At 41.2% G+C, this 143,493-nt stretch overlaps 3 protein-coding genes across 6 annotated transcripts; 2 read left to right on the top strand and 1 right to left on the bottom strand.

The window, feature by feature from the left end:
* Positions 1-2,275: 2,275 nt before the first annotated feature.
* KLHL31 (kelch like family member 31) lies at positions 2,276-9,055 on the bottom strand. The gene is made up of 3 exons (XM_061460618.1): positions 8,878-9,055; positions 5,358-6,561; positions 2,276-3,357 (listed from the first exon to the last, which is right to left on the bottom strand). The coding sequence occupies exons 2-3, from the start codon at positions 6,527-6,529 to the stop codon at positions 2,625-2,627; spliced, it is 1,905 nt and encodes a 634-aa protein (XP_061316602.1). The 5' UTR covers positions 6,530-6,561; positions 8,878-9,055; the 3' UTR covers positions 2,276-2,624.
* Positions 9,056-13,896: 4,841 nt separating this feature from the next.
* On the top strand, positions 13,897-32,532 carry LOC133272911 (elongin-A-like). 4 transcript variants are annotated; one of them, XM_061460620.1, is made up of 11 exons: positions 13,897-14,067; positions 21,354-21,410; positions 22,709-22,821; positions 23,876-24,575; positions 25,973-26,072; positions 26,907-27,080; positions 27,692-27,789; positions 28,588-28,768; positions 29,266-29,389; positions 32,061-32,179; positions 32,304-32,532. In XM_061460620.1, the coding sequence occupies exons 1-11, from the start codon at positions 13,912-13,914 to the stop codon at positions 32,363-32,365; spliced, it is 1,884 nt and encodes a 627-aa protein (XP_061316604.1). In that variant the 5' UTR covers positions 13,897-13,911; the 3' UTR covers positions 32,366-32,532. The 4 variants fall into 4 exon arrangements, with proteins under 4 accessions (XP_061316604.1, XP_061316606.1, XP_061316607.1 ...); XM_061460621.1 differs by lacking the exon at positions 13,897-14,067 and adding an exon at positions 20,696-21,084; XM_061460622.1 differs by lacking the exon at positions 26,907-27,080.
* Positions 32,533-69,226: 36,694 nt separating this feature from the next.
* On the top strand, positions 69,227-140,074 carry LRRC1 (leucine rich repeat containing 1). Its single transcript, XM_061460624.1, has 14 exons — positions 69,227-69,400; positions 83,730-83,847; positions 98,339-98,417; positions 101,589-101,678; positions 116,912-116,968; positions 118,532-118,595; positions 119,338-119,412; positions 121,175-121,319; positions 123,342-123,460; positions 124,465-124,548; positions 133,936-134,051; positions 134,968-135,140; positions 136,776-136,912; positions 138,805-140,074. The coding sequence occupies exons 1-14, from the start codon at positions 69,242-69,244 to the stop codon at positions 138,961-138,963; spliced, it is 1,575 nt and encodes a 524-aa protein (XP_061316608.1). The 5' UTR covers positions 69,227-69,241; the 3' UTR covers positions 138,964-140,074.
* Positions 140,075-143,493: the final 3,419 nt, after the last annotated feature.

Here is a 143,493-nt window from a genome sequence, read left to right as displayed (position 1 = left end):
GAGTATGTAGCAATGTTTGACTACTCATATAATTTTGGAACTGAATTCCTAAAGGGAAAAAGAGACACTTGCGTATGACAAATTCATCCAAGGATATTTGAGGCCAAAATAATTGTTTCTTCAGTTCCTAAATGCCATCTCATGGGTACCTTGGAACACTAAATAGCTGGAGTATGTATACAGTTATAATTGGATATGTGTACAGGTGTGTAGATTGGACTGACTGGATAGCTACTTCATGTAATAGTATTAAAATTTCACAAAAGAAAAAAAAGAGCAGACGGATTTTTCAAAGATCTTCCTAAATATTTTTATGTGGAACACATGGGCACAGCTTTGGGAAAAGAGAAGATTTGTTCTTATCCACAGGAAGCTTTTGGTGACTGGAATGGGCAAGAACAGCATTTTCATATTAAACCCAAAGTAATCTTACTCTGTTACATAATTCTATGTTTTGTTCTGTGATTGTGGGTTTGAATTATTATTCATTTGAATTCAGTGGGATAAAGGGTAACTGTATGCTAATTAAATTAAACAAAACTATATGACAGTGCTACTCTGACCAAAAGTCATTGAGTTGCCTTATATTGTAATAACATGCAGCACTCAAAAACAGAATGTAGGATTTAAAATTGTGTAGTCAGGATGCAGATATGAACACTAAGTTAGAACTGGAAAACAGGACTGTGTACCATGGAGTTTAATCTCAACTGACAGAGTGAATTACTTCATCTCTAATACTGTGTCATGCTCATGCTGATGCTCAATATGTAGCTGTGACAAAGCTACAAAGAGCAGAGCATAAGTCCTGAGGATGGTTGCCTCAACAACATCTGTGTTTACAGACAATTTTATAGCATTCCCCTTTTGCAAATGAGATAAAAATTTGGCTGCCTTATAAATATTGCTAAAAGCATGCCTTCTCATTGACACCAGGGCCCGGAGGTATCAAAGATAATATGACGAAACTGCATGTGAAGCCTCTATGAATATGTTAAGGACAGTGAACTTCTACCCTTTTACTTACATTAAATCATTATAGTTCCTTGTATTGCTTCTTTCCTTCCCAAACAGAAGGATGTAGACATTTCGTGCTGACAGCAGTCCTTTAGTATCAGATTCTCAGGGGACATTACAGGCTGCATATCTCTCTGGCTAAGGGAATAGGATTAGGTTTCATGCTTAATTCCCCCACTACATGCTGAATTTAGGAAGAAAAGTTCTTGAAAAGTAATCTAAGTTGAGCAAAGACTTCTCTGTACTCCCTGGGAGAACTTCACAGACTTCAACAGGCACACCATTAGTCTAGCCTTTGGATAAATGTGAATAAAACCTCCATAAATGGGGCTGAAGGCTTCAAAAGGAGACACATACTGGTATACTTAGGAGGAGATTACTTTGGGTAATGTAGTGCCTACACCTGGTAAGAAAGGTGTTAAGGTATCTCTTTGTTCCTATTAAGGAAAGTTTATTTAACTTCATCCAGTTTTCACGATTTGCTGTTTCCCTCACATATCCTATCCTTAAAGGCAAATCCTGCAGTCTTTATTCCATCTTTGTTCCTCATTCCACTGTTATTTGCCAGAATAATACTGGGTAACAGAGAGGCTTTGTGCATCTGCTCCAAGCTCAGACACCATTAGCCCTTGGTGCCTACTGGTATGAACTCAGCTTCCAGGTTTTGCCTCTGCTGTGGCAGTTCCTAGCTCCTTGTATTGGTGAGGACCTTCCTAGAGGAGAAGAAAAGCCACAGGTACATTCCTACATAGATGAGTAGGAACAGGAGAAGACATACTGAAGACATACTGTAATGACAGGAAAGTCTGCCTGGCATGAGGAGGAGGTGATCTGTTCCTTGATGTACACGTGGAGGTCAAGAAAGCAGTCTGGCACCCAAGACAGCCCTTGGGGCTGGCCCATAGCGCTTTCATGAACTAAGGTGGGTTTTGTTGGATTCAGATCTTGAAAGTCATGGCACAGCATTAGATATGAGAATTAAATCTCATGGGATCTAACTTCTGAAGGAGAAAATGTTTTGAGAAATTTCTTGTGAATACCACTGGCCCAGGAGGAAAATATGCACATGCCATATGCTATTTTTTTAACTTCCATTTGTCAAAATAAAAGGTGTTTAGAAAAGCACAAACCTGATCAATTTTATGAAGACATGGCACATTTCTGATGTATGTTGAGATTTATTACCAGCAATATTTGACTTCCATTTGGGGTTCTGAAAGCATTGAAAACTTAGTATTTAAAAAGCCTCTCAACAATTCTCTAAAGCAAGTTTATCTCTATTTTACAGGTGAGGAAACCAAGGCACAAAGAAATTAAATGATTTGCTACAGATAGTACAGTAAGTCAGTGGTAAAGTCAGGAAGAGAATGAAAGTCTGCATTTATGGGATTATGGGTTAACTCTCTCTTCCTACTAAGAAATTAATCTTAACCCTAATATGCTGTTTCATACCACCTGCATGACCATGAAAATTTGTCAATTTGCACTGTTAAAACTTTTGCAAAGCCAATTATTTTTTCCCATGTAAGCACAAAAATGCTACTTAAAGGGTTAATTATACTGCTGTGCTGGTAAACATTTTTACATATTGCTGGTTAGACCCGTATTTAAATACTGACTGGGACAGAAGAGACTGAGCTGGCCCTGGACTCCCTCGTCTTGGTGCTGGGCATGGATATGGTACAACAGGATACACCCACAGTGGCCTCAGGCAGCTCATCTTCCTCTGTCCATTCATTGAGATCTGGGTTATAGCACTGAATGCACTTCTTGTATTTTTTTTCAATTTCATTCCAGCCACCCACTAAGTAAATTTTCCCATTAAGGATGGAGGCGCCAGCAGTACTAACTCCAGTTTGAAGTGGCGCCATGTAACTCCACTGCCCTGTGTAAGGACTGTAACACTCCACAGGGAGTACATCGACCCTTTCAGCTCGCCCCCCCAGCTGAGACCCACCCATGACATAGACCCTCTCCAGAAGGGACACTGCACAGTGCCACCCCCTTGGGGTGCTGAGGCTGGACTTATCCTGCCAGCTATCTTTGCTGGGGTCGTACATGCACACTAAGCGAGAGTAAGCATTATTAATGTAACCTCCTGTGACCAGGATCCGACCATCCACCACTGCACTGGCATGGCAGCACCTGGGCACCTCCAGGGGTGCCTTCATCTGCCACTGGTTAGTTGCAGGCACGTAGCACTCAATCGAGGAGAGGCACCCCTCAGAGTTGCGGCCACCTACTGCATAAAGGAGGCCATTGAACACATTCAGGCTAAAGTGGGTGCGCCGCTGATTCATGTTTGCCAGGTGAATCCAGGTGTTGAAACGAGGGTCATATCTGAAAGCATTAAAAAAAGAGGGTAACTGTCTCTTACACACGCTCTGCTAAATTCTCCAGTCCCGTCTCAGCCCCAGTACTCCTGCAAAAGCAAAGTTGCTAAAATTGAATTTAGTTATTCAACCTATTAGAAGCCAGTGGAATGAAACAGGTATTCCTAGTTAAATTTCCAAATACATTTCTTTTTTAATTGGGGAAAAAAAAAATCTGTATCATTCAAACCTGTTATTATTTCAGTTAAGCAAATCTGACTCTTCTGTAATTTGATTGTGTACAATAACCTCATCAGAATACTGGGAAGAGATACTTCAACATACAGTAGAGATTTTAGGGGGATTTTTTGCAGTTTAAACCTGCAGCAAATATGACAAAATTAAGTCAAAGGGTTTTAAAAAATGCTAGGTGTTAGGGCAGCCTGATCTAGTTGAAGATGTCTCTGCTTACTGCTGCCCGGTTGGACTGGATGATCTTTGAGGGTCTCTTCCAATCTAAACTATTCTATGAGCCTATGATCTATACTTGAATCTTTTTAGTACTTTCTAAATGGTAAGTGTTCTTTCCCCGTCACTCATATGGAATAAGATTTAAGTAGAAAGAACATCTTTGCTTTATAACACCATTCCTACCTGAAATAACATTCTCTGACCTTGACATTTACATAAGAAATTAGCTTATTTAATAAGAAATAGCAAATTATAACTCCTGAAGAAGTTGAGTGACGTACATTAGTAGGCCAGTATACTTCTCCTGTTGCATACTGAGAGAATCACACGAGAAAAAGACTATGAGAAAATAAATTCTGATTGTTAGCTGCCATTCAGCATTGTCATCTGCAGCTCTGAAAGTAAATCCACAGACATACTGATGTGTCTTGACATGCTTGAGGTTAATGGCAGAACAGGGAGCAGAACCCACTCAGCCATGGACCATGAGGATTCTCCACAACCAAGGTGTGCACCAAGCCACAGCTCTTTCTGAGACTGTGACAGACTAAAGACAGACGATGGGGAGAGCAACAGCATAATCTTCTTTATGTGACATATTTTTCTGATAAAGTAGATGATATGGTAAATTTCATCTAGAGAAGGTTCTTAATTCATTTACTTTGTATTACTATAGATAGGAACTGCAATATTTCAGAAGTGAGCTGTTATTTGGTGTACACTTTAGAAAAGAAATATAGCCTTCAAGAGACAATGACATTGTTTCTAATCTCTTGATAAATAAAAAAGATAAAGGATATAAAATGCATTATAAAAGCTGTTCAAAATATAGTGGATAGTGCATAGGAAGTCAGGATTACAACACCTAAAAGGTGTTTTTCAGAATTTTCTGTGAGGCATCAGAAGAACTTGAAATTTAAAATGTCTCACCTTGCCTGATTAGTTACCTTAGAACATCCCAGAACTTCCTATTTATGTTCCTATTTACTTCCTCCACTCAGAGTAAGTTTTCTTGGTTTTCCGCACTTCTCACTTTGCATGTGCAACCAAAGTTTTTGCATAACTTCAGCTGAGTATTTTTGTCCATTCATAGAATCACAGAATCATAGAATAGTTAGGGTTGGAAAGGACCTTAAGATCACCTAGTTCCAACCCCCCTGCCATGGGCAGGGACACCTCACACTAAACCATCTCACCCAAGGCTTTGTCCAACCTGGTCTTGAACACTGCCAGGGATGGAGCATTCACAACCTCCCTGGGCAACCCATTCCAGTGCCTCACCACCCTAACAGGAAAGAATTTCCTCCTTATATCCAATCTAAACTTCTCCTGTTTAAGTTTTAACCCGTTACCCCTTGTCCTGTCACTACAGTCCCTAATGAAGAGTCCCTCTCCAGCATCCCTATAGGCCCCCTTCAGATACTGGAAGGCTGCTATAAGGTCAAACTTTAATATAGAATAGCATCCATACCTCCCCCAAACCACCCCAGCTCAATCTGTCTACCTGCATTGTGTGGAATAGATCTCTCCATCCCTTTTAAAGAAATAACCAATTACCTGCAGAAATTGCTGACTGCATGCTTGGCTTGGTTCCTGGCATCATTCTGGTCTTCCCCACCAGCCACATAAAGAAATCCATCCATCACTGTGACACACTGATTAAAACTTTTAGCTGGCATTTCACTCAGCTTCTTCCATCCATTTTCAGGATCTCTGTATAAGATGTCTCTGCTAAGAGACTTTTCTGTTAGAGCAGGGCGCCCCCCAACAGTAACTAAGACTCTGAAACCTCCACGGATCCTTGTTCTTCTGGACTGAAGTGTATTCTGGTGATAGGGAAGCAAATGGTAGTTCATGGCATCCACTAGGAGCTTATGGCAGTCTGCATCTTGCATCATTCTTGGCACAGTTTGAACATAACTGACAAGATCTTGGGCTGAGATGGTACCAAAACGGATGTTACTTAAGAGATCGGCAGCATACTTTACTCTTTTTTGGTCAAATTCCAGCCATTTTATTGCAATCTGGAATGCAACAATTTCAGAAGGCAACTGCAAGTCATCATCTGCAAGAAGTTCGTTAATCTGATCAAAGGTAAGTTTTAAGAACTGATCCGTTTCTGAAAATTCAATGAAGTTGTCTCTAATGAATTTGTGCGCAGCTTCCTTGGTTGCTTTTAGTCCATACGTTTCTGCAATATTGGCAACGTACATACAATTCTCAACACTGATTTCCTGAATTAGAAAATCACAGCACATCTTTACAAGGGTGTGAATCTGCAGATAAATTGCTGTGGAAATAATACTACCTATTGTATAAAGTGAGAGAGTAAGCTTTCCTGTGTAAGCATAGGTGATAACAGTAGCTAGACCCAATGGGGATACATCATTGAGGTCCACTCTTTGAGTGGATGGATCTTTCTTTAAAATGTTGTGAAAGTAGTCACTGCTTGAAGCCATCACGACCTTATGAACGCTGAAGGATTTTGTTTTGGTACTGATAGTCAAGTCACAAAGAAAATTTTCTTGTCTCATTCTGCTTAGACCTTCCAAGAGATTTGGACTATATAATGGGTCAGCAACTTCAGATGAAATGCAGCTGAAACCATTTCCTCCATCTAAGAGTCCATTCAAGCCATTTAGTTTACTGAGGGGACCATCTTCCACAATGATAGTCATTTCATTGATATCTGATTTGTTCTTTTTCACATTCTTCTTCTTAGGGGCCATGACTGCAATGAAATATTACAGCCAAGAGCTTGCTAAAAATAAAATTAAAATGTTTAGGGCTCCACTGCAGTTGTGAAATTTAATAGCTATGTGATTATGCAACAAATCTAACCTTTGTCAATGCATATAAACCAAAACACACAGGATAATCTCTTACTAAAAACTATTACACTTTCCTAGATTGTAGTGTGGCTGCTTCTTAATAACAATCAATACTCACATTGTGAAGGATGCACCTACAAGTAATTTTTATTTTTTTTTTAAAAACAAGGTCATAAATTAACATTCACCTGATATCACCACATCCAAAGAGTTAAATACTAAAAATGAGTCTGCCAGAGTGTAAAATTACATAAATATATGTCTAAATCATCCAGGTTCATTCATTTAACAGGGCTGAATTCGTTAGTCTGAAACATAGGGAAGATAGGGACCCCCAAGTTTGTTCGTCCTTACTCCAAGGCCAGTACTGACTTACAGCCTAGCTCAGAATTTGACCAGAAAATATTAAAAGTGTGAGACATGCTTAAAGAAAAAAAAAAAAAAAGCAAGATAAGACAGGAAGAGAAAGCAAATTTCAGTATGATGTCACCTTGAGTTTAGATATAGGATCTGCTCCAAATTGCTTCCAGCTTTTTGTAAGTTTTTATTTTGTAGACTGATGATATTCTGTTTCCCAAGTCAGATTCACAAATACTTTCTGCTTATAGTGCACTTTGTTTGCTTTTCAGTATCAGTAATTTGAAATTATTAGTCTTACTCTAGGATTCTGTGGAGGTCTAGGGAGGTGTCTAACTTCTATTTTAAAAATGCCATGCAAACTCTAGCAGGACGTCCTATGTTAAACAAGTTCCTTACTTGTGAAGATAAGAATTACTCTTCTACAGTTATGTTAGAACAGATACTTGAATTACATCTATCAACTCTAGGCAAGTTCCAGCTCTTGCTGAAACGAAAAGCCACGTTTTTGTCAAATGCAATCTGAGGTGGCTCCTCAGTAGTTTTCAAAGGTGCTATTTCTAGCAAATAAATGTATATGCAAATATACACTGATCTTCAATAACACAGTTAAAACAAAATTGCTGAGATAAGTATTCAAATAGTTTCAAGCATAGCATTTATTCCAGTATATCCATTGATTTTAAAACAATTTATACACGCTAACTTTCTTTGTTATCCTTGCACTCATAAAAACAAGAATGCGAAGAAATGCTACTTGATGATAAAACAAACGTCTGGATGATTTTAGATAACTTAATAAAAAGACTTCAGTAATATGTCAGCCTAGAACCTCAGCACATCATTTTTTTCTTTAAGCACACAGCACATAACAAAATGATAATTTAATTATAGAAAGGAATGATTGCTGCCTATGAGCACCAGGACTTTTTTTGCTGCTGCTGCTGGGTGATAACCATGTGCCGAGCAGGCTGGGGAGAAGGCCATGTGTGCCACAAGTGTCAGTGTCAACCCGCGCTGACGTGAGCTGTGATCCCCGAAACGTCTGTATGCCAGAGCAGGGGTCAGCTGCTGCCCGGCTCCCCCCTGCTCCGGCTGCATTCCAGGAGCTGCATCTGTTGAGACCTATCAGAGTCACCTCCCAGAATAGCAACCTCCTAGCAGCTTGCCATTTTAAGACAGGTTCAATTGAAGATACAGCTGGTGTTTTAGTATACTTCGGTGTTTAACACAACATTTGTTGAAAAAAACCTGTGCTACTGCAAGTGTGGTGTATATTTGTTGGCACAGAATAAAGCAAAACATCAGCTTTTGGGGTGTCTTTGCATGCTATCCACATAGTTACAGCTTTGTGTATTAATAGCTACAACTTTATAGCTGGCAAAAGCATATATTTTGGCAGTCATATTTGTGGTTCTAAATACTTTTAGAGACCTGTAACTTAAAAAGTTTAATACATGCAGCATTTAATGTTTATTGGCTCACTGTGTCATTGCATAGCTCACTTAAATACATGACATTTTAAGCTATCTGTTCAAAAATGTCCACTCTCCGAAGTTTTTTCCTGAAATACATTTTTCCATCAGCAGAAATGTCACCAGCTAGTTTAGTGTATAAGCACACAAGTGACAGGACATGCAAAAACTGTGAAACAAATCAAATGATCCTGTAATAAATTCAAGTTACTGAACTTTGAAAACAAAACCCTGGATGATTTGGTTTTCTATAGCAGTTTGTTTTCATCTAATTTATTTTAGCTTAAGCACAACCCAACACAAAGGACACTCGAGGTCCCAAAACAGTATATTGAAATAACTAACCTCTCCCCCCTCCGTTAAAATGTTATGTCTTCTAAACACTATCAAAGTGAGGAGTTAAAAACCCCTTACCCTCCTCAGAAAAATGTGGTCCCAGAGCTGTTCAAGAAGCTGTCAGTGAAAATGCCTCCTCCTTGGAAAATGATAAGACAAAAAGAGAGGAAATACAGTAAAAAAAGACCAGAGGCCACTTGGTAAGTCCCAGCTTGTGGTTTCCAGTGTCACGCTTTGCTGTCACAGTGAGCAAAAGAGACCAGAGCCTGCACTTGGGTGCTCTTTAAAATAACCCCTCCTCTCTGTGCCTTGCTCCCTGTCTCTGCCCAGCTACAGGAGTTCAGCTTCCCTGGGCTGCCTGGCCTCTGGAAACTGGGGGGACGAGCTTGGACCCTCCAAATGCACAGGTATGAGGGAGGAAAGGGAGGGGAAGGTGAAGAACGTAGATCCACAGCAGGTAATAACTGTCCCAGGTAAGTGTAGGGTGGACTACTGGCTTCTCCACCTCAAAGCTAGGTGCCTGGGTGAAAGCCAGTATTTTCAAGGAGGGGGACAGGTTTAAATTGGACATAAGGAAGGTATTTTTTACAATAAGGGTGGTGAGACACTGGCACAAGTTGCCCAGAGAAGTTGTGGCTGCCTCATCCCTGGAAGGGTTCAAGGTCAGAATGGATGAGGCATTGAGCGATGTGGTCTAGTGGAAGGTGTCCTGTGGCAGGAGGGTTGGACTGGATGATCTCTGAAGATCACTTCCGACCCAATATATTGTGTGATTATAGTGTTCTATGATGTAAAATAACCAGCAGGAAATGCCAATGAAAAGCTGGCACTTCAGTTTCACTTTTCTAGGATTTCAGTGCTTAACTCTGGGCAGAGGGAAGGAGACCAGCTGATGGGGATTCACAACCATGTCCTATTTCTTGGATTTAGGTCACTGCTTCCATAAAGACTTGCGCTGGCTTTCAAGGATACTGACTCACATCCCCTGATGTATTTGCAGAGATGTGAACTCTGATCTTCTGTCTTGCAAGAATACCCTAACTTCTGTGTTATGTCATACACCAGAATAACCACCACCTCTTGCCAGTTAACCTCAGTAATAATATAAAGCAAATCTTCCACATCACAGGAGAATTTCATCCTATGGGAGAGATAAAAGGGGAATGAGTGACTGCACGGGAAGGGAAGGATACTGGAAATGAGTGAAGGAGAGGAATGTAGCGCCAAGCCTTCCCAAAAGCAACAAGGTAACCAGCTTTCCTTATGAAAAATAGGGTCACAGCTGTGAAAAATTAAGGATAAAACCTTATTTTGAAACATATCTTAGAAACTTCTCCTTAATATACTATGTATTTTTTTTTCTCATGTGTAGATTCCTACTGCCTCAAATATACAACTCAATATACTACCAATTTAATATGCAGAATGGCATCTATCATCATCTTTACACATTTCAATATATTTCAATTTACCAGTTCAACCTAATTGTAAAATTCCTTAAGTGGACACTTAACTTTTTTTGAAGCTGCAGTGATTTTTACACAAAGAATATTCACTGCTGTGCTTCATGAGTTTTAAGAACTTGCAAAAACTACTTTTTGTAGATAGAACAGGCATATTTCTAATACAAGACTCCCACACATACACATACCAGTGAACCTGAGTTACTCAGTGTTCCCTTTTCATGCCTGAAATTAATTACTATAAACCATTTTGATATTGAAGTTCTTAGAATTACTTTTATGAATTTTTATAATTTTAAGATGTCCTAAAAAGCCAGCATTTTTCAGAGAAATATTTATTTTCTTTTCTTAATAAAGGGGACACTACAGAATTCTACAGAATTAATATACTTCCATGATCTGTATAAAATAAAAGATTATTCTAAGTCTCATACCATACCTTTAAGATTGACTAGAACACTGTAAAATAAATGTAAGTCGTATGCAGTTTCTACAAATGTGTTTCAACATCCCTATATGATTCACTGTTGAAAAAACTCACACAAATGACAATGGGGATATATCCCAACTGAAAATACAAAACTAGTATCTAATTTCTAGAAACCACTGAACATGCTTTGAGCTATGCAGTATAGCAATGACGATCTTGTGGGGCATGTCTCAACATCTCAGTGTACTAACGCTGATGCAATCTCTGCCACAGTTCTCAAACATCTGCCATAATTCTCAAACTTTGTCTGTATGCTAGGGAAAAAACCCACTGAACCTTTAGTTACTTGGTCTTCAAGATCAGAGGATAACTGATAGTGTACTTGGCATTATGCGGCATGCAAGCTGATCTTGGAACTAGTCATACCATTTTCCATTAATTTGTACATGAAGAAAGTCTTTCAGAAAATAACCAGTATCAGGATTAGCTGCATATCATGATACATTTTTAATCAAATGTTGATTTGTTTTTTAATTTTCAGATTTTCTTAACATTGTTTCCCTTATCTTTTGAAAATAAACTCTTGCATTTCTGCTTATTTCTTTTCCAATGTAATTGAAATTAATTACTATAAAACATTTTGATATTGATTTAAGTTCTTGGAATGACATTATGAATTATCCTCTCTGTTACAAGAGGGAGTAGTACTTTTTTTGCCTCTCTGGCTGTATTGTTTTAGGTATGAGTGAATCTTGGGGAAAAAAAATATGTAATTGCTCCATAATCAACTGGTGTATGCGAATGACTAAGCACAATACTATCAATCCATGCAGCAGTAGCAGTTCATGCAGTAATGTTTTAACATTTTTAGGGGGGGGAAGTCAGAATCAGCAATAGGGAAAGTTCTCGTATCAGCACAGACAGGTTTTAAGGCAATTGCGACCATGTTTTATAATCCATGCACAACAGTTAATGCACTCTTTCTGGAAAATGTAAAGCCTTTTTTTTTTTTTTTTTAAGTCAGCATGCTTTGAATTGCTGGTGGAATGCAAGCATCACAGCATGGCCACATGGAGATTTTACCTTGGTCAGCTGAAGATGTTCACAAAACTCAGGCTCAGCTTTAGATCATGACTGCTTTGTTTGCTCTAAGCCCTTTGTGTACATTCAGCCAAAGAATATGCAGTAGTGCATGTCAAAGATCCTAGGATAGTCCTGACAGGAGTCCTACACTGATGCCAAACAAATGAATTCCTGTAACAATCAGCATTGGCCAGCAGTTTTGAAGAACAAGTAAACTTGGAATTCTTCCCTCTGCCAGTTATGACAATATGAAAAATACTGCAGTTAGATCTGAGCTAGAAACACTTTTCTTGTAGGAAAGTTTTTTAGATTTTAAATGTTTTTTTTCTCCACTAGCAAGAAATCATGGTATTTCAGAATAACTGGGCAGAATTGCAGCAAAGAGATTTTTCTCATCCCAGTAACTTGATAATTAAGGCTTTCAAACAACTCATGGGAAACCCAGCTTCGATCACATAACCCATATGACAGTCTAAGCCTCAACTTCCCTACTCAATGATTACTTTAACTATAATGCTGGTGTGAACTTCCCCACTAGCAGTGAAATCTTCCAAGATTTCTTCTGCATAAATGCCACTCTGTGGAAGTAATTTCATACTGTTAGGTACAGAAAAATAAAGAAAATGTAACTGGTTGTGGATGGCTGATTTTAGGGTAGAGTTGATGAAGTCTTTACACACTGTGAAGATGAGTTAACTACTTCTGTAAAATCAAAAGACGAGCATGGAAACTGGAGAAACAGTCTGCAACAAGTACCTGGATTTGTTTTTTCTATATCCAACCTGAGTGCTCTACCTACTGTATTGCCCTACCAGCTATTTTGGTTTTTCTACTGGTAAATTTGCTATACACTGGGCCAAGCTGTAATAAGATCTATTTTGCAAGGGTAGTAACCCTAACATGCAAACACCAGAATTTTGCCTACTTAAAAGTCCCCTGTAATTCAGACTGGATACATTCGTTTTAATGTTTCCCCCAAACACTGCTTTAGGGAGTGAAAAGTGTCTATATACTATCTACATTAACTTCCACAGAAATAGTAAAAAACCCATGGATTTCTTCTAGGAGGGACTCAATGATCTTGGAGTCCTTGACATGCTCACCTTCAGCAACCTCCATGGCAGAGATCCTGTTTCAGTTGTGCAGTTCACACAGCACCAAAGACCAATTCCCTGTCCTACATCTTTTGTGACCTTAAGAAATGAGAGAGAAGCCATGCTGGGAGTTGCAGAACCTGAAAGTGCTTTCGCCATCAGACTCTAAGGCAGAACAAACACAAAACAAACGATGTCCTCTTCAGCCTGAGTGCTGCTTTCACCTGCATGTTAGGACTGCAGTAGGGTGCCTGCCAGCCATGTCTTCAAGAGGCTTGGCCTCGCTATTGCTATGCAAGCCATAGTGCTTAACGTGCCACTAAGCAGCCTTACAGCCATCCACAGACAGCAGAAATGCCACAGACCTTACTGGTAACTGAACAAGTTTGCACAAGCAAATGTGCGTGACTGATGCTAACGGTGTGCCACCTACCACCTGCATCACTCAGTGCACCCCGGCTGCACAGACCTCTTATGGCAGCTTCTCCTGAGGGTGGCAAGTCTGTACTGATGGGCACACCTTGCTGCTCTTGCAGGGGAAAGAGTATGTGCCATGCCATTCCTTGTTGCAGCCTGCTGTTCCCCACCTCCCCATCCCCGACTCATCTCCATGGTATTACTTCAACTATAGCTGTGCTTGGTCAGTAGCACACTGCGTATTATTAAGTCAAGAGAGGCAGAACGAAGAAAATCATGCAGCCTTTATCATTGCTGTTTGGTAGCAAACACCAGGTCAGCCGCAGCTACCTGCGAACAGCCCAGCAGCGCTGAGCCACCTTGGATCGCTGCCTGTTGCCGGAGCCCGCCCCCGTGAGACCTGACCAGAGCCCCGGCCAGCGCGGGGGGCTCGGCCGCCCCGCACCGCCCCGCCTCTCGGCTGGGCCTGACCCCCGCCCATGAGTCCCCAGGGAAAGCTCGGGCGTAGGCATAGGGCGGCTCGAAAGACGCGGCCTGGCGCACAAAGCACAGCGGGGATCTGAAAAAACGGTGGGCACCGCTGACCCCTGCGGGGGCAGGGCCGGGCCGCTCCTCCAAATCGCCAATGGCGCGGCGGCCGCTACTACAAAAGGGGCGAGCGAGGGCTGAGAAACCCGGCCGCGGCAGGGAGGGTCCCGTTGCCATGGCCGAGGGGCGGAGCGCCGCGCGGCGGGTGCTGGAGCTGAAGGAGAGGCTGGGGGGCGCTCAGGAGCCCGACGAGGTACCCGCGACCGCCCCGGCTCTGGCGGCAGTGCTCACGCGGGGGTTGCCCTGCTTTCCGCATGTCCACTCAGCGCGAGTGGCGGGGGGCGTGGCGGTGCTGCTGGCGGACGAAGCGCCGTGGTAGGGCAGGCTGAGGCCGCTGGCCCTCGCCGCCCTGAGACGCCCGGGCTGCCCCCTGCCGCTGCCCGCCTTCCGCATCGGCTGCTGGCGCTGCCGAGCAAGGAGAGAGGGGTGTGGGCGTGCCGAGTGCAGCGCGCCGGGCCACGGCGGGGGAACCCGTGCGTGAGTCTGCGGCCCCGAGTCGCCGATTAGTTTCCGTCCCTTCTTGTGACCAGGAGGGGTTGAAGGAGAGCTGGTGGCCGTCAGGTCATGCGTGGTTATTACCTGGGTGAGGGCTAAGGCTTTCTATGGGTGGTCAAGAGGCCATGCGTGCAGTCGGGTGAGGAAGAGAAGGAAAACAAGGCTACGTTCTTGTATCTGACCGCGTAGATGATCTAACAAGAACACTGGCTTCATGAAGTCTTGTCAGCTTGGCCAGAAGGTGGAAATGCAACAGCAAGGGTGCTAATTTTTGTGTTCATAAGGGCTTTTCTTGGCGAAATGGGTATTTCTGCTTTGTTTCGATGGTGTGCAGCAAGAGGAGAGGGAGCTGTAGCACCCTGCATTCTTATTCCTGGTGCTCAAGACCAAAGCTGCTCTTATCTCCGAAAAAAAAATAAAAAAAAAATCAAATAATCTCTGTCGGGTGGTAGTAGCTGCAAGGACTAGATAAGGAATACTTGAAGTAAGCACACGTTAGTGGGGAGATGGATCAGAGCAGCCTATGGAAGTTGTGCTTGACACCCTTGAAGTACAGAGGCAAAAGGGGAGATAAGCACAGACTGCAGGGCAGCTGAGGGGGGGAAGACACCCTCATTCTCTCAGCTGCAGCCTGGACCCTGAAGGGAATGGAAGCCAAGCAGTATGTGCCAGATTGGCCTTAATGTATTGCGAAGTAATTAATCACATTTGACTGAAGAAGGTGTACTCAAAAAGGTGGGTTTTCTTTGAGGGTTGAATTCCATTTGAAAGTACAGAATGCATTTGGTGTGATAGATTTCTAAAACACTAAAATTTGATACAAGTTCGTAGAAGTATTCGGATCTGAAGGGTGGCAGCAAAATCTGCGATGCATTTGGTAGTTAATGAACTTGAAAAGCTTAGTTATTAAACATACCTACTGTGCCTTTTCAAAGTGTGTGTATGTATACGTGTATAGAAAATACTGATTCTCCTAGCGAGTAATGGTTTATCTTCCTGAATGCCAATGCTGTAGGTTTTATCTGTGCAAAATGCAAATATCTGTGCCGGTGCTGCTTCTGATGTTTCAACTTGCAGTTCAGTAGATTTAAAATCCCTTGTGCAACAGAAGTTATCAGATGTTGCAGTCTTTGACTTTTTTAATGCCTGGGGTTGGTGTTGATACCCTCTTTTGAACAAGAGATTGAAAGGGAAAAGACAAACAGTTCTAGAGGTAATTAATTTTTAAGTGATCACAAGCCAATAAGCTTCAAAACACATTCAACTCAAGTGAAAAAGTGTGTATAGCCCCATAGATGGGCTTCGTTAAGGAAGGAGATGCACAGTTTTTGTACCATGACTTCAAGCAAGTGCTGCATAAAATGAGACTAATGGTGGTGCTGCAGCACTTCTGCTGTCCTTGGAGAAGCTGTCTACTGAAATAGAAATATTTACAAATAACAGGGACTAAGGAGTTGCTGGGGAAGTGAGAAACTGATAGTCATAAGTCGGCACTCATGACTTGCACTGCTAATAAAAGGTAAATCTAGTAATAGAAAACGTGATTATCATCTTTAAAGGCAAAGAGAAAAATTTTAGGTATGTGTATCAGCATTACAGATGTGTGTGTCCAAGTGTTGGTGGTGTCAGTTATTTCTATACAGGAGAATAATATTTCTTGGCACTTTTTAATAATTGCTGAATACTTATGGATCTGATAGTAACCAGAGAAGATGCAGAACCTCTATTGTTCATGTCAAAGGCTTCTTAATGGGTGAGGTTTTGTAGCTACCCCAGTGAGTTTTCAGAGAATTGACCAAAGAAGGAACAAAACAAATGATTTAGGTATTGAATGATGCTCAAGGTACTACAGAATTTCAGTAGGAGAGGAAAAAAGTACTGTGCTGTTGTTTATGCAGGTAAATGAAATGGTCTTCATTGAGATTGATCATGGAGGAATGAGAACAGCTGCGTGATGTTGCATGTAAGATGTACCTTATATAGAACTAAAGGATGGTGCCATGATCCATGCCACTTTGAGACTTTATGTAGATATGTCCTGCCAAATTTATCTGAAATTATAGTCAACTGACACCAGCTGTCATAAATATATGCAGATCTCTTGAGGCATTCGGCTTGCTTCTGTATGATGTTGATTACAGTAGCAGTGTTATGGACCTGATGCGATACATAAAATGGATTTCAGTTGCACTCACCAAAAATAAGTGCTAGACCTCATGAAAAAACAATATTAATTTGTGGGCTTGGTTGTGGGCTTGTTGTGGGATTTTTTGGGGTGAGAGCTGATTATGCATCTGTTCTGGACATGCTGCTAGTCAAATGTTTCTTAATTTAGAAGACAGCAAGTGTGGTAGGGAAATGCTACAAATACTGGAGTAATTTGTGGTGAATGAAGGGAGACCGTTCTAGAAACCAGCTTTGATCATGTGCTAGGCTACGTTCATTTGAGCAGCATGCATTTTAACATGGCTCAGTGGAAAGTCACAGCTAGGAGCTATGAATGTAGGTCACTCAGGATAGGAGACTGTGTTTTGGAAGGCATTGACTCATAAAATGATTCGGAGCTCTGATGTATTACCAGTTGAGCATGAAATTGCAGCACAATGCAGTGGCTTATGGAGTAAATGCTATCTTTGGGTAGCTTAGCAGGGTTATGTTATTACTGCTATATAGTATTAGAGGGACAATTACAGGAATATTACGTCCTGTTCTGGGGACTGTTTTTAAAAACACTGCCAAGCTGGAAAGATAGAGAATGGCTGTAGGTAGGTCTGGCTAGCATAACTTGCTGAAACTGAAAAACCAAGCTAAAGTATGTAATTAGTGTTTACATTTGTATTGTACAAGATGTTCGAAAGAAACATTTCATTAGCAGAAAGAGATGGTTAGATTCAGTAGCTGGAAACAAAACTAGACACGTTTTTTTAGCTAACAGTTGTGGTGCTGTGTTTTGGTGGGGGGTGTGTGGGTTTGATAGAGGGCAGAGAAATGACTTGGGAATGTGTTGGGTTTCCTAATGTGTTGTCTTCAGAGTCTTGGTGACCTTTCAGACAAGGTGTCTAGCTCAGCCAGAAGTTACGGACTTGGTGAAATTCCATGGGCTGTGTTACAGATCAGCATGAGCTAATCATGGGGATTCCTCAGAGAGAGAGATACGCAGCTAATGGGCAAGGAGGGAAGGAGAGGAAGCAGGAAAAAGCTACTGGGGTGAAATGTTGAACCAGTCCCTTGACCACAGAAGGCCGGGGGGTCTGTTATTGGTCCCATCCTTTCTGAGGGTCCAGGCTCAGGTAGAAAAAAAAAAAAAGAGATTGTACAACACTTGTATAAGGGATAATGACACAACACTGGTGCAGTGGGAAGAGATCAGACTTGGCACAGTTGGGATCTGCTGTTATCATCACTTTCAGTTTTGACTCTGGAAAATTTTGTTTGCTCACATGCTTCTTACCCACTGCTCATTACCATTGCTCTCTGTTTTCCAGTGCCTTCCTGCTTTCCCTCTTTCCCTTCATTTTTAGCTCCCTCTTGCTCCTATTGTCACCTTTGCTTTTGTCTCAGAGCAGTATGAGTGTGCCAGCTCTGTGTCCACGAGGCTTTGCTTCTGTTGTCTGTCTGTTGCATAAACATCTGTGTCTTGGGCTTGCTTAGAATGCTGTTTATTGTAAAAACAACAATCCTAGAAGCTTTGGATCATTCTTTAAAAACCAGTATTTAGGAATTACATAGAATAGTTCAGGAATTGTATCTAGAGGTAACATCTATGTTCTTTGTAATTGTTTGTTTTTTTAATAAACTTTACCTTCTGTAAAGTTTACCATGTCTTTTAAAGTCAATAGAGTTTTTCCATAAGGGTATAGCTGGTAGTGATATGAAAGGAAAATAGTCTGAAAACCAGTGGAGGGTTACATATGTGTTGTGTACATGTGGAAGAACTTGAGGGAAAAGAAATTACTGGGTACAGTCTAGTGAGGTAAGAGCCAGATGGGCTACAAATGCTTCAATAAAAGGTACGGTTAGAGCAAGGCATCTGAATGGTCAATCTTCATCTTGTTCTTGAAGGCCTGCTCAGAATGAACTTAAGATAAATACTTTCTCTTTCTGCTTTATTTTCATAGATTCATAGAATGGTTTGCATGGAAGCTACCTTAAAGATCATCTAGTTCAATCCCCACGCCACGGGCAGGGATGCCTTTTACTAGACCATGTTGCTCCAAGCACTATCATACAATAATTGTAATGTTCTACCATATAAATACAATGACACCAAAGTTTGTTTCTAGCAAGCTTTAGTTTCAGTGACAGGCTTTACTCTGTCCTGTGCATCACAGTATGTTTTTGTGGCCTTCACTAAAGTCTGGTAGATGTTGGAGCTTGATGTTTCTGCTTTAAAAAGCAAACATCCCTGCTTAGTCTGATAAATAAATCAGAGCTCTTTAGCAAATAGGATAAATATACACAAAGTTTCTCTGCTGTACTGATGTTCTCCACAAATTAAATTTGCTGTTTGTGTTTGTAAATATGTTTGGTTTTAAGTGCCAACAGCTTGGAGATGGGTAATGCCTGTTGGCAGGCTGGATGCTGCTATTTACGTTGCCAAGTTACAGTACAAGGCAAATGGAGCTCTCTTTCCTTTACTGGTTCTGTGCACACATAGCTGCTGATCTCACTGCAGCTTGAGCAGTTCCCTGCTTTCAAGAGATCAGGATCACTTCTAAAAGCAGAATGTTTGATCAATGCTTTCTGTTTTCTTCTCAATGAAACCCTTTTGTGTGTCTAAAATTTGCCAAATGTGAAACACATTTCAAGAAAGCAAAATGAACAGTGTGGTCTGTGGCTTTGTCTTTCATTAAAATGTGTTGACTGCTTTTGGACATACTTGTAATCTAGGTGCTTTTGTAATTTAGCCTGTTGGATTGAAGTTATATGAATAGGAATTGCCTTCTTCCTGAATCTCTTCTTCTGAAATTAATTCTGCTTTATGAATTAACATAGTCTGAAGCCCATCAAAAGGAAACAGTCAAAACCCCTGTGCTTTTTTTTTTTTTTTTGTAACTTGATGGAAAAAATCTTTCTGTGTTCTTCCATGTGCAGATTTGTCTCTTGTCTGTGGGATTTATTCCCTGGGGTTTACACTGCTTCAGTCATCCTGTATAGCACAACATAACCTGTCAGTAATGGGTGATTGCAAAATAAATAAATAGGAATATATTTTTAAACTAAATTAAACAAAAAAAACCCTAACTTGACACTAATGCTTGTAATTAGCATTGCAAGCATTTACTATGGGATTTTTTTTTTTCTAAAGCATCTTTGTCACACTTTTTTTTTCCCTTGTGGGACTGTTTAGAAGTCTTCAGGTCATTAAACGTGTAGCCTATACCTCTGATGCATCTGGAAACAAGTTAAATGTTAAGCTTGTATTCTTCTCAGAAGGAAGAATAGCTCTCTTGTGATGCAAAATTATTTTTAACTTCATTATAGGTAGTCTTAAATAACTTGCTGGCTCATGGACTGTCTTAATCTTAAATAGGAGATAAGCAAAACTTCACATGGGTTTTGTACTGGTTCTGAAATTTTGCTCAGCAAGCCTTTTTCTTTTTTTGTAGGTATCCTGCCATTTTGTACTTAAGTGGGAGAGGGTTGCTACCTCTGGTCTTAGGTGTATGTCTTACCATTATAGCTTCTGTCATGTTTTCCCAGGCTGTGAAGCATTTCTCCTGTATTTCTCTAGGTCTCAAACACTGTTAAGAAGGTGGATAATTTGCAGGAAGAACTGCGTATCAGGGATGTGGATAGAGCCCACTGTACACAGTGAAATTCAGTGTCAAATGTGGGATTACATTACTAATGCATTATAGGAACAATGGAACTTAAAAAACAGTAGAAAAAAGTACCCCCATTGCAGTTTGTAAATTGCTGCTTCAAGTTTGCTACTTGCTTATTCTAGTACCTCTTCTGCCTCCTGCAGCACCATTTCGGAAGCAGTATGTTATATGATAAATGACAGTTCATTGGTTAAGTTAGCATATCTATTACTGTTGTTAAAAGTTTCTAGTAGTTTTCTGGGTAGTCTGTTTTGCATTCCTGCAAGTTCCTGCTATTGCCATTTGAGAGGCAATGATCTGAACAACTTCAGGCTTTGTGAAAGTGTTAAGAAATGCTGTTAGTTCAGTTGCACATTAATTGTCATCTACATAACATAGCTCCATGGAAGATTGTGAAAGATAAGGCAAGATGCTTGTGTGTGGTCCACTGCAAGATTCTGGGGGTGCTGCATACCTATTGCCCAAGGAATTGGTTATATTGCCAAAGAAATTTATCCTCTGCTTATAAATGAGACTTTTGTGTTATTAAAACACTTCTCATAGGAATATGAGCATTTTGTTTTAAAAAAATTCTTTCCTGTTTTGATGGAAAACGCTGAACTTTGTAGCAGGTGCATGTTTTATCAGTGTGAAACAGAACAGCTGTTGTAGCCTGAGCTTGGGGTTTTTTTTGATATAAAAAATGGAGTTAAGCTTTCAAAACCTTATTTTTTGCCAGATGGGCTCCCACCTGCTCTATAGGCCTTTCTTGGCCTGGGCAGATGGAAAAATGGTGCTGCTGACTGGGAGACTTGCTGATTTTTTGCATGGTGGTTCTGCATAATGTAGCTTTTCTGTTGGTTCTGTGGCAAATAAGGGTCACTGCTACGCAAGGAGTGTGGCCATATGTAGGTAGCCTGTTCTACAGATATACTACTGTATTATTGATCTTTAATATAATCTGTGGTAAATTTGTACCTACTGGATATTCTGGTGTTACAGAACTATCCTGGTTCACAGTCCAGACTTCAAACGCAGCCCTGCTGTGCAATAAAGGAGTACTTTTGCTGGAGTTACTGGATGTTCCTTTTAACACTGTTGAGTGGTTTTGGAATAAGTGTGTGAGTCAGAATGAGAAAAACAGAATAGAATTTATGCATCTGATGCTTTCTTCCAGATTATAGAAACCCTTGAGGTACTACAGAATTTGGATATATCACTGGATATTCTAGTGGTAAGTGACCAATAATACATTATTCTTCCATAGTGATTTACAGTGTGAATGTCAGCGGTCTGCAATCATAGAAGCAGCGAATATGTTGCATTTTGTAATTTTGACTCTTAATCATGATTTCTTTAGAGGCTTGTGCAGGGAATCATGGAATCTTTAACAAATATGAAGTGAAAGCTGGGCATAATGCTTGACAAATGCAGTATTATGCCAACAGTGATAGTACTGACCAAGAATCTGAGCATATAGAGAATACTTTACTGCTCAGAGGTGGTTTCTTCTCACTGTAAAACTGATTTCAAGTCAATGTGTAAAACTAAACAAATATGGGTAAAATGTTCTCTAGGTCATTGGTCTAAATCTTGTCTCTTATTCACAGTTCAAAATTAATTTATTTCATTTAAAGAGCAGGCATCCAAAGTAAGGATACTTGTAACTTGTATCCTTATCCAAGATGCATCGTATCAAATTTTGTATTAGAAATTCTTACACTGGCTTTGAGTTATTATGAGCAAAGTGTCTATGTTCTGGGAAGAAAAATGCTGATTTTTTTTTTTTTTCAGTTGGGAAACAAAATTGCAGTTAGTTATTTAAAATAACAAAGGGCTTCTGCAGCCAACTCATGTGTGCAGCAAGCTTGCATGTTTTATAATCTGACAGACTTTGAAAGCCTTCAAGTCAAATAGAGGAAAGAGATGTCTTACAGCTGGGGACTCCACATATTTTTTTAATGCATTTGAAGAACATAAATAGGCTAAATGCTAACATGAAAATAAAACCTGTCATTTTCTGGTTTCTCCAGTAAAATTAAGTATCCTTTTTTATTTCCCATGTGGCTGAAACTGAGACTGAGTTTAGTCATATGAACTCTGCTTCTCTAACCCCTCCACTACTGTTGTGGTTGAGATGCATTTTGCATTACAATATGTCCATCATATGGCCTCTCTAGCATGCTAAAATGTACCTGTGTAAGCCTAAAGGGTTGATAAACATAATTCACTCAAGCAGTATGGATTTTGTGGGCATAAGCATTTGAGCCAAGTGTAATTACTGAAATAAATACATTTAATGGAAGAAAATGACTTCTTAGTTGTATGTATTAAGACTGCATTTTATTCCCTGTATTTGGTTATAAATATCTACCTTCAGTTCTGTTTGTGGCATAAAAAATGTGTTTATTTTTTAGCTGCCATAAGACTACTCTGACTAATACATTGATACTGTTTGTAGTGGTTTTGGAGAAGATTTTATTTGGGATGTTTGATTTATTCTGCCCATCTTTCTTGCACTCTCTTCAACAGGAAACTGGCATAGGCAAAACAGTTAACAGTTTTAAGAAACATGCCACTGCTGGGAATATAGCTAAAACCCTGGTAAAACAATGGAAGAAACTTATTCCTTCTGAAAAGAAAAGGTAGGTGAGCTAACTTTTTTTCTGAAAGTTAATTATACTGTAGTGTAACTTTATAAAATACAGCTTGGAAAGCTTAGGAAAGTGTTTGGAATGACAAGTAAGCATTAGGACAAATACATAAATTGAGTGGAAGAAATAAATTTTGCTTTTATAAAATATCAGCAGACAAATCAGTAACCAGGATTGGTCAATTAGCCATCCAGCACTCACACTTTGACTGCCTCTTTTGATTGGCACAAATTAAGTCCCAGCTGATGCAAGTGGAACTAAGCCAATGGTGGGCACTGCTCTTCAGGGAAGTAGGAAGCTTGCTCTTTCTTCCCAGAGGTGGTGGTTAAATGAAGCAGCTCTCCAGTGATTTGCCTCTATAGAGGGCTTTCCTATAATGCTCTTATTGAAGTGGACTGAGAGAGGCTTCCAGTACTGGAGAAGTCCCACTGAAGAGGTGTGACTTCTTCAGAATGAAGCAGCCACCACCACCATGTCCAAACTGAGTGCTTCAGATGTTTTGCAGACCTCTGACCTTTTGAGGCATTTTAGCTGAGAAAGCCAGAGGTTTAGATTAAATACTGCATTTTAAGTCTGAAGTTGTTCAAACAATGGGGAAGTGGAATACCAGAAACTGTGATAAAGCAGGCTGACCAGTTGTAATCTGTATCACCTCCAGAGTATGTCATAAATTCTGTCTCTTCATTATTTGAAGTACCACGTCTGTGTTATAAAGCATGCAGGAAAGCTTGTCTAAAAGGTGGTATCCAACACCCTGTAAGCATTGCAGGCATGTTTTCCTACTGACAGTTATGGCTGTACTCCTGACTTGTCTTGCTGTCAGTTCTTGTTGCAGTATTAGTGGTGCAGGGCCCAAGAGCTTCTCCTTTGGGGTTCTGTACTGATAATGGAAGACCACAACAGAGTACAGGTCTGGGGCTTCTAAAATTATGCATGGTGTGATTTTAATGCTTCTAGTTTTATTAATATAGTAAAAAGATTGTTCAGGAATTTACATCAGATGTAGCATGGAATGTGATTTAATCTTTTTTTTTTGATGTTTCAGCACTCACAGAGGAAGAAAACAAAATACTGAAAAAGATGAGACAAAATCTTCCGTTTCCAAGGAGGTTACACCTTCAGAGAAGTCCAGAGCATCTGTACTGACCTCCAGAAGTTCTGACAGTGCTCCCGATTCTAAAAAGTTGAATAAGCAGCATACTTGTATTGAAAAGATCCACCAAGGTACAGATTCTGAGTCTCAAAAAGAATGTGATAATAAAGAATGTAGCAACGGTAATTATGAGCATGCTTCCCAGGGTACCAATCCTCGAGCTAAAGAAAGTGACTTCAAAGAGAGAACCTCTACAGAGAGCAAGAATTTTTCGGAAGAGCAGCATTCCTCTGTAGTCGATGAAGACTTGCCACAGCTGAAGAAAAAGCCTAGAAGGGATGCTTCCAAAAAGAGGAATCCTAAGCATGTGAAGAAACCAAAGCAAAAACTTGTCCTAAAAAGCAAAGCCAAGTTATCTAGTGATGAGGAATTTGAGGCCCCTACGATGTCTTTTGAATCTTACCTTACTTATGATCAGGTTACAAAGAAAAGAAAGAGGAAGGCTTACTCTACAGGTGCACAGCCAAAAAAGTGCTCTGAACAGAAAGACAGCTTGTTACTACAAAAGACTTCAAACTTTTCCTATGTGAAAGAGGCAGAGGAAGATGTAAAAAAATGTGAGGATGCTCAATTGGAAATTCCCAATAAGAAGGTAAACCATTGCATGGTTGAGATAATAGCAAATAAACTGCAGATGAATAAATGCTTTGGACTCATTTTCAGTCAAATTCAGCTGTATTTATTTTCAGCAACAGCTTGGCTGGTGCTGGCATGATGATTGCAATGCAGTTGCTAATAATTGCAGTAATTGGGGTGAACCCCTCCCCCCCCCGATTTATTGCATACTGGCAGTTTACAATTGATTTGTTTTGTATTTTTAAGATGATTTCCAATGTGGCAATAGTCTTCAATCTCTATAAGCTAATCTGCTGTTTACCTGCAAAGTAGAAGTGCTTACTTTTGGAAAGATATCCCCTTCTTCCATTCTTGACCAACCTGGTTTGTGACTACAGCAGTTGTTTGTGTATAGCACAGTCATTTTGTCAGATGCTGTAGTTTGTAATAGTGAATGTTAAGATATGTGGTGGAAATGAACTTTTTTTTTAAGGCATTGAAGTAAACCACAGTACAGCATCTAAAAAGAGCTTATATGTTTGCAAATTGAAATATCCTAGTCCTTGAGGGAGATGAGACTTAAATAGCTCCTCTGAGCCAAAGTAGATCTAAATGTGCATTAATTAGACCTTTTAAATGAAGCCCTTTTGTGCACTGGGAATTAGAGATCTCTTCAGTCTTTACTGTGATGTGAAAGGTTCTGGCTTTACCTGTTGTGGTAGATCTGCAATCTGAATGTGGTATCTTCTGTCCAAACAGAGAAATATTAATGTTGAGGCTTGTGTATGATACTCTAGCATAAACTGAGGAAAAATCTTGTATGTTCAAGCAGTTATGAAAAGTTATTAAAGATACTGAGATGAAGCTCAGGGTGATGCAGGTTTTGGGCTGTGCCTAGCTTCCAATTGGAGTACACCACTTTAGATGTTCATATGATGCCAAGCATTTGTAGGAACCTGTACTTGCCAGATTGCAGTATCTTTAAATTCCTTTTTAAGGGGTTATCTGTGGAAAACAAATAGGCTAATCATTTATCCAGTGCAATATAGGAGACTTAGTTTGCCTTAAACATTTAATTGTGGTTTTGTCATCTTGTGGTTTTTGTCTCATTCACTGCATGCCTCTAACCTCAATAGTGATTTATCTGAAACCCTGTTAGCTGAACATATCTTCTCTGTTCTTTAATCTTTTTTTTATGCACTAATTGCAGATATCCCCCTAAGATCCTTTTGTGATGTAGTCTTGGTAAGTAAGAATATGAAAGGGTGTGCTGGAAAGTAATCCAGTGACTAGATTTTAGTGCAGAAAAGCAGTTATTCTAGTTATCCTAGTTAACTTCATGATTTGCTTAAGGGCTGTTTTTGTAGCTTATTTTAAGCCTCGGTAAACCCAGACTTGTAATATTGAAGCAGTATTTCCTTGTCTTGTGTACAGGCCAAGGTGGCATCCCTCCAAGATCTTCTTAATACTCCACTGCCTAAATTTCTGACAGACATCTCAATCTCATCTCCCCCGTATGCTGCAGACTTTAAAGGTAAGTGATATGCAAGGCTGATAAATGTGAAATAGTGCAGGTTTTTACAGCTCCATGTGGAGATGTTTGTATCCCTTTTCCTAATTAAACTATACTAGATCATCTGTCCATGGCAAAGAAATGCCTTGCTTTCACTTTCTTGTCTGTGGAAATCATGTTGAAGCTGAAAGGATTTATAAAGGCTCTTAGGGCTTGCTGGATAAAGAAATACTGTGGAAGGTTATCACAGATGTAGAGGAGGCATTGATCAGGTGGTAGTTCTGCAGGCTCCATTTTTTTTTACTCCTGTCCATACCTTACAATAGGCAAAGCCTTAGTAGGTACTACCTTAGATAAAACAAATAGAAGAAGCACTAGGTTTACCTTCAGCATAGGAACTTTCTAAGACCTTTATAGGTCAGTGACACAAAGTGATGGTGGTTCCCTTAGCATCTCTTGTGAGATTTCAGTGGTTTCGTATCCATCTGGTCTTGAAACATCACTGCTGCTGCAGCTTCTGGGTTCTGTAGGGTAGCTCAGGAAGATCAGTAACGTGCTGCTGACTGATAACAGAGTAATGTAGATGTGAATACAGCTCATGTAAACCTGAGCTAAATTTTATAAGGCTGGTTTGAGTGGGTGCAGCTCACTTTCAATATATATGCTGGTTTGGTGTTAGACTTCTGCAACATGTACTAATACATGTAAGGGCCCTGAAACTAGTGTGGTAATGCTGTATTTCAAGAAAAATGAATGTGTGTATCCTACCAGCTATGTTTCTCTCAGAGCTGAATGTTTAAAATATTTTAAAATGTCAGGAGATAAAGGAATCTTTGCCTGATGTTTTGTTTCCAGCTTCCATAGCACCTGTTGTAGAAGCACCCCAGCAAGTCAGTGAAACAGTTCAATTCACAGGACGGAGACTGAACTCTAAAATGCAAGTTTACTCTGGCTCTAAACCAGCCTGTCTTTCAAAGATGCTTACGCTGTATGAACAGTGCATCCGTGTGCTTCAAAATAATATTGATTGTGAGTACTTTTAGGGATTTGTAGCAGACTGTGCCTGAAAGTGTATTGGATTTCTTATTTCTCCGTTGCTTGTACCTCGAGCAACTGGCCTGCTAAAGGATACTGCCTCTTGCTATAAATGGTGATTTGGAGCAGGTTGAAAGGCATATAAATAAAGTGGATTTACAGCCATGCTAAAATGTACCTTTGTTTTGAAAGCTTACGTTCTCGTAAAGCTCCAATTTTTAGTTAAAATATAATGTCCTGTGGATTATAAGCCAGAAAGCCAACTGATTTTTTTTTTTTCCTTTCCCCCCTCAGAGATGGTTGTTTACATAAATAAGAATGGGTGGTCAAGAAATTGTTTATTCTGTTGTGTAGGCAGAGAGCAGTGATGCACATTTGTAAAGACAGGGCAATAGCTATTCAAAGATGCTTTCTGCATCCTCAAATACAACTGCCAGTCGGTATGGAACTGCTGATTTATAAATATTTTCATAGCCTGACTTCAAAACATGTGTTCTGTCAGGGCATGCTAACATTAACTTGTATTCTTATTTTTAAAGTGTTTGAGTGGTGTTACCCACTGCATAAAATAAATGAGATACTAAAAGTACTGTCCTCTTTTGTAGCACTGCATGAAGTAGGAGGTGTGCCCTTTGAAATTCTTGAGCCTGTGCTAACACGTTGCACACCAGAGCAGTTGCTTCGAATAGAGGAATGTAATCCGGTAATATCTGCCTTGTTAAATTCAGGGGACCATGGAGGACATAAGGCATCTGTTTCTGCCTTCCTTGTGCCTTTTGTGATAAAGTTTCTCCATGGGTTATACTGGTTTCCTATTTTGAATACTTATTTCTTTGAATTTAGCTGTCATTATCAAGCCTTCCTTTCTCAAGTGTTAGGATTTAAAGCATTTTATAGAATTATTACTCTTCACTAAGTGAAAGCCAGCGTGGGTAGAGAAGTGTTTTTGTTTCCAAAAATAAGGAAAAAGAGTATTCTGTGTTTACCGCTGATGTAGCTGGGGAAGTTGTTACAGAACCAGCTGTTTCCAAGTTAAGCTGTTAAGGCTGAAAAGCATGCCAATTGGGAAGTATCTGGGGTGAGACTTGATGTGTGATAGATTTATCTACACTGTTAGGATTTTGGCTCTGTGGTGCATTTGGACATGGAGTGTTCAGCACTTCATAGTGCAAGTTGGCTGTTTTTCCTTGTGGCTGAAGTTGAGATCTGGTGTGGCCTGAGCCTGTGCTGGAAACACAACTGTGGCTTGTGAGCATAACTCACTAACTCAAGTATAGAGCTCTGCTATATGAAGCTGTGTGATTTCTAGACTGAAGTCAGTATCTCAGCATGGTGTTGCCACTCCCCATCTTGGGGGTACCTGTGGCAGCGTGTGTGGTGGGATTTGTTCTGCATTTTTTCCACCAGGGCATTGGGATTTGTCTGCAGGCTCAGCTAACAGGTATTCTTGAAAAATACTATTTTTAAGTTTTTGACTTAAGATATCTTGTGTTCAAATTAGACATTTACAGAAGAATGTGACCACTTGTGGAAGAAACACTGCCAGAGAGATTTTAAAAGCAAGAGCCTCCTGGAATATGAGTCTTGGCGTGAAATGTACTTGAGACTGTTTAATCAGAGAGAAGAAAAACTGAAGACGCTTACAAAAAATATTATTTCAGCTCAGTCTGAGAAACCAAAAGGTAGAATCCTTGGCTAGCTTTTACACTTACAAAACTCAGTTTCTTCTGCTATTCTTGGTGCTTTATATGTAGGTTTTAGTGATTTGTTTGCACTGAGCACTAGTGCTGTACCTCTAAGAGAAGACATCAAGTAAAAGAACACTTAACTTACAAGTTGCTCAAAAAATATGTATGCAATAATACAATACATTAATGCATAATACTTGCAGCATGCAGTAGACAATCTTACCTACTGGTTAGAATGTGGATTCTATGCAGCAATGCAAAGATTGCAAATGTAATTACAAATAGCAATGTTAAAATGAAGAAATACTGCATGCAGTCTATATGTGATTTGCTGTGGTTCAGTTACTACTTTGGTACCAGATTCTGCTTTCCTGAATTAGTTTTTCCTAAACTTAAACCTAGGAATTGCCACACAACTATATTATCAACTGAACTTTGACCGTAATGGGCAAAAGAAGTCACATATCCTCTGCTCTCTTCTTCTGTATTAGGCAGGCAAGTAAAAATGGCTTATATGACCAGTGCAGCAAAACCACCAAGGAACATTCGCAGGCAGCAAGAAATCCACGGGACAGCAGGACCTGTCACCCAGCTTCTTCCCATAGAGAAGTGCAAGTACGAGTTCTGTAGTATGGTTTTAATTTTAGATGTCTTTTGTCAGTCCAATAGCTTGCTGGCAAAATATTTTTGAAGTTATAAATGACTTTGTACTTGCTTTTTTAAGCAGCTAGTGAATAGAAACTAACTTGCTTTTTAAGCCTTTTATGCTCTTCTGCTGCATATGCGTTGCCATCACATGTTTCTCCAAAGTGCCAGTGATGAAATCACCCTTCCAACTGGAGAGTGAGCGGATGCTCCTGTTTTTCTCCGCATTACACTAATGCTGTTTGACATCCTGGGGAGACTTCAGTGTTCATGTTCTGTGTTTATAAACCTGTCCAGTAGCCTCACATGTTCTCTTGCTTTCATAAAATCCCAGTCAGCTGCCTGGAGTGATGTAGCTGACTCAGTGAATCTCTGCAACTTTTAATAGTCCTCATGGCAGGTTTCTGTTTTGGCAGCTTAAAGGAGTGTTTGGAACAGTCAGGCTGTACTAGTAGTAAACACTAGTCACTGATGGAACAAAGAACTGGGATTCCACAAATGTTTCCTTTGCACAGCACAAACCCAAGTTTTCTTTGTGACACTGTACTTCAGAGTAGTTCAACAGCCACAGAAGCCAAAGCCAAGATGTGATGTTTGTCCTACTGTTCTTGCCAGCCTAATGAACCTTCTTGTATCTGAGAGTATGGCTGCAACAGGGAGATAAAACCTGTAGCACCAGCATCTACCTTTTAACTATGTGGAGACAGACTACTGGCTTTTACTGCTTAAATACCTGTTCTTGTATGAAATAAAAATTCAGGTTTGATTCTGAAGCACCCCATGAGTCGATGAGTCCATGTACCAGCAGCTGGACCATAAAAGCTATGAAGAGTATTCATACTGCCTGAGTGTGGGTATCTTAAGCTGTGGTCACTCACTGCTGTGGCTGCTGATGAGCATGGTGCACTCCCTTGACCCCACTGCTTGTGGTTTTTCTCATATCAGCATAACTGCTCTTCAGCTAGCTCTTCCAAAGTTGTCCCTTTGGGACCTGGCAGGTGGAACACTTCTCATTAATCTGAATATGGGAACAGTTATGCAGGTTGATAAATACATTAGTCATAGATATCTGGGAACAGGGAGGATAAAACTCAAGCTGCTGCAGATGTGATGCAAGACTGATTTGTAGCTGAACATATCAAGAGAGTAATTTTAAGTTGTTGCTGTTCTGATACTGCAGTGCCTGCAGTTGTGCTGAGTAATTGACTGCTCTTGGGCACATGAACAAGATAATTGACCTGTGCTGAGCTCAAGGAGCATGGTGTGGGGAAATGACCTAAAAAAAACATGGGGAAAGTGTGCTTTTTGTGAATTTTCAGTAACTTAACTTAGTGGAGCAGCCTTGACTTACTTCTCAAGACAGTGGCGGTATGGAGCAGGATTGACAGCCTGGATATAGGAACTTCTTAAAATCAGCTTTTGCATCAGATACAATGTTTTTATAGCTGCACCTTTAGCTGATGAACTTGGAAAGCTTTTTTCCATAATGTTGCTGTTTTCAAGGGAAAGATAGCCCTCTACCAAGGCAGTAGGTTAAGACACTTCAAGTTAGGCTTTTGCTTTCACCTGCAGTGTGTGAGGTTGTCTCTATTGTGACAGATCAGCCTTCCAGTTTAGGTGCTTCAAGTGCAGTAGTGTAAAATGTCCTTTTTGCTCCAGTAATCTCTGGAGCAGTAGCTGAATGATGTACTCAAAGTCCTGCATGCTTTTTTTTTTTCTCAGGCAGGGTAAATTAGGAAGACCTGCTGTTGTGTGAAAGAAACTGTGTCATTGCTTTGCCTTCTTGAGAAAACAAGAGCTTGTTTAGGCACAATAAGTTTGACTTCATTGCTTTGACCATGTCCTCTGAACAACTATTGGTTTTGCAAGTTCTAGAATTTTTACAGATGAAGTCTTCACTTAAGAAGCTGATCTTGCAGGAGATAAAAAGGTCCTGTGGCAGACATGCAGATCCCTTGCATGTTCAGTGTGCAATGGTGTGTATATCTATGTAAATATATATATGTAACTGGCAGCAGATGTCAGTGACTGGCTCTGAGGCACACGAGACTGCCCAGATTGGTGACATCATGCTGACACTTGCTTTAATACTGCATTGGTTTAACTGTCTTAAGAGTGGACATCAGTTCTGTATCTGTGTCTGCCTTAGTCCTTGTCCTGTTGAGGATCCCAACATAATATTTAGGGTTAGTTACTGTGCCTTTTGCTAGACATTACTACTTGTGGGGGGAAAAAAACCCAAAAGGTTGTGTAAATTTGCCCTCATTTTCTGTCAGAGAGGTAGTTAGCAGTTCACCTGTGTTCTAAGAGAAAAGTAAACACAAGGAGCAAACGGTAACACAGGGTATTATGAATCACAGTGATATTGCTAAATGTTTTAATCTGTCACAAAGTCCAATAATTTAATTTTAAAGATTAGTAAAATGCATCAAATCTGATAAATGGAAAATTTGTGCAAGAATGGAAATGGACTAGGTGACCAGTGAGAGCCCTTTTAATTTAAATTATCCTGTTTTTTTACATATCTTAAACGTTTGTGATCAGTTGTTTGCTTTTTGTTTTCCTTTTTTTTCCAAAAGGAGCCAAAGCAAATAGTAGTTTGATATCAAACACTCTTTTCTTTTCTTTTTTTCTTCAAAAGAACGAAGATTCCCGAAAGCAGAAATAGAAATAACGTATCATCAAATCCAGTCCCTGTTGGCAACAGTGGAAGCTGTAGCTCAAGTGTAGTGATTCAAGATGGAAAGAAGCCTATCAAAAGTAAATGGAATTTACTAAGATCATAAAGCTGTCTGTTAATATATGCTTAATATTATGCTAATATAATTTTAAGTCCCTTACAGCTGTAATCCTAATTGGTCTCTTTGTTTTGTTGTTACTGAAGAAATCGCACCAATCATGAAGAAAACTTTGAGAGCATTGAAGAGTAGAGCTGGAAGACGATAAAATGAGGCTACGTATTTGAAGTCTGAGTGACTATTTGTATATCATGCTACAGCTAATGCAAGTAATGTTAATGCAAACATTCTTCACTTTGCCTTAGTTAAAATAGGTATGAAACACTGCAGGTGCAAATGATTTGCAATAAAAATTGAAACATCTGAGTTCTTTCATCTGCTGCTTTCTTATTCATAACGAGGAAAACTGAACTGAAATAAGGTCAGTACATGCTAATGACAGATAAGTTTATGTGGACTTTTATAGATGCTGTTTTTATCAGTTTGTGTACACATTGCATAAGCTTTTCATGGAAGCAGTTAAGCTGTGGGTATATTTTGCCAGGTCCAAAGCTAGCTTGTAGTGTACTTAATTGCAATTGCAAAGAGGTCTTGTCATCTCTTGCACAAAAAGGTATTAGAAATTCTGTGTTTGTCTCGCTAAAGCTTTCCTAAAGAGACTTTCGTATTTTTCTTATGAAAACAACATTATTTGGCTGGAATTTAGATTTTCCTCTTCCAGAAACAGAAGACTGATTATAAGACAGTCCTGGAGCTGACCTTCTGACCTGCTGAAATGGGGCTGTGAGGCATCCTCAGGGCACCAATGTTTTTCAGCCCTTTTTACTTAAGCCATGACCTTTTAAAGGAGAGGTAGGAGAAGACAATGTTTAAATTTAAATTCCCCCCCCCTTTTTTTTTTTAAAGCAGGATTTATGTACTACTAGGGTAAATAGGGCAGGCCGTGACAGTGAGTTAATGAAAAAGTGTTACTTATGAGCTCTGTCTAGTTGGGACATTTTTGGTACAATTATTAAAACCAGACCTCTCACTGTGTGATACCATCTAAAGGCATTAAGCTCTTGTATGTGAGATAGTATTTTAGGAACAAGCAGAACAAAGAGAAACCAAGAATGTAATGAGTTTTATGCTATGGTCATCTTTCAGAACTTGTGCAGAGCACTTCATCTAAGTTTGGAGATGCGGGAAAACTTGCGTTATACTCTGATCTACTGCTCTCAGCCTGTCATGAAGAGGCCTAGCTCACAACCTTGAACGAGCCTTGTGTGTTCGAAGTGAAAAAGCTGTTTGGGATTGAATAGCTCTCCTTTCAAGAGTTGTGCTGCTGCAGTTTGGGGTTGGTCTGTGAATGGGTTTGCTTTTAGAAATGAGATACTTCTTTGTAGTTGCTTCATCTAAACCAGTTCACTTGCACAAATTGTGAGTCTGACTTTGCCTTGAAGGCATGGCTTACAGATGGAGGAACTCTTTCTATAGACTGCCCTTAGTACCTGCAAAACTTGTGTTGTACTTCTATAGGATTTGGCATCCTAGAGCTCCTCCTGAAGCACAGGGTAAGATCATAATGAAAATGGTTGCTGTCTCTTACTTGAGACACCTTTATGTGTGAATTTCCTCACCATCCTATAAATATTCAGGTAGACTACAAAAATACTGCTACTAAAAATGGTTTTTATAGTCAGTTAACATAGTCACCTGTACATAACAGCTTGTGCAAATGCTCTATTTATAGAGGGATTTTAAGTCAGCAGGTGTGCTATTGTGTTGTGTTTGTTTTTTGGTTTGTTTGGGGTTTTTTCTACATGCATTATAGTTGCACTAAAAAGAATGAAAGGACTAAACAAGGGTTTTGACCTGGAAGTTCTGTAGGGAGCTTTCTCCGTCTCTGGGATCAAAACAAGTATTAACTAGTAGGAGAGGTAGTGCAGTGTCTGTTGTACACATGTGACAAATGCTTCTGTGAGGAGCTATTCAAGACTTAAACCTGGCTGAATGGCCAGAGTACCACACCACCCTTTATCCATTAATCAGCTCTGGTCATCATCTAATTGCTCATCAGCTTAATTCAGTTGGAGGTTTGTATGAAGTGTAGTATGAATGGTTCAAGAATTCTATTTGGGCTTTTTTTGATAGACTGCTTTTATTTGTGCTAGCTGTTGATGGTATCCTTTTATGGAAGAAAAGGCCGTAACTAAACCTTTTGGTGGACTGTGGCATTAAGAGAACACAGCTGTAACCATTCAGAGCTGCTATACATGACAGGAGTGTCCCCTTGGGAGATTAAAGAATAAATAGTTGTTTTAACTAGTAGACTTTTATTATTAATTGAAGTAGGAAAACTCTTCCTGTCCTTGACACTGATGGCAGAGCTGTGTGAAGGGTAAATTTGACTTCAAGATTGTGACTTTTGCTGCTTCTTGCTTTTTCTCATTTCAAAGGCTGTCGATGTCTGTGATAGGAGGTATGTAGAGAGTACCTATGGGATCAGATTGTTTACCTGACAATTTCTACATTGGAAAATACTGTAGACAATTAAATCTTGTTTACAAGTGTTATAAAAATTTAGCCTTGGCCATGATCTGATTTAATTATTTTACTACAATTGATTAATACCAAGAGGCAATAAGCAAGCAGCTCTGGGTGCGCGGGGTGTCTCTGCTCCGCCAACAATGCACACCGGGGTTTTTGGGGTACAGTCTCTTATATTTCTCAGTCCAGGGTTTCAGTTCCTGGTTTTGAGTTTCAGCCAATCCTGTTGTCTTCTTTGCCCGAAACTCGATGTGGCTCCTTTTCATTTGTTTCTGTACCGTTGCTGGGGTCTTCTCTCCAGGTAAAGAAACATACTGAAAATTCTCTGTAATACATTAATAGAAAGATGTCTATCACAAGCTTAACCACAATCTTAGACCCGTATATTTAACAGGATGTGTTCCCTTGGTTACCTAACCCCCTTAAAGCATTCAAGCAGCTAAACAAAGCTAAAAGCGTTCCTTATTGTTTTAACAGTCTAAATGATGAAAGAGGGGACTAGCTTATTCCCTTCTTTCTTCTTCTTTCCCATCATTACACTGACAGCAACATTTATTATAATCAAGGTCATTTTTATACATTCCACACATGGTACACTGGTCACAGGTGCATTGGTAACAATGATTCCTAAGTTCTTGACACGAATCATTCTCATATTCTCTACACAAGGAAGTAGTTTGTGCTACATGCATTTTTGGCTAGGGTTCTTCTTTCACTTCAGATGTGCTGTGGTGTGTTGCTGAGGACTGAATGACCACCTGAGGCTGCATTGGATAAGGGATGTTTTGGAAATGCATCTCCCAGCTCAGTTATGAGAAATCCTGGTTTTTGTGGTTTAACACTGCTTCATGACACAATTCAAAGCATATGTGGAAGTAAATTCGAAGCTTGATTTAAAAGCACACCCTTTTAGTCTGCATGAGAACACTTACATAGATGCTTCTGCAGTCTCAAGCCTTCCATCCCTGTGTGCATTACTCTGGTAAAGAGGGGTTCTTGCTAGGCCTGTGTGTTCTTGGCATCTGACATACCTAACAATACATGGTGTTGGAGTATCTTATCATAGAATCAACTAGATTGGAAAAGACCTTTAAGATAAAGTCCAACCTTTACCCAAGGATTGCCAAGTCCAACACTAAACTGTGTCATGAAGGCCTCATCTGTTTTTTTTGAGCACTTCCAGGGATGGTGATTCCACCACTTCCCTGGGAAGCCTGTTCCAATACTTGATCACTCTTTCTCAGGTAATTGCAGAGGGCAATAACATTCCCTCCTCCCCGAGCCTTCTCCAGACTAAACAACTCCAGTTCCCTCAGCTGTTGCTCATCAGACCTGTGCTCCAGACCCTTCACCAGCTTTGTTGCCCTTTTCTGTACCTTCTGTAGCAATTCAGTGCTGCCCCTGTTGTAGTGAGGAGCCCAGAACTGAACCCAGGATTTGAGGTGTGACCTCACCAGCACTGAATACATATTGACCTGAGGCAGATTCCTTTCCTTCTGGTGGATATATTGAAAGGCTTTTGGTTGGTTTTGTTACATACTCCCCAGGCTGGTTGCCACATCCCTCTTCTTGATATATCCTGTATCTTCCTCTTGTGTTTGACCAGTTCTGTGTTCTAGCTGACTGTCTCTGAACTCCCTGGAGGATTGCTGAGCCTGACTTAGGGCAGCTTGGAGAAAACCTGTGATACTTCTCAAGTGAATAGGTATTTTCCCACAAAAAGCCTTTTCCTTAGAAACACATTCCAGCCCCTACTCCTCCTGCTGTATCTCTGGAGCCTTTCATTCCAGCAGCACAATGCTTTTCCTTCTAGGTGATGAGCAAATTTGATGTTCATTTCTAGCAAACTGAATAAGAAATGGGAGAAAAATATGCTCAGAAAAGGAAAACCTTGCTGTTGTGGAAAGGACCACAAATGGAGAATATTTCTCTTCTTGAACTGTCTATTTCATGCATAGAAACCACTTTCCACTTCCTGCCAGTGTTTGTTTCATAGCATTCAGAAACATTTTTCATCTTGTTAGTGACTGAGCCCAAGAAAGCTCAGCCTGACTGCTATTCCACTTAAAGATGTATGATCTTGCAATTTAAACAGTCCTTGTGGCTGGAGAAGAAAACAGTTTTGAGGTGAAGTGTTTGTCCTTGGGATACTCTGCTCAGAAGGCATATCAAGTTCAAGGAGCTAAGCCTTTCCTGGGCTACATGGCTACAACTATGTAGGTGTTCAAATGTTAGGTTAAGTCCTGGGCTAAAGCCAGGAAGGGGCTTTGGGTTTGGCATGATCCTTCTGGAAGTATTTGGAGACCTCAGTGAACTGCCCTATGCATGCTGTTGCCAGTTATTGCTGTTCTAAGCGTCAGTATTTAAGCTGCTGCTGAAGCAAGGCACAACTAGGGTCCCTGTCAGCAGGGAGGATGCTACAGCTCTGAGCCTGGTGCTGTTGGCTGCCTGGTACCTGGGGATTTCTGAGGATTTCTAGTAGTTATAGGATAATCCCAGCAGAGGGAAAAGAAATCCCTTAACACAGTGTGACTTCCAGACTTCCTATCTGTGGATGGCAAATCCTGGCCTGTGTGTGACAGGATTTAAAAAGTGTTAATGGGTTGATGAGCAAGAAGACATTCCTGGTTGTACTGCTTTTTGGAGGGGAAAAATATCCCATACAAAATACCATCCAACGAAAACCAGAGCAACTGATGGGGGTTGCCCCATCCTTTTACTTGTATTATTTTCCTTCTCTGCCCTTCCTGTAAAGATAGGTCTTTGAGCGGGTGATTGAAGGCTTTGGTCAGCCTACTGTCTGCCCTTGCAGCCATCCAGCCACAGAGCAGAGGTTTTCTTCCTCCCACAGACCTGCCAAAAGCAGTGTCCACAGCAGAATTTATCAAGATCCTCTTCTTGCAGTTGTAACTAGTTATTGCCACCAGACAAACAAGTGTAGTTCTCTCCAGATTTGTAATGTCTGCTTGTGGTGAAAGGGGGGAAGGAGGAGTATCTTGAAGGAGTAGTTTGCTCTCTTGGTTAGCCATCTTGGGAGAAATGACTTTTCATGTTTCTTTACAGGCTGAACATACTGTGAATTTTTTTTTCCTTTTTTAGCAATTTCCATGTGAGCAGTTCTTTCCTCCAGTTCCCAAAGCATTTCCCTTCTAATCTGCTGAATCAGTGTGGTGTGGGTTTGAGGGAAGAAGGGTCATGTGTCCTCATGACCTCATGATCAGTCAGATTTGATCCACTATAGGGGCTGGGTTCAGCATTTCGTGGTGGGATCATTTGCCTCTGTTTTCAGTGTGTTTCTGTTTTGGGTACCGTTGTTTAGCACTGAAACTCTCCAGGAAAGTGGTAAAATCACTCTGTGCAGTTGTGCTGCTTGGCATGGGGATGGAATTCCTGCTTAATGGAAGTGATGTGCATGAGATAATAGAGCTTTATTCTCCTCCTCCCCTCAGAATTTCTAGTAAACATTTTTTAATGTGTTCTTTTAACTCTGTTTTGCTCACTTGTGTTGCATTCTTACACAACTGTTGGGTCTTCTCTCTCTCAACTTCCTCATAGACCTGAACAATGTTTTATTCTGTGGTATAGTCATTTCCTATGGTTACATGTCTTGGGTTGTTTTTAAAACTTTAGCAAAAAGGGGCTTCTGTGACTACGCACAGAGGCAGAATTGCAGGCTTTTTACAAAATAAATATAATTTGTGGAGAGCTGGGATCAAAAACATTAAAAATTCCTAGATGAAAACCAAGCATTCCAAATGTGCAGGGGAATGTACTAATCTCAGGAGTTTTAAGACTATTTCTGGAGATGGGCATACGAAGTCAGTCTCTCATGGCCTAGAACCATAAAGGTAAGGAGAATCTATGTTCTCAAAGATGGAGCATTCTGGAATCTGAGATCTACTGGTCCTGTGCATTTAACCCTCCTCAGCTTCCTCACCAGTGTGGCCCTAGACAAAAATGATAACTAAAAATGGAGCTTGGGATTGCCAGGATTGTAGAATTAAATACGTGATGAAGCTGTCACAGTTTTTTTTCAAAAATGAAGTATCAGTTATTTGGGAAATGAACAAGTATTTGAAGGCATAGAAATCTGGTTTCAGAGTCCAAGTGTCTCTATCAGATTCAGAAGAACCTAAGAGATATTCAGGTCAAGATAGTGTGGAAGGCTGGGTTTTTTTTTGGGTTTGTGTGGGGTTTTGTGTTTGGTTTGTGTGTCTTTTGTGTATTTCCCCTCAAATTGCAGGACTCTAAAATCCCTGCTTTAGATGGGAAACTACAAAGTCACGAATGTCATCTTTATAGCTTAAGCGCTACAACGTGTGCTTCCTGTGGGAAACACTGCTGGAAGCCTCTAGCAGTGTGTGTTTTGTGAACTCTGTTTATGGAGAAGTTGCCTCTTACCCCTGGTGGCAGACCTAAAAATGGCACTTGTTCAGGGAGAGGGCTGAACAGCTCTGGAAAATCTTAAGTAGCCATCTTCCTACAGAACTGCAAGTGGGTACCAAGCAGTAGACAAAGCTCTTTACCTCTTCTCCAGCCCCCATCCCTTAATGTTTATGGAATTGTTGAGGCTGCAGAAGAAGGGATGCTGCTTGCTGAAGCCTGTGGAAGCAGGAAGACAAGCTGTTCAGGCAGAAATGAGGATGAGTGAGCTGCTGCTTGCCTCTGAAAGAAGGGAAGTCTACTCTGCAAGAGGGAAGAAAGTTGCTGAGACCTGACCGGGGAAAAAAAATAAAATTCCTCTTTTCAAGATGCTGACATCCCTGAGGGGCAAAAGTCAACTGTCTTCTTGCCTCCTTGTTCCATGTATTTCATAAATTTCGTTCACCAGACAAGGCACTTTCTCTACTTACAGCACTTCACAGTGCTCAGCTTTTCTCTCCCATGGATGTGCTATAGCCAGCTGTCTGCAAAATGCATTTTCCCAGTTACCTGTGTTGATGTGCTTTTCAATGCTTTCAGACCTTTCAGCTTGAAAGTTAGATAATTAGTCTGTCTGAAATTTAGATAAACACTAAAGTGGCACATTAAAGTATGACTTTTCAGAGCATTAGTAGTATTCTTGGAGCAGTGCTGACAGCTGAGTTCTAGGCTTAGGCATTTAGAAAAGCATGGAGAGAATGACATGTTGTAGAGAAGTCCCCAAAGTTGATGCACAAAATGGCTTCTCCTGGTTTCCAGAAAACCTGAGATCTGAGTTTGTTTCTGCAACTGAGGGGTGAACACTGTGGTCCCTGAGCAGAGGTGCTGATATCTCTACCTTTACAGGGAAGGAGAGAAATTCTCTATGTGGCTCTGAATGCAAAATCAAGATATTGAGGACCTTACTATAACAAGGAGCTCTCTGCCCTGAGCCACAGGGTTTTGTTGTGATCTAGGTGTTGATCACTGGCTGATTAATTGACTGGCATTATTTCAAATCCCTTTGGTAAGGGGGCGCTGCATCATGAGGAGGCTGACAGCCTCCCTGACTGCTGTTATCATAGCAAAAATTATTTGGTGTGTTAAGAAGGGGAGAAACACATGAGGAAATAAGGCTTATGTTGCCTCTTGGACTACATCTACTCTTCTCTTTGGGCCTAGTAAACCGGGGAAGTATATGTTTTTCTGAAATCTGTTTTCCCAGTGCCTACTTGGACAGCAATTTTAGAACTTTTTAGAGCAGGCAGAAACTGGAAATAGTAAGACATTGCTTTATTCTAGAAGTCACAGTAGGTTCTTAATGGCCTTTAAAAGATGCTAATGTTCTCAGAAAGGTATGGGTCCCTAAAAAGGGAAATGTCCCCAGTCTCTACTGAATGCCTTTCCCAGAAGTTTCCTGATCTGGAGAGCTGCATAAGCTGTATTTGTGTTTCCTCTGCTGCTTGGTACAGCATGTTTTTCATTACTGATGGCTCAGATTTCTTTGGCCTGCCTAGCAAGAGAGGCTTAGGGAAGAGTTCCATCAAGAAAACCTTGCTGGGGGTCTACTATGAAGTAATTTAATCATTCAGTGTTATCAAAACTTTCAACACTAAGATGACAGCATATCTTGATTTTTCTATAATCTGTGAAAAGAGCTTTGTGGAAGAACTCATGCATAATGTATGAAGCATTTGTCTCAGTTGTGTTAGACTGAGCTATATTTTGCACATAAGTCAGTGTTAAACATTAAAAACACAGTATAATTTCCTCAATTATGGCACTTACAGGGCAGAAAGAGTTTTTCTGAGGATTTAGGGGGAAAACCCAAGGATGTGACAGACTGAGTTTTGATGCTTCTCTGAGTAGCACAGTGGTTTACATTCTTCTTAGTTCTCAAGTAGTTAAAACTCACTGAGATCCTGAGCTTGTAGGGGACAATACAACCATTCTTCCTACCAATATTCTTCTTTGCTCTGAAACAGGAAGCTTCATCTCTTGTCCATCATTTATAATAATTTGAATTATATTGAAAATAATGCCTTCTGAGGATGAATTGCTGTAATTCTCAAAGAGTGGCAGTTTCCAATGGCACTACTGCGAGTCTGTGGGTGAGAATTAAGGGGCAGGCTGGCAGGGGGGATACTGTTGTGGGTGTCTGTTACAGCCCGCCAGATCAGGGTGAGGAGGTTGACGAGGCCTTCTACAGGCAGCTGAGAGCGGCCTCACAGTCACAGGCTGTGGTCGTCGTGGGGGATTTTAACTTCCCTGATGTTTGCTGGAAGGACCACTCGGCAACCCAGCCGCAGTCCAGGAGGTTCCTCCAGTGTATGGATGATAACTTCCTCCCGCAAATGGTGGATGAGCCAACCAGGAGGGGAGCGCTGCTGGATCTCATCCTCACTAACAAGGAGGGTCTGGTGGAAGCAGTAAAGGTTGAGGGTTGCCTTGGTTGCAGTGACCACGAGATGGTGGAATTCAGGATCTTGTGTGGTAGGACTAGTAGAATAACAAGTAGAATTGCAACCCTGGACTTTAGCAGGGCAAACTTTGGCCTTTTCAAGCAATTGCTAGGGGAAGTCCCATGGCCAAGGCTGGTTGAAGGTAAAGGGACCCAAGATAGTTGGTTGGCATTCAAGGATTGCTTTTTCCAAGCTCAAGATCAGAGCATCCCGACACGTAGGAAGTCAAGGAAGAGGGCCAGGAGACCTGCATGGCTAAATAGGGAATTGCTGGGTATGCTCAAGTGGAAGAGGAGAGTTTACAGGTCATGGAAGGAGGGGCTGGCCACTTGGGAGGAATATAAGGCTGCTGCTAGAGGATGTAGGAAGGCAGCTAGGATGACTAAGGCCTCCTTAGAATTAAACCTGGCGAGAAGGGTCAAGGACAGCAAAAAGAGCTTTTTCAAATACATGGCAGATAAAACTAACACCAGAGGCAATGTAGGCCCACTGATGAACGGGATGGGTGCCCTGGTGACAGAAGACTGAGAGATGGCAGAGTTACTGAATGCCTTCTTTGTCTCTGTCTACTCTGCTGCAGGCAGTCCTGAAGAGCCCTGTACCCCTGAGACCTTAGATGAAGTCAGGTTGACGGAGCGGTTTGCCTTAGTTGATGAGGAATGGGTTAGAGACCAGTTGAGCAATCTGGACCTCCATAAATCCATGGGTCCAGATGGGATGCACCCGCGGGTGCTGAGGGAACTGGCGGAAGTCATTGCTAGACCACTCTCCATCATCTTTACCAAGTCTTGGGAAACGGGAGAGGTGCCTGAGGACTGGAGGAAGGCAAATGTCACTCCAGCCTTCAAAAAGGGCAAGAAGGAGGACCCGGGTAACTATAGACCGGTCAGCCTCACCTCCATCCCTGGGAAAGTGATGGAACACCTTATCCTTGGTGCCATCTTAAGGCATATCAAGGATAAGAGGGTTATGAGGGGCAGTCAACATGGCTTCACCAGGGGGAAATCATGCTTGACCAGTCTCTTAGCCCTTTATGAGGAAATAACACGGTGGATGGATGATGGCAGAGCGGTGGATGTGGTCTACCTTGACTTCAGCAAAGCATTTGACACACTCTCCCACAGCATCCTCACAGCTAAATTGAGGAAGTGTGGACTGGATGATCGGTAGTGAGGTGGACTGTGAACTGGCTGAAGGAGAGAAGCCAGAGAGTTGTAGTCTATGGGGCGGAGTCTAGTTGGAGGCCTGTAACTAGTAGAGTGCCTCAAGGGTCAGTACTGGGACCAGTATTATTTAATATATTCATCAATGATTTAGATGAGGGAATTGAGTGTACTATCAGCAAGTTTGCTGATGACACCAAGCTGGGAGGAGTGGCTGACACGCCAGAAGGCTGTGCTGCCATCCAGCGAGACCTGGACAGGCTGGAAAGTTGGGCAGGGAATAACTTGATGAAATATAACAAGGGAAAGTGTAGAGTCCTGCATCTGGGCAGGAACAACCCCAGGTTCCAGTATAGGTTGGGGAACGACCTGTTAGAGAGCAGTGCAGGGGAGAGGGACCTGGGGGTCCTAGTGGACGACAGGATGACCATGAGCCAACACTGTGCCCTTGTGGCCAAGAAGGCCAATGGCATCCTGGGGTGTATTAGAAGGGGGGTGGTTAGTAGGTCGAGAGAGGTCCTCCTTCCCCTCTACTCTGCCCTGGTGAGACCGCATCTGGAATATTGTGTCCAGTTCTGGGCCCCTCAGTTCAAGAAGGACAGGGAGCTGCTGGAGAGAGTCCAGCGCAGGGCAATGAAGATGATTAAGGGAGTGGAGCATCTCCCTTATGAGGAAAGACTGAGGGAGATGGGTCTCTATAGTTTGGAGAAGAGGAGACTGAGGGGTGACCTTATTAGTGTCTATAAATATATAAAGGGGGAGTGTCACGAGGATGGAGCCAGGCTCTACTCAGTGGCAAACAATGATAGGACAAGGGGTAATGGGTACAAACTGGAACACAAGAGGCTCCACTTAAACTTGAGAAGAAACTTCTTCTCAGTGAGGGTGACGGAACACTGGAACAGGCTGCCCAGGGATGTTGTGGAGTCTCCTTCCCTGGAGACATTCAAAACCCGCCTGGACACATTCCTGTGTAACCTTATCTAGGTGTTCCTGCTCCGGCAGGGGGATTGGACTAGATGATCTTTTGAGGTCCCTTCCAATCTCTAGCATACTGTGGTACTGTTTCCATAGAAAAGAAGACACATTTGCTTGGGTGCTGATCCCTCCTCCTGATGCTCATCCATTATTCCCTGCCTCTTCCCAGCAGTGCCTGGCTCCCATCTCACTGAGGAGACAGTAATGGGCAGGTACCTCCCGCTTACCGAAGTTTAAAGGTTATTTGTCTTTAAAATGATTATACTGTGGTTTCCAGGTAAGGGAATTTTACAGCAGAAAGATAAGTGTCACCGTAAGAGCACAGTCCTGAGAGTAACAGGGAGTCTGGCAGGTGCTGGGCATCCTACCTCCTACCCTTCTTGACGCATAGCTCTTGTCTCTGCTCATCTGTCCTTCCTGGCAGCTGCTCTGTTGCCCAGGAGGGACTGTAACAGAGGGGTTTAAGTGCTCCAAGAAGTGGCTGTGAGAGCTAGGTCCCTGTTTCCTCCTGGAAAGTTACTCCTAACTCCTCGAGGCAATTATGAAAATTATGGTCTGGGTCATTTCCTCTTAACACCCCCTTTCCAAGCACACCGGCTTGCAGCTTAGAGGGTTTTTTTCTTTCTCAAGGTAGATGCCAAACCAAAAGCACGGGCAACCTTAAAAAATTGGAGAAAAGTCAGGCTAATCTGTGGAGACAGTGTTCTTATGGGAGAATGGATGATTGGTACATAAACTCTGAATAATCCCAAAAGGTACAGCAAGGCCATGAGAGGCACGAGGAAGCTTAAGCAAGCCAGATAAGGAGAAGCTGGAATTCACTGAGTTATGAGAACTGTGGACTGCTGGCAAGCTTTCAAGGTCAAGTTCTCACACGTGTGCTTAACCAATTATATGTTAGTCACTAAGGGTCTTCAAGACATGTATCCAATCATAATATGCCAAATCACTGTAAGTGCATGTAAGAAATAGTATATAAGGAGTTAAGGCTTTGCAGTAAGCAGCTTTTGTCTGATCATATTGACCTCTGACTGGGTCCATATATTCTGCGGCAATTGGCAGCTAACGTGGGCCCCCCCCTTTTGCTCTTGAAATGGAAGGAATTAAAGCGCGTGGCACCGAAGAAAGTGGAAAACAGGGAGCTGCAGGGACGTCGGCTGGGTTCCATCCAGCAGGACCAGGATCGGGAGGTAGACGCCTCGGAACAGAGCCTTGTGAGCCCGGAAGCCACTGTGCAGTGCAAATAAGGTAACAGCCAACGGGTCTGGAAGAGGGTTAGGATGGGGAGTCAATTAAGTAAAGAAGAAATGGCCATGCTTCCAGCATATCCTCTCAGTGAGAGGGATAGAGTATGATGATAATCTGTAAAAAGACTGTTGCTCTGGAGTAAAGAAAAAGAGCTGATCCGGGGGTTAATGAAGCTTTTGATTTTGGGATATGGGAAAAAATTGGGGCACACCTGTGGGATGAAGTTACTTGTGGGTCTAAGGAGGTGAAGTCTCTTGCTGCCCCCTGGTGACTACTGAAAGAGACTCTAGGCGCAATGAAGGCTGAGAAACGGGTGGCAAAATCCACTTTTACAGCTCTCTCTGACTCGCCTTCACAACAGCAGGGCTCGGCACCTACATTAGATTCAGCACCCGGTGCTACAGCCATGGTAGTGTCATCTGTTTCGGGCACAAAATATTCTGGCCAAAAACCGGCACGCAGTACAGTACGAAAGTTTGAGGACCCTGCGCCTTTCCCCTATCCTGTGTCGACAACACCTTTATTGGCGGCAGCTCCAGCTGATACTTGGGAGCCAGTAGCGGCTACTGAGCAACCGAAACAAACTGATGTCAACCCTTTTCGTGCTGCTACTGCCCCTAAACTTAATCTCCAAGATTTTTTGCCAGGGTGGGAGTCTCCTAAGGAGGAGAGTGTAACTCCAAATAAATACCCACCTCCGCCACCTACACCACCGCTTGCATCGCTCCCACCGGAGCCACAAAATGAGTGGAACTGGGGACAATGGACAAAATCCTTCGATAAAAAATTGCAGGACTTGCGAGACTGTCTGGGCAAATTCGGGGAGGAGAGAGAGCAAGCCCTGTAAAAACCAGATAAGATCAGTCTTTGTGATGTGCCGTTACCACCGACTCCTACATCTAATAAAGTTAATCCGAGCGCCATGAGATGGCGAGGCTGCATTCAGGATGCAATCATAGACAGTACTATTTTACCGATAGATGTTCCCGCTGCATTTCCTGTTATTATAAATACTCAGGGACAGTCTGTCTGGACTCCCATGGACTGGAAAGCTGTGAAAGAAATTAAGGGAGCAATTACTCAGTATGGGTTGTCTTCCCCATATACACAGCAAATGTTACCTGCTTTCTTTTCTAGTACTAACTCCACATGATTGTCTCAGAGTGGCTGCAATTTTATTCACTCCACAGCTCTTACATTTTAAAAGTGGGTTTGAGGAGCTTGCTGCAAGAGCTGCAGATGAGAATTCAGAGTGTAATCCTCATCGCCCTTTGCATGGTGTTTCATCTGAAATGTTATTGGGAAAGGGACAATTTCACCCTGATGGAGTACAAGCTCATATGAAAATTGAAGTTTTACAGCAAGCACAGCAATTGGCTTTAGCTGCTCTGAAAGCTGTGCCGGAAGCAGGAAAACCTAATCCTTTGCATACATCAGTAAAGCAGGGACCTACTGAGCCATATATGCAATTTATTGACAGATTGAAGGAGGCTATTGAAAAGAATATTGATCTGGCATCTAATGCTAAAGAATCAATGCTTATGTCTCTGGCTATGGAAAATGCCAACCCTGCTTGTAAGCGTATTTTGCAGGTTTTGCCAAAATCTGCTGGTCTTCAGGAAATGATGGATGCATGTTCTAAAGTGGGCACAGCAGAGGAAAAGGCTGGATACATGGCTACTGCCTTCGCCGCTGCTGTTAAACCCCTTCTACAGCAAGGTCAGGGTGATTGTGGGGGTGCTAAAGTTATGAGATGTTATAATTGTGGATGGATGGGACGAGGTCATTAACGTTGTCAGGAAATTATGGGCTGTGATCCATCACAAATTTGTTTGCCACTTACCAGGGTATGGTTAGACTGGGCACAACAATCTAGCTCTGCTTTTCAGTTTGCTCTGATAGGTTTTGTTGGTCCTCTTAATACACATTTTCCACCTCATAAGATGTTTACAATGCTAAAGAATAATCAGTTTGAAGATGTTACCTTTTATTCTAGTAAACCTGTTGTAGGATTAACTGTCTTTACAGATGCAAGCAAAATCAATCACACAGCCAGATACGTTTGGCAAACAGACAATGGTTGGAAAGAGCAGAAGATACTTGGTCATTTTTCCAATTCACTACAAACACTAGAGCTAAGTGCTGTTATTGCAGTATTTCAGCGATGGCCTGACACCCCTCTTAATATTGTCTGTGATTCTTTATATGTTGTAGGCATTGTTCAACGTATAGAAAGGGCAATTTTACAAGTAGTTGCTAATCACAGGTTGTGGATCTTGTTAAAAACCTTATTACGTCTTGTGAATACATCTTGTGTACATATTTCATTATGCATATTCGCAGTCATTCAGGCCTTCCAGGAAGCCTTAGTGAAGGCAATAACAAAGTGGATAAATTAGTTGCCCCAGCATGGGCAGGACCCTCTGTAAATATCTTTCAACAAGCTCGAGCATCCCATGCCTTCTTCCATCAATCAGCAGAAATGTTAGTTCAACAGTTTGGACTGTCCCTAACAGATGCCCGAGGCATTGTGCAGTCTTGTCCCGATTGTCAAGGCCAAGCAGTAGGTATAGGCCTTGGAGTCAACCCTCGAGGCCTCCAGCCTCTTCAACTTTGGCAAATAGATGTGACTCATGTACCCTCTTTTGGGAAATTGAAATATGTCCATGTTACTATTGACACTTTTTCTCACTTTGTGTGGGCCACTCCCCTGGCTGGTGAGACTGCACACCATGTAATTATGCATCTATGTGGTTGTTTTGCAGCTATGGGAGTACCTTTACAGCTAAAAACAGGCAATGCATCTAGCTATACCTCTTCAACGCTTTCGAGATTTTTGAATACTTGGGGTATTTATCATATCACTGGTATTCCTCATTCTCCTACAGGACAAGCTGTTATTGAACGAACACATCAAACTTTGAAACAGTTGTTGGAAAAACAAAAAACAGGGGAAGAAGGACTTGCACCGGTAGCAAGGATACAGACAGCTGTATATGTTATGAATTTTTTGTGATTGACAGGAGACTTTAATGACCCCCCCTGCTATAATACATGGTCAGGCATTAGGTTCAGGTTATATGACTAAAACTCCGGGTATTCTGGTCCAGGACAAGGATTTGGAAACCAGCGTTTGGAAGGGTCCTGCGGAAGTAAAACTGGTCGAGGTTATATGTGTGTAATTACAGATTCCGGTCTGCGGTGGGTGCCAGCTCGGTGGGTGAAACCCTGGAAAGAGTCAGCACTGCCCAAGGAGAGCCAGGATACCCCCCTTGTCAGTGATTGAATGGATTAAAATTTGAGCTTAGGACATCCATTTTATGGATGATTTCAGTCCTTCTTATAAGTGAAGGAAGCAACCTTTTGTACGTTAAAGTAAAAAAAAAAAAAACAACCCAACAAACAAAAAAACCTTCCCCCACCCCACCCCCTCCCCCCGAACCTCGGGAGAAGCGAGACCAGTGCAGGATACAGATGCATTGTGTGCTTTTCCGGTGGTGGGAAGGTCTCTTGTATGCTCTTATCAGGGGTATTGGGTATACTGTGGTGGACCATGGACTTGGGACCCCATATACAACTCATTTGATACAGTCTCTCTGTGATACTCATGTACTAGAAGTTGGTAAATATAAGTATGTCCACGTTTCTGTCGACCTTTGGAGACCTTTATAGATATTGCTGGCCACTTCTTCCAACATAGGCTGGACACCTGTGTTGGAATGAGTGTGCATTTTGGTCAGTATAAAAACCCAAGCCTCATGCGATGTGGGGGAGGCAGAGCCTCTGTGGGGACGCCCACTAAGGATGAGCCTGCCACCTCGCAGTGCAATGATGCTTCTCGGAGCGGGTTTCCTCTTAGTCTCCTGTGGTTGCTGGCAGGTATTTATCATTCCTGCTGAAGCAGGCAGGTAGCTGTAGCTGCTGCTGCTGAGCAGGCAGGCATCTATAGCGGCTGCCGAGCAGGCCTGCGTTAGTAGCCATGCAAAGCAGGGTGAGCGACCAAAAAAAATGATGGGCAGTGATGCAGCAAACTCCTTGGCTGTTAACAATGTGCAGTTTAAGCTGTCTACTTCTCAAGAACTGATAACCTGGAGGAGGGGCTATATTTGTGTCCTCCTGCCTACAGGGCCATAGCGACTGCCTGCAAAGTTTGTCAAGCCTTGCCATGAGCTGGACAGACGAGTGGTGGAACCTGATGCCTCAGGTACAGGAGCTGACCGTGAATACCCCAAGCAGAATGAGATAGAGGAAAACTAATGATTGCAAAACATCACTTGGGGGCAACTGAAAAGTAACAGCCTGAATATGTGTGCTTGTAAAGTAGCTATTATTAGAGGCTGTGATTTTGTGTATAAAACCACCTGTATTTACTAGCCAGTTGCTAATAAGAAATTACACCTTGTATTGTATAGATTTGTCACTTGTAAAAGAGATGTTAGAGTATGGAAATTTGCAGTAGCTGCTAGAAAATGCTAAGGCAAAAGCTGGGAAGATTTAATACAATGGTAGTGTTATAAAGCAGGTAATGGACCAAGTTAAGAGGGTAGGAGAACTCCACTGGTAAGAAATTTCTTTGGCTAGTCCCTTGCTGCCATCAGCATCTTCAACATGCTGCTGCACCCTGTAATAGTTACTCTGCTAATGTAAATTTGTGTGTGCCTTGCTGTAGTAGCAACTTCTTACTGGATGAAGCAGGTGAAACTCTGCATTGACAACAAGGTGCAAGGACTGAGGCTGACCAAATGCCTGCTACCACAGTCAAGGGCAAGACTGGGTTGGCCTCTGTGTTTGCCACCAAGAAGAACCTTTAGCTCCGCTGTTGGCTGCAACCCAGCAGGCGTGGAGCAGTGGGGACACATGCCATGCCAGACCTTGATGTGAAGGATGGCCTCCCCTGTTACCAGAGATCCATACAGCAGAAAAAAGGGGCAGGCCCAGCAGCCTGTAGTTGGCATATGTTGGAGATATGATCTAGCCCAAATCCCCTGCTCAAGTAGGGTCACCCAAAACATATATAAAACAAAAAGGGGGAGATGTGGAGAAAGTGTTCTCACGGGAGAATGCATAATTGGTACATAAACTCTGAATAATCCCAAAAGATACAGCAAGGCCATGAGAGGCCTGAGGAAGCTTAAGCAAGCAAGATAAGAAGAAGCTGGAATTCACTGAATTATGAGAACTGTGGACTGTTGGCAAGCTTTCGAGGTCAAGTTCTCACACGTGTGCTTAACCAATTATATGTTAGTCACTAAGGGTCTTCAAGACATGTATCCAATCATAATATGCCAAATCACTGTAGGTGCATGTAAGAAATAGTATATAAGGAGTTAAGGCTAAATAAGGATAAATGGCTTTTGTAAGAAATAGTATATAAGGAGTTAAGGCTAAATAAGGATAAATGGCTTTTGTCTGATCATATTGATCTCTGACTGGGTCCATATATTCTGTGGCACTAATCCCCAGCTGCAAGATCAAGAATGATAGACCTTTTTCTTTTTTTTCTTTTTTTTTTTTTTTTTTTCCTCTTCAGTCTGTCATCCAAAATGCTAATGTAGCTTTTGCTAATTGCTTTTTGCTAATGTTTGCCTTGCCAGCTCTCCCAGTAATGTTGAGTAGGGTGATTCTTAGTTCTGTCTCTTTTCTGCCCAAAGCCTTCTGGCATTTCCAGCCTGTCAGAAATGAAATGCTGTGTCCTTATTTCCACCCCAGCACCTCCTCTGTCAGCCCAGTTCTTGCAGTCTGTCTGCCTCTCCTTTTTATCTCAACCCTTCTTCCTTCAGCTCCTGATGCAATACAAAGTAATATGACACGAACACCTCTGTGAGATGCCCTGTGTGTATTCTGCCTTCTTAATGTTGCACAAGTGTGCTTTCCTTTTCTCTCATTTTCAAGGGTGTGTTAATTCAGAATGCTGTTGATGTGCTCAAAAATGAGGATACATTTGCTGTCTTTAACTGTTTGTTCATACTTTTTTCAGACTGCTAAAGTTGTTTTCTTCACACTTTGAGTTGCCGATTTGTCACTAAGTGTGAAATAGGTGCTTGTGTTCCTGAAAGCAGATGCTTCAAATTCAGGTTTAGAAAGTCCAATTTTTATGCCATGTGTTTGAAAATGTGACTTTAAAAAAAAAAAAACTTTCTCTGTATCAGAAAACTGCCTTGCTCTTGGTATTGCTCATTTGCAGCTCTGCTTGCAGCCTCTCATGACAAGTGGCCTGTACCTGTTTTAAAGTGAGTAGAGAAACGCCCTGCCCTCTGCTCACCTGACTGGCTCTAGTGTCTTTTGGCAGCTTTTTAAAAAGACTGTTGGGGGTGGGTTTTGTGTGTGTTTGCATGGGGGGGTTTGGGGTGGGGTGGGGGGTAGATTTGTTTCCTTTAAGTTGTTTTTTTGTCTTTTCACAGGAAAAGCTCTGTGCTATTTTATCTAGGGGAGACAAGATAGGTTGGAGCAGCAGTATCTATGCTGATCTCTATGCACGACTACACATGGCTCAGTTGTTTGGAGGCCTGGTGGCCTTGGCATCTCAGCCTATGAAGACCAGAGATCAGTGTCTGAGCTTGCATCATTAATCAAACGTCACTTCTTGTCATCATTAAATAAGAGGGGGATTTACTAGAGGGAAGACTTCAAGTGCCTTCCTAAAGCTCCATTGTTTTACATCTGGGCTAGGTAAAATACATCTCCTTGTCCCATCTGCCCCTGTTGTACAGCCTGGTGGCTAGCAGTGCAGCTGCAGCAGGCAGCAGACCTCCAGGTTTCATCTGAGGTGAGTTAGCAGTTCTCATGAATGTGCTGCTAATGGCCTGCCACTTCTCACTATGGAAAATTAAGTGCAAAAGGATGAAGGAGAGTGACATTTCTTTCAACATATACCTCAGTGCATTTGTGTACAGACTATGAGCAGCTTGCTGCTGCTCTTTGTGGGAAGCCCCATCAGCTCTCTGTACTCATCCTCTGTTTACCTGCAAACAGCATTTAAAAATCTTTTGCTTGCATGAAACAATTATTATGACAAAATAGGTGATTCAGAAAGTTACAGAAACCCAATGCTGCCATGACAAAGACGTGGTAATGCTTACTTCATGGAATTTGAGTGGAGGTGTTGACTCTGTTGCAGTGGATGGGTGGGGAAGGGCATGCTGGTTTGAAGTCGGAAAAACTAATTTTCCATTGGTTGGATAATCTCTTCGAAGTCTGTTTTCTGAGCACCAGGGTGAGATCCTATCTTTATTAATGCCTTTGTAGCGCCTGTGTTTGAGCAGGATGGCTATCAGCGGATGACTAGCCATGGCAAATGCAAAAGTTGTTTCTATACCCAGTCACTGATCGATAGCTGTGAAGTGGAACCATTTAAATCTGTGTTAATATTCAGCACTTGGGATTTATTCTAGAAGATTTATGATGGAACTTTAGAAATACAGAAATACAGTGGCAATATTCACTCAGACTATCAGACAAATTGCAGTATTCACAGTCCATTAAGTCCACCAGTAAAAATTCACTGTCACCAGAGTGGAAAAACAAAGCCCTGCAATATACAGCTGTTACTTTTCGATATGGTGAACCTAGCTGTATTCAGGACATAAAAATTGCAAGCCACTCTGGTTAGACGAATCTCTTCCAAATGCAGTATATGTTGCCTCACTGTTTTCAAATCTCAGCAAGAAACAGCTAGCAATTCTCTGCCTTATATTGTCTGTCTTGTTACAGACAGCTGGGTTTGATCTAGATCACTGGCTCAGGCCGAAGCAGAGAAAATTATGATGTTGTAGCATCTAGGTTTTTGAAAAGGGAGAATTTTTCTTTTTTTTTTTTTTAATCTGTGGAGGATGCAGCATAGGTACTACATAACTTTTTGAGTGTTTTTAACCAAAAAGAACAATTTTGATGCCATACAAATTGAAGAGAGGGGGAGTATTTAGTCACCTCCATAGACATCTGAAGCTGATTCAACTGTCAATAATGGCTATGTAAATTTTGTCCTATTGGAAAATCAAAATGCGTATTTGCTGTTGTTTTTTCACTTGCAGTGCTTACGCACACAAATTTCCCCCCTTAAAAGTGAAGTAGAAAGGAGGAGAATATTTTTGCCTTTATACCTCTCAGCTGAAAACAGGCATTGGAAAGTGAATGAGGCATGAGAAGGAACTAACGTGGTTGCTTTGTCATTTTCAGCCTGCGTACAGTGGGGTTTCTGTCTTTGATGGGCTCGTGAAAAGAACAGAAGGGTAAATTGCTTGTCACCATATTATCTGTCAATATATAATTTGTCAACATATAATCTGAGGCAGCCTCTGGAGAAATATGTACATGCTTTGTGGTTGCATTCATAATGAATTCAATGAAATGCATATACCTTGTATAAAGGCAGGACAGTTTAGCCATAAGACTAAGCTAATTGAAAAGATCTCTCTAATTTTAGGATGAATTTCTCATGAGCTGAAAGGGGTTCTATGTCAAAAACATATCACAGTGCTGGTGTGGAAAGCCCTGAAGCCCCTGGTATTGATGATGCTCAGTTGCTTTGCCAATTCTCTTGTGTTACAGCACAGGTTGCAACACCCCTTGGAGCTCCAAGCCACTTTCCCCACCTGTCCCTGCCTGCTGTCTGTAATTTAGCTGCTCCTTATGAAGTTCATGTAATTAAAATTACATTTGGGAGGAACAAAGAGGGAAGTCAGGTAATTCAGTTTGACTGGCAACCTCGACTGGACTTTGCTTAGCACACTGGTTTAAACGTCTGTTCCTAAAATGCAACTTTTACCAATAAATAAAATCAGGTAAGTAGCTAAGTATGACACATAAGATACTAGAGAAGCAGAGACACCAGGTGTAATGGGGGGGGGGGGGGGAAACCAACCTGAATTTCTCACACACTCTGCTTCTACATTGCAACATGCAACACATGGCAGGAGTTTATATGCTGTAAGCCAACAGGCATGGGCACCCCAAACGCTGCCTATCATACAAGAGCTTTTAATATAAGGGTGCAGAGATCCATGATGGGATTCTCATTCTGCTCTTCATAAGCCTCAAGCCAGAGCAGAAAAAAGTGTTTTAATCCTGGAAGAGTTAGTCCTTGAAAACTACAGCTCCTCAAAGAGAGTAGGTTTCTGGAACTGCTCAGCATGCTGTTTGCTCACCATGGTTTTGGTTGGGTTTTTGTTGTTTTGTTTTGGTTTTGTTATTGTTGTTTGGTTTTTTTTAGCTTTAAATATAGTTCCCAAATGACAAAGTTGAAATTCTTCAAGTGTAAGATACATCAATGTGAGCTGATCAAAACTGCCCTTGCCACAGTCTCTCTCTTCTTTTGCTGTATGTTCCCAGCCTGTTCTTTGCACAAAGCTGAGTGTTCTTCTGACTTAGCAGTGAGCCAAATTGGCAAAAATAGACTCCTAAACTGCTGACCATGCATCCTTTCTTGTAGTATATGTTGTGTTGATTCAGCATTCAAAGCCCCTAAAATAAAAACCTTGTCTCTCTTTGTGTTTTTCATACTGGTTTGGTTTCCCACAGGATCAAGCTTGATCTTATTCCACTGCTGCAGTCAATGCACAGGAGAGCTTGCAGAAGATGAGGCAAAAAAAACAGCAGTACTTAAGAGGTTTTTTTTTCAGTAGAAGCCTGCAACTTGAGAGGTTTAGGCTGAAGAGTGGCTTAGGGTAGCCAAAAGTGACATGAAGCTTTCTGAAAGGTGGTCCAGCTGCAAAAAAAAAAAGCTGTGCTCAGCTGCAAAAACACTGGCAAAGCAAGAGAGAATTGTCTTGCAGGGGAGTTTCAGGGCTACACAGTCTTCTTTACTGATTGCAACAGCATTGAGTTCAGTTTCTGACACAGTGGTGTAAGTCTAATTTAACTGACTGTCTAGCGGTCTAAGCTTAAACTGAAAGTGTAGCTTCAGAGTCTAAAACCATTAGGGTGGGTATATGCAGTCCTAAGTGACACTAGTTCAAATCAACTTTTGAGGAAGGTAAGGGCTTTTCTACTCAATGCTGTATGTGGTACAGTTCTCCAATTCTCAGCTCCCAATTTCAGTGCCTAACATTGTGTGAGATGTAATTTATTGCTGACAGTGATATTTGTATGGCTATTCCCCAGGGGAAATCATGGCCTGTAAATGTGCAAAAGCTGCAGTGGCCCATTTCCTTTAGATGTGACTCTGATTTTTACATATTTTTCATTCTGTTTCTGCTGTGGTTCACATCGCAATATTCTTGTCCTGGCATGTTATATTGTTGAGTTATCTCATGCTGCAGTTTTCGTGGCAGGAATGCATGAGTTTGATCTCTTAAGATTTTAGTTCCTCTCCTACAGTGTGTGTCTGGAAATATGATTAATTGCTGCAGTTGGACTTAAAATATTAAGTAGTACAGGAGATAGGTGTAAATATTCAAACAGGCGCACCTAAGACTAAATTACTAAAAGCATGGTATGCCGTGCTTGCTGTACTGATTGGCTCCAGAGGGACTGCTTAGGTGCTAAGGGTTTTTGAAGCATGCAACCATGTTTACTCTCTGTAACTAAATAAGAGACTTAGAGGCCAAACTTGAAATGTGAAGGGATTTGAAAGCTTTTTTATATAGATGTATAAATAAAAACATGAATCTATGGTCATAGGGAAGCAGAGAAAGAAAGGTGGAGCAATATTTTAGGCATTACTGGGTGATACTTACTGAGCCTGTCTTAAACAGTTTGTTACAACTATGAGCCCTTTAATTAAGTGGAATTTATCCCAGTGCTGAGGGCTTCTGTAAAAGCCTTTACTCCACACACGACCTATTTCAGGTTTCTGTGAAAGGCAGAAATTTGGCATAACTGGTGAGGTTCTGCCCCAGACACAAATCCTTGATGAAAATTCCAGTTATAACTTTCAGCCACTGGATGTCCTCAGTTTCAAAGGTCTGCAAAGGTTGATCAACTGGAAAGCCACATGTTGTTGACAGTTTGCCGAGCATTGCATAAAAATATTCCGTGTGTATTGGGTATTGCCAAACTCCAAGCTTACCACCCATAAAGCAGTGGAATCAGTTTCACTTCTCAGGGTAATTAAACTCCTCCTGGATGCAGAACATGTATTTAATCTGCTCCTTTCTTAATCTCTCTCTCCTTTTTTGATGACTTAGCTTTAATTTATGTAAGAGCTTGCTTTGCAGGACTCCCACATTCCTAAACACAGGGAAGTTCACTACATTTCTTTTTTTTTTTCCAGTGCTTTCTTTGCTGGAGTTTATTGCAGTTTTTACTGTTGATTCTGCCTGCAGCTTGTTTTTTCAAAGTTCCTATGAATTCCCAAGGACACATCCTTCTGCTTGCAGGAGCCCTGATTTGATCCCACAAAGACTTTGTCAGTGTTAGGTAATCACATCATGTGCATAGCTACACCTGCCCAGAGAGCATCACTTTGCTTTTCCTCAGAAGGCCTGATTTTTCCTGCTGCTCATGAGCCATTGCCACCCACCTTTCCGTTGCTGCAGGCTGCCCTGACTGCACCATCATGGAGAGCATTTCTCAGCCCGATCTCCCCCTGCAGCTAATGCTCTCGTCCATCCTCCTTGCTGTTGCAGCTCTAATGGCACCATCCTCATTGCCAAACATTCCTGTCTTCTGATTATGATTTGACATTGCTTGTCAGACACTCCAACAACTTATAAAAATCTGAGCTGGCAGAGAGAATGGCAAAGGGCTGTCTGCAGCCACACGTGGATTTCATGTTTGTTCACAGAATGTGGAAAACGTTCATGTTCATGAAAATGTGTTGTGCTTTCTTTTTGGTTGGGTTTTTTTTTTTTTTTTTTTTTTTTTTTTACAGTCTGAGCTTTCAAGGAAAACAAATTCTCTTCTTCTAGCTTTCTGCCTTTTCATTTCTCTAATTTAAGCTGCTGCTAAGCCACTTTGTCTTTCCAACAAGGGGCAGCTTGTGCTTTGTAAACACTTGTTAGAAATCGTGAAAGCAGGTTTTGCCAGAGGACAAATTCAGTAGAAAAATTAAGGGTAGACTTCTTTCCCTCATAAAGGAAACTCATCTTCTGGTGTAAATAGCCATACTTACACTAGATATGTGTACTTCATTTACCAGCGTGGTACTTTCATTCCTAACACACTGATGCATGAGGCACATCTCCAGCAGGAATCAGCCTCTGTAGCTGATGAAGTCTCCTAAGGCGACTGGGGACAGGTGTTTATTTATCTGCTTGCTAACATCTCTTTTCAGTGGCTCAGCATTGGCTAAGTGCTTAAGGAAGAGATGGACATGTTGTCTTTCCACACACAGCTCTGCAGGATTGGTAGATATTCATGGAAACTCACGCCCTGTGCATCCCATTGTGCCTGCTGTGGAATGGGAGGCGTGCCCAGGTGGGCAGAAACCTGGGATGCTCCTGTTTGGACTCTGAATCCTGGGATTTGCTCCTAGCTCAGTAACCATGCTGTTTTCCAAACTCTGAACCAAACCTAACATTCAGGTGAGTTGGGTGAAAGATTTGGAAGACGGGAGGACAGTGAGAATCACCATGGGTTGATCTGGATGATACAATGCTTGTCACAATGTTGTTACCTTAACCTCAAGTATGTACAGATATTTCTGTAACCGGGAAAGTAGCAGGGTGTGATAGGGGCAGACTGCTTTGCAGACACAGTGAGGAGCTAAGAGAGGCTTCAGAAGAGGACATCTGTTGCAGGAATCCTCCCATCCTGGAGGTGCTGTCAGCCCAGAAGCCAGCCATGGTTGACTGGTAATGAACTCTTTCTGCTCCTTGTGCAAGACTAACCAGGCTGCGGGAGCACATTAAATACAGTGTTCCTGCCCTAGAAACTGTGATACTGCTGTAGAAGTTGCTTGCATTAGGGTGATGATGCTGATGGTGGATCTAATTTATCATCTCTCAGAAAATTCAGCTTCTAAACTGCTTAGGAACTGGTGACAGCCTGTGGTCTGCTCAGTCTTTGCTGTCTGGGAGGAGACTTATCTTTTTCTGTCATTCTGAAGGGTATTGTGGTCCACACTAACAGTGGTGGCAAGTAAAGATGAGGAAGAAATGAGTCTGGAGTCCAACATCTATGTTCTGAATTCGGATGCTGCAGCTTCCCCCTGGTGCTCATGGTCATCCCTGGAGAGCTGAACTTCATTGAGATTTTGGGGGTTTTACCTATTCTTTCTTCTCATGGCTTTTGAAGAGCCCTTTAGAAAATGTGGGGTGCTGCTTTTAGTTATTGCAAAACTGGAGATTTGACTTGGAGTGCTGAAAAGTGTTTAAAGGCTTTGCAAGCAGCAAACCATAGATCTGCAGCAAACCCTAGATCTAGAGCAAACAGAGGATTTTGCTTTCTCGGTACAAAAGCCCAGATGCAGCTTAAACTAAAATCAATAATAGATCTGCATCCATTTACAGATACATCTGCATTCATGTAGGCTGGGAAACCATATCCCTGTGAGCACATTTTCCTTTGAAGCAGCTTTTACTCAGGCTCGCTGCAAATACATCTGCTCATCCACTGGGCAATGATCGGCCCCTTCTAGGAATGAGCTGGGGCCATTTTTTTGTTGCTGGATGCCAAGAGGAGGACTGACAAGACAGATGGAATCTGCTGAACTGTTACACAGCTTGTTAGAGAAGTACAGAGCGCTTTAAAGCTCAGGGTGCAGCCAGGATTTACCTCTTGAGAAATGGCATCAGTCCCCAAAGTAAATAGCATGTATGGGCAACAAATCTGACCCAAAATAAGCAGCGTGGATGCAGCCTGTAAGGCTGAATTGAAAATAAACTTGGGTTTTTTTTTGGCTTATAATATGGGACAAGCTGAGCAAACGTATTGTGATTCTCTCCTGTTTGATGCTCTGTGTCCCAGATCACTGACTCCAGCCTCTCCAGGCTACAAGTCATATGCCTTTATTCCCTATATAGAGAAAATTCCTGCTGTGTTAGCAACAGACCTGTGAGGAATTTCAGTTTTGCCTCATCTGGTTAATGAGCTGGAGTCTTGCTCTGGCCAGTGCTTGCAGGCAGCCCACTGGAAGGGCTTTTTTGCTCCAGCACTCTGCTGGTGAGAGGTCCCTGCAGCAGAGGGTACCCCATGACCTGGGGCATGTCCCAGCTGCAGGATCATGCTTGGACCCTACTGTTGAGAAGGGCCCTGGGACATGCCCCTGGATGTCACCTGCTGCTGGAAACCTGGTTCTCAGGGTGGCAGCCCCCCACTGCCATCAGCAGACCCACATCATCCCCTCACCCAGGGAGGAATTATTGATGTCCACCTTGGGGTGCAGCATTGGTGGTTGCTTTGGGGTCTGTGCCACTGGAGACTGCTCCCATCTTTGGCTGCCCTCCTACCTTTCACTCCTCCTCTGCTGCTGCCTCCTCTGACGTGTGTCCCTTGCTTCACGCCACATCATGCCCAGCCCTCGGTAGAAGCAGCCCACTTCTCCCTCTGCTCCAGCACAGACAACCAGGTCCTCCAGCCACTCTTGGGGGACATGTGGGCAGCATGATGCAGATCTGACTGAGTCCATGGAGGATTTGGGGGATTTTTAGCTGCTAAACCTTAGGGTTGTTAGGTGCATATGCTGCTGAGCCCATGTGAACCGAGTTTATTTTTTCAGAGGAATCTTGGACAAGTTTCATGGCTGTGGCAGCAAAAGGCACACTGGTGACAAGAGGCTGAGCTCTCTGCTTAGTGGCCCTTTCTGCTAAAAGGACTCTTCTTGTTTCTTCCAAAGGAAATGATCAGAGTAACAAAATTACTGTGTGTCTTTCCAAGGTACAGCAGAGCATACTTTCTGGTGTGTTCTTAAAACCAGCTGGTTGCTTTAGCTGAAACTTTCTTAAAAATCCCTGAGCCTAAGTCAGGCATGTTAAGCAGAAAATTATCCTGACAGTTGGAGTCCGGGGAAGTTGCAAGCAAGTAGAAACTAGATCTCACAAAAGGAAGTACTGGGCCAGCAAACGATGGAGATTATCAGCTCTTCCCATCACTCCTGATGACAGAAGGAGAATAGGTGCCCTTCTGCTTCCTAGGGAGGTTTCCAAATGTAAAGAAAAGGGCTTTGTTTGTGGTCTGGGGGGGGGGATTTCAGCTGAGGAAAGTTAGCAGGGAAACAAAGATAGGAAACCTGCAGCAGTTGGGCATTGTGTGTGAGAAAAGCTGCCTATTTGCTATTCAGAGTGTGTTTCCAGGAGCTAGAAAAGGCAAAATGCTTTTATTTTTTACTTAATTTGTAGCTGTTGTGTTCTCTCAACTTCCCTTCTTTTCAGCTTGTAGCCACAAGATTAATCCAGAATATAACGTAGAGCTTTCCGCCTTCTAGAAAATAAATCTCATGATCTCACGTGAGTCTTGTGAGGAGACAGACAGGGAGGAAGAGGGAGAAAAAAGGATGGAGGAAAACTGCATCATCCAGCCAGATCTGCATTAGGCCCAACATCTTTATCCTGGCATCAGATTTCTGATGAGATTTTGCCTGAGGGCAGCTTGTCCTTCCTGCTGGAAGAGACTGTTTGCCATAGGATGAGCATAACTGTGTTGGGAAAGTTGGAGGAAAAGCAATGTGTAGGAAAGGGGATCCTGGGTGAGCCCTGTTTCTCTGGGGGAGCCCATGTCCCAGCAGCATTTCCACCTGAGAGTAACTCCATCTGTATGGATTCTAAACCTGAAAGCACTGATGTATCTCAATGGCCTAAACCAAGTGAGTTCATGACAAGGGGTGGGATTTCAGGTGGATGAGAAATCAAACCTGTGCCATGAGCCTGTGCGCAGCAGGAGGTGTGGATGCAGGAGGCTGCAGAATTATAACCTGCTGCTTGCCAACTGTGTGGCTGCAATGAGCATGCTGAAGCAAACTGGGATTCCCTTTCGCCCTTGTCTGCCCTCCTGTTAGGTTGGACCACTGCAGGGTGTCTGGATGAAGTGCTAAAACCTGGAAATAATGAAAATTCTGAATAAGACATCCAGGCTCAAGATCTGTGTTTGTATGCTGGCTGAAGAATTAGAGGGCATTCATAATGAAAGCTAAGCAGTATCCACAGTGGGTGATGGTACTTCTGTGTGAGGATTCCCACGGATGGGCAAGACCAGATATATATTGCACAACTGGTCTCAGCTGGAAGAAGCCTGTTTTGGGGGTATGTGTCCAACAGAATCACCACACCACATTGCTTTCTGGTCCATACGTTTTCCAGTGTTTGCAGACATCTCAGATCTTTCAAATTACTTTCAATAGTCTCTTCAAACACCAAACAATCTTAACTGAGCACATTGGTACCTGGTGAGATGTCTTCTCATAGAAAGACCAAAGGTAGGATAATGTAGACTAGTTCAGTTGGAAGAGACCTAGAGTGGTCATTAGTCTGAGTGCTGGACTGGTAGAAGTTCCTTGCAGTTGGTAGTTCACTAAAGGCATGCCAGGGTAATGCTCCAGCCCATTTTGCTTTCCATTCACTCCTTTTGTGGGCCTGTGGAGCTTCAGAGGTGCCTGCATGAACATCCCTCTTCACCACAGTACATCTGTTTGCCAAGTGTTTACTTGACCTAAATTCTCTTGAAAACCATCATTTGTGACAAGTAGTGCAGCCTTTACAGAACTGGGTAGCTGCTTAATAAATGCTGTGACCTGGACACAGAGGCTCTGCCATTTTGTTATCAACAGGATAGGCAGTTATTTTTCAATTTCATTTATTTCATAGTGTTAGCTGTGTTCTTAAACTATAATTTTTTTCTAACTAGAAGATTGAGCTGTGGCATGAATGTCCTGGATTTCCTGGATTGGTAGTTTACATTTTGGTCCTCGGCATAGCATCTCTTCAGAAAGGTATTCAATTCTAAAGACAGTGGTGCTTCTCACTGAATAGTTACATCACAGTTGGTAACCCACTGGATTCAGGTGTCTGCTTTTAACACCAATTGTTACTGTGATACAAAGGCAGAAAAATTATTTTACCTGATGCAGCTGCTGGCTGCCATTATTATGTTTGGCATTCCAAATGAATTCCAGGTCTATTTCCTGTAATAAGTAACTTTCACAGTTTGTCAGCTCCTCTTGCTCAAAGGAGAAATATCTGAAATTTTCTCATTCTTTTTTTTTCCTGAAGATCAGTATTAATTTTCCAACACAGTATTTTTTAACTTGAGAAAAAACATCACTGAAGTACAATTAACATGCATTATATGAACTAAATAAATAAATCAGTGGAAAATAGACTCAACATTCAACTTGCATGGAATGACAAGTGGGGGATTGTATATATATGTATGTAATTGTAGATAAGACCCCATTTGACTATTCTAAGGGCGTTAAAGTTCCCTTCCAGCTAAGATGAAAGAAAGAAGGCAATTAGGAGTCACATGGGGAAAAAAAAATGGAAAAAATTATGAGCTAGTCAAAATATTTTTCATTGTTGCCAAATTCATGCTAGCTGCAGTGCTAGCTGCTTTAACCTCCCAATGCTAAAACGTTCTCCAGGTCCATCAATCAGTACATGAAATGATGGGCTGTAAGGATGCTCCTGATGCAAGTTCTTGACATGCAGAGTGATGCTCCTCACTGCTGCCCTTGCACTGGTGCAACCCTGCACCAGCCCAGCTTCCTGAACAAAGATAGTGTCTTCTGCCCCTTGTGATGCTGAATGCAACCTGGCTCAGAATCTGCCAGAAGCCTGGGGTCGCTCATCAACTGGAGTATAAAGATCATGAAATGGCATGAAATGAAGATGTGGCTTAATGCCTACCAAAATCCACGGTCTGGGCTGAGGCAGGGTGACCTGCCTCATGCCGTTATCTGCCTTTTCATTTCATGCCAAATCCAGCAGCGTGGCTGTCTGTTGGCCATGGGAAATAGAGCACGCAGTCAAGTGGTGTTTAGCTACATCGTGATGCTGATTTGAAAAAATAAACACAGACCTGAATTCGTGTCTCTGCTTGTTCTCTTTACAGTGGCTAGAGAAGCAAAATTTGCTGAGAGGTTACATCTGGTTGCACTGGACCAGCTGAAAACAGCAAAAACCTGGACAAATTGTTGGGGCTCAGAATCTATCCACCAGCTGTAGATGGCCAGCGCAGCAATTGAGAGGGAAACAAGTGAAAAATCCATCCCAGCCACCAGAATATCTCTTCTTACCTGCCAGAACCCACCGCTTTGTTATTTATAACGGCCAAAGAAGACGAGGGATGTCAGCCCTTGAAAGTTGGTGTGAAATAAGGAACCATTGGACAAAATGCAACCAGATACTACTGGCCACTCCTTGCAAGCCAAACTGAAGCAAATAGGATTAAATCAGAGTAATACTTCATGTGATTACAGCTCACTGTGTTTGAATAAAAGCTGACGTTATCGTGAGTGATTTGTTTGGGGGTGGGGGTGGAGAGGAGAAGAGATGCTACAGCTTTTGCTCACAGTGATTGCTATTTATAGCACTGTAAAAACACAGGGAATGTGTTAAATGTACACGCCACTCAAGTTTTGTATTATGGCTGTAATAATTCATTGTAACTCTTACATGTGCCTTAATATTAATCATATGTTAATGTTATTTTGTATCACTTATTTCAGACAAAAACCCCAATTTTGTAGATATGGCACTTGTGACAATGTAACCATAATTTGTAACAGTATTTGCAGCTCTGCAATCGATAGGGGAAGAGTTTATAGTCGCATCTACCTGCTGCTTTTACAGCCCCCTTCTGAACAATTTGAATAATAACTGAAGAGTGAGTGTGACCGGAGTCCTCAGCCAGCAGAACTGACAAAAGAGAAGTATGTCAGTGCTAATTAATCCAGCACCCTGCCTGGCCTGGCTCTCAGCACCTCTGCAGGCTTGCACTATGGTTGCTGTGGGTTTAGTACTGTTCCCATTTAATTTGTTCAGAGAGGTTGAGTAACAACTCTTACAGCAGCAATCAAGTGGTGGTTAGATTATTATCCCCAAAGCCGGTCCTGTTGCCTCTAGTACTCTTCGTATCCTGCTTGTTTTGCCTCGGCTTCCCTGTGCTCTGTAACTGCATCTCTTTGTCTCTAATGAGGCTCAGGAAATCTGACTGGGGGAGGGAAGAAGTCCCGAATGCAGAAGAGGCTTCAGGAACTTGGCCTGCTTTGCTTTTATTATTATTTACTGTATTTTTCCTAGAGTAAATTTAACTGGGTTTTGCACTATGAGCTTTATGAACTACTTAAACTATGCTGATGCAAAATATTTTTCCATCCATTCTCTTTTTTTTCTCTCCCCCACACTGTACTTTACTGTTAAGTTCTGATTATTCTGAATGTTCCTTCTTCTTCTGTAGCAGAACTAACCTCCTCCTCACTCACCCAAACCCATGTATATTCTTGCTTTAGGGCTTTTAGTAAGAATCTCAACTTAAAACTTGGTGGTGTTTGCTTGAACTGCATTTTGACAAGCCAGAAAGCAATTATGTCTGAGCTGCGCTGAGGAGAGAGAGCTGCAGACTGACCTTGCTTGTGCTTTTTTCAAACAATAACTTCCATGAATACTCCTGAGATCACCCCTGCCTTATCTGTAATTTACATTTCATTGTCTGGGTTCCTTAAAAGTCACATAAACCTCATTTGTTGTTCAGGATCACATAGATGATGGTATCTAGAAAGAGAAATTCAAGAGTGGTAGTAACTGAAGGATGGCTGTTTGTTCGATAGACTATAAGACATTATTTTTTAGGTCACCACCTACCTCCTGAATTTCAACTATGATGTGACTATATGTGGAACTGGTACTGTCACTGTTGTTCCCAACAGAGAGCCCTGGAAGGACTGACCTTCATCAGGTTCATCAGGGCGATCCCTTGCACGCAGCACATCCCTGCTGGCGATCCTGTGCAGGAGAGCTTCTCCAGCTGTATGTGTGCTGTGAATTACTGAGGTGCAACCTTTGCTTAAATACACCTTAACACTGTTTAACAGGGACGACAGTGACTGCCACAAAACCTGATGTGGGTGGCCTGATTGCAGTGTGAATGGCTGAAAGAAATGGGAACTGTGGTATCACAGTGAGAACAGACTATCACCTCTTCCCTGCTAAAGCAGAGTTGGTAGAAGTCTGTCCTTGTCCCAAAGAAGTGGCCTATCAGGAAAGAAGCACAAGGCTACTCTCTACACTCCTTCACTGCCCTCACAAGAGGTAGTGGCATTACTCTTTTTACAGATTTCATACAGCTCAAAGGCTTCTGGCATTGCTGGGAGAGACCTAAACATAATATTAATTTGTCCCAAGGAACTAAAATTCAGCAATCAATGCATAAAAGTACTAAAGTACTGAAATACTTTTAGAATTACTAAAAGGGGAGGAGAGGGAATAGAAATTGAAAGATCTAAACAACAAAGCTCAATAGAAAAATAAAGGCAAACCCGACCTATCAAATGGCAGTTTGGAGACAGGTAATCCCCCGCAGAACTGGGAGAGCATCAGACCTTATTTCCTTCTGCATGTTAGCCACACTTTGGCTCTCCAAGGAAATGTGTAAGGCAGCAGGGCTGCTGCTGTCAGAGAGGACAATACTTCTACTTGTGGGGGAGAGCTGCCCCAGGTAAGAGGAGTGTCATGTATGTGTTAGTCTGAGCCCTGGCAATTTGCTGTCCTCTGCTTGCTTGCACCTACTCCTGCATGCCTGGTTATAGCTTCCAGTTACTCTATTGTATCTCAGTTCTCTTTTCCTGCCCCCTTTCAAAGACTTCTCCTGCCAAAATTTGTCCTGACTTGAGGTCACTTTTCTGGCCACACAATACAGAGTTGGTCTCTTCTCCGATTAGGGAAGGTGTTTTTATTGTTGCCATTTCTTAGTGCAGCAGAACAATATAGGCTAGTAACTCATTACACAGATTAGAGCTGAACAGGTTTACTTGCTCAGGATGTATTTTACTGTGAGAATACTAGTTCCTCAACAAAGGCTGTTGCCTTTTGGCCTCCTTGCTGCCTATTTCTGTACCATAGCCTCGGGCTATATCTTCCCAGGGATTCTATAAAGAGACTCTGTGACAGTATCTGTTCATCTCACAGGAAAGGAAAAGGCTCTTCATCCTTATATCCAGTGTCAGTTTGTGAAGGCAGATCTTATAAATAAGTATTAAGCTCTCTTGCTGTCACTCTGTCCCCTGGATTCCCTGACACTCATGAGAAACATGCAAATAGTTTGCCTCATCCAACATTAAAGTTCACAGACTCACCCAATAGTCACTGACACCTTCCCATTACTGTCTAGACTTGTCACAGTGAGACATAGTCATGACACACGTGACAGCATCTGCAGAAGTGACACCTCATGCCAAACTTCATGTCTGTGAGATGCAAGAAGGGCTCAAACTGTTTACAAGCCTCTGAGTCAGATCAGGATGCTGGCATGTGAAATCATCTCTGTGGGGAGGGTATGCTGGGCATTTCTCCCAAGCAGCACAGAGGATGGTGGGACAGAGAGCACCACAAGCTGGCATGAAATCCCTCCAAAGAAGCCACTGCCAGAGCTCCTGCCTGGTGTGAGACTTAGCTGTGGGACAACATGGATGCTTCCAGCTGAGCAGAAGGTGCATAGGAAGTCCTGAAGTTCCACTCAAAAGCCTGTTCTTAAGAGCTGGAGCTCAGGAGTCAACCCATTCATCCTCTAAATGCAACTAAGCAAGTCAATTGTTCTTCAATTTCAAATGCTTTGGTGCCACCCGATCCCGATGTAGTTCCATATAGGACTGCATGTCCTATGTACACTGGGGGCAGTCAACCACAGCTCTCATTTGTGCATGTGCCCTGCTGCATGGCTCCCCTGCAGTCCCACTTCTCCAGAGGGTTCCCTAGGAATAAAGGCACTGAGGAGCTGCAATGGTCACTGAATTTAGGGAGGCAATCCTGGTAGCAGATCTCTGTTGGGCTCTGCTGAGAGCCCTGTGTTCCTTGTGTCTGGTTCAAGACTTCCTGTGTCAGAGCTGCCATGAGAAGCTTGATTTTCTGAACCTATCCTTTCTGTTTGCCTTCAGAGAGAACCAGCAGCTGGAAGAAGTGCTGGCCACTGGCTAGAACCCTCTAAGAGTGATGGAGATGGTCTTCCTCATCTCCACCTCTAGGGTCTGCCAGCCAGCCTCCTGGATCCCTGCCTTTGCCAAGCTCTGTGCCAGCGCTCAACATATTTGTTTGGTTTTCTCCTGTCTTGGAGTTACCTAATGCCCCAGTTACCTGGGGCAGGGAAGGCCCATTCCTTCCAAGCACATGTGAACACATTTATGAATGTTCCATTGGTGCTTCAGGAGCTGAGGGAGTCTTTCCCTCAAAACATTGCAGATATCTGAAAAACCCCTAACCTCCAAGCCCTGCCTTGGGTAATGATCTTCCCTTCCAGTGCAGGATGGAAACAGTCAATCACAGCTTTCATTTTGCATGTGCTAGAAACACATCCTATACTTGCAGTGGATGAAAATGACATTGAAAACCCAGTCCTCTGAGGTAAAATGCTGACACTTCTCTCCAACACACATTTTAGTCATGATGTGGTCAAAAGCCAGATCATTTTCTGTGGCTTTTATAGAAAACCAGTTTGCTGGTTATCAGGTCAGCAATATTTACGGCTCTTTCCCCATGGGTTAGCAGATTTATTTACATACTTTATTTAGGCACGTTGGGAAGTTTCACCTGTTTATTTTTTGTAATTACTGGATATATTGATTGAAGGAAGAAGCTACTGGTACTTAAAAGAAGATGATAACATTTTTAAAGTTTCTTGTTTTGAAGGTCAGCGAAGAGTAACAGTACACGAGCTCCTAAAATGTCTTTTTAAAAACCAAACACCAGTCAGATCACTGCAATTCCCACACAAATTAAACAAGTGTAGCTTGCAAGATTTATCAGCTGATTTAAGAAACAGCAACAAATGCATTGAAAATATGTAAGATTAGGTGGTGTCAGTACCTCGCAGGGATTGAAGAACACAATGACTACAATAATCTCTCCCTATTCCTGCGCATGCAACCAGTCATAATTATGCAAGAAATTAGCAGTATTCGGAGAGCAGCTCTGATGCTCAGTGCCTGCTTTCAGAAGTATTTTATGTCACTGCGTGGATTACAAAATTGCTGTTATGCAACCAGAAGGACGAGCGCCTCCGTGACCGTGTTTTGTCGCCGAGGCTCCGCACGCTGCCCCGCTCACAGAGGTACGAGGAGCAGGGCTCCTGGAGCCAGTAGGCACAGACGGAGAGAGAGCTGCCTGCCGGTGTGTTTACCTTCGCTCACCCTTCTGACCTTACAATCAGCCCTTTTGAAAGTGGATTTAGAAAAAACAAACAACAACTTAACTCAGAAAGCCTTGAGGAGAGTGTATGGATTTGTTTGTATGCCACAGCAATGTAGCTTGAGAGGAAAACACCATCCACGGCCATGGTACCTAGACAGCATTCCGTACATTTTATTACTTTACTTTCCAGCTGGAGTTGCGTTCCAGCAACTGAAGGGAACGCATTAGTGTAGCCTGCACACACTCGCGCTCGGTGAGATGTTTGCGAGCATCTCAGGTAAGGAGCAGCGGTTCTAGAAGCTGGTAACCCTTCACGGCATCCCCAGTCATTTCGTATCCTCTCACACCGCCTGTCCCAGAGCATACCCCGCACCACGGCCCGCACCGGCGGCAAACCCGGCCAGGGGAGAGGCGCAGGGAGCCCCCCCGGCGTGGTGCGGCTGAGCGGAGCGCGCTGCCCTCGGGCGTGCCCGTGCCCCTCCAGCCCGGGCAAACCCCGTGCCGCTCGGAGCGCCTTTCCCCGTGGCACGAAGTTACACGGACGCCCGGCCCGGCCCGAGGAGGCGCCGCTGTGGGTACGGGTGACCGGCCGCCTTCCCACGCGCCCCGGGGCCGGGGCTGGGGCCGGGGCCGGGGCGGGGCGGCAGGGCCCGGCCCCGCTGATGTCAGCCGGGACGGGGGAGGAGGGGAGGGGAGAGAGGCACGACGGGGGAGCGGCTGCCGGGTTCCGGGTCAGGCGCGGGAAGGCGCGGCGGCCGCCAGCAGCGCTGCGCCCGACGCCCCGCGATGCGGCTGCGGGCAGGGCAGCGGCCCGCCGAGGAGCAGTAGGGGGGCGCCCCCCGCCCCGCCGCGCTCCGGCTCCTGCCTATTGTTCTCTCGGGGCCGCCGCGCTCGCCTGGGGCCGCTTCCCGCCGCCGCCCGCGGCGCGCTGGATGCGGGTTGGCGCCGGCGGCTTCCCGGGACCCGCGCTGCTCGGCGGCGGAGCGGGCAGCGGCTCCTGCGGCCGGCGGGGAGGAGCGGGCGGCGGAGAGCGGCGGTGCCGCCCGCCCCGCAGCCCCCGGTGGCCCGGCCTGCCCCCCCGCCTGACGGGGCGATGTTCCACTGCATCCCGCTGTGGCGGTGCAACCGCCATGTGGAGTCCATCGACAAGCGGCACTGCTCGCTGGCCGCCGTGCCCGAGGAGATCTACCGCTACAGCCGAAGCCTGGAGGAGCTCCTGCTGGACGCCAACCAGCTCCGCGAGCTGCCCAAGGTGAGCGGGCAGCGGGCCCCGGCCCCAACCCGGCGTCGCCGCCGCTCGGGATGGGGGACGCAGGTGAGCGGCCCCGGCAGGTGCCCGCCGAGCTCCCCGGCCCGGCGCCGGTAGGATGCGGTGACGGCGCGCCCGCCCCGCAGCTGCGGTGAGGGGCTCCCGGACGCGCGGCACGGCTGGGACCGTCCGCCTGCGGTAATAATCGCGGGAGTTAAAGCAAGGGCCGGAGTCTCGCGTTAGCGTTTGTCATTTCACCGTAGATAGATGGTAAATGGACTTTCACGGGCAAAAACAGGAGCTCCGCATCTGGCCGGAGGAAAAGTGCTGTTCGGAGGGCAGGGGGCAGAGGGCCGGAGTCATAGGACGTGAATGTATGTTGTGATTAACATTCACGTCATTGGAATTGCATGACCTTGGAGGGTATTAAACCCTCCCCCTTTTTCCCCTTTCGATAGATGCTGTCTGCTCTGTACATGGGAAAACCAAAAGCCTCTAGCAGGTAACAGCATTCCTGTTCCTGCCTTCCATTCTTGGAAACTTTGTCATACAGAACACGAGAGACAAATAAACTTTTTCTTTCTCTCTGTGTAAGTCCTGCACAGTTGTCAGTGTTTTGCTTCTTGCATGAAACGTGTAGCCGGGTTTTTGTGCGTAGTACTCTTTTGCTTGTTCTCCTCTTGAAAGGAGAATTCACTTTCAGTTCAGCGTGGTTTTGAGATACGGAGGTGGTACTCACCAGCATGACTTGCTGGCTGGCACTTGCTGGCTTTGATAGAGGAACTCCATCCCAGCGATTCCACTAAGGCACTGTTCGCCTCCATGGATACAGCACGAGTGGGAGGTGTGCTTGACTTCTGACTTGATGAACCACTGGCATTTTTCAGTGTTTCCTCTTTAAACTTTGGTCACCTCAAAAGCCTTTGTGAGTAGTGGCTAGTAGAGTTTGACACTGGAGGGAAAGTGTTACCTGGAAGTTGCACCTTTAAAGTGTGTGAACTCTTCTCACAAACTTGGAATCCAGGAATCTAAACTCACTAGCCAGAAAGATTTTTCAAAAGCACCTTTGTTTCCACCTGAATCAAAGTTGGTCTGTTCATACCAAAGCTTACACGTCTTACTAAGTTCACTAACATAAACTGTGCTTTCACTCTGCATAGTGAGAGTAATCATGGTGGAGGAGTTTTCCTATAGACAGTAGTGAAGATGTTCAGTTGAACTGATGTATTAAATTTGGCTTTTTCTTCTGGAAAACCTGGGTGCAGGTTTTCATCTTGTTGTGACTGAGCTCTTTATCCTTCTGAAGTAGAGCAAAACTGGTTTACATAGCCTCCGTGTGGGTGCTGTTTTTACTTCCAGTAGTTTCTGCTGGCTTTGTGCACAGACCAGACTCAGAAGTCTCTTTGTACTAGACTTTTCTTAGTGTTGGCTTTCAGGCTCATACAGTTCTTATTGCAGGGGTATTGAATGCGCTTGTGACTGAAATCCTGTTGAGACCTGTGGCTCTCTGTTTGGGTTTGTTTTTTAATAATAAATCTACTTAATACCATAAACTGTTGGCTGTTTGCAGAAGTAAAGATGATGTCCCTTGTTCATGGTACTATATGGTGTCTATTTCTGTAAATAGAGTGCAACTATTCATTGTTTCTCCTCTTCCTTGAACTGTAATACATGAAGTCACCTTGTTTTGTGCTGTGATGGCTAAAAAGACCACTTCTTCACGTTACTTGCATATTAAGTCATGTATGTGTAAAAAATATCTGAGGGAGTAATAAAAGAAAGGGCAGACCGGGCTCCTTGGCACTGCAGTGGAATCAAGCAAAAGTTGAACTTAGAAGATTCGTTTTCTTTTGTACGTGGATCAGATTACAGGAGTGCCTAAGTATACTGTAGGAAGATGTTTGTGGGTTTTTAGCTGGACTGGGAGGAATCCGATGAAATACAACTGCAGAAACATACTTGTAGTATCTGTTCTGAGTACTTTGTGCCTTGTCAGCAATGCAGGAAGGCATTTTTATTAGGGCTTCCTGCGCGGACCTATGAACTTTCCTTGTCAGTTCCTTATTAATGGTTTCTGATAAATGGAATATAGTGCCATCGTCTCAGATAAAGTGTTGAATTTAGGGTTTTCTGGTACATACAGCTGCAGTCCTGGATGTGAAACTAATCTGTTGAAGGCGGAAATGGGTAGGAAGAGTCCTGTTTGACATTTCTACAAGCAAATAGTTTTAAAAGTTCAGCTATAGGAATCTGGCTCAGGAGCATAGCAGAAGATCTCTCTGTGGAAGGTAGTTACAGTGTGCTGTTCATTCCCCTCTATATAAAAAGGTAGTGCTGATGCAAAGTACAGAAAGCTGGGGTACAGCATACCTCTTGCAGAGAAAACACAAGGGAAATCATTAGGGCGTATAATTAACAAACTGTTTAGGTCAGCATAGATCTTAGTGGTCGTTACGCCCTTAATCTAATGTAACGTATTATATTAGTCTTACCTCCATTAAGTTTCTTCTCTATGTGCATAAAGGCAGTAACACAAAGTCAAACTATTTATTGGCTTGGTTCAGGCCTAAGCAAGTTGGGACACTTGTTTAACTCTCGGTGTCTGGTTAGTTAGATTATTTTCCCATACTTGATGAAGTCCTCCATGCCGATTCCTGGTGAATCATCTGTGGGCTGCGCTGATGCCATGATATATCCCATAACAATGATAAGGTGTTCATGTCACTGGGATGGTTGTGATCCTCCTTAGAAAATTTCTGTTGTAAAAGTGAAGAATCACCCCAAAGACTCTGTGAGGTGCAGCAGAAGTTGCTGTAATTGGATGGACAAGGAAAACCCCAACTCTACTGCTCTTTGTTCTACGTGCTGGTAGATGAGACCTCATCATCCCAGTGTGGGCAGGTGTGGTCTGAAAGGGCTATTACAGCAGGCTGAAGGTCTTGTAATACTTCTCTGAGACCAAGCACATACAGGTTAGTTCTTTTCCCAGCTTTGCCATGTGGCAACTCTGTGGCAGCGATCATGCCTTTATCTCTGGACGTCTGCTTTCCTTCCAGTTGCACAATTTTTTTTCTTCCTTTCAAATCTAAAGCTTTCTGAGGCAGATGCTTGTCAGCAAGTGTCATGATGGAGTACACAGACTTGCTGTCTTTCTCTCAAGTTGAAACTTGGGGAAGCTTGTGTTGGATACACATGCTTACCCCCTCTTCCCTGTTTCTCCCTGCCCCCCTTTCTCTTAAGTAGCAATGAAAGGTGTTCTTTGGTAGTTTTGCTCCAATACACCAGTGGAAGAATACATGCTAATACACCCTAAAACCTGTGTTTTGAGGTACAGAAGTAGTCTTAGGCATTGTTTAATCTACAGTCTTTGCTAGGGTACTTAAAACTGCTGTTGTTCTGGAGGACAGTAGAGCATGGCATATGTTAGGGTGTTACTTGAACAAACACACACAGAAGTCCCCTCAAAAGATGGAATACAACTTGAAGAATTGCTGTAGCACCTCAGTGGGGAAGGACTGGCAGAAAGACCCAGCAGCATTGCTGCGTTGCATGTTCTGAGAGTCATGTGAAGTACCCTGAGGGAACAAAGAAATGCACTTGAATTATTTTGAAAGAATTACTTTGTTGGTTTTATTTTTGTGTTGGCTGATCAAAAGTATGGCAGAATTCTTCACCTTTTTTTCCAAGGGAAGAAGGATAGGAAGGATTTATCTGGAAAACATCTGAAATGTCCAAGAAGCAGAGGGAGATGTCTTTGCCCCTATTATTTCCACTCCTCCCCTTGTTTGCTGTCATAAGTATTAATGCCTGTGTGCACCTGGAAAACGGTTCTGTTTCTCTGACCCCCCTTTCCCTACAAATACCTCCCCCCCCCCAAGCTATACCTGTCAACCTGTCAGGTTAATAATTTATATTTGTACAGTATCTTAGATTCTTTTTTTGTATCATTTTGCTACTGCACAGGGATCCTTTTGTTTTCCCATGTCAATACACCAGTTCTTTCCCATCTCCTTAACTGCTCAGCTGGATTCCTTGATCCCTTCTTCCCTCCCTTCCCCAGTTATGTGATGGAGAACTCATGTTGACAGTGACTTTTCTCTGTTGTTACCGCTGTTGTCTTGGACTCTTTCCCCTGTGTGTTCATACTTTCCCATTCTCCCCCGTCCTCACATCCCAGGATCTTGCTTCCTCTGGCTTAAAGTGTTCTGTCTGTGCTTCTGATTCTTTGCTTCCTCTTGTGTCCCTTCTGTGCCGGATTCTTGATGGCCCTTGCGAACACTTTTATCCTTTTCTGTTCTTTGTACTCTGCTCTTTCCCATTCCTTTCTGCTGCCTCCCAGGTTTCCTTTTCTGCTCTTGCCCTTCCGGTCTGATAAGCCAGCCTGGTGGGATGTGCTGGAGGAGCAGGCTCTGTACTATTAAGCTGTTAGTGGTTTTCCACAATATTGAGGTCTCTCTTAGCCATTCTTGGCAGATGAGGCTGTTTTCCCACAGAACAGCAATTTCTAGCTGTCAGCATGCTTCTCACCACTTCTGCTTTACAAGACAAATTAAAGAGCTGCACCCTTCAGTCTCAAAATGAAGGGCTTTGTATAGGGCCAGTGGTAGAGTGTGGCTCTTAACTTGCATAAATAATTAATTCTCCTGTGTTGGATCCCGAGTGCCTTCTGTTAAATATTTAGTGTATCTGATTTGATTCGAAAAAAAATACAGTATTTGGCCACCAGTGCGCACAGAGTGGCTTAAAAATGTAGCTTGTGGGGTTTTTTTTTCTAAACCTGGACTGTTTTTATTTTCCTTAGGAGTGAAAACTTGAGGGCTTTTTCAATTCAAGCTGTAATGTGTAGTATACCATTTGCTACATGTCAAAAACTCTACTCAACCAAAGAGTAGGCTTTCTGGCAAATTGCTTTGATAGAAGAAAATAACACATTCTGCACGATGCATTTCAATAGCTTCTCTAATGAAAAGAATAAGATAAAAATAAAATGCTTTCAATTCTATAGATCGCTCTGTAGTTGCTGAAATGTTGTTTCCTACTCTGCACATTAGAATTTAAGGGCCAATACACCCTGTCAACTTAATTTCCCTGTGCATGGAATTTGCAGTACAAAACTGGATCTCGGTGTACTTTTTTTTTTTCCACTGGTAAAAAAATAAAAATACCTTACGAACCTTTGAGTACAATATTATATTTTGGCATTTATATTAAGTCCCTAGCATTCATTGCATTGGTGAATGATGGAAGTAGTTCTGACTCTTGTTCTGCTGCTGTTTTTCTTGCTGCTGCTCAGTTGTTTTGCTCAAAGGATAAAGACCACTTTCCCATGAGACTTTTTGCAGATGTTGTTTATGTGCAAACACCAGTGACAAAAAGAAAAACCCTTACCAAATTTTTCTGTATGCACTTAGTTTAGTTTAAGAGACTGCTCAACTCTTTCTTCTTTTGGGAATGATTTTTCTGCAGTGTTTGTAAACCTAATCTGATGCAATTCTGAATCATTTCACTTCTGTGTTTGAGTTTATAGATTGTACCTGTCATTTGTAATTTTTCTTCTTGGTGTTACATGCTAAAGCTTCTCTGTAGAGTTGATTGATGTGAGACCCTTTACCGAACAGGCCTGGTAAACCAGGGCCTCCTCCTGTGCCCCATTTACCGTGCGGGACAAGTGGATGGTGTGGTGATGCTGCTTGGCATTTGGCTTAAGCACCGTCTATCTCTTTATTATGTGTGGTGTTGAAATCCAGGGTGCTGTTATCACAACAAAATCTTGTGAAAGCTCCTTAAGAAAAAGTCCTTTTGTTCTTCCCATACCACACCTCTTTCTCAGGAAAGAACCCAAACCAAACATTTTAGACTAAATTTCACTGTCTTACCATAGTTTCTCCCATTATGCAGTCATAAACCTGAAAGATTCTTGCTTGGTCAGTGGCCAGTAGTCTGCTGTGGAAAGAGATTTTATCATGCTGTACCTCTCTTTAAATTTGTGCTTACAGGTTGTAACCATTCCTCCTTCGGATGTAAACATCTAGAAGCTTTATTTTGTTTTTTAAAGTGTATAGATCTCATCGGGGTCACAGGGACATGGTGGGATATCTCGTGTGACTGGAGTGCTGCCATGGATGAATACATGGCTCTTTACGGACAGGCCAGGAAGGTGAGGATTGGGAGTTGAGAGCAGCCGGGATGTGTCAAGCTTTGCCTTGGGATGGATGATGGGCTGGTTGAGAGCAGGCTGGGATTAGTGGGTGACGTTGTTTTGGGTGTCTGCTGTAAAGTGCCTGATCAGGAAGAATTAGTAGATGGTGCCTTCTTTAGATAACTGGAAAAAGCTTCAGGTTCCCAGGCCCAGGTTCTCATGTGGGTCCTGAACCACCCCGACACTTGCTGGAAGGACAACACAGCAGGGCATAAGCGATCCAGGAGTTTTCTGTAGTGCATTGGTGACTTCCTAACACAGGTGATCAAGGAGGTGAGTTGATGCTCAAAACCTGATTGAATATGGTCCCAGGTGACCTGTTCTAAGTGACTTGCGCTGTGAGCAGGGAGTTTGGATGGACTAGATGATCTCCAGAGGTATTTTCAAATCTCAACTGTTCTATGATTCTGTAGGAGGAATATCAAGGATTTTGCCTGTCTTTAGTTTTGATGTTTTTAAAGGTGCCAATAGAATTGTCATGTTTTTCACTGTTTACTCACCCTCAGATGTTCAATTGCATTTTATTTTTAACATTGATAGTGTCGTGATGTTTTTGCACATCTTCCTGTAAATCCTTGAAGAAATACCACTGTATGATTTGAACAAGCATGTACTTTCAGTTAATATCAGAGAGAACTATGCCACTGTGTGGAACTGAAGTAAACTGTAAGCACACAGTACAAGTAGTTTTACTGAAAGTTTAGGATTTTTTTTTGTCAGTATGACAAATGCTGTGTACAATAGTTTCTAACCCCTGCAGCTTTACAACTACAGTGTCTTAAGACTACTTACCTTTTGTAAAAAGCTTTTGTGAGCATAGCAATTAGTACTAGTGGGCAAAACAAGCTTGAATTACTAAAATAAATAATGGTTTGTAGAGAAGCAGCCTTATATTAACGTTCCTTTAAACACAGAACGCTGTGTTGAAGGCTCCAAATAAGTTTATTATTTATTAGTTTTTCTGCTAGCTTCCAGATTCTGTGCTGTGTTGCTTAAGACTTGAAGAAAATAGCACACCTTTTGACATCAAATTTGAAAGACCACCGTCTGATGGGAGCAGAGGGAGAACTTGGTGTCCCCTGCAAAGTCTGACTTCCCTGTAAATGCCCCTGAGATTGTTCAGAAGGTTGTGAAGCCTGCTTGGTTTCAAGTATTTTCTAATGGCAGATTTTTTATAGTAACAGCTGAGTTCTACTGATTTTGACCTCAGTTGGAAGAAAGTAATTAGGTGGTTATGTTTCAATACTTCTAAGTTATCAAAGGGGTGTATTGTTGTAGTGAATTGGTAGCATCCCCATCTCTCTGTGTGCTATACACAGGTGAGACAAGGTTTGAGTGCAGAGATTATATATCTGTAGCTCTAAAATAAATTTTATGATTCTACATAGTTATTTTTGTAATGATATCAGTTGGTCTAAAAAAAGATGTTACCTCCTGCCAACAATCTTGTATACTGGAAAAATGCATGCTAACAATTCATTAGTGAGATTAAATGTGTTTTTGGGTGGGTTTTCTTTGTGTTTTTTTTTTTTGTTTGTTTGTTTGTTTCTCCAAATGGTAAATGCATTTAGCTGCAATGAATCCATATTTTGTTGTGGCAGATGTTTTCTGTTCTCTCTCAAAGGCAGAGCTAGTCCCTCCCAGCACCCTTAGTGGTTATGGCATCAAGTGCTCTTTAACCTTAGTTACCTCTGCTTAATCGATGTAAAAGAGAAAGTAAATCCCGGCCTGCCAGGAAACCTATTCAATGCATCACTCGGTAGAGCATTGTTTTGATTCAGTGCTGCAGTGTATTGTTTTTAGTGAGTGGATAGTTGCTTCTTTGTTTTTTAAAATGTAGGTAATAACCAAGACTAGGACCTGCAACTGGCCTATCATTGACTGTAGATCAGAAAATGGCAGGCGCTTTGAAAACAGAGGACATAAAAGTAGCAGGTAGATATTGAATGCCAGCTTTGGAGAAGCATTGGTTGTCATTTTTGCTTTGTCTCCTGTAGACCCTTCCCTAGTCCTTCTGCCCGGCTGATCCTTCATATTGGGCTTTAAAGCAGATAGCAGTTGCAATATCTGGTTCTGTTTAGGGTACCTGCCCCTGTGATCTTTCATTAATACTTTCTCGTGTGAAATCTAGTAATTAGTTGGGTTCAAACTTAAACAGGAGGGTTTTAGGTTAGATCTTAGGAAGAAATTCTTCACTGTAAGGGTGCTGAGGCACTGGCACAGGTTGCCCAGAGAAGCTGTGGCGGCCCCATCCCTGGCAGTGTTCAAGGCCAGGGTGGATGGGGCTTTGAACACCATGGTCTAGTGGAAGGTGTCCCTGACCGTGGCAGGGGTTTGAAACTGAATGAGCTTTAAGGTCCCTTCCAACCCAACCCATTCTATGATTTTATTAATGATATGTATGAATTCCTGCTTGAATGTCTGCCCCTATGGTGTCAGCCATTAATATTTATGATGACAAAGCTGGTGCTAGGATGCTGTAAGACCAAACTACAGCTTCAACATGTTCTACAAACATTGTTTTGAGCATGTGAAACAATCTTTCACCATGCCAAAAATCTGTAGTGGTTCTGGTTTTGCTGTGAAACATATTAGGATGAAATATGACAGAATTGGATATGTCAGCTGTGTGGAGCCGTTCACTGGCTTGTCACCTGGCAAGTGGACAAAGGTCTGCATACTGTGGTCCATCACCAGCTGCTTCTCCATCTTCCTGTGGCTTGAGAGAAATCCATCAGCTGCTTCTAGTAGCACATTGATACAGAGTCATCAACTGCAAGAGGACTCTGCTGCACTGTGAATTAGTCCCTGCCCTCAGCTACCATTTCAGTATCTCAGTACCTTATTTGAAAATTAAAGTATATTTGGCCCAAAGAATGAAGTGGGACCCGTATTTGTGAAGCCCTCACTAGGTGTCCCTGCTCACAGTTGAATGCAGGTGAAGTAACTGGAGGGCTGTTGATAGCAGGCTTTGTGGGAGATGCCAGGCTGATAACGCCCATACTGGACTTCACTGGAGTCTGCTGGGAGCTCATTACACACTTCATTAGACTGGAGTAGGATCCACCTTCCTCAGCGTCACATTGTGCAACTACTTAGGATGGGCTTCTAGGGGAATGTGTCTGCTTTATGGAGTCTTGCTGGTTTTCCTCAGACCTCCCACTAGTGCTAGTAGCAGGAGTGGATTTTAAGACAGCAATATACAGGACTGCACACTAGAAAGAGTTTTTTGCTTACAGGTTGGGCCTTTTGACTGGGGGGCCTTCAGGGTTGAATGGAGGATGCGTTAACTGTAAGCATGGCCATGGTTCTTGTCAGCTCCAGGCTGGTATGTCCACTGGCTGACTTTGGAGTAGAAGCAATGTCTGAAATCCCACCAGTTGGTTAGTGTAGGTCATCAAGTCTCCTTATCCTCTTGTAAAACTTAGCACTGAGTGTGCCCTGTGAGTGGTCCTTCAAAGAGCTGACTATTTGTGACTTCTACAAATTCAGAGCTGCTTCTGCCCTATGCAATTTAATCCCTGTTCTCCTTGAAGTCTCCAGGCCACCAGGCCACCAGGCAGCGTGTTTGCCTAAAGAAAGGTTGATCTTCCCCTGCTCTCTTGCTGAAGCCATGCAATGGTGCAGGCACAAAAAATAACTTCTGAGCGCCAAAAGCAAGTGGTTGGGGACCTTGTTGGGGAGCTGGAAAGCATTGTGTCAGCCATGCTGCAAGGTCGTTCCACAGATTGGATGCCTTATCTTGTTCACTGCTTTGCTTACCACAATCAAATCGCAGCTTCTGCTTGGTTTGCCTGAAGAAAGGCCTTTATTTCTGAGGTCTTTCTGAGGCAGTATAAAAAGGGTGGGGGAAGGATTGATGGCAATTTCCCTTATCCAGTGACTGAAGGAGGGCACGTAGCTGCTGAATGGAAGGGAACAAGTAAATTAAAGGCTTCCCCGCTGATTTTTGTTCATAGCATAGGAGAAGAAAATGGAGCCTGAAGTAAGATTTGAAGCAGGGATGCAATTAGGAGTTAAACTGTTTAAATTACCATGTGTCACTTTTTAATTCTAAAGCACTGATATCCTTTAGTTGGCAAGTTACAGGTTTGGAAAACGGTTGAAGTGAATAGAGATGGTGCTTAAGAAGCAGGACCTATATACTCTGTCTTGGTAGCTTACTTAATTCCTGTTTGAATATAATACTGTAATTTCCAGAAGAAGCCTCAAAAGCTGAGGCAGCATGCATATGTTTGAAAAATCTGTATTGATGTCTAAGGGAAACTTGACATAAGAGCAAGTACTCACAGATTTTTAAGCTTGTCAGCAACAGCTTCAGTGCCTGCACCACAAAAACCCCAAATATATATACATATATATATATAAAAATATCTCTGTCCTGTGTGAATATAACCCTGAAACTGGAGTTAATTTGCAGTTTTCTTCCATCTCTCCCTCTTGTTCTAATTTCTGCTGCTCATGCTGGCCCATCTTGAAAACTAGGCAGTGGATTTCATAAAGGTTCTAATTTTAATTCTCTGTGCTGCTAGTAGTAGCCTTTTTATGGAAACATTTTGCTTAACACAGCAAGCATTTGGGTATACTACCTGTGCCAAATGGGTTTGGAGTGTGACATGTCTCTAGCACTGGAAAGGCTCTAGCAGTGAGAGGTGTTTCCTCCCCTTAAACAGCCTTAGCCACAAGTAGGTATTGGTGCCGTCCTGTGTTTTTTATGTCAATTGCCTATTGTTTTAATCGATTTCCTTTTTTTCTTTCTTTTTTTTTTTTTTTCTCCATCAGGGAAGATGTTGAAACATTTAGGCAAGATTCTGAGGCGTGAATGTTTTTTTTGTTGCAGGAGTGACCCATTGAAAGCAAGCCAGAGAAGAGTTGTTTTGGCCCCTTTTGCAGGAGAAAATACTGAGTTTTTTTAATCCTACCAGTTTGGCTTAATTCTGTTAACTTTTATTTTTAGAACTGAGTGCCAGTTGTAGTGGTATTCTTTAAGTGATGAGAATGAGGCCAGTGGGATCGCACTGTCTGTTTATATTCTCCAGTGAGTCACGCACTTATCTCTCAGTTTTTTTCTTCCATTGGCTGACATCAACCCAATTTTGTCACAATGAAGTTTTTTGTCTAAATATGTGGCGGGGTGGAGAAGAGAGTCTTGGTTAGCTTTCCAGTGCGACAAGGCCTCTATTCAATATGCGAGTTCTTAGAAAATCCATAGAAGAGAAACCTCTGTAAATTCTTTGATAGGAGGAAAAGGTTCAATTGAAGGTTGGAAATTGCCGCTAAATAGAACATTGTAGGCTGCTTTAGTGCTGATGCTCATGGAATTATTTGTCTCATTGAAGTAGTATTAATTAGGCCGGCTAAAGTAAGCAGCATTAAAAGTGTTGCCAAGATGCTTGTAGAGATGTCGGGTCTGCAATCAAAACCTGCTATTACAGCATGCTGGGTGGATGTGGTGCTCTGGCCACAACCCCATTGCACTTTGATTCCTCTTAGAGCTTTTGAAATACAGGCTAAACTGTGTCTGATACATCGAATTAGGAACATGCTTCTGGTTGGGGTATATTTAAGAAATTACAGATATTTATATATATACATATATATATATATATTAAAATTTGTTGAACTCTGTTCATTAAGCTCTTAGTTCCCTTTCTTCTCTGTGGTCTTTTTGACAGGTAAAACAAGTACGGCACAAAAAGGAAGTGCTTGCCTCTCCAGTAATGCTTTAGAGCGCTAACAGTGTGTGTTGGATAGTGGAAAAATAGTTACTGAAATGGGAGTAGGATATGTTAAACATGCAAGAGTGATTGAGTTACGTAGTTTAAAGGGAAAAAAGTTCAAAGAAATGCCATTCATGTAACTGCAGTTTCTGATTTTATCTAGGAAATGGTGTAATTCATTAAAAATCATTATGCAAACTAGAAATAGAGCTCCCAAGTAATGTTCTTGTAAGTAGTCAGTTAGAGAAACAGTTTTTTTTTTAAAAACATTGTCTAATTTTGTTTGTTGCACACATGTGCTCTGCACATTTAATAAATGTCCATCTCTTGATAGTTTTTTGGTGTTCCTTCTGCCTTTTAACTATGTTACTTCTGTCTTTTCTCACTTGTTGTAGAGCATCTCAGGCAAGGACAACTGTTGCTTATGAGAAGATTTGTAGTAGAAAGTCAATATTTATAACTGTCATAGTTTAGCAGGTACACACTGGCTGAGGAACACTTTTTGGGAAGTATTTATTTTGGATAGTGTTAGGAAAGATTGGGATCTCTGGTTTCAGAAAAGTGTCTTTAAGTGCTTTTCTAAGCTTCTGATGGATTCTTGGTTTAGTCATATTAATAAATATTTATTAAAAGGAATGCATTTGTTTTAGAAGATAAAAAATGTTAATGATAGCAAAATGCAGTTTTAGATCTTGTGAGGGAAAAGAAGGATAAAAAAACTCTCCATTTGTGGCCATTTTAATTGTAATATGTATTTTTAGGGAGTTAGAAATGTGGAATTGTAAAGGTTTTTTAATTTGCTCTTACAATTTAAACTCTGTTATCAAAGGCCTTTAATACTCGGGGGAGAGTCCCATTCTGACTCAAAAAATGCCTTGAAATGTTCGCATTCAGATCTGGTGCATCTTCTGACTGCTGAGTGCGTATAAATTTTTTTTAAAGCTGTATCCTTTTAATTTCCTAAAAGGAACCTATGTTTTTGAGGGAAAACACATTAATTTCAGTTGTTTTGTTTTTCTGTGACAAGGAACCACAATATATATTGAAAGATTGATGCTGAGGTTGCAAAACCTCACTTAAAACCTGATTTATGATCTTAGGTATAAGACATCAAACTAAGATTGAAAAGTTATGTCATAATATAGATTCATAAGACTGTGCTTTTACCCTGTGTTCTAATAAGGTGCCTGTCATACTGCCCCTTTTTGTGTCAGTGTAAGATAGAATTGAGTGACAGAGCACACGCTCCAGCACCTAAATAAAATAATAATAATTAAAAAAGGTGCTAATTTCCAGTAAAGGATTGCAGGTGATTACGTGTAAGCAGATATCCCGAATTGCCAGCATCTACCATTTACCAATAAGGGTAAAACCTGTGAGAACGCAGGCACGCACACGTGCTGCAGGTGGGTAAGATGCAGAGGTTCTGAAGTTTTGCTGGGCAAAAATGCACTCTTGAAGCACAAAACTTGCTTGAAATTTTAAGAGTCTGGTCGGTTATGGCCAAGATGACGTGTATATAAAGTTATTTAATATCGCACAGATCCTCAGCACTTGCATTCACTCTTATTCAGAGGCCTGCCTGGAAGAGAGGAAAGCTAGGGTAAGAGCTGTCCACCTTTCCTGGGGATGTCTACATCTCAATGCCCATTTTGACTTTTGATCACCAGCTGCTCCCAGCATCTGGGCTTGGCCTGACTTGGCCTGTTTCCTTTGAAGATTGTTTTGTCTTGGGGGTTGCCAGATGCTCTGAGTCCCTGTCTGCATTGCCTTTCCATATCTTCACCATAAAGATAGGGCTGGGTTGGGTTCCTTTTCTAGCTGGGAAGACCTGAAATTGTGCATATCCCATCCAACATTCATTAGTCTTCTGAAACTGGGCCGCAGAGTGCAGGGTGTAGGAAGCTAGAAAGAAAGTCTTCTCGAGGGAGGCTGGCTCTGTAACCCAGTTGTTTATGGCACTTGCCGATGAAGAAGACCTTGGCAGCCCCTTTCTGGATCGTCCTTTGGAAGTGCCCCTCTGTATTAACTTCCTAATGAGCCCCAGTGTGTAATTAGGATGCTTTTAATTACCCTGCTGGGTAACCTCGCCCCATTAATGATTTTGAAGCAGGCATCCTGGATTTCAGTAGTGTGTCTGCTGTGATTGTTGATAGTGAGCTTTACAGTTTATTTATTTATTTATAATAGATTTTCGTTTTAGGTAAAACACAGATTGTAGTCTGTCTGCATGTAAAAGTTAACATGTTTGTTCTGATGTGGGTCTGAAAGAGGTCTGCGTAGGTGATTTTCAGCCATAACTTTATCTCAGATTTTGAAACCAGCTTCCAGTTATTGCTTATCATGTATCACACTTATATGTGAGTTAGGTGAGTATTTTCTGACATGGATATTTTTTCTTTCTTTCTTTCAGCCTTTCTTCCAACTTGTGAAGTTACGGAAACTTGGACTTAGTGATAATGAAATCCAGCGGCTCCCTCCAGAAATAGCAAATTTCATGCAGCTGGTGGAACTTGATTTGTCTCGAAATGGTAAGCTCCAGTGTTAATTTGTTTGATTCTGTTCTGTCCTATGGCATAGTCTATAAAACTGGGTTAGTAGGGTTTTCTGAGGTTGCTATCTGTGTCCTGCAGATGCTTTTTTGTGTAATACATGGATTTGCCTGCAGTTCTAGATGGGGAGGAAGGAAAGAGCAGAGGAGTGCTGCTGGTGGAAATGCAGCATTAAAATGATGCTTGACTGTAGTTCTGCCTTTCTGACATCCTGCTTTATTTTCGAATTAGAAGAATGCTTTACGTCCTATTTTTATGTGTACCTGTCACACTGCTGATTTCTTTCTCCAAGTTCTCTGAAATGCTGCCTATGGGTTAGAAGTCCAGTTCTTTATCTCTGCTCTCCTCTTTACCTGTGATTAGCAAGAGGCAGAACGCTGGTATTCCTACTTATACTTCTGGAAGAGGAATCACTCTGTCACCTATAGAGAAACTTGGAAGAACTGAGAAACTGTCTTTAAAATGCAATGCTGGAAACCTCATAAGTTTATCGTTCAGGTGTAATGTTTGCTGCTTATATGGTCCTTAGCTGTGATGGGGTGAAATTTCATGTATTTATTTATTTTCTCTTTCTTTTTCCTGGTCTGGTGAACTTACCAGCCCTGCCAGAAGCTCAGGGGCTGGTGGGTCACCTTTAAGCCACCTTACGACCTGGTGATCTAGAAACAGTGAATCCATGTTATCAAATTAGAGCAACTGTCAGCTATACTTGCCTCCTTATATGCAGTGGATATGCACAAAATGCTCTCTGAGGTGTGATGGATGGAGTGGGAGAGAGCATTTTGTGTAACCTTGTCAATAAATGAGGGATGTAACTGAATACTGTAATAGAAATAGTGTAGTGGGGAGCCTTTTTTTCTTTATGGTTTAATTTCACATTGACCCCTTAGCTCTGAAGAATATCCACTGGCCACTACACCTTCCTGTAACTACCTGAAAATTTGTATCTTTCCTTTATTTGTTTGGTGCTTTTAATGCCATCTCCATCTGATAATACAATTGTTGAAGCATAATTAGTCTCCAGGCAGTTGCTGAAAATTTGTGATCCACATAATTCCATGCACATTTTCAAAATTCTCTTGTAAGATAAGAAAACTGGGAAAAAATATCTGAGAGACAGAAGAAACATGTTAGTTAAAACGTTTATAAATACTGCGTCAGTTCATGCTCATTTATTTTGGCTGCTGAGTTTGGCTGAGTTGGGTGCTGTCTGTGACAGGCCTTATACAAAAGGAAACACTGCTTGGTAATTCTCTTTGCAAATGAATAACTAGCTGTAAAAGAGCTGGTGGATCAGAGCCATATGAACTCTCTCGTCAGACTGACTTGGAAGTTGGCTTGAGAGCTCAACTGTAACAAGAACAGATGGTGTTGAACACTTATGGCTGGATAGGTGCGTGTGTCATTAGAAGTTACTGCACAGGGAAGTGTTTTCTCAAGTAACAGGCTAGACTAATGCAGGTGGCCAGGAGCAGTTGCTTTCCTGTATCCAAGGTTCAGTGTTAATCACCCATTTTATTGCATTACTTTCTCTTCTGTGGTTCATTGCAGAAGGTGACTGATACTGCTTCCCTCTGCTAAATCATCTCACGGTTACTGTATGGCTCGACTGTCAAGTGAAAAACGAACCATGCAAGGTGATGAAGGAGGGCCATGGTGGAGGATGACTGATGTTGCTTTCTGCTGTTTGGTCATGTTGTGGTTGTCTCACAGCTCTTCAAATTAAAAAGCAAAACACACACCATCTGGGATGCTGCAGGGGGAATTCTCACATAAGGTTTTGGAGACTTGCCGTATTTTCATTTCTTGCTTTGTATTTTGAGTCCACCTTCTCTAATATGTCAGATTCTGGACCTGCCAAAGGTTTCTTCTTTTTAGTGGTTTGCACTCCAACGGTTTTTGTTGTTCTGACTACCACAGTACTTAGCAAAAAAAAAAAAAAAAAATAGGAACCCTTTGTATTCCTTTCAGGCAGAGAAAAACAGCTCAGCTTTTCAAAATGCAGTATGCTGCATGAATAGGAAAGTGTGATGGTGACATCTGAACTTGGGAAATAAGAGATCATTGTTCTGTGTCTTTGTTGTTTTAGCTGTCTGCTTCGGTGCACTAATTGCTTTCAGTTCTGGCCATTCTGTTCCTCAAGAGCTTAAAAATGCAGATATAAATTAATTTAATGTTCTGTATACAGGGGTAGCCTTTTATGTTTTATCCTTCCATCACAGAAGGAAAGGGAAACAAAGTACTTCCATTTCCCTTATAATAAAATGGTACCGTGTCTTCTTTTCTCATGCTTTATAATCCTTTGGTCAGTGTCTGATCTTTGATGCTCCATGAGGTGGTGAGTATGTCATATGGCAGGACATGGGTGCACTTTGAGGCTGCAGTGACCAGCTGTGTTCTGTGCAGTGTTCCCTCCTGACTCTTCAGAGGTGGTCTGGAATGCCTTGAAATGTGGTTTTCTGTGCTGCATAAGTAGCCCTGGTTTATAGGCACTCAGAAGAGGTGAACAGGGAACCTTATGTGTGGCTTTCTTAAATTCCCAACTGTTTTAAAATGCCTGAGATATGCTGGTATATGTTAAAAATATGCTCCATGATTAATCCTTTAAACAGTTCTTGGTTCATGAATGATTCTAGAACTACAAAAATCCTTCTCAGTAAAACTTAAAAATCGTCAACAGATGTAAACTGGATGCTTCTATGATCTCAAGTGTACATGAGGGAAGTCTGGGGTGAGTAAGATGCGAGCCTTAGTGGTGCAGAGGGAGAAGGATTTGGGGAAGTCTAGGAGCCACATGATCTTATTTTTTTCCTGGATTATTTGCATATTGATGCTATTTCTTATTCTTCTGCAAGGCCATGTGTTCATGTAAATTTCCTAGGAAGCATCCCTGCTGTGCTTTTCTGGTCTGGCTGAGGCTGTTACTTGAACACAGGTTGAATGGATAAATCAAGGATGGGAATATCAGAGGGCAGAGAAGCTCTGCTATGAAAACAGTATAGTGATGGTGAACACTTCGATGGTTATTTGGCAATGTGGTTTATCTCTGCCCCTTGGTCTTAGGTTGTTAAAAAGTTGATGTGCTAGTTCTGAGGCTGAAGAAAACAGACTCGTAGGATTGTAGCAGTGAATGCCTGAGCTTTTGAGTTGCTGAAAAGCACGTCTGAGACTCCAAGTATTCCCTGTAATATCTTCTGAGATAGATGCTCAATGGCTGTATGTCTGAAACTACTGTTCCCTCAGACTCCCCAAGCTTGGGTAAATCTTTTCCTGGATTCTCACATCACTGAGTTCTGCAAAGACACTGGGTTGCTGAAACATCCTTGCTTGGTGTCCTTGAAGTTTGGGTAGGGCTCCTGTGCTTTGCATTGAGTTTCAGCACAAGTCTTTGCTCTGTGTGATAGAGATTCTGCTTCAGGCACAATCAGAAGCGCAAGTGTGTTACTTGTTTTCCCACAGCACTTGGGCGGTCTCTGGGGTAAGTCTCAAAAGACCCTGTGATTCAGGAAAGAAGTGCAGTCTCCAAAGGAAGTAAGACCTGCTCAAACATCTGCAGTTTTCCCCTTGCACTGGCTTCCCTCTCTCCCAGAGTGTGTGCAGCTTGTTTGAGATCCCTGGGAATTGCAGCAGGCTGCTCTCCATGCTGCTCATCCTGCAGAGGTTTCCTCCACTGACTCCCTCTCCCCTTTTCTTCTGCAGAACCCCTGGAGGCTGAATTCTTAGAGTTTAGGGCCCTGCCATCCCAGATTCATTAAAATGTTAATGGCTTTTCTTGTTCTGTAGCTTCTTCCAGACAGGAGGGCTAATGCATAAAGTTTCTGTTGTTAATTTAATGCGTGCTGATATTTTGGATTATATATGTATGCTGTGTTCTTGCAGATGTGATGCATTCCTTTTTAGTAACTCTCTTCTGCAAGAGGGGTTTTTGTTTGCCTTTAACAAGTATTAAATCCTCCATGTTCTACTGATATGTTTTTGTCACAACATTGCATGCTTCTTAACATACCCTGAAGGTGTTAATTGTAGTATTTTTATTAGAAAGAAGTTGCTACCCCACACATGCTTTCCCTTAACCAGTGTTGTGTGGAAGTCTGGATATTTTGTTTTTAAATGTCCTGTAGTTTTCCAGCCTTTGACAGACTGTGAGCAGCTTGTTTTTGTTCAGCTTTTTTAGGAGGAGAAGAAGAAAATGACTCTGAGCTTTCACACTGGAGAGTGGCTGCTGGGTGTTAGGCACTAGGATGGCTTTCCTACCTTTCCCAGCTGAAGGAGTGCCATTTGAGCTGTCCAACTGTCCAGCCCCTTCTCAGATGAAGACTAACCTCCTTGGTTATGTAGGAGATGAGCCTCTTGCGCTCCTGGTCTGCCTGCATGTTGCTGTCTCTCTGATAAAAGGCTGGCAGGCTTCTCTGCTGCTACCCTGCTGCTACTCTTCTTGCTTCCATTGGACATGCCTACTGAGGACTCGGTCATGCAAGCCCATGGCATCATAAAATCACAGAATGGTTTGGGTTGGAAGGGACCTTAAAGATCATCTAGCTCCATCCCCCCTGCCATGGGCAGGGACACTTTCCACTAGAGCAGGTTGCTCAAAGCCCCGTCCAACCTGTCCTTGAACACTGCCAGGAATGGGGCAGACACAGCTTCTCTGGGCAACCTGTGCCAGTGTCTCACCACCCTCACAGGGAAGAATTTTTTCCTACTGTCTAATCTGAATCTGTCTTTCAGTTTAAAGCCATTCCCCCTTGTCCTGTCACTACATGCCCTTGTAAAAAGTCCCTCTCCAGCATTGTTGTAGGCATAGTTGCTGTGTGTTGGGTAATTTGCACTGTCTGTAGGGGCTCTCTAGCTGGCAGCAGGTAAGGGGATTCAAATCAGCTCTTCCTCCGTGGAAGTGCTCTGCATCCTTGAGGTTTGCTCTTGTATCCAAGTCCTGAGTCTCAAAGCAGTGGAGAAGATGTATGTGTGTGTGTAATGGGAGAATTAAAGGGATTTTGATAATCTTCATAGATGGATTATGCTGGCTCTGGTGCTGACTCTGCACTCAGCAGAGCTGAGATCTGTCACTTTGTGGACTAAGGAGTGATAGGTTTGCTGTGGCATCTACTGAGGAAATCTGTATGTGGGCAGATCTTAAGCCATGTTTGACTCCGCATGATGCTTGATACCAAAATCTCAACATGGTTCTTTGTTTTGATATCAAATAAGAATTATCCTGTTTAATGTGTACATTTTCATACCTACTGTAGAGATGGATTCTGGCTACATGATATAGTAGTTGCTATTCATTTCTGTAGGTTCTGGTTAAGCTAAGTTTATGACTATATCATCAGGATATTATTATTCCAAAATCCTCTCTCAACACAGTTGCCATGTTATGGCAAAAGCTATTGCTATATGTTGTTATTTATGTGAAAATAATTACAGATTTTACAAAAGATAAAATATGCCACTTCAGGATTACCCTGGCAGTAGAGATTTTTCCTCAGTAGCATCTCAGCAGTCACAACATTGTATTGTAAAGAGAGGGCTGCTGCTATGCAAGGCTGAAGGTTTCAGCAATGTCCAAGATTTTGGAGGTCAGACTTTGGCAGCTGGAGGCCGGTGTCCCAAATGCTCTGTGAACCTTATTTTTACTTTTTCATTGCTTCCAAAACTGATTATTGTTGCAGATTTAGAAACCTTTATTTTGTTTTGTCTTCAGTTATCAGGATACTTACAGAAATCAATAGCAAAGGTATTTAACTGTTCTACTTTCACTTGCAGGTGGCTTGATATTAATGCTTTTTATTTGAAGTATTTATTCTTTTTAGCTGGTTTGCAACCTGATTTAAAGCCTCTTTTAGAGATCTTAGTCATTTTCAGGACACCACATTCATTGTGTGTTGTGTGATAGGTATGTTTTATTCAACAAGTCATTTAAAACTTCCTTAGAAGACTGGGTGAGCACAGGGCAGCTGACCTGCAGCGCATCAGTCCATGGCACTGAAGAGTGGTGTGTAAACTTTGCTTTGCTCTCTGGGGCTTGAGCATATTTGTGTGTATCAGTGCATGCACACCAGTGCTTTCCCTTTTTTATTCAACTATCTGCTCTCAAAGACGTACCTGCCATCCGTACTGTAGGATTACCTCTCTTTTGCCCATAAAGTGGGTATGAGCTCCCCTTTTCTCTCCCCCACCCAAAGCAGGATAATCAGTGTTTTCAAACTAGAAATCCTGGCAGAGGAAAGGCTTGATCACTTGTTTCGGTTCAGCCTGGGCTGGTGACCCAGCTATTTTACAGTGAGGGCATAAGCTAATCAGGCAGAAGCACTCTTAACTCTTCTGATCCTGTCCTGCAGTCCCACAGAGGCTCTGCTGCCTTTCGCCCTGTGCTCTCACCTGTCCACCTCTGTGGTTTTTTTTTGTAACATATGCAACTTCTGGATGCTGCCTGTTTGCCTTCTGAACTGATCTGTGTCCAGGTGAGCACTTACGGACAAGCAAGAATTGCCGTCCTACTTCTGCGCAGACACATTTTACCTGGCATAAGAAAGCAACCTGTGAATGCACTCCCTGCAGCCTTGGTTGTGTATACCTCAAGGCCATGGGACATCCCACCAAAGAGCACTTACTGCAGATGATCCTCAGCTTTGGCTGGTGACTGTTTTGGGATTTTTTGGTTTTTGTTTGTTTTGTTTTTTTTTTTTAGATGGTTGCTTGCTGGCAGCTGTGTTGGGGCATATTTTCTTTGTATTATCTCCCATCTGTCCTTTGAGGTTAGTTTAAAACCTGTGCTTAAAATACATTATAATCTTCACGTCTTACACATAAAGTTTAGGGATTGATGTACAAAGCAGAGCACTGGGGAAGAAAGACACATGCACTGTAAATTGCTTTTAGATTCTGGAGCACTGCAGAATCCCACAGATGTGTAGGAATTCTTGCTTGCTTTGAAAAAGTGATACAAAATTTGGAATTTGTGAATCTGTGTCACTAAAATGAGTTTGATGTTGGTAAATTGGAAGAGGAGGTGCAACAGGAGAAATAAGGTGAGAGAGAAAAGACTGGATCTAGTCACTGAGCCCTTGCTCAGCAGGGAGGGGAAGGAAGAAGCAGCAAGTGCTGACCATGGTTCGGAAAGAGAAGATAAGTGGAATATCATGATGGAATAATCTAATCAGAGAAGTTGAGAAGATGCTATTTTTAAATGGATTACAGAAAAGTGGATTTTTTTCCATCACGGTATATTCTGCCAGAGAATTGACTGTTTTTTTTCTGAGGAATTTGCTAATACACTTGTGTGCACATGTAGTAACAATGTCTGGCGTCATCCAAGTTCAGCAGAAGGTTATGGATTTTGGAGGGATTTTTTTGTTTGCTTGGTTGTTCGGGTTTTGCTTGTTTGTTTTTTTTTTTGGGGGGGTGTGATTTTTGTGGGTTTTTCTGTTTTTTTTTCCTTTTTTTTGAATCAGCAGGACAAGTTGGAGACAGAAACCTTTGGCCTGTTGAAGTATCAGCTAAAGTGTTAAGCGTCAGCCAGCCCATATGGGAGTGACATAAGATAAATATTTCATGTTCTGAATAATGTAGATTAGAGATCATAAAATGGCAGTCTGCAAACAGGCATTGTTAGCTCTTGTATCCACAGAGTTGCTTGGGTTTTCGAGTCTTTTTTTGTGTTGAGAAGGTTAAATGCTATGCCGATGAAGTTGCTAAAGAATTAATCCAATGAATCTGTAACTTTGCTGTTAAAGCACTTTGTCATCCACAGCTTTATAGGTAGGATATTAGTTTTTACCTTTTTTTACCTTGCTTATCAGACTAAAAGTATTAAATTCCTGCTAGCCTTGAGGTCCAAGATAGAAATCCTCATAAAAATGTCTCCTGGCCTTGTTTAACTCTCAATTAGCATGTATCAGTAAGAAGGTGGAAGACCTAAATGCCTTGCTGAACCTGGGCTCTTTCACTTAATTCCCCTGGAACTGTTGTTTCCCTGTGATCTGATCTTTGATCTTACCCCTCCCTTCTTCCTCGTTTCGAATTTACAGCTCCTGGTCCTCTGTTACTGCTTCTTCCTGCATCTGAGGACAGGCTATTGATTTACTACATGCTATCTGTTCAAAAACCAGCTTGTTTTTATGTCCCCACACAGTTTTCTTTCAAGTAACATGCCTTATATCTGTGTATCCGTGAAATGCAGTTTTGTGAGAGTTTTTTCCCTGCTCCTCTTTTTGCTTGGAAAAGGGAAGCAGTGAGGAGAAAGAATGAGATGCATTCCTTGCCTGAGTTTCTTGTTAATTATACAACAAGGGATTTGAGAAAACCCTACCTGAACCTGTTTGAGAATTTTCCTTAAAGCTTTAAAGACAGGTCTTAAAGGAGCTGTATCTCTTGTATTTTGTATATCCTCAGCATTGGAGCATGAAGGGGAAAATGTTACAACCTGCACAGGAGCTACTTAACCTCAATAGACTTTGCAAGAACCTTGTGACTCCTGTCACATCGTGCCCCAGAAATTGTAGTACTTTCTCTACCTTTTAGAGGTTGATAACTTCAGGCTTCAGGGCTGGTAGCAAAACCTTCTGAATTTAGGATGGAAGAAGCTTGTCAGGTCATTGTGTGTGTATGTCATTAATGTGGAAATGGAGGGAGAGGATGAGTAACCTTCTCCATCTCTCGCCCCTGCAGAGATGGAACCTCTGGGAGCTGCACTTGGCTGCTTTGGGGAAGGTAGAGATGCAGAGCTGTCTCTGAAAGACAACAGCCTGCTCATTTGGGCTTTCCACCTGGCGAGCCCTTTGCAAAGACAAACAAGTATTTGCAGCACAAATTCCTTCTTGCAAGGTATTTGACTAAGTGGGCAGTTTCCTTCCTCTCAGGTTTGGAAGGTGGAGAGGATGGTTGGAGAGCTTTCTCAAGGGCAGGACCCCTCTGAGAAGGTGGGGGGCACAGAGGAGCCTCTGTGGAAGAAGAGAACTTTAGGCTTCTAAATTACTCAAGCACTGCAGGGCTTCATGCTTCAATGTGTGTGTGATACACTGATGCAGATATTGTGTATTATACAAGTGAAGAATAGGCAGGGGGAAAAAATCTGTGTATTGAATTGGATGAGATCTGGTTTGCTGCTTGTTATCTCTCTCCTGAGGGATAATGCTGCATGGATTCACAATCTTTGTGTCTGGAATGGGCTTCTTGGGTATACTTTCAGTGTAATCAACTGCTTAATACATTTATGAATTACGAATCAGTGAGTAGTTAAGGTGTTTTGATTATGTTGTGTGTACCTGGTGGTGGGCTTTCCACCATCTAGATCAGGGCTATTCACTCGATTTTCACTGGGTGTATGCAGTGTGCCAGCTCTAGCTTTCCTAAAGCACAGTGCTCCATGTTGCCTTCACAGCGGGAATATATGACAGCATCCAGTAGCTGCAACCTGAAAGACTCTTCAACACTGTAAACTCTCCCTCAGCGAAGTTCTTGTAAAAATACTTTTCACTTTGAGCTAGAGTCCACTATCTGAATAGCTCTGGACTGGTCACCCTGTCATAGCCTAGGACTTTCTGGGCCATTGCTTTTGTCTTGATATTGATTAGGTGTTAGAAATTGCATTCACTATTGCAGAATTCATAAAAGATGCTGGCCCTGTAGCCTCTGGTTAGACAAAAAAATACTACCAGTTCTTGAAATTTTATATAAAACACTGCAAAAATGCGCCATATGAAAGGTTTTATCACCTTAAAAATAAGATTTTCCTTTTCCCCTTGCCCTCCAAGCTAGCAGAAGGAGGAAAGCGGAGGAATGGGGATTGAGAGATGTTGCTAGTGTAAAAATCTTTTTTGTTTGCTGTTGTTGTGTGTTTTTTTTTTTTTATTATTAAAGGCACCAAACCCAAAAATTATTCGAAGTAATTTTCTTATTCAGATAGCACAAAATTCCCTAGTGTCGAACTTACCTTTTAAGTCACTTGCACAGGGTTTGTTACATCATTAGCAGATTCTTGTGTAAACTAGAACAATAAACATCTGAGAGGTATTCTGAATGGGGGGAGGAAGGAAATATGCCCTCTTATATACATGACTGCCAAGCTTTATTTTCATCCACTTCTGCTGGCATGACTTCTTTTTTGCTGTCAGCGTATTTGTATTGTCACACGTCACAGGGCTTATGCTTGGTTTATGGCTTTATTATTAGCAATGCTGCACAATCTGCATGCCAGAACATCTGGGGCATCATATAAATGTAGAGCATTTTTCAGTGTGTAGCATTAGAAGAATTCTAGATACTGAAGTTGAATTTGAGAATTTGAGCTGGGTATCCAGCGGTGGCAAGAAAAGCATTTAACCTTACTGCTGCTGATATTGGCAGGGATGCATGCATTAATGTAATGAAACCGAGTAGGTAACGGTAATGGTGAAAGCTGTTTAATCCATCAAGAGACAGAAGGATTTATTTATATATTTTAATATCTTCTGTTGCATTTCAGTTGATTATGTCACTGCTTCTATTATGAATCATCACCTCTGCTGTAATTATCACTTCATTTTTGTTGTCATATGCTAAAATACTCCTTGCTTTTTCTCTTCTGAGCTCATTTATACAGCACAATGTTACAGTAGTCTTCACATGTAGTGATAAAGTATCTGCTTGTAACTTGGTTGTGTTTTGCCTCAGAAATCTTTTTAAGGTGCCTTGCAATTACAACAAGTTACATTTCAACGTTGTTGAACTTGATAAACATGCAGTGATCCTCAGTTCAGACAGTGGCGCTGAATTTTTGTCTGTTCTTTGTCCAGTTAGGTGCAAGAGAAAAAACAAATGGTGAAAGTATACATGTAGAACACCCCTAGAAATGGATTTTTCCTTCTTTTCCCTGTGTCTGTTACCATTTCTTCTTGAAGATTTTTGCTCATACAGTGACTTCATAGTTGGAATATCTATGCTGGGGAAGCATGATTCATTTTCAAAACAGATTTAGTAATTTGCAAATGCATCCAAACTATGAGCATAGTATACTGCCTTATTTTACATAGTATCTTATATTGGAGTAATTTTTACTTAGCTCAGATACTTGCTGATTTTACAGATAATACCCAGGACTTGTAAAAGAAAAAGCTTACCAAATACTTCTGCTGAGAAGGTCTGTTTCTATTTTCTTGTTTTCATAGTCCATCATTCAGAGGTAGAAATGATTTGCAATATAGCAATGAAACTACACACAGTTAGAGGAAATCAGTAACATGATAGTTTCAGAAATGTTGTCATAGAGGATTTAAATTTATCTTCTGCTTTATATGTTGCATTTTTATGTGTATAAACTGTGTAGAACAGTTAGTTCTACTTGAGCTTTGATTTTTGTAAGACTGTTTTTATCCAGAATAAAAATGATTCACACAAGAAAGTGTGTATTTGTATATGAGAGGGTTGTGTATCTACATATATGTGTGTCTATAAAAGTTGTGGACACTGTCTTGGTTTAAAAGAAACGAGTTATTTGGAGTCCTCAGAAGCTTTGAAGTAGTCATGTCCCTTTCAGGACTTTTCCAGCTAGTTATCCATGGAAGGGTGGTATGGAGACTAAATGGTGGATGATACATTCTTCACTAGCGGAACTCAGTATCAGAACTGTTGCTGTAATGCAAGGTAGAAGTAACATCTATTTGAGTGCATTTATGACCTCTGTTATCAATAATCCTATATTACAAATTCAGTCTTCTACAGGTGGTGCTTAATTGTGGAATGGGTAAAACCATTGGTTCTACTGTCTGTAAATGCAGTTTTGATATTGTTTTGATTTTATATGTATTTCTTCGTAGGGAGAGGGAAGGTTCCCATTTCTGTGTATTGTTTGAATTTCTTGGAACATGCTTTCAAAAGTGAATGTTTTTTAAAAAAAAGAAAATGCCATCTGTTTTGCAAGAAGGAGCAATGCCTCTGCAATGATTATCAGTGCTTTTACTCTCTGGAGTGTTAGTGAAAGGCAAATGCTTTGAAGTACTTTGAGCGTTACAAGAATTTATCACTTTAAGGTCATTATTTAATCATGCAATCTTAATGAAACTTCTGTTTTCCATTTCAGTTACTTGTCCCTACCATGTGAAAGGAATAAAATGTGAGGTTTTGACTCCTGAAGTGGGGTCAGGAGAGATGCTTGTGAATGTGATGCTTTGAAACAGGCTGGTTGTTCAAGTACCTCCCATTTAAATTTGGGAGCTCTGTGGTGGTTTCATGACTACGTCTGAGGTTCTTTGTAGAGGATCTGCTGGGTGACTCTGCACTGGTGCTTGTTGTGCTGGACTTAGGCTTGAGATGAGACCCATGAAGAGTCTGAAGAGGCTTGGGTGCTCTCTGGCCTGATGTCCCCTGCACAGGGTCTGGAATTGTGGTACCCGCACCTCTCTGGCCCTTGCTCCAGGCTGCAGTCCCACTGGGTGGTCTGGTACCTCTGAGGCAGGCTGCTGCAGGGGAGTGAGCTCAAGCCTGATTTGGGGACTTGGTGTGACCTGTCCCTTCTGACCTCAAAGGTCCCACCTAATGATCCATTTTCGATTTATCTCATTGCTGTTGCGTTTCTGGCAAAGATGTTTCCCCTCAAAAAAACCTGCTTCCCCTCCCATACCAAAGCTGTTACGGAGGAGTGGGTGGGTAAGAACATATAAAACATCATTGATGAGAGTTAGGCTTTAAAGTCACCTATTCCATTTTATGGGAAAACTACTGTTGTTAATGGGCCTTGAAAATTTCTCGTTCACCAAGCGTACTGAGGGAACTATTTGTACCGCTCCAGGCAAACCTCACCCTAAGTGGCTTTGGCATTGTGGGAGCTCAGCTTGGTTGTTTGATGTGTTGCAGTGTGGGTATTTGCTTCTTACTCATTATTTTGATATTTAGTAACAGTGAATGTATTTTCTGAATACGCAGTGTGTTCCTGGGGTAAGTGATTAGACCACTCCAGAGCTAGTCGTAATCATTAGGAACTGTTTCTCCACCTGCTCTACCTGTTTTCAAAGCTGTGGCTAGTGTACTGGGAGCACTGTGGTTCTTGAAGCAAGAGTGATTTGCTTCCATTCCAAGAAGAAACACCTCTTGGATGGGGTGAAACCCATCTGGGTGGTGCCCATCTCCCTCCTTTCCTCCAGCCCTTCCCACTGATGTGGGGAAGAGGTTTCCAGGAGAGGCTCCTCTACTGCCCTTTCATTGGTTGTTCACAGCTAGTGACCTGGTGTTCTTGTTGGCCCTGGGTTCAGTTCTGATCTGGGAATCATTCAAAATAGATGCATTTGCTCAGCTTACCTGGCAAGAGGTGAGCATGATGAGCAGGTACTTTCCTCCCTCGTCGCACAGCTTTTGGGGAGAAGAGCTGAATGAAATACATAAGCAGTCAATTCTGAGTTACTCAGCTAGGTAGGAAGAGACCCAATTGCCAAGTCTTTTTTTCAGTGTATTTAGATCACCGATAGCTGCTGAAGTCAGTGGTGCCACTTGCATGAGGAAAATCTGTGAAGGCGTTTCCCAAAGTATTCTTTGTGATGACAGCAGTAGGAAGAGGAGATGGAGTAGATGTAATCATGCTCTGTAGAAAAAACGGAAAGAGGAAAAAACTTGGAAATAAAGTCTGATATTTACTTTAAGATTTACTTTTTTTTCCTTTTGAATTCTTTTCAAAATGAGTCATAAAAATCTAAGTTGTTAAACGAAGAAACCAAACATGTTTGTTTCAGCTTTGCTGGATCTTAGTAACAGTAAACAAGGACCTACACAGAGGACCCACAGCTTTCATGAAAATACAGCTTGGTGTAAGAGGACCAGAAACCAATTTTATGTCTAAGATAGCATATGCCAATCTGTAGTAGGCAAACATGTAATGGTAATGATACTTGAAATAAAAAGAAATCTGTTTTCACGTACAGATATCTCTGATTACTTTCTAGCAGTCTGAAAAAGTGTCCTAGAACTTACTTGGGACCCATCAATTTTAATAATATTTTAAAATTACCTGTTTTTAGTGTGAGGGAGGGTGGTTCTTCTCCCATGCACGTGTTACAGGTAGAGAGACTTGCACATTTTCTTCTTCCCCTTGTTTTCCCTCTCCATATACTTTCTTCCTCCACAGACTGTGGGCAGGTATTGATCAAATTACAAGAGGCTCAGATTTTAATTGGTTCTTTAGGACAGTCGTGGCACATAGAGAGTTTGGGTTTTTTGATGAGCAGAGGCTGGTAAAGATCAGTCCAAGGACAGGTGAGTAGTCCAGGATCAGGAAGAGAAGCATGGAGCAGAAGGGGGAAATGGGATGTGAAAAAGCACAAAATGGCTGTGCTGTAATAGCTGTGTACATGGACATGAAGCAGGCTTGCATGTTGAAATGTCTTGAAAGATACCAAGATAACTTCTTGCAATAGCAAGTTACTGAATGTAATGAGGCAATAATTTCAGTGTAGCTGCAGTACAGTTGTTGACAATTTTTTTTCCTTTATTTTTTCTTCTGCAGATATTCCCGAAATACCAGAAAGCATCTCATTCTGCAGAGCACTACAGGTAGCAGATTTCAGTGGGAATCCACTGACTAGGTAACTTCCACTTCTTCTTAGTACCTGCTATACCAGAATTACAGTCTTGCTGTAACAATTACAATTTTAAATAAGCCTTAAAAATTGTGATCTAGGATCTCTATGAAATCTTGCCAACAGTGTCTGTCTCTGGCAGGGAATGCAGCAAAAGTTCAGGTTTAAGAAGTGATGTGCATCTTTCTTGGGAGGGGATGAAATTTGTTAGCCAACCAGGAAAAATGTAAATCTGATTGTCTCTTAAGTAATTTTCGTTCCTCTTATTAAATGCATAGGAAAACCATGCTCATACTTGGTAAAGGTAAGGCAATGGTTAGCATGAATACACTGGCACAAACCCAGGTGCCTGACGATTTGGAATAGGCTTTATATCAGCTGCTGCAGATAATGGCTTTTACTAATGATTAAAGCTTGGACTAGCGTTTCATTCATCACCCTCCTATCAATTGGGACACGGTGACATCCAGTAACATGTGGCAGAAATGCACTGCATATGTCAGTGACTGCTACAGTTCCTGGCAGTCCGTATTCTGATGAGCTGGGGTTTGGGGATTATGTACACTTTTAGTACAGAAGAGGGGCTTTATTTACATTTCTGTGTTCCATCTGCTTAAGAATTTGAAATTTAAGTAAAATAAGGCTGGAGATAGCAAGGAAAAGATCGTCTGCTAGTTAAGGCCTTTGACTAGTATTTGGAGAACTGTTTCTTAAACCAGCCTGTGGCACAGTGCTCCTTTGTGATGCTGAGAAAGTCACATAAGCCAGAGTATTCACTGTGAGCACTTGCCGACCTGCTTTGCTTTGCACTGTGATGGGCTAGGAATACTTGCAGCTTGCTGGGGTGCTGGAGTGCTAACAAACAGGAGAGTGTCTATAATATCTTAAGCCGCTCCAGTGGTTTTGCAAGACTGCTTCTCCCATGTGTGCAGCTGAGTTTCTTCAGAAGTGTGCTTTGAATATCTCCCATAGTGTGGTCTAAGTTCTCCGGAAAGTCACATCTTTGAGCGTTAAAGGGACACTTGTGAACTTAACGCCTGTGCCTCTGTAGCCCATTTATATAGTGAGGATAATAATACCACAAAAATCCAGTAAAGCAAACTGAGGATGAACTGATATTTAGATAGGCAAGTGGTGAGGGTTCCCGAACAGCTTTTTCCCAGGCATGAATGTGCAGTACATAAAGCTCAGAACTGCATCTCTTGCTACTGAAACCAGAATTGTCTGTATTAGTATGCTAGTTATCCTTCTCGATTTTGTGTGCTGAATAAGGCCTGGGGCCCGACTAATGTGTTTCCTTAAACAGTAGTTGTAATGCACAGCTACAACTGAGTTAAATTAACAAAAGAGTTGAAAGGCTTTTTAATGGGGTTGAAGTAGATCTCATAGCTCTTAGTTGACAGTTAAAGAGAATTTAGACAATTCTTGATAAAGTGGCTCCAAAGTCTATGTATGTCCTGGAAAGCATCACTTGGAGCAGTTTACTAAGTTAGAAAACACAGATACCAAAACTTGATACACATGGTTGCCAGGTATTTTCTGGAATGAGATCCAGAATGTCAGTTTTGCCTGTATAACAGCACGTAGGTTTTGGCACTAATTTGCACAGACAGAGTGGGAAAGTCTAGTAGTGATTTCCTTTTCTGTGTGATACCGTGGAACTTTTTATAGCCATTGATTCTTGTCCTTATTTCCTCTAAGCTTAAAAGCTGGGCAGAGATCTTCCCAATCAATGTTCTACCACTAATACAATATGTTGTCTCATTGTCAACCTTAATAATTGATGAGCCTACAGCATTAAAAATGGCTGGCAGACCATTTTCCCCATTGCTTCAAGATGATTTCAGATTTATATTAATGAAAAGCAGGCACATTTATTGTAGAGTAGACTGCAATTCCACTATATGATATAGATAGAATAGTTCTAATTAGAAAGGACCTACAACCATCATCTAGTCTAGCCTGCCCACTTCAGGGCTGACCAAAAGATACTCAGACCATTTAACTCCAGTCTTAAATCTTTTATAGCCTAACCGGTGATGAGTAATTATAGGGGAGCTCACATTTTGGAGACATCAAGCATGTTTTGTTAATAAAAGTTCAGAAAATGACCTATAGTGCAGTATGGAGTTGAGCACATTAAAAGCACCCTCTACCCTCCATTCTAATTTGGTTTTTTTTTTTCCTTTCTCACATGCACAGTTGTATTTGCCTGTAGGTGTGTGTCTCCTTTTAGCTAGTTGCCTGCAGGTCACTCCATCTGCCTTGAGCTGGGTGGTGTGGAGAGCAGGAACCAAACCAAATGCTACAGCTTAAGTTTAGGTTGAATGCCTGGAGGTTGAGCAGAAATTGGATGGCTGGGTCAGGGCTTCTTCTCTACCTCATTACCCCTTTTAACCCACCCTGTCTCCTGTGCAACCTCAAACTGAGCTGCTTGCTGCAGCCCAGTTGCCAGTGAGCAGTGAGTGGTACAGGAATCTGCCGGCGTGAGGGGAGGGGAAGACAAGGCATGCAGAAGATGTTAGGTGACGGTCGTAAAGGCTTTGGGAACTTTGGAAGTGTTTTGCATATGACTGCATTTTATAGTGTAAGAAGGGAGTGATTACATGCTGTTGTGTTGTGAACCAGTAAATGTGAAATGCTGTAACAGTGCAACCTTGTCCTCATGGGGAACAGACTGTTCCTTTGAAAAGCAGCCTAGTAGCTAATACAAAATGGCCATGCTGTAAGCATGTGTGTAATGGAAGCCTGAATGAAAATAATTTGTTTAGTTATTTCACTGTCTAAGTGATACAGGAAAATAATAGTAAAAATGTTCAGTTTTTTGTTTAATATGTTTGATTTTTAGAAATTTGTTAAAATGCTTCAAATGTTCTCAAGCCCTATAGCTTCTTAAAGTTACAGATTGTGGGCAGGGAAGAAAGGGGCTAGGAGGCATGGATATTACCTATTCTCTGACACAGAAAAAGCTTTAAAATCTCTTTAGTTATGGGTTTTTTTTGTACTATGATCCTTAAAATTTTCTGGGAGTCGTGCTGGAGTTTGGGCATGCTTCCCTCTGTGTTTATTTTCTAAATAGATTCTTGTTTTCCACTACATGTTCTCTTTTCCAGTATGTATTACGTGAATGTCAATACTTCTGATGGAAGTCCTTGATTTGAGTCAATATCTCCACAGGTTGCCTGAAAGCTTTCCTGAATTACAGAATCTAACATGTCTTTCAGTAAACGACATCTCTCTGCAAGCACTACCTGAAAACATTGGGAAGTAAGTTTTTATACTTTATTCCTATTTTATTTTATTTTCCCCTTTGTTGTTACAACTATTATATAAATGACTTGCATAATTGTATGTAATTTCTTGCAATTTATAAAGTTTAAAGTTTATGCGCTTATTTTTTATATTCTTTCCAGGCTGATGAATCTGTTTAAGAAAAATCCCTTTGCATTTTCACTTGACATTTGCAGGCTAATGTGGAATCTGAAGCATGTGTATGTATGTTTTGTTTCTGTTCTCCAGGATTTGGATTAACTTGGAATTTTAGGTGCAGAATTTAAGATGGTGTTTTATGATGAAGATCTGACCTTTTACTTCCCTTCATTGTAGTAGGCCATTGATCTGTTATTGTGAACGTGTCAGATGGCTTGCAGCTTAGCTCAAAACCAGACCATTTTTGGCACAAGAACAGATGGGTAAAAGCTGGCAGTGATCAGGATGGAAATTAAAAAGGTTCCTAAGTATAGGAGCAGTCTAGTTCCAAAAAAAAGCTCCGGTGGGAGCTGTGGAGAGGATAACTCTTGGAACAGCTCTTAAGATGAAATCTGATAGGCTTTTAAGATATGTTTGTTAACTCTGGGAAGTAGAGCAAGGTTGCAAGGGCAGACTTCTGAAGTAGAGACACATGGAAAATAAAGTGAACATTGTTTATCTGTCTCATTTTGACTGAAATGAACATTCATACTTGGAGAAGGGAAATCTCTCTCCTCTTAGTGGGGAGAAGGGTGTATCTTACAATTTGAAGAAAAGGTAATTCTATATCTCCTCACTTGAATATGTAAGAGTGGCTGTGCAGCTTCAGATCAAAGGCTCTTCTAGCCCAGCTTCCTTCCACAATTGAAGTAAGTAGATGCCTAGTGATTAAGAAGAAAAGAGTGTGTTTCAGTGCTCCTCTTGCCATCCCCTGACTATTTCTGGTTTGAAGATTTTCCTGAGTTTTGGGTTTTGGTTTGTCTAATTGGTAGCCCATAATGGATCCCTTTTTCACATACTTGTTTAGTTTCTCCTTGAGCTCATGAGGGTATCTTCCGTATTCTCCCCTGGCGAATAGCTGCACAGGTCTATTAGCCATTGCACTGATTTGTTGTTAGTTTTTTTTTTTAGCCTGGGTTCACCTACCTTGTCTTTGATCCCTGGTATTGGAAGAGGCAGTGAGCAGCTGATCTTGATCACTTGATTTGCTATTGATGCCTTTGTAGTTTACTAGAATACCCCAGGAGCTTTTTTCCTGGCTGAAGAGTCTAACTTGCTATTTCAGCTTCACAGAACTTAAGATATGTGTGCTTTAACTCAGAAAAGAAGTTTGTTACTTTTTCTGGGAAACAGCATCTTGGAGAATTTGAAATTTCTTGCAGCACCTGAGATTGTTCTTTATCTTCCCCAACCCCCTGTTCTTTTATATGTGCACCTGCCTTTATGGTTGGTTACCTTGCCTATATTGTTCTAAGTTACTGTGTACTGAACCATTTCCACCTTTCTTTGGAAGGGTGCTGTAACTCAGACATTGAGTCACGAGGATCAGTAGAGGCTTATTAACTTCAGACAGCCTTTCATAAAGTGGTATGTTTCTAACATGGGTTCTTTCATGAGACAACATAGTAAACGCCAACTGTTTCTAAACAGAGGAGTCCAGAAAAGATCTTATTATTAGGAGCTCCTGCAATGTAGTCAAGTTCAGACCGGCATTGCTTGAGCCACATCCCATGGGTATGAAAGTTGTCAGCTGGCATCGCTCCAGCAGCAACAGAAGTGGAAAATGTCTTTTGAAACCTCCTGCAAGCACTAACAGGTTCAGCTAACGTGCACCCAGTGACTATGGCCAAGTCTTAACCTAAAAATTGCATGGGCCAGGGCTTTTGTGACATTCTTCCTATTCTGTAAAAGTTCATAAAACTTTTCATGCAGCTTTCCTCAGCACTGGCAGCTAAGAACAAGCTAGTTCAGACTTTACGGCTGCTGAAAACCAAGGCCAAAAATGTGGGATTCTGCCTGATGATGAAAATGATTACAAGAAATATGACAAGCTGAAATGACTCCAAGAGCATGAGCTGGGCTGCTCCTTTGTAGACAGTAGTTAGTGGAAGGTTGCTGGCTTCCCTGAGAGGTCACTGACTGCAGCGGCTCTGGCTTCTTTCTTGTCCTGCCTGTCATTGAGTGGTGTGAATGCAATAGCCTCTGTTTTGGAGCAAATGACTAGAAAGCACTTCAGTTAAAATAGGAATACCAGACATTTGCAGGTATGTCAGTATGTGGAGCTGTGCAAGAACATGGGTAAAAATTTGCCTATTGATCCTAAGCAGTCCAGGGAAATGCTGTGATATCATTCCAACCCCACATGAGCTGTTGCAGAACACAGCAATGTAGCCTGTACTCTCTTGAAGTCTGTATGTGATTCCTGATATTGAAGCTAAAATGAGAAGGGATTCTCATTTGCCTCAGGAAGAGCTGTATGCTTGTCATGGTAGTGTTGGTGAGTTCTCATGGAGGGCTAGTTTGACAGGCCTGCTTTAATCTGGGAGGTGCTCCCCCATTAGCTATCTAGAATATGAATATGGTACTTCTATAAAAACACTTCAGTCTCATTAGCAGAAATTTCTGCTATCAGGTTCATTCTTAAAGAAGCAAACAAATGTGTGGGGTTGTTGTCTTTGGCTTATCAGGTGTTCACTGTAAGTGGGAATATGGAAATTGAGAAGACAGTGGTAAGCCTGGGCTAAAGATGCATGCTTTCCAACCTTAACATTACACAAATGAACTCATGAGGTGTCCACCCAAATGTGCTGAAGTCTGTTGGGGAATGTCTTGTTGACAGAGAGAATGGGATCCAGCTGAAAGTGACTGGAAGGTCTTGTTTGTATTTAATGAGAACTGTAACCTGAAGTCCTTATGGATCATTTACCTGCATGAGTAAATTTTGTCAAAGTTTTAGCATTAGATTTATAAATAATAGATCTATGTTTTCCAGTCTGGCTACTAACTAGTGCAGCTTTCCTTTTTCAGTTTGCAAAATTTTCATCATTTATTGCAAGTGAATTTCATGGCGCAGCCGACCACCTTGTGTTTGGTAAAAGCAGTGAAATGCTCTGTGGCTTCTCCAAAGATTGCCTGCTTGTGCTCTTCTGTTCCTTTCTCTGTTCTTTTCCCTCTGCACTTGCTGGGACACAAGAAATGCTAGAAAATAGAAAGAAAATCATGCTTATCCTATCTTTCTGGCTGAAGAGACCAAGTAAGGCTCTTAAAGGTGTTTGGTTATGTTTGCAAATGCATTACTGAAGTTTTAGTGTGCTTTGGATAATAATGGTATTACTTGATGGAATAGGCTGGACCTATGTGCTTTGTATGAGATCTGTCAAATAGTGAGCAAATACTGTTTGTGATTTATTCTCCTGCAGTTGGGCTTGTTTCGGGGAAGAACTTGAAGTCCCTGTGCTTGCTGCCAGTCTTCTGGCCGCTACAGTATGTGATACTTAGGCAAATGCATCCTAAATTCTTACAGTCTTATACTCTTGTCTGGAAACTGTCTAATGCAGACAGTGAAATCTCTAATTCATCTGCATGTAATACAGTATGTACTTAGTGTCACTTTAGTTTTTTTAAGCTACCTATTTAAAATCTTGTGGCATTGCACATTTGCCTTACTGCCTGAATGGGCAAAGTGAGAAAAGTAATGGCAAGTATTTTTCTGAGTGGGAATGCTTGGAAGGTTAGGTAGGAAGTTTTTCCTAATGGCAGATAATAGACTTGAATTGCCTGGCAGTGAACCATTAGTGGAAGTGTGTCTTCCTCCTGAGTTCAGATATCCAATCTGTTATTTTCATGGTCTAATGTATAAGATGAATTCCAGTGTTCAGCTTCACTGTCTCAGGCCAGTGTCTGAGCTTGATCAAGCCATTGATACGTAGAGTTGCTGTGAATACTTTTGCTGTGCCGTTAAGAATTCTTCTGTATAGATTTTTTTATACTTTTCTTTCCCTTTCCATTGCCAAAAGGAGTATTTTTAATAGTCCCAACTGGACATTTGAAGAACATAAGCAAGGCCTACTTTGAACGTTTTGTCCTTTCTCTTGCTTATGCATAGCCATGCTCAGTGTATGTCAACTTCTCTTTTTTCTGTGTGACCAATCTGCTTATCCAGTGCTGGTATATGTGCTGACAGTTTTCCCTGGTCAGATAAAGCATTCCTCTTTTAAGCTCATGTACTGTTTTAGGGCGTACTAGAATGATGTGTGACATACTGCGTTAGGACTTGGTAAAAGGTTAGGTGTCTTAATATTATGAGTGCTAATTTTTGTGTTTCCCTGTGATTGTGTTCTCGTAATTCCTGGTGTGGTTGCTATCTGGAGTAAAACAGTGAATGCTAATGCATGTGAGATCTTTTAGCTAATAATTAGGTAGGTGCAGCTTGGAGCAGGAATTGTCCTGTTGGCTGGGTGAACCATTCAGAGAAAAATGTTACACAATTTAAGCTGAGAGTGGGAGAGTCTTTTACAATGTTTCCCAGTCTAATGAGAGCAAGTCTAATTTCCTTGCCTATTCTGCAGAACCATGTATGTCTGTACAGCTGCCCAACAAGCAAGCATAACCTGTTCTTCCCAGCGTGGGTAGCATTTAGGAGTTTCCACTTGCTTCCCGGATTTTTCTTCAGTACTTCCTTATTCATGTTACATCCAAAACACAGGGCATGACTTTTACCTGCAATTAAAAAAACAGAGTATTTTTATGTAGGGGTATTTGGGTAAATCAGGGTGTTTGTAAGACTTCCTAGTGCATACCATACAGTAGTATGAATAGTCTAATGTATGTCTGTCCCCAGCATTTTCTCTGTCCATTTGTGTTCATTCTTTAGCGTTGTCTTAAGGGTTAGTTCCCTGCCACCGCCAGCCCTCTGTGATGTTGTTTTTTTACCAGCAAAGATTTGGGAACTTAAGAAATCCATACAGTGCTCTCATGGCTTGACGTCTAGAAAGAGAAGAGAGATTGTGTCAGTTTTGTGTGTTTGCTTACTTACTTGTGGTTCATAGGCTTGAATGGAACCCAGGTACCTTCTTTGGGAGGCATTTTATGTGAGTCTCTTAATCTAGCAATGTGCTTAATCTAGCATTGGATTCTCAAATGGGTGATTCACAGGGGCAAAAAACCCAGTCCTGCCAGCATGAAATGTGTATTTGAAAAAGACAGTTACCTGTTAGGCTCTGTGAGGACAAGAAGATCCTCAAGTTTTGTTAATGGCTGAAGCGAAGTGCAGAGCTTCACTATTGTGCTTGACATTATGATTTAAGGCCTGCTCTCCGTCAGCACACCAAACATCTAATTCATATCCAGATTTTAGCTTTCATCTTTTTTTGAGCAGTCTCTTCTGTGCCTGAAAAAGATAAAGATTACCTCTTTTTCTTTGAATGCTAAGGTTTAAAGTAGGAGTGTGTTGGAAGTTCCCTGCCTGATCTCTAGCATGGCAACTAAAAATAGCTTTCCTCTGCCATACACAATCTTTATCTCCCCCCATTCTAAAATATACAGATGGTCACCTACTTGGACATGATCTCCAAATCCTGAGGATTCAACTGAAGTTCACAGTAATTAAGATCATGATCCATAGTATCCCCATCATTCACAGCCTCTGTTCTCTTTTTTTCAGAGAACTGCATAATCTGTGATGCAGTAGACTAGCTTTGTTTTAGCTTTAGAAACTTTTGATGTGGGGAGGGATGAATTTATTTAGATGGGAAGGATATTCTTCTGATGCCTATGACTGATGAGTCTGGTTTACCCCCAAGCTGCAAGCAGGCTGAATGGATCTGTGGACCTTACTACTGAAAGGGAAATACCAGGTAAGCACAGAAATTTTCCTCTTAACATCTGCAGCTAGCAGGTAAAATGCTGAAATAGGCATTTCATTATGATAGTGAACATAATGAAAAGAATAGAACATATGTTACTGCACATAAGAGCATTGTTTTGCAGAAAGATTTGTTACAGGCATGCTTTTCAGAAGCAGTGGAATGACAAATATCCAGAGTTATTGTGTTGGAGAAACAAAGTCATGGAATGTGGTTGCTTTTTTGTGTATATATATATATATATATATATATATATATATATATGTTTAAATCTAGAGGTTTAGAAATTTGCAGCCACTTCTGAACTCAGAATCTTTGATGTTGATCTGAATAGGAGTAGCTGGAGAAAAGAGGCCTTCATAGGCAGGGGTGATGTGCTTGATACAGGTGATGCAGAAGCAGATCCGAATGGCATGCTTATTCTGATGGTGAATTCCTGGTCCAGTCCTTGACTGTGTGTTTTTCGTAGTGAATGCTGGGATACCTCAAGTCTAGATTACACGTCTGGTAGCGTCACACGTAATGGAAAACATTTTTAAAATTGTGTGGAACAAGACAATGTAATTCTGTTCTAAAGTTTAGCATAATAATGTCTGATTAAAATATGCTCTTATATGATACAAAAAGAGTGATGGGGAGGCTTTTCTTGCAAATACGTAGGAGAAAGACTGTTTGTAGGTGGTCTGGCTAGGCTGGTTTAAGTAGTGTGAGAAGCTCTCACTCTGGCTTATCTGAATTTAGCATGACAAGTAGTATTTATGGAGTTTGAGTAGGTAGAGCATTCAGCGTTAATCACAGCTGTTTGTTAAATGGACAGAGCCTTGGGTGACACGGTTTAGTGAGAGGTGTCCCTGCCCATGGCAGGGGGGTTGGAACTAGATGATCTTAAGGTCCTTTCCAACCCTAACTATTCTATGATTCTATGAAACCTGAATGCGAAGGAACTCCAAAGTTTATTTCAGGAACACTGTTTAACAATATAATAGTGAATGCAGTGCCATCTGGCCTTTAAATAAGAGACGTTGCATCTTGTATGTTGCACAAGGAAGAAGTTTGATGTATATTTAGCAATTTTTTTTGAATTAAGTTGTTGAAGATTGGTGGTGTGTGAATGGAATGAAAGATATTTAAAAAATGAAATCTTGCAGTAATAGTGAATTGGCTTATCCTCCCCAACCTGTTCCAGTAATCTTGATAAGCAAATTGGAGATTGTTGAGCTAAAGCATTCAAAAGGGAACAGGCTGAGCCATGATTACGAATCGCTCTCTTCTTTTAAATGATGCCTTTTGAAGGTCATAGGGAGTTCAGTGTTCCTGTCTCTTCTTTGGACCATGCTTGTTGCTACATGTGAGTGGGACAGAAATAGTAGAACTGATCTCAGCAACTTGAAACCCAAGTTTATGTAAAAAATTAATCTTAATTAGAAGCTTAGACTACCTCTGTTACATATTTAGGGAATTCTTTGGCCATAAACTGTAGAACTTTCCTCTGGTTTTTAAAATTTGGATGTGACTTGTGCTACTGGCTGTATATTTAGTCTTTCCTCCAGTTAGTGGCTGATAAGATACTGAAGTTTTTTATCCTTCTGTTTTCAGTTGTGGAAGATCTGTAGCTTTTTACAAGCCAATTAATGGTACTGACAGTACCATTTACAAGCCAATTAATGGTACTGACAGTCAATTCAAGTAACTTGCTGCGCAAGTACTCTTCCTGTGGCATTCAGTGTCTTTGCTGTTTAAGGGTATGATGACAAAATTAACTGACTTTACTTTCTTTTATGCCTATTTAAAATCAGTCTTCCAGGGAAGGAGCATTTTCATAGAATCATAGAAGGGTTTGGGTTGGAAGAGACCTTAAAGATTGTCTAGTTTCAACTTCCCTGCCATGGGCAGAACACCTTCCAGTAGACAGGGTTGCTGAAGCCCCAACAAACCTGGCCTTGAACACTTCCGGAGAAGGGGAGTCTAGAAATTCTCTGGGTATTTTCCTCCTGTAATTTGTGTCCACTTTTCTCAGCTCTATAGAAAGTGGCAAATTTTAGGAACATAATTTTTACTATGTCGCTGACATGGACAGTGGGATTGAGTGTGCCCTCAGCGAGTTTGCCGATGACACCAAGCTGTGTGGTTCGGTTGATACGCTGGAGGGAAGGAATGCCATCCAGAGGGACCTCGACACGCTTGTGAGGTGGGCTGATGCCAACCTCATGAAGTTTAACCATGCCAAGTGCAAGGTCCTACACCTGGGTCAGAGCAATCCCAGGCGCAGCTACAGGTTGGGCAGAGAAGAGATTCAGAGCAGCCCTGTGGAGAAGGACTTGGGGGTTTTGGTTGATGAGAAAATGAACATGAGCCGGCTTCAGTGTGCGCTTGCAGCCCAGAAAGCCAACCGTATCCTGGGGTGCATCAAAAGGAGCGTGACCAGCAGGTCGAAGGAGGTGATCCTGCCCCTCTACTCTGCTCTTGTGAGACCTCACCTGGAGTATTGTGTGCAGTTCTGGTGTCCTCAACATAAAAAGGACATGGAACTGTTGGAGCAAGTCCAGAGGAGGGCCATGAGGATGATCAGGGGACTGGAGCACCTCCCGTATGAAAACAGGCTGAGAAAGTTGGGGCTGTTGATCCTGGAGAAGAGAAGGCTGCATGGAGACCTCATAGCAGCCTTCCAGTATCTGAAGGGGGCCTATAAGGATGCTGGAGAGGGACTCTTCATTAGGGACTGTAGTGATAGCACAAGGGGTAATGGGTTAAAACTTAAACAGGGGAAGTTTAGGTTGGATATAAGAAGGAAATTCCTTCCTGTTAGGGTGATGAGGCACTGGAATGGGTTGCCCAGGGAGGTTGTGAATGCTCCATCCCTGGCAGTGTTCAAGGCCAGGTTGGACGAGGCCTTGGGTGATATGGTTTAGCATAAGGTGTCCCTGCCCATGGCAGGGGCGTTGGAACTACATGATCTTAAGGTCCATTCCAACCCTAACGATTCTATGATTCTATGATTCTACTTGAAATTTTATTACTAGAATTGTTCTCACTAGAATACTTGTCCTGCTTGTCAAACTCCAGAAGCAGACTGCTAAGGAAGGCCTCACGTGCCTTTTCCTTGCTCATTATACACCTAAACTTGGAAGAATAGTGTTTAATTAATAACAAATTACTTTAAGTTATTTTGCCTCTAAAAAGGAAGGGGAATGCTCTCAAAGATTGCTTCTATCTTTAACAGTAGTGGTAAGATGTAGTGACAATTTCATCAAAATTAGGCCTAGCTAACGTTGCTTTGCAGTATTTTTTTACAGCATTCTTTATATCCTGGGGTAGAACCATAGGACTTCACATGTATGAAGATAGTTTGTTTTGAAATGGATGAGTGCCTTTATTTAGGAAATTAATACTTCCTGTAATTTCTGGCTCATGGAAGAATTTCTGGGATTCTCTAGCTAAGAATTTGCAAAAAATTGCTCTCCCCTATTGCACAGTGTGGGGATAAGGTCTCTCTCTATAAATTCTGTCAGATTAATCTTGTAAAAATTCATTAGTACTTTTCTTTATCATTCACTCTGTAAAATAGGCTTCCATAACCAGAGGGTACCCAAACAAAAAGACAAGAGGTGGAGGGGGAAGCTGAAGTTAGGCTTTTTTGAGAAGTAGTCTTCTGGAGAAAAGAGAGCATTTCTTCCTTGTATCCAATCTAAACCTGCCCTCTTTCTGTTTAAAACCACTGTCCCTTGTTCTGGCCCTGCTAAAAAGTTTGTACCCATCTTTCTTGTAAGTTCCTTTTAATCACTGAAAGGCTGCAGTGGGGTCTCTCTGGAGCCTTTTCTTCTTCAGGCTGAACAAGTCCAACTCTCTCAGCCTGTCTTCATAGGAGAGGGGCTCCAGTCCTCTGATCATCTTTGTGGCCCTCTTCTGGACCTGCTCTAACAGGTCCACATCATTCTTACGTTGGGAGCCCCAGAGCTGGATGAAGTACTCCAGGTGGGGCCTCACCAGCATGGAGCAGAAGGGGAGTGTTGCATCCCATGCTCCTGTCATTTTACTGGGGGTGGGGTGGGGGGAAGAGTTGCTAAATATCAGGTTCTCAGGGAACTGTTGGTCTGCAGCTAGAAGCATTGTGGGATGGGAGTAGCTTAACAGCATCCTATCAGATGAGTGACTAGTCACCCAACTGGTGTGTCGTGGGGCAGGGTCATGCATGTTATTGGTATTACTTGGGCAGTGGGGACAGGCTGTAATATATTTAAATATGGCTAGTTTCATGCATTTTGTATGCTGTTGTCAGAGTACCACAATTAACTTATCTCTTGGAAGACCCTTAATAGATAGAAAAACCCGAATGTTCCTTTTCTGCGCTAAAAAGAAGATGAATTGACTAGTTTAAACTCCCTTTCTTCACAGTGTCACAATTAATGTGTATGTGCTGTGTGGACAGAGATGCAGGGCAGGCATTATCAAAGTAACAATAATCTTCAGATGCTGGCCTAGTGAACTAAACTCCTTTGGAACTGGTGGTTATAGCCAGAATGTGGATTTTATATGCTGCATCCTTGGGCTTGTTCTGTAGCCATTGCTACTGCTGCATTAAAAAAAAAGCTATTAGCACACCAAATTCAGAATCTGTACTGTGGTCTCACCTTAGCCATCTTTATTGCATAGCATCTTCCTGTGTTCTGTATAAATGTGTGGACCATGCCTGTTCTCCTTCTTCTTCTTTTTGCAGTCCTACAAATGTCAGGAAAAACTACGTTTGGGGTTTTACATTCCCCTAACTAGCTAAAACTTGCTGGAAGGGTGCAGATGGGGACATGCTTTTCTGCAGGTGCTTTAGATCTTCATCTCTTCCAATTTGCTTCCTTGTTTCCCAAAGCCTGACGTCTTGCATGCTCAGCTGTGTGGTGCTCTTGACATGAAGTTGAAGTGTGTGACTTTTATTGCTCAAATAAGAGAAGGACGTTGTCCAGCTTTTTTGACTAAGCACCTTTAGCTTTTGCGTTAGTCCTTTTATTATGTGTTTTTATTTTCTCCTAGCTTTTTCCACATTTCCATTTTCACCTTTATATTTTTAACTTCGTTTTTACAAGAAGATAGCATGTGTCTTACTTTATTTCCAGTACTTTCCTCAGAAGCCTTTGCTGGTGTACCTCAAGGGCTTGGGTGCTCCCAGTTATGTTTGCAGGACTGGGTTATATAGTGTTGTCTATTGTCACTCTTAAGGATGGCTTTTTGTCCCCTTGAATAGGGGAATGATGGAGCTGTTCCTGGTAAAGTACTAAGGTAACTCATCTCAGTTTTGTATTTTATAACTTTACAAGACAGAGTGTATTTAATGTGTATGTGGCACACTGAAAATGTAATTTCACCCAAGGTAAAGAGGGAATATGTGTCTCTGTCTCTTATCTTTTTTGGTTTCTTTTAAATTTTTTTTCTAACCGCAGTTGATGTTGTTTTACCTATTGCAGTGCATTGCTTTTGTCCAGAGTCAGCTGCTTTTGAAATGGGCGTTTAGTAGAACATGTTGACGCTCATAATCTCTTTGTAATTCATCCAAAGAAAAACTGACTTGCTTTGAAGATGATGATGATGTTTTGGTTCCGATCCTGGTGACTGGTTCTAGTCTTACCTTTATTTTGGAGGAGACCACTGCAGTTGACATGAAGTATTATTTGCGGTGTTCTCTCTCTGTGGACCATGTTGGATTGCAAGATTCTGTCTGAAAGCCTGACAGGAATTCTCAGAAAAGGCACTTCAAGCATTTAGGGACTACTTTGCCACTATTAGTTTTGTTCTCAATTACTGATTTTGCATTCTTTTCATTTAAGATGAATACGAATATGTACCATGACTTGAGGTACAGCACTAAAGAAGTGTATCTGTTTTGTACTGAAGGTGACATTTTCAGCCGTATTGTACCTTTACATTTGACTTGGTTCCACCCTTGCATCAGAAATTATCTGGAATGCTGAGTTGGAAAACTTTGTAATTATTTCAGCTGCTGCATCCTTCACCTAATTTGGTTGCTGCCTTGTGTTCAGTAATCTCACATAATGCTCAGTATTTGAGGTGCGTGTGGTAGGTTTTGCAGTGAGACTTGTTAAAATATTAAGGCTTTTTGCAGGTGAAGTAGGTCCTTACAACAGTAGTCACAAAAAAGTACTTACGGCTTTATTTTTTTTTTTCTTATTCTTTAGAATATAGATGGCATTTTGCTTGTACATTTTCTATTGATTGTGGGAGGGGAGCGAGGACTGTTTGTGTTGGAGAGTAGCCTGCAATGCTCTATGGTTCATTTGTGTTTCTGAATGCACTATGTGAACAGTCACTGATGGAACTGTGTCTCCTGTCTGAGTGGACTAGATTACCGTTGCCTTGATGTTTGTGGATTGAAGCAAGTAACCCCCCAAGGCTATTTTTCTGTCCTAAGTGAAGATCAGGATTAGGGAAAAGAATAAACTGTTTAATTTAGTATATTGTGAAAAATCTCTGTATTTGAGAAGAGGGAGAATTACTCTTTCTGGGGAAAAAGTGCTATTAAATCAGAAAACATATTTGAAAAATGGCACATAACGTAGGATTTTTCCCGCAAATGAGTAGAAATCCTGTTTCTTGAAATACCTTGAAACCAGAAAAATGTTAGTGAACATAAAATGTGTTAAGAACCTTTTGGTAAATTTAGGGAAGACCTATACCTCTGGTTTGTAATGTATTGAAGATTGGTGTTTCAATACCACACATTGGCTTGCTGGGAGCTACATCTGGAACTAGTTGAAATTTAAGAGTAATAATAAGTCAAAAGTTTCTTATCATTTTGTAGCCTCTGTTTCAGATGGATCTGCTCTTGAACATAATCCTTCAGTCTAACATGGCAACTTTGCTGGTACAGGCTTCATAGACTTAGTCTCTATTTTACATTACTTGGGGGGAAGCTTCATTTTGCCTCTTGGGGTCTGCTTACATTGTGTTTGCACTCAAGACCTTGGAAGAAGTAGAAAGCATAGATTAAAGGGGTGAAGGGCAGTGTCTTTGTTTTGTTCAGGGTAGAGTTATATAGTAGCGAGCATGCAGCGGGTGAGAATAGTGTAGACTAAAACATTTCTCTTCTAGAAAGCTGAACCCAGGACAGACATGAAAGCATAATCTTGTAGGCAGCGGACTCCCATAAGAAGAGAACCTAGCCTGAGACTGCAGTTGGCTACCAAAATGCATGGCACATGGTTGGATGCAAAGATAGCTGTTGGTGGGTATCCACATGGGCACAGCTACCCAGTGGGTCCTTATCGCATTGTTGGCTTGGGCAGTACAGATGCCTGCCTTGCACCTTCTGTTGTACTGGCCCAGGTGTTTAAGAGGATTTATTCTATGTTGGATTAGGAATCTGTGTTACTCTTGCTAGGTTATTTTTTAAGCAGGATCAATTTCATGAGCTGGTTCACTGGCTTGCCCCAGTTTAATGATATGATGGAGCTGGTTAAGATGGTGGTTCCCAAGTTCTTGCTGTTGAATATGGTTTTGCTGACAAAGATTTCTGTTTAACCACAGCCAAAGGGGTGTCTGATGTAAGAAGAGAAATTAGAAGATTGCACCATTTTACTCATTGGCACTTCAACACAATGGCGAGGGAGATAAGTAGATGCAGGGTGATCTGTAAAACACAAGATTACAAGTCAGCTTGGCTGTTTGTGCATCCTTTTTGTATTCTCTTGATAAAAGTGAATCATCTAATATGAGCTTGAAGAGGAAGTGCAAAAGTCAAAGTAAGATTGGAATAGGTTTCTAGAATACCTGTAAACAAAAATGTAATGGCAGTCTGTGGGTGGCAAAGTAAAAGCAGACCTGTGTTCCTCTTGGAGAGAAATTGTTTTCCATCACCCTTTCCCACTCCCACTCCACTGGTTTGGTTTCTGTGAGGCTATTAGATACCATATCTCACCTTGGCTTGTGTTTTATTTTTTGAACAATGCTCCATCCCTGGCAGTGTTTAAGGCCAGGTTGGACGAGGCCTTGGGTGATATGATTTAGCATAAGGTGTCCCTGCCCACGGCAGGGGGGGTTGGAACTAGATGATCTTAAGGTCCTTTCCAACCCTAACAATTCTATGATTCTATGATTTCTGGTGTTAAAATTTTGTGAGAGAATTTTCTCGTGTTGTTGGCTTCATTATTACCTTGTTTCTGTCGAATGATTTTTAGTGGCAGAAGCAGTGTTATTATTCTCTCTTATTTTTAATTGGATTTATAATAGGTTTCTACTAAAATATCTTCACTTATATGGTATGTTTTAATTGTATTTGTTCTGTAGGAATACAGAACGCGCTGGGTAGAATGTGTTTATTTTAAAAGTGGGAGGGGAACTGCTGTAGTCTAAGCTTCTGTAAGATTTTGTTCACTGTTTTCTGAATGCAGTATGAAATAGGTGCTTGAAATAAGGATGTTTTTTTCAGACACTGTCCAAAGTCAATCTGTGAAAAATCATCTTTTCACTTTAAAAAATAATTCTTCAGTTTTAGTCAGGTTATGAGCTGTTTTTTTTACTGGGGCTAACTAATGATCCTGTAATTCAGTACGTTTGTATTGTCTGAAGTGAAAACAAATAGTTCAATTTTATGTGGTCTGAGTATGTGGTGCTTTTTTGTTTTGTTTTTTTTTTCTTAAGGTATACAAACAAAAACATTTTGGGTTTAGCCTTAGCATGTGTTTCAAATTTGGTGGAATTTCTTTTTTAATCTAGATTTTATTTAAGCCCCGGCACACTGTTACCCCTTCCCTGCAATGTTCTGCTGTAGGAAACTATGTATTTGCAGTCACCATATCTGATTTTTATTTTTCCCTGGGTTGCTGGAGGATTAGAGCAGATTATAGTGTTGGGATAATGTCTGACTCCTTGTGTCCCATTTAGCCATAAATAAGCCCTTGAAAAATCTGAATGTTGCTATGGTGATATGAGTAAAAGCTGGGATATGGAGTAAGTGAGCCGCTTAGAAGCGTAATGTCACTTATAGTAATGAGCACTCTGGCATTAGGACAATGATGGCTTTACCTGAGGCTCTGTAACTTTGGTAGCCCATGCCAGATTCTGAAAGCGAGTAAGTAAATGCAATTCATATTGAATGTGCTCTATTCAGTAACTTGCAGCTATGGACCTTCTAACAAATGGAAACTTGTGTTTTTCTGTTTACTTTCTAGCTTTAATGTGTTGAAGTATCGCAAAGAAACAAACAAAATCTTCCAGTCTTTGTATACTGCCTTTCACATGATGGTCTGGTTGAACTAAAACAAGAAAATCGGTTCACAGCAATTTTGTTTTAAACTGTGTAAACACACACTTTTCTTCTGAAAGTGTGGAATATAAAAAGTAAGATTGCATCAAAATGTGTTTTGTTCTTTTTCTCTTTTTTAGTCTTTATAACCTGGCCTCACTGGAACTTAGAGAAAATTTGCTGACATATTTACCTGAGTAAGTGAGATTTCATGTGTTTGATTGTATTAACATAAAATGTTCTCAGTCTTAAAACCTGGTAACATATGAAAGTGAATGACAGCTAAAAAAAATATTCAATGGGAATTAACAACATGTAATGCATTTAACTAGGTGCCACTAAAACAAAGCTGTATTTTATACATCGAGTTGTACTTGGTTAGTAGCAGGAGCCTGCAGTCTGTGTCAGTTGGTTTTGCTCTATAAAATACTCTGTATAAAACACAGCAGCACTAAATGTTTCTTCCTGCACACCTTGAACGAGCACATCAGCAGTGAGAATGGTGGTTTGGGTTGTTTTCATGCTGAAATTTCGTAACTGTGAAAGTAGGGTAATAGGATCTGAGAGATTTCCACTCTAGACCTTCACAGCATTTAAATAAGCATTTGTGTTCGGGGCTAAGTAACCAAAAGCTTCCAAACCCAAGAGATCAAAGCCTTGATGACAAACTAGGCCTACTGATGTCTGAAGTCTGACTCCTCCCTCCGTAATTGTTTGGGAAAAAGATACCTAGATATTTCTGTGAAGTCTGTATTATGGCAGAGGAATTGGTGGTCTTCTGTAAGGTTAATCAGATATCTTATATATTGGGGATCCTTTCTGGCTGCCTGGAAGAAGCCTCTTCTTTATCTATTGAAGTATTTTCCTTCCTTTATGACCTGCCTGCTTCTTACAATTGATTTGGTGACTCCTATTGTGCTTGTTTGCATAATCTAGTAAATACTGTAATGGATTTAACCTATTTTAATCAGAATCTCTTCCCCAGTTTCTTTGGGGTCCTTTTTTTTCTGTCAGTCTACCCAGTACCTTGGTTGCAGCCGTTACTATTTTAACATGGCACTTTAAATGTCAGTGGTCAGAAGATATGAATTGCTAGCTAGGTTTTGCAATGCTATCGTAAATCTTGACCATTTTATTGCTTCTGGAAAATTCTGACTGTCAGTAATGTAGCTGGCGAGTCTTGAGTTTTGTGCTACTGTGGCTTTGGGGAAGGTAAGCAAGAGCTCTACAGCAGACTGCTTTTAAAATAGAAGGATGGCCCTCTATGTATGCTCATGTTTAAAGAACTTCTTTTGCGTCCTTATGGGCTTTCCTCTGTTTGCATCCTCAAATCCAACCTGAAATACTTCAGAAACGGATAGATCATGTTGAAGAATTAAATGGTGGATTTATTGACTCTTGAATCACACTATAGGGAATTTTTATCCAGTTGCAGAGCTATAGATTTCCCTTAAAAATAAATCTAACCAACTGTACTAAACTCTGTGGCATTGTCCACCGTGAGGGACTGATGGTTAAAATAAAGAATAATTATTTGAATGCCTATACTAAGTTTTATGTTTAAAGGGCATGCAGTTACACTGACAAACCAAATTATTTTTTTCAGTAAGATATTACTGAAAATAGTCTATGTCCAGTAAAATAACTGTCTATAATACGTTGTAATTTGAAATACAAGTCTCAGTAAAATGAGCTCATTCAAATATATGGGGCTTCTGTTGGTTTAGACTGATGTGGTTTTGTATTGACTTATCTTGCAGATCACTTGCCCAGCTGCAGCGGCTAGAAGAACTTGATTTAGGAAACAATGAACTTTATCACTTGGTAAGAGAGCATGCCATTAAAAGTGCACATTGGTCTTGTTTTATGCATCATTTAGATTAAATATGTGTAAGATTTTCAAAATTGAAGAAGGAAAAAATTATGGAGGGAGCGGCTTTATACATACAGATGAATTTTGGCAGTGAGATGGTACTTCCCATATCTGCTTAGTATTGTTCAGTACAATATTACTTTACCCAACACAGCTGCAGCTGATCTGTAGAAAATAAGAGCACTGAACAGACTTTTCCTACAGAAAGAATGAATTCTTGTATATATTTGCAGTTACAATGAATGCATGGGCTTCTGCAGGGAGCTGGACAGGCTGAGCACAGATGAAAGCTCAGCTATTTTCACAATGGGAGTAGGAATCTTTGAGAAGGGGCTGAGGCAAACTGTTGAGGATTGCAGTGTCTCAGTGTTGTGGCAGATAGTTCTACCAAAAGACACCCATCATCTCTCTTAAAATGACTCAATTAAATGTTGGATTTGCAGTAGATTAAGAGTGTGCATGTAATTTGTTAGTGCATGTCAGGAAAAGTGTGATAGGTTGTTAAGCTATAGCAATTAATTTGTATGATGGAGTTCCCAAATGCTTACAGTCACCCTTGCTGCATTTAACCATGGTACCTCTAAGTAGTGCTTGGAGTAAGGATTGGGTTTCTCAAACCGTAATTACGAGGTGGTCATTTGGTTTTACTGGAAGTTCCTATACCACTTAACATTATTACTTTTTATGTTATAGCCAGAAACAATTGGTGCACTTTTCAATCTTAAAGATCTCTGGTTGGATGGAAACCAATTAGCTGAAATACCTCAGGTAAAGATGAGCTCTACTGATGCTGTTTTGAAGATGCTTTTAAAACAAAACCTTTTTGTTCACTCCTACAGGGAGGTGATTTAAAATCAAACAGTTTTCTCAGTTCACATTGCCTGGGTTTGGTTTTGGATGTGTAAGAGTTTTCTTTTTCTAAGTTCTTCTGCAAGGGATTGTACATGGTATCGTATGTTGTCAGACATTTTCTTTTAAACATTTTGACAAAGGAGCTGTTCAATTTAAAGGATGACACATCTGCCATTAACACTCTCAATTATCAGGGAGCCACTCGTTGGCTGAGCTAACCCTCAACTTTTGTATCTACCTGAATTGTAGTTTTGACAGTTTTGTGGATGAATCATTGGGGTCGTTTGTTTTTTGTTTTTTGTTGTTTTTTTGTCTCTTTTCAGTCACCTTCATCCATTCAAATACAGTGTTTTGGAGAAGTACAATAACAGAACTGTTGCCATAAATAGAAATTTTGATCTCTGCAAGCAAATCTCCCATCTGACATCAGCCATGGGATGAGGGGCCTTAGCATTTAAAGCTTACAGTGCTCTAAATTTTCTTTCTTAAGAGCTGTGATAAAGTTTTTCTTTAGAGCCAAACCTGTTTTCCTCCATTCCTTGTGCAGTTTGCTTTTATTTGCTGTATTGATCTCATTGTCAACAGTGTTACCTGGAAATGAGCTACAGTTTAGTGGGCTTTGTTGGCTTTGTTGTTGTTGGCTTGTCCTAATAATTTTTTAAGTAGGTGTAGTTAAACGCTGATACTCACTCATAAAAGGTTGAGTGTGACTTCAGCAGCTGTTTTTCTTGAAGCTGGCCATTATTGCGTATTTTGTTTAATGTCCAAAAGATGAACTTGTAGGATAAAAGGGTGTGTGTGTGTATGTTTAGTGGAAGATTCTCTTGAGAAGCAAACATTTCCAAAATAAGAGGACTGATCTTGTCAGTTAGGATCAAGGCTGTCACTGTGTGAAAACTTTATATATGTAAAAGTAAAGGACACTTCTGCCCCAGCCATTCTGTTCTCTGGAATATGATTTGGATTACTAAAATGAGAACTATTCCGGAGCGTGATAGTGGTATGTGTATACATGGGGAATGGGAGTGTGCTCTGATGGCTAATAGGGACAAAGGCATTTCTCTGTCAGAATTTTAAGTTAATTGTTGGATTACCGTTGTAAAAAAATACATTAAGTAATCATTAATAATTGTAGATGATGGCAGTGTAATTTGACAGTTCAAATATGCTTGCTAGAGCAACACTCCCTATTCTTATTTCTACATTTGTTGCAGTTGGGAGATCTGATGATACGAAATCCCTAGATGTCATGGCATGTTGCTGTATCAGCCAGAAGAAACTAATCTTAATTTGCCTAGGGTTAATTGGGAGGGGCAGACTTTTAATTACATGGAGGTTGATAATCTCTAGTTCTGAAAAAACAGCTTTGCAGTCTTTACTTGAGGAAACCTCCAGTTTTGGCTGGTGCTTGCCTGGGTGTGCTTAGCATACCTTGCTTGGCTACTGAAGCCTGTCTTAATAGTTAGAATAAGAAGCTGTGTCTGGATCACTTGTTTTGTCATATGTATAATGTAGTTACTTCTTTCATTCTGCATTTTAAGGTCATACAAAGAATGGCCAATTTAGAGGTCATTCAGAGAGTTGTTTTTCTTTGTGGAATTTCATTGCCATGGTACATTTTTCAAATTGCTTTGTTACATGTTTGGGCATGACTTAAATTTTTTTCCTTGTATCACAGGAAGTAGGAAACCTGAAAAACCTGCTTTGTCTGGATGTTTCTGAAAATAAATTGGAATGCCTTCCTGAAGAAATTAGTGGTCTGACATCTTTAACAGACTTGCTTGTTTCTCAGAATTTACTTCAGGTCTTACCTGATGGCATAGGTAAGTACAAGGTGCATGCTATCACACAGAACCATTTAATCCACTCTAAATTAGAAGTCATTTGTTTTCAAGTCTTTTGAAGTCCTTTTGTGCAAAAGATGAGCTTGCCTCAACATTTTGTCTTTCTTTTTCTTTTCTTTTTTTTTTTTTTGCTTAGTACGAAATGCGTAGCTCTATTAATTTCACATTTTAATTGTCTGCATAATGACTACCTTGTAATCCTTTCTTGGTCTTTACTTGATACCTACCTGAACAAAATGAAAGTTATTATGTCCTCTCTGTTCCCACCGTGTCCATGTCACTATCATAACATTGTAAAATTCTAGCTTGTAACATGCTGTAGGTCTTGATAAGACTGACTGACAGCATCCCCAGAAAAAAAAAAATGTCCTTTTTAGTGGGGATGTGTAATTATCTTCAGTTGCACGTGATTAATCCTATACTGAACCCAGTGGAAGGCTGTTCAGCTTCAACCAATTACACCTCGCCCTTGAGGGGGTATCCAAACTACAACCTTGCACTGTCTGACCCCTTAAAACAGGTTTAATAACTGAAGAGTGTTTTCTGAAGCATTAACAGAGTCTTTTTTAAGGTAAATGTTAACCCTGCAGTAGCTGTGACAAGTAGTCAGCAAGAGATTGTTACTCATCAACTTTTTCTGGAGAGTTTTATGTTGCAGAAGTCTGCCTTCTTCAAGGAGGACTTGTGAATGTGGTTTAACTGGGAATGTGGAAAAGAATAGACAAACATTCACCTTCCCTCTGTATGCTATATAAGCCTAAGAAAAGCAAAATATTTTTCTAGAAATTAAACCTAGGGGACTGGGGTGACTACTATGGGTCCTACAGGTGGCTAGTGTGTGTTTGGTAGAGAGTTCTAGCAGCCTTCTCTGATGATCTGAGCTGGCCAGTGCAATTGTACATCAGAAATTGAGTTGTATTTACCTCCTGAAAGGCTGCAGTATGACTTAAAAGATGTGGCCTAACGGGTGCTGGGTAGATGGGATATAGTAACTTCCATTGATATGCTGCACATAGTTCTCCTAATGTGGTCTGGCCAGTGTTTACTTATTTCTGGTGAGAGCTCACTACTAGTTCATGTTCAACCTGGTGCCCAGCATAGTCCCCAGGCCCTTTCCAGCAGGGCTCTTGTGCAGCTTATCCCTCCTCAGCCTGTACCCAGTGTACAGATCTGTTCTGCCCAGGTGCAGAACTGTGCTTCTTGCTGAACCTCAGGTTTCTGTTTAGCTTGCCGTCTTTCTGTGCATCAGCTGTCTCTTTGTGATTTGGCATCAGCAAATTTGATGTGCCAGCCTATTAGGCTATTTTGTACCATGTAGGGATGGGCAGGGAGGTGTCAGCAGCTGGTGATGTCACTTGAATTCTCTGTTCGGGCTCTTCTTGGGGCAACTCTGCTTTGCACTGAAGACCAAAAAAGAGGTACAAAGAGCAGAACAATGCAAGCTTTCTGCTCTGAAACAGTATTTTGTCCTTCCTGGGGAGAAGGCGTTCAAAGAAGTTTGATTTCTAGTCCAGAAAATAAACTTGGGTTTCATGTCTGACTAACTGGGTTCTGTATTAGGACAAGGAGACCTTGGTCCTGTTTGGATTTGGGCTGTCACTTTGGTTCCATTTGGCTACTTTGGATGAGTAGATGTAGGTGCTCTCTGAATACTTCTTTATTAATAAACATTGTATAATTGATAATGATAACTTTGTCCTCTTTATAGGCCTTTGGGTAAATATCTCCTTGAAATTCACATGGGCTATCATTCAGATTGCAAGTTTAATACAATTCAATATGCTTAAATATTGGATAGGAATATTAAATATTAATTCAGTGATGCTAGAAACCTGCAGAAATATTTCAAGCACCAAGTGAAGCAGTGTTTGATTACCTTTTTTTAACCTGAAAAAAAAATATGTTAGAGGATTTCTAAAAGCTTTACAGCAGTAAAATTCTCTGCAATTCAAGCAGTTATCAGAGGTTACTAAACTAAACAAATGTATTCTTTCTCTCCAGGAAAATTGAGGAGGCTTTCCATTCTGAAGGTTGATCAGAACAAACTTATTCAACTAACAGATTCAATTGGAGAATGCGAAAGCCTTACTGAACTGGTTCTAACGGAAAACCAGCTGCAGGTAAGCACGATCATGGCTGCTCAAATTGCTGGCAGTAATAAGACTTGCTGCTAAGTGCTGAATCACTTAGCTTGTAAGATTAGTTACCCTTGCTACTGCTAAGTAGCAAGTTTCCTATAAATGCATCTTATTTCTTACCTGTTAAATGAATGCTGAAGATCAAGTTGTATGTAGTAACAATCCGTCCTCCCAAAGGCTTAAGCAATTACATATTCACTCTTGAATCTTTCATGGCCAGTAAGGGAATTGAAGCATGTGGAATGCAAGTATCACTTACTTTGTTGTGTTCTTAATGCTGAGTTTGTGCTGTATGGTGGTGGTGCCAGTTTTTGCTGTGCATTATCTGGATCAGACCTCCTGGAACTGAATAGAAGTCCCAAGCACTGCAGAGCTGCTGTTGTACTGTTCCTTGCTCTGCTGATCTCCAACCAGGTATTCAATATGATACATGGGCAACTAAAGTAAAATCTCAGGCTTCCTTCCTTTGGGTCTATCCTTCCATTATTTTGAAACTGCTTTCACATGACATTTACACTTGGAGAGTAGAACTGTTTATAAAGGTCTAGGTTTGAGCATTTCTTAGGTTAGGTTGGTGCTTGGTTGAGTTAGGAGCTTAAGCCTGTTGGAAGGATGCCCCTCTGGAGGTCAATTCATAGCACCTAAATTAGAAGCTTGCCTATCAATTAGCTATTTAGGGATCCTAAAGTTAGATAATATGGGCGTTCTGCATACATACTTCTGTACACAGCTGTTACACATCTGTCATCTCAGTGCAGAGATAACTAACTCATCAGTGAATTTGTATTAGAAACTGATGTTTCTTGGACATTTCTTCTGCAAGATAAAACCCTTGGATATCCTTTGGAAGGCCTGGTAGTAACAAGGGTTAACAACATTCCAGTTTTGAAAATGGATTGGTCTATTCATTTTAAATGAGAAAAGTTTTCTTCTGACCCTGAATTTGTAAATTCTGTTTGCATATTTTTTTGGTTTTCTTTGCACAGTCATTGCCGAAGAGCATCGGAAAACTAAAGAAGCTGAACAATTTGAATGCCGATAGAAACAAGTTAACATCTTTACCCAAAGAAGTAAGTTTTTTGTTCTGTTAACTCTCACAGATGTGATTATACAAACAGAAAACTCATGATTTCAAATGCCTACTGGATGTAACAGGCAGCTTGGATCCACTGTGTATTCCTTCCAGACTGATCACAACCACAAACTTGTCCATTACATCTGAACAGCATAAATCTTAACAGCAGCTGTGGTGATTTGGTGGCTTGGAGGTGCAAGATGTCCTTGCTGTTGAACAAGAAGGCTTGAATCTAATTAGTTTGTAACTACTAATTCCCAATATGAGTGTCAGGTCCACCACTATGTGAAGACACTGGGAGTTGTGGTAGAGTGAATGCATTTAAACACCAATATGCCTCTTCTGCATGTAGTATAAAAATGCTGGATAAAAATTGCTGGAGTCTTCCTCACTTCACTCTTGTGAGTAAACAGAAGATTTCATGTTCTGAAAAATTATTCAGAGACTGTTTTGACAGTCTCTTTGGGTTTGGAGATGTCTGGACTACTTTTGTTTTTAAATATGAGGCCCTGGCATGACCACTGATGCCTCAAATCTTACAGCTGTGATCTCTAGGACTTCTTGTCTATCTTAGCAATATATGGAATGAAAGGAAACTATAATTTCTGTTGTGAAACTAAATATAGTGGAAGCCTTACAAGTTTAATTCAGCAGTAAATCACAGAATGGTTTGGGTTGGATGCAATGTTGAAGATCATAGGGGAAGCAGCATCCTGTGATTGGACTGCAAGATGGTTCTGATTGCACTACTATTTCTCTGTAATTTTTGTCCAAGTAGTTCTACCTCTTAATTTTCCTATCTGTTTCTAACATGTGGCTTTGAGGTCCACCTTTCTAAGTCACTTCAAGAGCAGGAAGGGTACGTACTCAGATGGCAGCCAATGGATGGGAATTGAGGAAAGCATCGGCTCTGGCTAGTGATTACACACTTCTGCTCAGGCCCACTTACTTTCTGAGCTTGGACAGTTTAAGAAGGAGGTGTGAGAGGGAAGCAAAATGGCTGGGAACCAGGAGATAAGGGAGAGATGGTAGTCTAAAGAGGAGGGTTTGAGCAGGGGCAGAGGGTACTGCTGTGGCATGAACAGCAACAATTCCAGTGACCCAGCTCTGAGCTGTATCAGGTCGGTCACCTAATCAGGGCTCCATGATAGCCTGTATTGCTCCTTTTACAGATTGGCTTGTAAAAATAAATTTAATAAAATTGGGGTAGCAAAGAGAAGATGCAAATACTGCAGCTCTTCTAGTAGAACAGTATCTCCTCTGCAGAGTTGCTGCTGGTTCTGAGCAGAAAATTGCAGAGGGCGTACCCAGATGGGTTGCATAAATGCTAGCAAGAGGCAGGACCTTGGGGAAACCGTGTTTCTGGGTTGGGATGTGATGACAATTTTGATCTTGTGCTCATTCAGCAGAAAACTTTTCATGTCTTTACAAAGAGCTTAATTTAATACATTACATAGGTGTCCTAAACTATCTGTACTTGAGACTCATACCATTTTGTGTCTAGTCCACTTCTAAGCAGAATCACTCTGACCTTATTACAGCGTGTAAGGGTTTACTGGTACTCTTTGTTTCCAGATCGGCCATTAATAGCTTATGTAATGTATAAGCACTTTTTCTAAGTTAATGATGTTCATGGTATTGGAGGCGGTGCATGAAGGTGAGAAGTATGGCTTGGAAGGAGCAGGGTCAGGAGCAGGTGAGAGGAGAAGGCTTGGCTTCAGAAGCAGGTAAAGCAGGGTGAATATGGAGTGTATATGTTTTGGGGGATTAACAGAGTCAAGGGCTTGGCGCAGAACAGTAAAGCAATTCATGCTAACAAAAACCTGGAGACTTGGAACTGGAAAGGAGTTTCAGAGATGGAAAGCATTCCCCAGTTGGTGAAGGCGCTGGGGATATCTGAGAGGGAAGTGAAGAACAAGAACGGGTGTGGACAACATTTGTGCACATCAGAGAGAGAGAAAGAGGAGGGAACACCTGTACAAGGGGTGGGATAAAGTCAGGGATGAGTCTGTATTTGGAGAAGGAGGGTGCTGAGGAAATGGAAGGGTGGGATCTGGAATGAAGTGAGCTGAGATGTGTAGAGAGTCCAGGAAATAAAGATGGGAGAGGTTGGTGCCCAGGGAGTTTGGCAGAGAAATAGAGGAAGCAGATCTTGGCATCCACTTCTTTGGAATAGATTTTTTTTTTTCCTGTAAATGTCTCCATGCCTGCATATCTTTCTCATTAGAGCAAACATTTGAGATGATGTTTAACGTAAGGTTTCCAGAATGAGTCCTTAAATTCTGTTTTGCTCTGTGGATTTTTTAAATTCTTTTGGTTTTTAGTTTTAAAGGAAGTCAGCCCCCCTCTAATTGAAGGGTTGTTTCCACCCTCTAGATTGATTGATTTGAATTCCAAGATGGTAATGGTAACAAAGGCAAAGCATAAACAACTGATGGAATGGTTTGTCTCAAAAATACTGTTAATATGCATGTATTGCAGAAGCTACCATCTAGCTAATGAGACTTTTCAGTTTCATTTTTTCAAGTTTCAGTTTCAATTCCATGTGCTTAGGCTATGTGATAAACCACTTTTCCCTGAAGTCTTTAGATTGCCTTCTAACAGTGCTGAAATGCTAGTTTCAAAAGCAAAAAGAAAACTATTGCTCTCTGCTCATCTTTCTTCTGTTCCTGGAGCTGCATTTTCTTTGTGTAGTATTTTTCTTAACCATTAGCTTTTTGAAGTGAATGTAAACATTTCTGTAGTACAAGTTTTCTGGTTGAAATTCAGAGGAATTCAATGAAGAGTCACATTTCATAGTTCTAGAAGACAAATGTTCTGCATAAACAGAGAGCACAGCTATAATGAGTGCTGTTTGCTGTTACACAAAGCATCCGCAGGAGCAGCTTTGGGGGTGCTGATAATGGCGAAGATACTAATTCTGAGCTTCCCTTTGGATGGCTGGGAGGAACAATTTGGTGTCTCGGCAAAATGTCATTTTCCTTCTCATCATGACTGACTTGGAGAAGAGAATAATACAAAATGCATTGGTGTAGAGCACTGAAGGAAAACTGAAAAATGTGTCACTGTTTTTCTGTCTGGAGGGTTCTGCTTGACAGTGAGAAAGCATCCATCTTTTCCATTTGTTTTCATTTCAAACTGACTAATTAGTATTTAAAGCCAGGCACAAGCTTCTGACAGCAGTAATCTTCAACACCCCTGTCTGCTGTGTGTTGCTTAAGAGGTCTCCTGAGATAGTATGGCAGAGATAGGGGTCTCAAACCTGCACACATCAATTAGGACTTGTAGACTGGTTCTCCCTTCACAGACAGAGGCAGATGCGGGAGTATGCAATGCAGATATTTTTGCTTCGTATCTTCACCCTCTTTTTCCTCTTTTTCTTCCCTCTTTCTCTTGTTGTTTCTTTGCCTTACAGAGTGCTAGGATAGCTGTGCATTTGTGGTCTTCATTCTTACATGAGATGGGTGTGTGACAGGCCTTTGCTGGTTTCTGTTAGAGAGGAACAAAGATACAAAATCTGGTAATGCGTATAGAAAAACTGGGACTCTCACTAGGGAGAAGAGTAGCTGTATCCAGCATTATCTACCTGCTGGTGTCTCTCATTCCTTCCAGAATTATTCCTGTAGCAAAGAGAGCTTTATAGATAGGATGGCAGAAATTATGTGCCTGCTTTAATATAACCTGATGGATAATCTATGAGATCTAACTTTTTTGTGGTGGTGCAGGGTGTTTTTGGTGGCTTGGGTTTTTCTTTTTATTTGATTTTTGGTTTTGTTGTTGTTTTTTTTTTGTTTTGTTGTGGTGGGTGTGTTTTTTTGTTTGAGTTTTTTTGTTTGTTTATTTGGGTTTTTGTTTTTGATTGTTTTCTTTTGTTAGCAGTTTACTAGGATTGGACTTTGGGTCAACCTGTCAAATCATTGCATTGCTGGGGTGTTTCAGTGCATACTTGCAAGAACAGTATCTACCTTCTCATGTGTAATTTCTTGATTTAAGATTATTGAGGAGTTTGTGTGCAAATACGCCTTCAAAGTTTCTTGGTTCAAAGGTTCTTCTGTATCTGGTGTGATATATAATGTAAAACATGGAACAGCAGAATGTATGACCAAGACCTGCGTCACTTACAGATTTCATCTTCAGAATCTCACATCTCAATCCCTCTCTCACTGAACTCAGTGGTGAAACAGACTTCAGCAAGAACGGAGAATGTCTAAACCTGTTCATAGTTACAAATGTTTTTTCCTCTAAACTTGAAAGACCAGCCTGGTGACTCTTTGGTATTGAAATCCCACCCTGGCACTGGAACGCTGGTGAAACTGGTGTGTTGATTTTGGCTCTTGCATAAATAACCTCTTTGGAATGTTTTCCAGTTCATGTGCTTCTGTTAATGAGTCTCTACAACCTGCAGAGGTCTGGTAACGAGTCCTTCCTGCCTCTGAAGTATATTGTGAGAATTATACTACAGTAGGGATTTTTTTGGCAATAACTGTGGCTTTTGCAATCTATCTATCTATCTATCTATATATATTTTAACAAGTTGGGGCTAATTTGCTGTTTCTTGTTTTAACTTCCAATGTCTTGTCCCTTCCTTCATTTGTGTAAAAGTGTGTGTGTGTCTTAAAGGGAAAAAAGCACTAAGGAAGAATGCAGGAAAACTTGTCTTGAGTCAGAGGGCATAGAAATTTCCTTGCTCTGCTCCTCCCATACTATTCACCGATGTCACAGGGAGTGTTGAAGTGAGTTTGCCAAAGATTTTCCTAGCCAATTTAAAGTTAATAATAACTTAATAATAGTTACTAATAGTAAATTGGGCATTTTCTTCCACCTCTAAATGTATTCTATTCTTGTAATTAAAGTATTAGTGGGACCAAGGAAAATTCCGACTTTATTTACTTTGAATCCAAACAAAATTTTGGTTCTGACTCTCTGGAAAAGATTTTACAACACAATAGGAACTCTGTTTAAATCCCCAGTATATTTATCAGAGTTGCCTAAACCCAGTGAGAGTTTGCTATGCTGGTAGTTGTGTTAAGAGCTGAATCAAAGAGATCTCACTGCACTTTAACTAGTCACATGGTAAAGAATAATCATTATAGTAGTTGTCATAATGTCTTTTTTTATTATTATTTTTTTGCATTGTGAAAGATGCCAGCTGGTAAAGGACAGCAGAACTGATTCATAGCTCTTGAGCAGTTAGCATGCAGAAATCAAAAGATGTTATTCACCTAACGTTGGCTTTAGAGCAATAAGAGTGTGAGGATGCGTAATCAGTAATATTTTGCCTGTGGTGATGAATGACTGTAACTGACAGCTGGGCTTGAGAGGGAGCACATCGGAGTTTTTGGGAAGGATCTAAACAGGAAGAGACAGATGAATCTGCACACTTGGGTTTACGTCCAGAAAGTTGCAAAGGTGTCGTTAGCAGGAAAAATCAAATGGCAACCATGAGGTTACTGTAACGGAGAAGTGGAATAAAAGTCAGGAGATCAAAAGTAGACAGCTGATGCAGGTGTCAAAACAATTATCTGTCTGCAGTAAGGGAGTCATCAGACACATCAGCAATGATGTGATAAGAATTGCAGTTCTGGATGACTGTGAAAGATGGACTGGCAGTGGGTATGTGGATGTCAAAAAAGCAGGAGGCTGAAGTGGTGAACGTTCATGATCAGAATGTAGAGAGGAGTTTTATCAGCCAAGCTGACATCCTCACTATGTATTCCCAAGTTTTACTGCTTTTCCAGAACAGGAAGCTGTTAGAAAGATGCACCTCAGACTGACAGAGAAGAGAGTCAAAAAATCCTCCACAGAGGTAGAGTTTTGTGTAGAACTGAGAGGGGGCCTAGTGTCACTCATCCTCTGAAGCAAGTCCATCTGAATCCAAATAAACAGTTTCATTCAGACTTAACAGTGCTGTAAAATCAGTGATCTCAACACCAGCAATACATAGTAACAATCGTTTTCTGCCTGACTAATGAATGGGTTTTGTTTTTGTGGTTTATCTAGCCTGACTGATCTTTGGAAGTGATGTGATGAGGCAAGTGAATAACCCTTACACTGAAGCTGCTAGAAGGAAATAAATCTCAGGAGTATGACCTAGACATGCACAACTCATTTGAGAAATTTTCCTGATGTCTAGCTTACTACAGAAGAACAGGAGGACTTCTTTAAGCCTCCAGTCTTTGGAGTGGTTATTCATGTGCCTGGAACTACGCACATGCTTGTCGCTGTTAAAACTGAAGTCTGTGCTCAAGATTAACTCTGTGCTTAACTGTTAAATGGGCCTGTGGTCTTGACTGTGTAGTTGATGCCTATGCAGTGGTTTGGCAAAGTCTGTTGTAAGCATGTGATCAGACCCTTGGAAAGCATGACTCTGTGTTAGTTAATGACCCTCGGCCAAATCAGTGGTGCTCTGATACTGTATTACTTCGTGGTGGTCACAATGATGTTTTCCTTTCAGCATGCCATTCAATGTGTGCACTTTGCCTCAGTGGTACCGCTTTGTGTTTAGGTTTTCAGATGTTGGACCAGATGTTTTTCTGTACTGCTGAATGGGTGCCATCTCTTTTCAAAGTGACAAAGATTGCATTTTTTAACTGTCAGCTTGTCTTTTTCTCTGTGATATCTCACCCGATGCTGCTTTTTAGATGCTGCCTGCATTTCTAAAAAGTTTCACTAAAAATATTTCAGTATCCATCTGTTATCTCCCCCTGCCACCCTGTTTTTTAAAAAAAGGTCTTCACTACCCCCAAATGATACAAAATGTTTGAACAATTACCTACTGACTGATAAAGCAAAGTTAAAATAACTGAAGTTAAAGTAACTCTGGAGTTCTAACCCTCTTTGGCAGTAGAAGAATGTATGTTTTGTCTCCATTTGTTGGCATGCTCTTGTCCAGTATGGAAAAAAAAAAATGAACATTTCTTATATTTTCTTAATTGTTAGCCGCTTGGAAAATTATGGGTCAGGTAAATTGATAACCCTGTAAGTATTATTCAGTCCATGGTTCTACTGTTACCTCTCATTAAACTGCTTTAAATGCATGATGACTCAGGCCGGCTGGTTCCACTGCTGCATTTTTCCATTGTCACAAGTATAGAAGTTTGGGTCTCATCAGAGCTGCATGGCTTTACTTTGTTCTGCTAAACTGTTTAGATCTCCATGCTCCAAGACTGAATAGCTCAAACTTCATTCATGGAAAATTGAACACTTTGTGTGCAGTTAGGGCATCACTTGCTAGCTCATCAACATTCACTAATTTATCTCTTGCTTTTCACAGCTCCTCATGTTAGATACACCAATGAGACAGTGTGTGTGTGTATATTATTATTTTCTGTATGGCACTATGTTCTGTGGATGTGTCAAAGCACATAATCTAAGAATTGATACATGCTTTAAAGTGAAGAGCAGAATCGTTTGCTCACAATTTGAGTGCTGTTTCTTTTAGGGGCTTTGATTCATGAGCTAAAATGTCTGACAAGGTTGTAGCTCCTATCATACCCACAGGCCTGGGAAAGCTGATGCTCTTGTGGAATAGCTGCATCTTAAGAGTGCAGTGATTTAAGGGAAACCATTCCAGATTTTGTTTTGTCAAGAGAATATTAGAATCATAGAATCATTAGGGTTGGAAAGGACCTTAAGATCATCTAGTTCCAACCCCCCTGCTGTGGGCAGGGACACCTCACACTAAACCATATCACCCAAGGCCTCGTCCAACCTGGCCTTGAACACTGCCAGGGATGGAGCATTCACAACCTCCCTGGGCAACCCATTCCAGTGCCTCACCACCCTAACAGGAAAGAATTTCCTTCTTATATCCAGTCTAAACTTCCCCTGTTTAAGTTATTGTTCTGTAACTTTGTGCTGTAAATAGCTTGTGAATCAGAAGCCTTGATTGGGGGCTGATTGCTGCTTTCTGCCATTAAAATGTATTTATGATACAAGGGAAGGTGAGTTGGGTATAAATGCTCCATTAGTTTTTGTTTCATTTTCTAAGTCATAGTTGTAGCCTTTAAAAAAATGGCTTTTTCCTAGGTAAATAGAGCAGTTTACATCAACTAGATTTTTACTTTGACTAGTAGAAAAGCTTTTGTGGTATTTGTAATTTCAAACTTGGGTTTGGACTGAACTGTGGATTTTGTAGACAGAAGTGACAGTTAAGTAGAACACATAAATAATTTCAGCTCAGATTTGAGGACTCCTGACCAAGATGTAGTGACATGTTGGCTATATTGTGACAGAACCTTCTTATATGTGTTTGACTACAGAAGTCATCTAACGTTTGATCTAAGATCTTTCAGTAGGCTTGCTGTCTATAGTTAGGTTTTCAGTCTACTTAACTTGCAAGCTTCAAAAGGCATTGGGATGTTTTGCCTCTAAGTATTAGAGTATTTGCCTCTAATACTTAGAGTAAGAGAAGAAACATATTTTCGTTTCCTTCTCATGGTGAGTTTTGGAACTGGCAAACAAACAGCAGTGCTTTTTGAAGTTGCATATGATAAACAAAGGTAAGTTTCCTTTGTGAACAGGAGCAAAGTTACTTGAAGCAGCTTTCAAGTTGCTAAAACTAATAATCTTGGTGTTTATAGGAGTAGTATTGCTATCTGGAACAAAAAGTGGAATGTTGGTTGTTTTTAATCAAGTGTAGATGGTTTATTTTTCTGAAAACGTATACTTCTGATGCAAAATACAGGTATTTTGAAGGTAAAACTGAAAACTCCCATCCTTTACATCAAAAACTAGTTTAGGAAGCAAATGCTTATCTTTGTATTAATTGGTAGAGAGAGAGGATTAAATTTGCTGGTTCATACGGGAATCGTCTTGAAATTAGATGCTTCTAATAAAACAGGGCATCAAAGATATTACTGTTTTTGTGAACTCTTCATTACTCTGTATGGACTTTATGAATGTTGGGAGTTGATTGGTGTATTTAGCATTTTGCCCTAAAGCCCCATAGTACTTGCCTGTATCTGAAGTTATGACGAGGAACTAGAATTAGTATGTAAAGCATAAAGCTAGAAGAAGTTGAAAGTTAAGGCTTTGTGAGGGTTGACTACAAAGTGGCACCTGTGTGATCACTGATCTCTTCCTGGTCTGGAAGGCTCTAAAAGGTAGGCAGAATCTGACCTATTTTAAAGATATACATTAGTCACAGATGTTCAAGAAACTTCACCAGTAGACTTGCTTCAGGTCAGACTTAAATTTTAAGCTAATGCTTGTTTGCAGTCTGTACCTCTGGGTGAAGTGTCTGGCAGGCATTGTCTCTTGAATGTGCTATGACATATTACGTGACCCGTACTGCATGCCTTTGTTTATACTGTCGTGCTGCCACAAAACCAGACATTTCTTTCTTTTTTTTTTTTTTTTCCCCTTGTCTTCTCTAATATAGATTGGGGGGTGCTGCAGTCTTAATGTCTTTTCTGTACGTGACAACAGATTATCTCGAATTCCCTCTGAAGTTTCACAAGCCACTGAACTTCATGTCCTGGATGTTGCAGGAAATAGGTAAGAGATTTTTGTATTGTCATGCTCCTTTGCTGGATTTACTTAATTCTTTCTGGCCACAAAATAGATTACATCTAAGAATGCTGCAATAAAAAAACAGTTATGACTTTTGTGTTAGTATTACCGTTGAAAATGTCAAAGTAGTCTTCCCCCTTGGCCCAAAGTAGTATAGTGTGTTGTCATGAGGGCATTTTCTGGATTGCTTTGACCCTGAGGAAAAAGATAGGATTAAAACAACCTTTGGATCTGTGTGTTTCTGAGTTAAAACTGAGAATCTAGGCCATTTGGTAGAGTTTCTGCTGAAACTACCAGCCTTAATGTTAAGCAACACTAACACCGAGTGTCTTGTCTTAAAGCTGCAGTGCAAGTAACAAATAATGCCACTTTGACCTTGTGGCTTCTCCTAAATCTTAGTTGATATGCTTCATACATCAAAATGCAAAAAAAAGGAATGGATTGAAGCATAAACCAGTGAATTTGTTCATTGCTTAGTAGGAAGTTAACGGGGGGGGGGGGTGGGGGTGGGGGGTGGAAGCAAATAGCATCTCATCTGTGCAATGTAATTGTCTCATAGGCATTTACATATTTCTGTTCTGGCAGTTGTTTATATATAAGGCTCCAGAGAAGAAGCAGCTGTCTGCCTTCCACAGTATTTTACTGCAGTAGTAAAACCTGAGCATTGTTTTATCTGTTATTCACAGCTACAGAAAATTACGGTATAAAATTAAGTTGCAGATTGTTTTTGAAAGAAGGGAGTAGTTGCAGTTTGACTGCTGCAATGTCTTCTATTAGAGTCATTGATCTCAATCCTGTTTATTCCAACTCAGGGTTATATACTTAAAAGTCAACTTTGTGACCATCTATTACATCTCCTAGAGATTTCTCTGACTCTTTTACTTTTCTTTTTTTGAACTAGGCTAACGTATCTTCCCATCTCACTGACTACCTTAAAGCTGAAGGCTTTGTGGTTGTCTGATAACCAGTCCCAGCCTTTGCTGACGTTTCAGACTGACACAGACCCTGAAACAGGAGAAAAGATTTTAACATGTGTATTACTTCCTCAAATGCCTTCTGAGCCTGGTTGCCAAGGTGAGTGCCTGCAGTCAGTTTTTCATTACATAGAGAAGTACAACTTTTTTGTTTACTGAGTTGTTTGTTCCATAAAGGTTTGTAAAACATGCATAAGCTCAAATGAGCAAAGTAACAAAGTTCTGATTGAATTTTCACTTTCAAAGTTCTTTTTAAGTGATCAGACTAGTTTTCAGAAGGCTTGAAAAACATGGCTGTGAGTATTATTGAAAATACCGTGACACCAGCTACAATAAATAAAATACAGACCTGGAAGAAGAGCACTTAATCATATTATTCTGAGGCTTGTCAGTGGGCCAAATAGTGTTGCCCATGTTTATGTACATTGATTATACATCTTAAATACATAGATATTCCAACTACAGTCTCTTTACTACAAAAATAATTGAATAGCTAGTAATAATCATAGTTTCATAAAATGTTTTGGGTTGGAAGGAACTTTAAAGATCATTTAGTTCCAACCTCCCTGCCATAGACAGGGACACCTTCCATTAGACCAGGTTGCTGAAAGCTGCATCTAGCCTGGCCTTGAACATGGTAAGTAATAGACATTTTACTTCTTAGAAAGCTAGTTTTCTTTCAAGCAAAGATTTTTTACAGTAACTTTGTTATAGTCTTCAACAACTGTAAAATTGCAGTATAAGTTGCTTTTACCTTTTGTGCTAAAACTTGCCTCTGTCAGATGGAACTATAGACTCTTTTTCACTGTTGGCTGGGTTGCTGCTGCAATAACTTGTGGATGTTTTTTGTCCTTAAGCTTTTATAGCTGTGTGTGAACATTCAAGGGGATTCATCTGTGCTAATATTTAAACTTTGGCTGTAACCACTGGAGAGTAATTTATCCCATCCGAGAATAGACTTAAAAGAAATCATGTGGATTCTTTTGCACTGGGTACAAAGGGAGCCTGAGGAGAAAAGCTCAGCTGTAGGTATCTGTATTATAGGTACCCAAACTTACCTAGATTAATTCTACTCTTTCAGTACTATGCATCTGGAGCAAATAGAAAGCATTAAAGAAGTAGAATTGTAGAAGTGGCTGGTTTATGCCCACTTCTGGATTTGAAGAATACAAATTGCATTAAAAAACAAATTAACCCCTTTAGATTTAGAGATTAATCTAGTTCAAGAAGAGTAACTGAGGTAGACTGACTTTCTCTAAAGGTCTGACTACTAGAAATTAGATTTCCTGCTGTCCGGAAGAATCTCATGGCTTCAAGGGTAGATGGCTTGGAATTAAGACTGTAGAATGTGCATGCCTCATAATTCTAAAAGGATGAGATCAGTAAAAGCAATGAGCCACTTGAAGAGCTGGCTAATGTCAGATGGCAGCCATGATGCAGAAAAAGGCATATATAATGCCAAGTATATTAAATCATATAATCAGTACTCTAAAACTGCCACAAACCCAAAACAGTCCAAGTACAGAAATTTCTCATTTATACAAAAACTATTTATTGTGTGTATTTGATAATAGAAAATCAATGCAAGTTCTGTTTTATATGGAAAAAGAAGTAGAAATACACAATTGTAAATCTCAGATGAGTGATTGGCTGGATATTGCAGTTATTAAAAATATAGCATGTTGATGTTTCAGACTTGCTGTGAATCTTTAGTTACATTTTACTATTCTGACAGATAACCTACCACGATGTGGTGCACTGGAGAGTTTGGTAAATGAAATGTCAGATGAAACATGGAATGAGCGGGCAGTGAATAGAGTCAGTGCAATTCGCTTTTTAGAAGATGAAAAAGATGAAGAGGATAACGAAATGGTATGTTTTTCACATCTTTGTAGACATTGTGACTTTAATGCAAAGTTTTAAAAGTATCTGAGCTCTTGTGCTATAAATATTTCAGCTGTAACTGCATGCTTTTGTGGATGTTTTTAGCGGATGTTGACTACCAAAACTTTTCATATTGACTTAAAATGCTTTTTTTCTTGTTATTTTTTAATTTTTTTTCCTTTCTGCTTTGAATATAACTTTTATGTTCTAATGCAGGACAGTCTTTGTTTTGCTTTGTTTTCCTGTGTCTGCTCAGGATGTTTTCTTTCCAGAAACAAGATAGGATCTTTCTTTGCATCTGTGAAGCTTTACTGCCTGAAAGTATATAGGGTTTAATTTAGGATTCCAGCACTCTGGCATGTGTCTCCATTAATTTTTCCATTGTTTGTCTCTATAATTTCTATTTACAATCTCATACTTTCTCTTTATTTCTTCTTTTTTTTTTTTTTGTTATCCTCCTCCACCATTTGCATTGAAACAACCATAGTGTCTGTAAACAGCAAGAACACTGCTCATTAGTATCCCGCTTAAACAAAGGATGTGGGAACATCTGTCACTGTACTTATAAGACCTCTCTGTTATATTGGGCTCTGCATGTTCTGAAGATCAAAACGCAACATGATCTTTAGCTTTACTAACTTTCATTAACAGTTAAAACTCTTTATAAAGGTTAAGACTACTTCAGTCAGATGGATTTTCAGTGAACTTCTCTAATGCTCTAAAAACTTGCTTGTGGTTCTATCTAGAGCTCAGCTTGAGATACTTCATGGCACTGTCTGGGGTTGTAGCACACTAGAAACATGGTCTTACATTAAAAAGTGACTATAAAAATTCTTAGTTTGTAGGGAAACAAATATTTAAGTTTTCAAGTAAGGTGGTTGCAGAAACTAAATGTTTGTGGCAAGCATGGTTTGTAGACTGACTGTTAAGGGAGTTCAGAATGAGGCTTCTTAACTATGACAATCTGAGAATGTCCATGCAGTAACGAAGGCTCAGGTATTAATACTGCTTTAAGTCATGGTGTTACAGCCTGACTTGAGGCAAGAACCTTTTTAGGGGAAAAAGAAGTCTATGATCCTACTGGGGAGGAGGAAGGGCCGATTTCCAAAGTATTCTTGACCAATACATTCATGGGTCACCAGTTCTGCTGTAATATGCTCAGTTTAGATTAATTAACTGAAAAGTTAATTGTATATATGTTTTATACTAATACATACTTGTGCAATTATTCTTGGTGATCTATTGGTCTCTAATCTGGATGCTAACTAGGGTTTTCATAAATTTTGTTTTCCTTGTAAAGGTTTCAGCACAATGATGTTAGATGTTCTTGTGTCTAAGATGGGAGAGAAATGCCCCCTGTTCTTCCCTTTAAGCTATTTGTTCTCAATTGACAAGAGAACCAAACTGTGTGGTGGGATAGGGAAGGCTTACAGAGCTCCAGACAAACATGTATTTGATGCTGGAAAAGGGTCTTGTGGGATTCTTTGAAAACCATCTTGAATGGTTTTTGATTGAAATGTGATCTTACATCACTTGGATGGGTTTTGGGGGAAAAGATAAATAAAAATCCCAACTATATTTATGAAAGAATCTTCATAACTTGTAATTGTAGTTCACTTGAGTGGCTTTCAGATTAGTAGGTCAAGAGAGGAAAAAATTGCTCTAGACAGTTCTGAAACTCTCTTTCGCTGTCTCTGTAAACAAGCAGCTACAAAAATAATGTTCAGCAGAGAGCACGGTAGTTTGAAAAAGAAAAGGGGGGTAAAAAAGAGAAAAAATCAATACCTAGTATTTGCTACATGAATGCTAAAGCCTTGAAAGTGTATGTTGTTTTTCAAAGAGACGAAGGCAAAACCACTTATTGCGCTGTTTATTTTTAGAGAACACTTCTAAGGCGAGCCACTCCACACCCTGGAGAATTAAAGAACATGAAAAAGACAGTGGAGAATTTACGGAATGATATGAATGCTGCTAAAGGACTGGATTCAAACAAAAACGAGGTCAATAATGCCATTGACAGAGTGACCACTTCTGTGTAGAGTTTCATCTCCGGGTTTTACCTCCTGTGTCTTCCCCTGCTGTTGAAATGTTCCTGTCGCCTTCTGGGACCTCACTGAGCCCCTTTTTGTTTTTAACCAGAACCTGATTCATCGTCTCCATATATGTGAAAAGTGCTGCCCACTGGAGGAAAGTGCCTTATTTCATCTAGGCAGTGAACCAATAATTTCCAAATCAATATTGTAATTTTAATAGTGCTAGGCTTTTTAAAGTATAATACACTACTGTATGCAGAATACAATATTTTTGTCTTAAACACAGGAGAAATAGTGCTTTTCTTTTCCAGAGTGCTGGGATATCTTTTTTCCAGTGGCTGGATGTGCTGGTGAGAAATACAGTTTTGTGGAAAATTTATACACTTTTTTATTTTTTTTGGCAGCTCAGATGGTGTAAATTTTAAATTTTTGTATAGGACTTTCATAACAAGAGGATGTATTTCATTTTTAAGAGAAAATTTATCTTGAGAGGTACATATTTTCATATTTGTGGAAGAGAACAAGTTTCATGGGCAACTGCATTCATTCATGTGGACCACCCATTGTGCCTTATTGTGTCTGGTATGTCATATTAGTCTCAAATATAGAAATTCTCAAGGAAAGTGAGTAGATTTAATATTGATCTTCTGTTTCAGATATGTTTTTCAGACCGTAATTTGTTGGGATTTTTGAAGCAGAGAACTTATGTTTATATTATGGGATTTTAGGTTGTGAAGCACAAATGTTAGTTTTGTTGTAAACAGGATTGAGATTAAAATGACCAAACTGCTATTGTTTATTACATAATGCACTCACACTTTAAGTTAGTTGTAATAAAACATCATATTTTGGATGCTGTGTTGCATTGCAGTCATTAGAAATTCATGCTTCCATTGTTCTTTTTTTAAATGTGCCATCTGTAAAATAACTTGAAAAACAGCACAATAGACTTTCAGAAGCACAGTATGAAATTAGTTTTATGTATTACACAAGAAAGCATGATTCGTTAAAGTGCTTTGGTGGTTTTATATAGATATATAAAACCATAATAAAATCTTCAAAAGCTTCAATAGATTTATTGTATCATTAAATAGCAATTAAAGAATATATGAATTAATACTGGAATTACGATCATTGTTACTGTGTTGCACTTCCAGTGGTCCAGTTCTGATTTCAAGGTCTTATTAAAACTGGGGGTTCTGGTTTGTTTATAAAGTAAGTATTAACTGAGTTGAATTCAGTAAATAACAATTTTGCAAAGGGCTGATAAAGATGATTTTGGTGTCTCTGTGTTCAGTGTGTGCCATGAGCTAACAAAGACCACTGACTTGTTCAGACTTGAGCAGCCTGAGGTCAGAGCAAAGATTTGACATATTTGGTGTGAACTAATGCAATGAACCCAAGTTTCAACCTGACGCTTCATGTATGGCAAAGCACATCTCTTGTTCTGCTGAACATTTTTTCCAGTAAGCATTAATTATATGAGGGTTTCTGGAAGACGATAGGAAATGAGATCAGGGAAGTCATAGTAACTTCTGTGTTTAAAATAATAACTGAAATATTTGATAAATTTTGTAATTTAACTTTATAAATTTTGATTTGAAGCTTTTACAAAAGGCACTGCTTTCTTTATGATATTGAGCAAGTAGGTTTTGCAAGCCATCTGCAAATACTCAAATCTAACCTGGCAAAATACCTTAATTTTTATCATTCTTCCCATCCCAAAGATTCAAGGCATTGTCTCGTTGCAGGAGGTGCTGCAGGTTGATAGGTTAGCTGAAAGGTAATGGAGTTTCATTGCTCCCAAGGCAGAGTTCTCCCAGTTGTTCTTGGTAAGCTAGTGTTAAAATAAAAACAGAAAAAACCCCGATGTTTGGTATGTCTGACTCCAACCTTGGGTAGATTATATTTTTTAAGTACTTACTGGAACTGACAAAGCAAAAGTTTAAAAATGTAGGAAACTTTGTACCCAGAGTCCAAGTAAACATTGGCAAACTCATTTGAGATGAAAATGAGTTCCTAAAAAAGACAGACCAAAGCCAAAGGCAGCAAGACTCTGCTCTGTGATGCCAAGTTTTTATTTGGAGGCTGCGGTTTGTTTCGTTTTTAGCATCTGCTGCAGATATAAACAGGAGAGCTCCATCAACACAATGAAATGAATGTGTAAAGCCTGGATTTGGGCCTTGCCTACTACGCCACCAGATGAAAATAATTAACTACCCATGTGCACCTAATCTTTCCTGGTAAAGTCAAAACAAGAAGTAAATCTTGTTACAGCTCTGTGGTAGGTGCTTTGTCTGTAGGCAGTTATTTCTTCTATATTCCATCAGGCCTCTGGAGACTGCGCTGCAGCCCCAAAAGCCCCAAACCTAGCCAGAAGACAGGCACTACTTGCTGTATGGGCTTTGACATGAAGTAACTAGCCAGCAGTCTGTCTGTTTTCTTTTTGTTTCTCTTTATACATTCCCCCCCCCCTTTTTTTTTTTCAATTTTTTTTCCTTTTTTTCCTTGTAAACAGTAGAAGGAATGCTTGGTTTTGCTTCTCTGGCTGCTGAGAAATGGGTGATCCAGGCTTATTGTCTTCATTTGGAACAGTTTCACGTTCCTCCTACCTAGGGTGGCTATTATTGTCTCCCTGTTGTTATCAGCCAAAGACAGGTGGTATGAATTGCTCATTGAAGGTGTTTGCCTCCATTCATTTGCAAAAGAAAATAAATTGAGCTCAGACTAGAAGCCAGCAGTTGCTTGATGGGGACGTTAGAGAAGCTGAAGTCCATCATAGAATTGCTTAGATTGGAAAAGACCTTTAAGATCATCAAGTCCAACTATTATCTCAGGACTGCCAAGACCACCACTAAACCATATCACTGAGGGCCTTGTCTACACGGTTTTTGAACACTTCCAGGGATGGTGATTCCACCACTTTACTGGGCAGCCTGTTCCTGGTGCAGTTTTCGCAGCCTTACAGGCCTCAGCGTTGCTTAGTTCTTCTGCATATTTGGATATAATACTACATCATCAAACCATCCTTGCTGCTATCCCAAAAGGAGTATTGGTGGCCCTTGCTTTTCACTGCCACCTGTCTTCACTTACTGAGTCTGTGTAATGAAGGTCTGGATGGTCTTCATGTTGTTTTTTTTTCAGTGAACATCTGGGTGATCTGAAAAAGTAGGTATATTTTCCAGTTTTCTATAGGAGCGCTGGATAGTGCTGTATCTTGTTAATCTCTTCTGTTTATGCTTTTTGAGTGAGGCAATTTGAGATTCTGTTCTGCTGCAGGTAGCTCAGCAGTATATACAATCTAATGTAGGGTGTTTGAGCTTAGCAATAAGTGCATTTTTCCAGGCTGATAAAAGCTTAAGGTATTACAACAACTGCTGGTAGTGTGGAATAATAGCACTTGAACTGTCATTTGTTTTCAGGACTGAAAGTGACAAGTGGCTACCTTTTCTCTCCCCCAGATCCTAAATGTTTGATTCACAGCAGCTTTATCGTGAAGGAGTGACTTCTATGTTGTTCCACACAGTAGCCTGGACCCCATCAGTGCGTCTGATCGCTTGAATGCTCCATATGTGTGCCATTTTATAAAGTGGTTTGTGTACACTTGTCCTCAAAACAGCATCAGTAGAGTTCCACCCAGTTTTAACTGTATTCTATATCCAGAAAAAAGCTGATAATGTTTGTTATGCTGAACCAGTGTTTGTCCTTGAAAGCTTGTATGATGAGCCCTCCCTTGCCAGGCTCTGGCTTATTTCTCTTGCTGATGCTTTGAGGAGCCTGAGTAGTAAATATAATTTGTATGCATAATTTCTTCTTTCTCTCTCTACAAACATCTATTTTTATAATTGCTCTTTAAGTCTTTTGGGAGGTGAATTTAATTCAAGGGAAGAAACACTACAAAATTTGCACGCTGCTTTATTAAACAGGTAACCAGGGAAAACCAATTAAATGCACTCCACCATAGTTGTGGAGTGGATTTAATATTGACCTGTCAGTTACTGCATGTGAGTTCTCTTTATTGAAAGTCACGATTCCATAGTCTGACAACAACAGAAAGAACTCCCAACCAAACAACATTTTCTTGCTACCATTGTTAGTGTAGTTAGTGTAGCCACAGATTTTTCCATCCCCTCTGTATCACTCCAGGCTTTTCACACAGCTTCCATATAATTTATGTATCGATATTATTTTTCTGGTTTACATTCCATATTTTTGATAATCAGTGTATTGTGGGAAAGCTCATACTGGAAACTTGCATAGTGCTGTCCTTTCCTGCAAATGACTTGTTTGTGTGCAGGACAAGCTGATCAGCCTGCTTCTTGTCTAATACTGGTGGCTTTACTAGTCCTAGGTAAACTGTTTTTAGCTGCTTAGCTACTTAACAGGTTTCACTACTTGCTGCTTTTGAATGAATGAATTCAGCTTTTGAGAGGAGGGTAGTGACACAGCATTTAATTTTTTAAAGCGTATTCTTTAGTATATCAGTTGGTCCTGTTCTGGTTCACTGTAAATGTCTACCTTCCATTGCAACTCCAG

The sequence above is a fragment of the Pezoporus flaviventris genome, unplaced genomic scaffold (assembly GCF_033815535.1).
Source record: "Pezoporus flaviventris isolate CSIRO_AGI_PZ_B2104156 unplaced genomic scaffold, CSIRO_AGI_Pfla_v1 ptg000031l, whole genome shotgun sequence".
Lineage (NCBI taxonomy): Eukaryota > Metazoa > Chordata > Aves > Psittaciformes > Psittacidae > Pezoporus > Pezoporus flaviventris.
This window is presented reverse-complemented; position numbering and strand designations above follow the sequence as displayed.

Bases quoted from the DNA above. Each gene is read 5' to 3' on its own strand.
- KLHL31 (XM_061460618.1), bottom strand. From the start codon at position 6,529: ATGGCCCCTAAGAAGAAGAATGTGAAAAAGAACAAATCAGATATCAAT. The intron at 3,358-5,357 runs GTAATTGGTTAT...TAATGCTTTCAG, and splicing joins GCAGTCAGCAATTTCTGCAG to ATATGACCCTCGTTTCAACA.
- LOC133272911 (XM_061460620.1), top strand. From the start codon at position 13,912: ATGGCGCGGCGGCCGCTACTACAAAAGGGGCGAGCGAGGGCTGAGAAA. The intron at 26,073-26,906 runs GTAAGTGATATG...TTTTGTTTCCAG, and splicing joins GTATGCTGCAGACTTTAAAG to CTTCCATAGCACCTGTTGTA. The intron at 27,790-28,587 runs GTAATATCTGCC...TGTTCAAATTAG, and splicing joins GAATAGAGGAATGTAATCCG to ACATTTACAGAAGAATGTGA.
- LRRC1 (XM_061460624.1), top strand. From the start codon at position 69,242: ATGTTCCACTGCATCCCGCTGTGGCGGTGCAACCGCCATGTGGAGTCC. The intron at 119,413-121,174 runs GTAAAGATGAGC...CTTGTATCACAG, and splicing joins AATTAGCTGAAATACCTCAG to GAAGTAGGAAACCTGAAAAA. The intron at 136,913-138,804 runs GTATGTTTTTCA...GTTTATTTTTAG, and splicing joins ATGAAGAGGATAACGAAATG to AGAACACTTCTAAGGCGAGC.